The 113,539-nt window shown below is 39.4% G+C and overlaps 2 protein-coding genes and 1 pseudogene across 3 annotated transcripts in view; 2 read left to right on the forward strand and 1 right to left on the reverse strand.

The window, feature by feature from the left end:
• Positions 1-3,057: 3,057 nt before the first annotated feature.
• On the forward strand, positions 3,058-6,143 carry LOC112620701 (annotated as a pseudogene). The gene is made up of 2 exons (XR_003118573.1): positions 3,058-6,054; positions 6,092-6,143. The product of XR_003118573.1 is annotated as an ataxin-2-like protein (transcript).
• Positions 6,144-8,366: 2,223 nt separating this feature from the next.
• On the reverse strand, positions 8,367-58,796 carry LRRC72 (leucine rich repeat containing 72). Its single transcript, XM_025380724.1, has 9 exons — positions 58,640-58,796; positions 53,177-53,250; positions 48,022-48,091; positions 27,396-27,477; positions 25,514-25,624; positions 17,984-18,073; positions 16,846-16,998; positions 9,762-9,789; positions 8,367-8,532 (listed from the first exon to the last, which is right to left on the reverse strand). The coding sequence occupies exons 1-9, from the start codon at positions 58,727-58,729 to the stop codon at positions 8,367-8,369; spliced, it is 864 nt and encodes a 287-aa protein (XP_025236509.1). The 5' UTR covers positions 58,730-58,796.
• A 33,296-nt stretch (positions 58,797-92,092) lies between these two features.
• SOSTDC1 (sclerostin domain containing 1) overlaps positions 92,093-113,539 on the forward strand; it is a 45,421-nt gene continuing 23,974 nt past the window's right edge. The window contains exon 1 of the mRNA XM_025379559.1: positions 92,093-92,224. The gene's annotated coding sequence lies outside the window, so the exon portion shown is untranslated. The remainder of the gene's footprint in view (positions 92,225-113,539) is intronic.

Consider the following 113,539-nt stretch of genomic DNA (forward strand, 5'->3'; position numbering starts at 1 on the left):
CCATGTAGAAAACGAATGGGGGCAGATACATTACCATAGTTCACTGCAGCCTCGACCTGCCTGGGCTCAGGTGATCCTCCTATCTCAGTCTCCCAAGTAGCTGGGACTAGAGGGATCGCTTGAGCCGGGGAGGTCGAGACTGCAATGAGCTGTGATCATGCCATTGCCCTCCAGCATGGGTGACAGAGAGAGACCCTGTCTCAGAGAGAGAGAGACAGAGACAGAGAGACAGACAGAGACAAGTAAAAAGAAACTTCCTTTAAGTACAATTAATTGTGATCTTAATTACCTTTGACCTTTGTTCACTCCCACTTAATTGTTTATTGTTATTATTGTTATTTCATTGTTATTGTTTGTTGTTATTCATTTATTTATTTATTTTTTGAGACAGGATCTCACTCTGTTGCCCAGGTTCCAAGTCCTGGGCTCAAACAATCCTCCCATCTTGGTCTCCCAAACTGCTGGGATTACAGGCATGAGCCATCATGCCCAGCCTGGTCATATTTTTGATGGGTTGATTCTCTCCAGTCCATGTTCCAGTCCAGATGCATAATAATAATACAAGAATTGAAAACAAAAATTTTGAGACAGATCCATCTCACAAACCTGCCTTTCTTTTCTAGTGGTACAAGCCCCATTGAGTGAAGTGCTCCTAATCTCTGCTGATTTTAAATGCTGTAGAAAGCATTGTTGTATTTAATTCCGTGCACTGAAGATTTCTTATAGTCCTAGAATACAGATCAATCTAGATGTATGGTCTCGATCAATCACAAGAGGATCAATAAGCCTTTTTTCTTATTCTACTTCCCTTTTTTGAAAGGGCTTTGATTTGCATTTGCTGCCTATAGACAGCAATTTGTCTGTTTTTTTTTTTTTTTTTTTTAATATTAAGGGGATACGTGTGCTTGTTTGTTAAATGAGCATACTGCATTCTGTGGGAAGTGGGCTTCTAGTGTACCTAATACCTACATAGCGAACATTGTATCCCATAGGGAATTTTTCATCCCTTGTCCTCCTCCCACCCTCCTCCCTTCAGGAGTCCCCGAGTGTCTATTATTTCCATCTTTATGATCATGCATACCCACTGTTTCGCTCCCACTTATAAGTGAGAACGTGCAATATTTGCTTTTCTGCTTTGGAGTTGGTTCACTGAGTATAATGGCCTCCAGCTCCATCCATGTTGCTGTAAAAAGTATAAAATCATTCTTACAGCTGCATCACTGGAGAATTTTAACTTTTTTATTGGTTGGTCTTCCTTTCTCTCTCTCTCTCTCTTACTCTCTCTTTCTTTCTTTTTGCATCTTGGATGATACAAACCAATGTTTGTTTTTTGAGACAGTGTCTCACTCTGTCACCCAAACTGCAGTGCAGTGGGAATGATCCTAGCTCACTACATCCTCAGACCTCCTGCCCCAGCCTCCCCAGCCTCCCGATGATATAGGAGTTAAGAAGAAATTATTTAGACTGATAGTGAGAGTAAGGAAGTCCTTGATAAGGTTTTCCTTTTAATGAAAAGCATCCCCAAATTATTTTATTTTCTAATAAAGAGCAGCCTATAAAATCGAGCTGCAGACATAGACAAGCAAGCTAGAAGCTTGCAGGAGTGAATGCTGGCAGCTGTGCCAATAGGAAAAGGCCACCTGGGACTAGGAATGTTCAAAATGCTGGCTCCATTTCCCCTTTTCCTTTCCAATCGCTTGTGCAGTAGGGGGCAGATAATATGGCACTGCCAAGTGGAAAGTCTATTTGCATAAGAAGAAGATTAGGGTGGGTTAGCCAGCTTCCCAAAGCACTATGTAAATGTCACACCTGGTCCAACCAATCTGTGGGCCCTATGTAAATCAAGCCTGTCTGTAAAATCCGGTGCATTCTGCCATGGGCTGGAAGTCCCATTTGGAAGCCCCTCTCTCGCAAGAGAGAGAGAGAGCTCTTCTCCTTTCTCTTTCTTCTGCCTATTAAACCTCTGCTCCTAAACCCACTTCTTGTGCTTACTGGGTTTCTCCTTGGTAAGACAACCAACCCCAGGTATTTACCCCAGACAACGACATGGCTTCACTCAGTTGGGCTGGTTGTGAAGCCTGGGCCACCCACCCTGCCCGGATTTTATTTTTTAAAGAAGTGGGCTCACCCTCCCCATGTTGTTGCTCAGGCTGGTCTCCTGGCCTATTTTATTTTATTTATTTATTATTTTTATTTGTTGGCTACTGCTAATAGCTGTTCTATGTAGGAGAAATCTGTCCTAACAAGGATAATCCTTGGAAATTTCCCATTCAAATCCAGCATTTGGTTGTCAAATGATCATCTCTTGTAAAAGGGAAAAGATTAAAAAATAAAGACAAAGATAAAAATATTAAAAGAAAAAGAAGAAGAAGAAAAGAATGGAACATATTCTACAAGGAGAGCCATGCCTAAAAGAAAAAAAAAGCAGCTATTCATCAAGCTGCAATACTGATAGATACTGGAGGCAGACAAATGCCTATGCAGATAAGAAAGAGTCCCTGGAGAATCTCTGCTCCACAAGTGTTTATGCCAGATGTTTTTGTGCAGATAAGGGAACCTGCACAGGGTCTTTCCTGGGCATGCCCACAAAGGACTGGAAGCCCAAACGCACTGGCAGAATGGGGTGGAGCCACCCGGAATTCACGCCTAACACATGGGAGGAGCCTGACCTTTTCAACTCGTGTTGTGGTCTGGCATTCAGTTTGTGAGGTGGAAACCTGCGTGCATGACCCCTCTTTTTGTTCAAAGCTTTCCTTTCACTTAATAAATTCTGGCCTCCTCACCTTTCAACATGTCTGTATGCCTAATTTTTCCTGGTTGTGAGACAAGAACCTGGATTTAGCCGAACTAAGGAGCAAAAAAATCCTGCATCAACATTTCAAAATATAATTAAGCACTGAGGCTCTCTCTACCCCCGACACCTCAGGGTTCCCCCTGCCTGCCAATGGCGGGCCTGGCTGCCCAATCCCAGTGGCTTCCCACGCTCTCCCGCGGGCCCCAGCTCCGGCCCCCTCTCTCCCTCCCTTCCGTTTAATTCCCCTTCCGGACGTTGCTATCATGTTGAAGCCTCAGCCGCCATAAGAGCTCTCCAAGCCCCAGCAGCCGCCCCCCATGCAGCAGGCCATGCCTCCTCTGCAGCTCCACCGGGGCCTCCTGCGGCCTCCTCCCCCTGCCTGGGGCCTTCGGCTGCCAGGAGCGGGCTCCGCTGGGAAGCCGAAAGCATCTTGGCGACGCAGCTGCCTCCGCAGCAACAGCACCAGGAGAGGCCGGGGGCCGCTGCCACTGGCAGCGCCAGGGGACAGAGCACAGGAAAGGGACCCCCACAGTCACCTGTGTTTGAAGGCGTGTACAACAATTCCAGAATGCTGCATTTCCTTACAGCTGTTATGGGCTCCACTTGTGATGTAAAGGTGAAAAATGACACCATCTATGAGGGTATCTTCAAGAGGCTGAGCTCAAATTTTGAACTAGCAGTGGATGTTGTACACCAGAAAGCATCTGAGCCAGCAGGTGGTCCTTGTCGGCAGGATATTGTAGACACCATAGTGTTTAAGCCAAGCGATGTCATGCTTGTTCCCTTCTGAAATGCTGACTTCAGCTACGCTGCTAAAGACAAGTTCACCCATTCAGCCATCGCCATGAACTAGAAGGGAATGGGGAACACAAAGAGAAGGTGCTTCAGCGCTGGGAGGGGGGTGACAGCAACAGCGACAACTACGACCTCGAGTCCGACATGTCCAATGGATGGGACCCCAATGAAATGTTCAAGTTCAACGAGGAGAACTACGGTGTGAAGACCACCTGTGATAGCAGTCTTTTTTCTTATACAGTGCCCTTAGAAAAGGACAACTCGGAAGAGTTTCAGCAGCGAGACCTGCGTTTGGCACAGTTGGCATGAGAGATTGAATCAAGCCCTCAGTACCGCCTGTGGATCGCCATGGAGAGTGATGATGGGCCACTGGAGTGGAGAAGCACAGGGCGGCCCAATGGCAGTATTCAGGGCAGGAGAGCCCCAGGTTGGCATCCAGGAAGATAAAGTATATCATCCCTCTGCCTCAATGAGTCCAGGAAGGTCCCCAGGGAGGAGTTTGATGCAGCAGCTCTCCGTGTGGTCGGCCTGGCCTTAGCTCTTTGCCACCTCGTGGCCCTCACCATCTGGACAATAGCAACCCTGGCCCAGGTTCTGAGGCCGGTGGTATCAATGGAGGCCCTTCCTGCATGTCCCCAAAGGCACAGAGGCCTCTGAGAGGTGCCAAGACCCTGTCTTCACCCAATAATAGGCCTTCTGGAGAAACTTCTGTTCCTCCTCCTGCAGTGGGCCGGATATATCCCCTGAGTTCTCTCAAGTCTGCTGCCCCTGCCCCAATCTCAGCTTCCTGTCTTGAGCCTCCCATTGGCTTGGCAGTGCCAACATCTTCAGCCTCCATCCCTGTGACCTCATCAGTCTCAGATCCTGGAATGGGCTCCATTTCCTCAGTTTCTCCAAAGATCTCCCTGGCCCCCACAGATGTAAAAGAACTCTCTACCAAGGAACCTGAGAGAACCCTGGAGCCCCAGTAGCTGGCTCAGATAGCTGGGAAAGTCCCTGGTCTTCAGAATGAACAGAAACTATTCCAACTGGAAGAACTCAGAAAGTTTGGGGTCCAGTTTAAGCTTCAGCCCAATAGTTCCCCTGAGAACAGCCTGGATCCTTTTCCTCCCTGGATCTTAAAGGAGGAGGCCAAAGAAAAGGAGAAGGAGATTGATGGTTTGTTGACTTCAGATCCCATGGGGTCCCCCGTCTCCTCCAAGACAGAGTCCATATGGGATAAGGAGGACAAACCAGCCCTGGCACCAGCAGGAGGCACTGAGGGCCCAGAACAGCCCCCACCACCTTGCCCAAGCCAAACCGGCAGCCCCCCAGTTGGGCTCATCAAAGGAGAGGACAAGGATGAGGGCCCTATTGCTGAACAAGTAAAGAAATCAACGTTGAACCCCAATACCAAGGAGTTCAGTCCGACAAAGTCTCTGCTGTCTGTGAATAAATCCACCAGTACCCCAACTTCTCCAGGGCCTCGGACTCATTCAACTCCCTCCATCCCAGTGCTGACAGCAGGCCAGAGTGGGCTATACAGCCCCCAGTACATCTCCTACATACCTCAGATCCACATGAGACCAGCTGTGCAGGCATCTCAGATGTGTTCGTATCCTGGATCCAATTCAATGTCTGGGCAGCAGGGCAAGTACTGGAAAGCAAAATGCTCCCTGTGCCCATAGCTCTGGGACCAATACCAGCCAGCCTCAGCCCTACCTTGGTGGCTGCTGGCCTGCCTCTGGTGGCTGCCACGCCCTATTCTTCCTACATCTCCTACAACACTCAGCAGTTCCCAGGCCCACCTGCCATGATGCAGCCCATGACCCACTACGCCTCACAGCCGGTGTCTGCCCCTTTGCTTCAAAGCAACCCACGCATGCTGACGTCGGGCAGACATCCCCAGGTCGTTGTGTCATCCTCTACCCCTCAGTACCCTTCTGTGGAGCAGCCCACCCCTCAAGCCCTTTATGTCACTGTTCATCAGGCCTACCCACACTATGCCACACAGCTTCATGCCCACCAGCTGCAGCCGGCTACCATGCCTACCTGGAACCAGACTGCAGCCCCCAGTCCTGTCCAGCATCAGGCAGGAGTGGCTCCACACCTGGGCAGTGGACACCCAACAGTAGAATCTGTACCACCCAGGGGCCCTGGCCGGCATGCTGCCCTCTCTGCCTCTGGGACCTTCTGCCCGGTCCCCTCAGAGCAGCTTCCCCCAGCCAGCCACTGTGTATGCCATCCACCACCAGCATCTGCCCCACGGCTTCACCAACATGGCCCATGTTCCCCAGGCTCATGTCCAAACTGGAATCACTGCAGCCCTGCCCCCTCACCCTGGGGCTCCCCATCCACCCCAGGTGATGCTGCTGCACCCACCCCAGAGTCATAGGAGGTCACCCCCAAAGTGCAGTGCCCCAGAGTGGGGTGCCTGCATTCTCAGCTTCCATACCCTCACCCTATCCCTATATCGGGCACCCCCAAGATCTCACTGACCCCGACTGTCTCCTGACTTACCAGAGTTCAATCTTACCCCTCCCAGCAGCTCCCCTTCCACCCCCTGGGTAACTGAAGACTTTCCTGGCCGAGACCTGAGACCTCCATGAGTGGAGGGAAGAGTGATCTATGCCTCTTCCCCCAGCAGTTCGAACCACTCCCAGTTCCCCATCCCCCCTTTCCCCAGGGGAGCTGGGGAATTCCTGCCAAGCACCTTGAATGGGAGGGGCCTCACAGAGGGCAGCGCCAGGGTCCAGCAGGGGTGGGGGGTTCCTGCTCTGTCCCTGCCTGTCCCCACCCAGTATTGCCCTCCCATCCTCTCATCTACTCCCCTGCTGGACACAGAAGATGTTTTATTTTCTGTTATTTATAACCTCAGACTTAGGTCCCCTGTTCTTTATTTTCCATTAACTTGAGTGACCTGTGTGAGAGACAGATGGATGCCCCAGGAGGATGGCTGGACAAGAACTTTTACTTTTTATTACATAAAAATATAAATAAATAAATAAATAAATAAATAAATAAATAAATAAATAAATAAATATTTAAATAATTGTGAAAGTCAGCCAACTCTTATGGCCTACTTCGTCCCAAAAGCTTATAACCTATTCCCATAATGTACTTTTTCATATGTACAATTGTCTTTTTAGTTTTTTATTCACGATTTTAAATTGTGAGCATTACTTTTTATAATTTGCTAATTTATACCTCTATTTCCAATATGGGAATCATGTCAAGACTTAGAGTTATAATTTGTTTTATACATTTTTCACAAATCTGACTTCACAAAAGTATGTTATTGCAACACTGTTTTGTGTTTAAGCATTGTGTGTGTGTATGAAAACACTGAAACTTCCTCAATAAGTGAAGAGATGTTCTTTTTGTATGTCTGCATTTGCGATATACATTTTACTTTTTGACCTACTTCTTTATGAATATGGTTTGTCTACTCATAACCGTTATACCTGTGCAACTGTCATTAGTATAACTGAGTGCTTATACTTGCAAAAATGTATATGTCATTATTGCCTATTTTATTGTATTAAGTAGCCTATAAAATGTTCTGTAGATATAATGTTTCTCAAACAAATCTGTTTTTAAAAATGTAAACAAATGTCTTTTAATTTTTTAAAATTATTTTTTCTAGAATTACATTTTTGGGACTATGTCTTTTGTCTTTTGGATTATGGCCCAAGCTCAAGCAAGAGAATGCTTCAAATCTTTCTATCACCTAATCTTGGAAGCCAAAAACAACCACTTTTGTCATGATACCAGCTACTCACCTACATGAAGGGGCAAATCTTTGTGTTTTCTTTATTCTAGCTGCAACCTTCTTCCAGGGACCATATCTGAATTTTTAGACTCTGGCCGTGCACAGAATGATAAGTGCCCACAGGTGAATGAAGGCTGTAGATTCTCAATGTCAATTCATTATTCCTTCTAGGCTTTCATCTCTTGCCTGTTTTGATTCCAGTCCACTTCTACAGTGTGTCTGTGTTTCCCAAGCACCATCAGCTAGAGGGAGATGTCACTCTGCCCTTTGTAAGCTTTTTATCTAGCTCCTTAGGGAAAACTGTAATGAATTTGAGTTATGTTCAATGTCCACTTTTGTCACTCAGTACTAGGCAACTGCTAAAAGCATTTGGATTTTTTTTTCCCTAAGGAGCAAGTTTCTGGCTATACCAAACCCAGGTCGTTAGCCAGAACTGGCAAATATCTCCAGAGAGGAGAGTCAAAAATAGTACACTAGATAAGTTAATTGTGTTATATAGTCTTACAATGAAATACTATATAGCAGTAAGAATGATAGAATCATTGCTTCTAGCAACAACATGGATGAAGCTTACAACGTGAAGTGAAAAAAGCCAGACACAAAATATTCATCTTCTACGATTCCATTTATATGCCTTTAGAAATCAGACATGGTTAATTTATTGTCTAGAAATCAGGACAGTGATTACTTTGGAAGGGTGAGTAGTGACTGGTACAGGAAGGAGGGAGCTTTCAGAGTCCTAATAGTGTTCTATTTCTTGATCTAGCATGCCAGTTACATAAACATGTTCAATTTTTTAAAATTCATTGAATTAGACACTTATGAATTTCATACATTTCTGTATACATTTATACTTAACCAATTTTACATTAAAAAACCTAAAATGTAAGAATTATTTTTCATTATTGGTGTTTCTGTTTACATTTAAATATCTCAAATAATATCATAGTAGTATGTAATACGCTAAGTCACGGGGAAGTTTAATATACAACTGAAAACCACTACGATTTCTAGAAATACCAGGGCTCATCTCAGTGTAACTGTGAGCATTTGAGCCGGTTCTGTGCCTTCCTCTTCGAGGTATCTTTCCTCTCGTGTTGGAACTGTGTTCCAGTTCATAGAGGTCAAAGTCATCACTGATCTCTTCATGGACCTCACAAAAACAGCATCTTCTGGGTCATCGAACACAGTTCTGCAAAAAAAGCAATTATGTCAGAAAAAAAGCAATCAAAAATGAAAATTTGACCAAAATGAAATTTTTATTCAAATGCATTAATGCCATGTTTTTCTGTGTTATTTGTGTTATTAGTTGTGTACCACTAACAAATAATTTGCAGGCTCCACTGACAAATGACTTTCAGGCTAAGTGACGCTATTTATATTGTATATATTGTTTACTTTATACCTGAAGTATCTGAACATATTTGGGGATCAATTAGTACAGTTAAGGTCTCACATACTAATGCACTCATGTTTTAAAACCATGTTAAATGAGATGATTAAAATATTTATAGATATATGCATATTATTATCTTAAGTTCACTGCATTCCTAAGTTTTTTTCTACATTATGCCATATTTTATAAATGTATGTGGAGATAATATTCCATACTGTATCCAAAAAAAAAAATCTTAAGTGAAAAAATAAAAAGGAATGATGAATCTAAATTCATCAGTATTCATGAATTTGAAAAGTCTTCTATGGACTTTTAGTGAGGTGCTTGCTTTTGGAAATGTAAATTCCAATGAATATAAAATATAAGTCTACATGATAACTGCTATGACCGAACATATTTAGAGAATAGCTAAACAAGGAATGTACAGCCCCACTTTCAGAATAGCTAATAGTTAAGGTTTAGTTTTTATTATTTTATTTTTTGAAACAGAGTCTCACTCTGTCACCCAGGCTGGAGTGCAGTGGCGTGATCTAGGCTCACTGCAACTTCTGCCTCCTGGGTTCAAGCGATTCTCCTACCTCAGTCTCCCGAGTAGCTGGGATTATAGGCGCCCGTCACCACGCCCGGCCAATATTTTGTATTTTTAGTAGAGGCAGGTTTTCACCATGTTGGCCAGGCTGGTCTCGAACTCCTGAACTGAGGTGATCTGCCCATCTCATCCTCCCAAAGTGCGGGGATTACAGGCATGAGCCACTGCGCCCAACCGAGGTTTATTTTTCTAAGCATCAAATTATCTTTTTACTTATTTGGGATTTTGATAGTAATATTAAAAGCCCAAGTATGTCAAATATGAATACAGAGCTTGAACTCATTCATCACAGAAAGACCTACCAATTTTTCTCATCTATTGAAGAGTGAGTCATTTTTCAACTCATTAAAATCTATTTTAGGAAATGGAGATGATTTAAAGGGACAACACAATTATGAAATAATCTGATAATAAATGTATAGATAAAATTACTTACTTGTCTACATTATTTGCAAATCCAAAATCTAAAAAAAAATACATTTTAAAGTTAGTATTTTAAAATATTTATCCAGCATTTGAAAACAACTGAACGATGCTATAAAGGAAAAGTATAAAACAGGGCTTTCTGTTTTCAAGTTATCCTTTACACAAATAGTTCAATCTGTCAAAAATCCCTTTTTATCTAACTCCAAAGCAAAACTTTCTCTTAGATATACTGGGTTTTGCCTTAGGTTTTGAGGCAATTTTTTAAATACAATATAAATTTCAAAATCCTGAGAATGGAAAGCTTAGTCAATTTATAATGTACCAATGGAATCCAAGTGGAAATTTTTGTAATTAACATACTGAGGCTGATATAAGATACTGAAACCTATCCCTTTTCTTCTGAAAGGCACATGCGTCTATAAATGGACTAACAGTCCAAATGAGGAGAAATAGTTAGGAACATTTCAACTATTTGGATTCTTGGCATTAACTATAAAGAAACAGAATAAACAAATACTAGATCACAAGAATCTAGATCTTCCTAGCTTTGAAGCTCCAAGACTAGTCCTCAAAACCTGGATTTCTTATGGTGTCTTCCAGAGATGGTCACTGCTTTGTTGATTTCCCTCCAGAGAGCCTAGTGCCCGTCCACAGATGGATTTTACCAGCACCTGTTGTGCCAGTAAAGCCCACAGTATCAGCTCTTGCCATTCCACAAGCAGCAGCGACCACACAGCCTCTCTGCCTTAGAATTCATAGCATTGTTCCCTTCATAAGTGGCTGACAAAAGTCTCTCGTGCATTTTGGATCATCCTAGGCTATCTTTTCCTACATTTTCCTCCCAGCTTTATTGAGGTATAATTGACAAATAAAAACTGCATATATTTAAGGTGTACAACTTGACGTTTTAATATACGTATTCATTGTGAATAATCAACACAATCTAAATAACATATTCATCAGCCAGACCTCTGCCATTTTTTGTGTGTATTTGTGAGAACACTTAAGATCTACCCTCTTAGTAAATTTCAAGTATACAATACAGCTAACTATCGTCACATTACGTAAGATCTTCAGAATTTATTCATTTGTGTAATATAATTTAAACTTTGTACATTTTAACTAACATCTCCCCATCTCCCCTTCCCCACAGCGCCTGGCAACCACCATTTTACTCTCTGCTTCTATGAGTTTGACTATTATAATTCCATATATAAGTGAGATCATGCAGTATTTGTTCTGTGTCTGTCTTATTTCATTTGGTATAATGCTCTCCAGTGTCATCCATATTGTCAAAAAATGACAGGATTCCCCTGTTCTCTTCTACATTTTTAATTACAAAAAGCACATACTTTACTTATAATGAATATAAACAATAAAGAAAATAGTGAGCAAAAAGGGAAATTTCCCTTTAACCTTTCCACTTCCTCTTACTACTATTAAGTATCACTATTAAAAGTTTTGTGTGTATGTTTCCAGCCTGTATGTCACATATGTACTCACATGTCTACATGTACATATACATAGAGATTTGTTTGTTGACAAAATTCCAATTTTGTTATTACTCATAGTATACTGCTTTTCCAATGAGTATGGTTTTTGTTTTTTGTTTTCGTTTGAGACGGAGTCTCTCTCTGTTGCCCAGACTGGAGTGCAGTGGCACGATCTCGGCTCACTGCAATCTCTGCCTCACTGCAACCTCTGCCTCCTGGGTTCAAGTGATTCTCCTGCCTCAGCCTCCTGAGTAGCTGGGATTACAGGTGCCTACTACCACGCCCAGCTCATTTTTGTATTTTTAATAGATATGGGGTTTCACCATGTTGGCCAGGCTGGTCTCAAACTTCAGGTGATCTGCCCACCTTGTCAAGGTGTTTTTAATACCCCCAAATATATTATGGATTGATTCTATAATGGAATAGTTTGTATTATACAAATGTGCCATAGTCTATTTAACATTCTCCTATGAATGACCATTTAAATTGTTTCTACTACTTTTGCTATTATAAAAAATATTGCAACATGCAGACTTATACCCATATATTTTTTCTTTGTCCATATGTGCAAGCACTTCTGTAAGGGAGAGATCAAATTTAGTTGCTGTGTCAAATGGTTTGCACATTTTGTATGTTGGTGGATACTGCCATATGGTCATCCAAGAGAGTTGAACGAGTTTACATTCCCATCAATAACATGAATTGTGCTCTTTCCCCCTCATCTTTAACAACCCTTTAAAACTTCTGCCTACTTGTTGGATGAAAGTAGTATCTCATTGTTTTCATTTCCACTTATTTGATCATTAGTGAAGGTGATCATTATTTACATTTCTTTCTTTCTACATATGTCTTGTCCATGTCATTTATTTTGTTTTCTACTGGGATTTTTAAATTGACTTGGAGATGTCCTTTAGAAATTATGGGTGTTAACTTTTGCCTATTATATATGTTATAAAGACTTCTTCCAATCTTGCATTTTAATTTTCTTCCTATATGATGCTTTTTATTTTTAATTATTGTGGATACATGCTAGTTGTACATATTTATGGGATACATATAATTGTTTTTCATTTTTATGTAGTTAAATCTGTCAACATTTCTCTTTGATGGCCTCTGGGTTTTGTGTGAGGTTTTGATTGGCCTTCACTTTGGGATTATGAAAGTATTTTCTTCCAGTTCTTTTTTATTTCCTTTACATTTAGATATTCGATCTCTCTGGAATCTATTTTTGTATATGGTGTCTCCCTTAGAAAGTAGTTCTAGTTTATCTCTTTGGCCCAGGGCTACTTTCTGGCACAATTCTAGAGGGGGCCTCAGTAAATGTTTGCTGTGCTAAGAGTGTCCATTGAAGTTATGCAACATGGAAGCTCTGTTGACTGCTGATTTTTGCTTTCACAAATTTTTCTGAGTCTACACAGCTCCCTCAATTGCTCAGCCCTATGCCAAACAATCTCTAGATCTCACATTGACCTCTAATACCTACCTGAACCTTCATGCATAGGTAGGGGTTGGCATTTACTCTTCTGGGCGTGCCTGATATGTCATAGCTACCCAAAGTCAGAAACGTCTTCAAGACTTGATTTCCTGAGCCATTGATCTCCCAGCTCATAACTTTCAATTATATGTTTTCTCTGGATTCTGTCCTGCCTTGTCTGTACTGATGCACTTTTTGGTGAATTGCTGTTTGTTAAATAGTCTGCCTGGTCTTCCTTTTTGGACTTACCCTTCCCTTTTCCTGAGTAGTACATGCCTCAGCTGCCAGGCCCAGGCTCTGTGACACTATACCCCAGCTTGGGCTCAGCACCTGGAGCTCTGTCTTGAGCAAACATGGTGGAAATCTGGCAGCCGCACTTTTGGACCACTAATGGACATTTTAAAAGCTTGTTGGTGTTTTATTTTAAATTCCCCTTAATGTCTTTCTACATCTAGATATATTGGTGAAAAATCTGCAAATGAGTTTCCTTAATGCCAGGTAGAAGCCCAAAGTGTTTTGGTTCTGAGAATACCGGCTATCTTGCAATAAAACCCAGAGACAGTAATGAAAATTTGTACAACCCTTTTAACCATACTTATTTGATAAGGACTGATAGATGGGATTTGAAGAAAACTTAAAATTGATCTTGCTTCTCAAGATATTAGAAATATAATTGGTTTCTTTCTCAACTTTAGATTAAGGATAATAAAATCAAAATGTGGCTTTATGATTGCTTCATAAACATTTTTAAGTGTAATTTCTTTTCAATAAAATAATTAATATTTCTCTTAGAATTACTCTAATAATTTTTTAGAAAGTCACGATAAGGTAAGATTTATAACAAAACAAATATAGAAGCTACAAAATGATATGATAAATTTTAAAAATTTACATAGTGTGTTTTACTATAAATGTTTGCTTAATTAAGGTATGCTAAAATAAGCCATACTCTGGGCTAAAAATCCTTTTTAGTTGTTATGATATAGTGACCTTTTGCAGAAAATGAGTAGATTTATAATAATTGTCCTGTCAATTATTAGAGGCTTTAGTCAACATATCTGTTAATTAAGAAGAAAAAGTTTCAAATGCAATAAAATACTCTCCCTATCTTTTCTGCTCCTGATTTTGTTTTTGGAGGTTCAATATGAAAAGGAGCCAAGAGAATTTAAAAAACGATTCTAGTTCTTTCAGCAGTCTGGTTAAACAAAAGAAATGTAGAGCCCTAAAGGTGGCGATCACACCGATAATAATTATAGCACTGAAAAATAGATTGTGGGGGCTGACCTTGCATTGTTTGTTATTGTGTGCATTAACTGTTTTTAAGAGGGGAGATTTTCTATCTAAAGACTACTTTCCTTCCACAGCATGGTCTACTCCGATAACAGACATCAGTCAAATACATGTAAGATTTAGATTGGTTCAATCTGGATGGACAAGACAACTCAAAGCAGGGTGAGTGCTGCTATTCCAGGTCAGAAAGTAGAGTTAAACATTTTCCGACTGGCAATTGGTTGAAAGAGTTATTATCAGTAGAAATGAATGGGTTACGAAAAGGGGTTGTGGAGACCAAGGCTTTATCATCCAGATGAAGCTTCCAGGTAACAGGCTTCAGAGAGAATAAACTGTAAATATTTCTCTTTTTCTCCTTCCTTCCTTCCTTCCTTCCTTCCTTCCTTCCTTCCTTCCTTCCTTCCTTCCTTCCTTCCTTTCTTCCTTCCTTCTTTCCTTCTTCCCTCCCTCCCTCCCTTCCTCCCTCCCTCCCTCCTTTTCTTTCTTTTTCTGAGGCAGAGTCTTGCTCTGTCACCCAGGCTAAAGTGCAGTGATGCGATCTTAGCTCACTGCAACCTCCAACTCCCAGGTCCAAGCAATTCTCCTGCTTCAGCCTCCCAAGTAGCTGGGATTACAGGCGCCTGCCACCATGTCTGGCTAAGTTTGTATTTTTAGTAGAGATGGGGTTTAACCATGTTGGCCAGGTTGGTCTCAAACTCCTGACCTCAAATGATCCACTTGCCTCAGCCTCCCGAAGTACTGGGATTACAAGCGTGAGCCACCATGCCTGGTGAGTTAGACAACTGCAAATATATATGAACATTTTAGTATACTTTCAGTTTTGGGAAACATGTGCAGAACATGCAGGTTTGTTACATAGGTATACATGTGCCATGGTGGTTTGCTGCACCCATCAACCTGTCCGTTACATTAGGTATTTCTCCTAATGCTATCCCTCCCCCAGACCCCCAGCCCCCAGCAGGCCCCAGTGTGTGATGTTCCTCTCCCTGTGTCCATGTGTTCTCATTGTTCAACTCCCACTTATGAGTGAGAACATGTGGTGTTTGGTTTTCTGTTCTTGTGTTAGTTTGCTCAGAATGATGGTTTCCAGCTTCATCCATGTCCCTGCAAAGGATATGAACTCATCCTTTTATATGGCTGCATAGTATTCCATGGTGTATACGTGCCACATTTTCTTTATCCAGTTTATCATTGATGGGTATTTGGGTTGGTTCCAAGTCTCTGCTATTGTAAATAGTGCTGCAATAAATATACGTGTGCATGTGTCTTTATAGTAGCATGATTTTTAATCCTTTGGGTATATACCCAGTAATGGGATTGCTGGGTCAAATGGTATTTCTGGTTCTAGATCCTTGAGGAATGCCACATTGTCTTCCACAATGGTTGAACTAATTTACACTCCCACCAACAGTGTAAAAGCATTCCTATTTCTCCACGTCCCCTCCAGCATCTGTTGTTTCCTGACTTTTTAATGATCTACATTCTAACTGGTGTGAGATGGTATCTCGTTATGGTTTTGATTTAAAAACTTCTGATCACTGTTTTCTGACTTCCACGATTGTAGCTGGGGAGTTTGTGGTGAATCTCTGTGTTATTCTTTTGTAGGTCATCTGGGTTTTCTCTCCGACTGCTTTAAGATGGTTTTGCCCTTGGTGAAGACTTTTATTGTTGTTGTTGTTGTTGTTATGTGTCTTTTTTGTGTTTGGATTCATTTTGTCTGGTGCATCTATGAATTCTTTGCTAATTCTGGTAATTGTCTGGGCGGTCTAAGAATTTATTTAACAGTTTGGGAAATTTTCCAGCCATTATCACTTTAAACATTACCTTCTGCTAATTTCTATCTATAATTTGTTTTTCAGGAACTATTACTAAGCTTATATTGGACCTTCTCTTTCTAATGTCTCTCCTTTTCTCAATATCTAATTCATATATTCTATCGCTTTCTTTCTCCATGTAGTATTCTGGGTAATTTCTTCCAAACTATTTTTCAATTCAATTTCCCCTTTATTTCTAAATAATTGATTTGGTTTTTTAAAAAATGTATGTTGTCTCATTGGCAAAGTGTCATAAAGACAAGGATTTTACCTTTGCACCTTTTCTCATCCACCCTCTCTTCCTTCCTGGAATGGAGATGTAAGGCTTGGTGGTATACCAACCACCTTGTAATCATAAAGCACACTAAGAGTAGCAGAACAAAAGACAGATATATCCTCAAACACTGATGACATCATAGAACTTTAACCCTAGATACCGTATTTTTGTATTCTTTGCTGTCTGAAAAAACTAAACCCCTATTTTTTTCCATTTCTGTTACAAATATGAAATTAAATTCCTACTAAGGAAACATCCTGAAAATATTCAAGTTATACTTGCATATAATGACCTTGTGAATATAATCAAAATATTACCAGTGCTTATTTCTGGATGGCAGAATTGCAGATGATCTTTATTTCTTCTTCGTATTTTTTCTATATTATCAAAAATTATATAGCCTTAATTGGTAAAAATCATCCATGTCAGTGGTAATAAAAATAACGATAGCTTATTTATTGAGCCCTTTATACTGTGTTAGATACTGGGATAGAGGCTTCAATGTATTATCTCATTATTATCACAGCACCCCATTTGATTTCACATGCATGAATGAGGATGAAAATTGCATACCTACTTTAACTGGACTAAAAGTATTATAAAGTTAGCAAATATGTTAGAAATTATTCCATTATTTAGATACTTAAGTTTATTGTAAATTGTAGTTGCTATTATTACAATCAAATTACCCAAAAGTTTGAGAAGTTTTAATTTCATTAATTTTTTTTTTTTTTTTTGCAAAATACCTGAAGGTACTCTCTGGGCTGGTTTTTGCTTAAATGGTGATTTAGGACCCCACGAAGCATCTACTTTTCCTCTGAATGCTATTGATTGAACGATATGAGCCTTTTTATGGTTAAAAATGGTAATCATTGATCTTCTTTCTTTTTCTGTAACTTCTGATAAATGCAAAAAGTAATGTTATCGCATAGCATTATAAATAGGCAGAGTGATTCAAAATAGAACTGAATACTTTCAAGAATGTATTTATCTAAACTATGCTATATGTGAACATCCTGTCAAAATTGTTTTGTAAAGGAGCTATCACAGTTATTTCCATAATCTTACAAGCACTCAATATACACCCCACACGTCACAAGACAGAGCTTAATCCTTCAGTCTAATGCATCCCGAACACCCTTTAACACATCACCAAGGATGATTAAAATTTTAGCATGAAACATCCTTTCATTTCCTCAAGGCTATTAGAAAGGAGAGGTATAACTGTAAGTTTCTGATGTATCCTATAGAAAGTGGTTACTCAGTAATAAATTATTAAGAATGTTCAAACCTGTAGAGACAGAAAGGTAAGTAGATAGATAATATAGCATTTGGGAGCAAAATAGGCCTCAAAAAATGTTAAGCGTAATATGCTGAGGTTGATTGTGTGTGTGTGCATGTGGCATATAGAAATCTGACATGCTATCTTGAAGCATTCATAAAGAAGTCATCATTCATTGTATGTTTCAATATATACATATTTACAGAATTTTAAAAAGCATGACTTTTAGAACTTAAATAGGCCTTATGAGATTTATTCCAATTCCCTCACTTTTGAGATAAGAAACTAAGGTGCCGGGAGGTAAACGATTTGGCATCCAACATGTTAATGTCAAAACCAGAACCAGAAGGACCACTTTCCTCATGCTCAGTTAGAGGGCCTTTCTAATCAAGTAGTAAAGAGACGTGAATTTCTAAATCAGGGCACATTTTAGAGAGCAAATCTTTCAAAAATAAGTAATTGAAAAACTTTCATTTACAAAGACAATTTTTCAAAGGGATATTTTTTACAAAAACGTATTTTCAAAGGTACTCTTCATTTATAACCACTGAGCTATAAGACTACTTCTCAAATATTTCTTTGCAAGAAGGAAGGGTCCTTACGATTTCGGTCAAGCAGCTCCACTCCTGGAAGGTGGTAGATGATATATAAACGATACAGGTTATATTGGCACAAAGGATTTTGGTATAGACCTGCAAATGAAGAATCCAAAACAAAATGTCAGATTTCAAAATCCGTTTCACGTATCACTTATAAAATACAAAAAATTAAGAGATTCATATAAAACATAAGAACTTATAAAGCTCTTCTTCATATCCAGCAATAGACCCATGAAACCTTTACTTAGAGCAGCAGTTAATTTTTCTATCTGTTCAATTCATTCATTCAACAAATATTAACCAAGTACTTACTATCTACTAGGAACTGTGCTAAGGGCTATGATCATATCATTGACCCAAATCTGCCACAAATGAGGGAAATTTTTAACATGTCCATAAATAAATTAGTAAATGAAGAACTAGATATCAGCTCTATTGGAGTTTTGAGGCTACTTTTTATTAAAATATCACTTGGTAGTCTTCTTTTGGTCTCCAAGTTCACAAGGGTGCATGTGTGAAGATAGGCAGAGACAACATCCTGCTCTAATAGAATTTATTTCCTCCACACCATTGCTCATAGTTCAGAATGTGTCGATAGTAGTTTCAGATCTCAGCAGGACCAAAGCTGAGCAGATGTGGCTCTTGCATTTTGTCTATCTCTGGCCAGGCACGTGCATTTCTGAGATCCTGGTGTGCAGGTGCTAGGATTTGCGATAAACCGCACTTCCTAATGGAGTGGTTGGAAGAATGAGGCATGTGGATGCAGAAGAAGCCCTGGCACTTCTCACATCATATCCCTTGGGAATCAGCACATAGGTGTTCTTAAACATCTTCAACTAGAAGTTGTGAGGGCTTTATTTTTTTTTTAAATGATATTTTCCCTATTCATCCTAGATGATAATAAACTTTTTTTTTCAGGACAATGTGAAATAAAACTTTAAAGATTTTCAGTTGGGCATTTTTTTTTTTTTTTTTTTTTTTTGGACAGAGTCTTGCTCTTGTTGCCAGGCTGGAGTGCAATGCCATGATCTTGGCTCACTGCAACCTCTGCCTCCCGAGTTCAAGCGATTCTCCTGCCTCAGCCTCCTGAGTAGCTGGTATTACAGGCACCTGCCACCACACCTAGCTATTTTTTGTATTTTTAGTAGAGACGGGGTTTTTCCATGTTGGCAAGACTGGTCTCAAACTCCTGACCTCGTGATCCGCCTGCCTTGGCCTCCCAAAATGCTGGGAATACAGGCATGAGCCACTGTGCCTGGCTGGGCATCTTTAGTTATTCGGATTCTGCCTACCTACGTGCAATTTCTAGGAAATACTTCTGAAAGTACAACTAATGAGAAGAACCACTAGATGGCAGTAAGAGAAAGAGCTCCAGCTACTGCACAACTACTTCACTCAAAATGAAGCTCACTTAATGTACATGTGAAATTTAAGAATACTGTTGTAGACTATTCATAAAATACAAAGAGGTTTGATAAAGGCCTGAAAATAGGAAGCATTAGAACCTCTGAAAAAAACTGATTAATATTTATAAAGAGCAGTTTGTAACATAAAGAAGATTGGGGTGGGTGCATGCTTAAAAGATAACAAACTAGATAAAAACTTAAAAAAGGTCAATCATCTGGAAGTTTTCTCTGTAGTAATAAAACATTCTGATATTTGTTGTATAAACACAACTTTTTCTGGCTAATAAAAGCGTTCTATATAGCTATTCCCTGTGGAAAACACGAGCTTTAGAGGGACATAAAGCAGGCAATGGAAGACACCTGTGCATAATAAACAAAAGTTACAGGAATGAGGAAAGGCATACAGGAAAATGTAGAGCCAGGAGCCACAGAGAAATTTAAAAGAAAGGAAATATGGATATAATGGAGAAAATGAGGAGACAAAACAATTTTTTTTTCAAGATTTCTTAAGTGACAGAAAATGATCTGAATTTTATTCTTAAAAGAGAAGCATTTTAAAGTGGTAACAAATAATTATAACTGAAGGACAGGGAATAGAACAGATGTATATTAAACCACTAATAAGGACAGATTTTAAAAGAGCCATCGGGATCATGAATTGTAGTTCGAGCCAGAGAAAGTAAAGAAAAGGACCCTCTTCAAGGATATAAAAGCAAAGCATAATTGTTTTTCATGAGAACTCAGAAGGAAGAAAAAGTCACAGATGCTTTAGCACAGAAGTCTGCTTTGTGGTTACTGTCTTGGGAAATCACATCTGACACCTCATAACTCTGTTACACATTATAGCATCTGAAAGTAGAGTCTGCCTTTACATATGACGTTAATGGAAAATGTACCAACATCTTTCAATGACATTTTCTCTAGGTGCACCCTTCGTCTTCTCTTTTCCCTTTGAGGACATTACTATCCATTTCATTTCATTTCTTGGCTTTTTCTGCTAAGCCTTGGTTAAGTAACTTCTATATGGAAATTCAAAAACTAGCTTCAGCTAAATAAAACACAAAACTTGGATTTACTACTGTTACATTACTTATTAACAACATATTGATACTAAAAACCCTATGGACTTGTGGTTGACCATTCATCTCATCATAAAGTCAAAACTGAATGACACAAAATCAGAAATCTGAACTGTTAGCCCAGCCTCTGCTTAAATTAACTTAAAAAAAAATTGAATTAAATAACTTGAAAGGCATTTCATCATTATTATTCACTGTTTCCTAGCTCTTAAATTTTAGAAGGAAGCTATCTTATTTTTAACTCTCTTTTTTCCTTCTATACTATGAAACATTTAACATTTTGGATTTATGAGTTTTGGATTGATGCTACTAAAATCAACATAAATTAAATGTCTAAGATGTGAAATCGGTTTCCTGTGTCTGAATGCTCTGAAAGCCTTCTATGATGTACGGGCACATTCTTTTAGAAACTATGAAGAGAAATTGCTTACACTTTCAGTTTCAATAGGTTAATACTATTTAATCCACCTTCCCTCTAGGCTACTTACAGTGTACACCTCAGTGGCGCCAGCACTGTCTTGCTTATCTTAATTTGGGATTCTGAGTCTAAGCAATTTACATTTACCCAATGATATATCAAAATGTCTCTACTACCTTACCACACAAGCTTGACTTACATGAGTCACGTGTATGAAGCCACTTATTATCAAGACAGAAGGGGAAAAAAAAGATATCTAAATAATTGGCTCCAGTTAGTTTTTTGTAAACTTTTAAAGCAGTATTTAAAATCGTTATTTAAATGAACCCCAATGTTTTTCAGGCTGCCTTCGAAGAAAGTTGATGTAATTAATAAGAGACCAACATCCCAATTTTAATATATGAGAAAAAGAAACTGACATGGAGAAGTTAAAAGCCTATTATAGAGAGCAGCCTGTGGAAGGAAGTTCAGCTGTCAATAATCAGATACCAGGATTGTGAGGCTCTGGGTCAAGCTTACTTAGTAAGGTCAGCATCTCCATTGTTAATCATCATCTTGTTTTAACTAAAAATCTGGTGGTCACCATACACCATGTGCTTTTTACTGAATATGGAAATCACCCCTGATTGTAAAAGGCAAACCAGGATAAAGCAGAGGATCGAGAGAGGAGGGATCAGAACATTATCTTTTTCAGGACAAACAGTAGTGAAAAACACTCTTGGTTCTTTTTCTTTGCTGAATCGTTTTGTCTTTTGGGAGGGGTGGTCCCACCTGGAAGGGTATTATAGGAAAAGAGGCTCAAAGGAAGGGACCCTGGAGATCCTAGTCCCACCCCATCTCCCAGCATCCCTCTGCACCGCTGGCTTTTTGCCATCGGCAGTGGCTTGGGGCCACTGCTAAAGACAAAGGCAGACAATGTTTAAAAGCAATACCTGTGGAAACATGGAGACCCTCTCTCGAAAGGAGGAGCTCCCTGTTCCCAATGCTGATTCCTGGAAGCTCCAGTAGGAAGCAGGTCTTAACAATTATGGCATGCAGGAGTCTTAAGCATACTTTCCAACAGTGGAGCTTAATAAAACAGAAAATTAGAAAGAAATGAGAAAACTGAAGGTTTAGAACAGGAGACTGGCTTAAGCATTTTGATGCTGTGGCTTTTGGTGGTGGTGGTTTTTTTTCCCTTAGTACTGGAAAGGAGGCAGGAGTTAATGAAAGCCATCAGCCACAAAGTGGGTCTTTGACACATGTGGATTCTGATTTAGAAAGAATTTGGAGGAGGGAAGGGAAAGGAAGAGGAAAACTGAGTTGGAAAGAGAGGGTGTGGAAAGGTAGACTGCCTGGAGAGAAGAGGTGGAGTCCGCTGACTCTGCCTGGAAGACAGGAATTCCAGTTCCCAGGACCTCACACTCTGCAGCTGGTTTAGGCCTCCCTGAAGCTCTCAGCCATGCGTCTCCTAGGCAATCCTTGGCAATTCTCCTCATAAATGCCAATGGAAAGTGCAATGCTGAGAATGGATTAGTGTTTTGCCCTTCAGTCTATTTTCTCACCCTCTGAAGAACTTGTCATTTAAGTGAAATAATAACAACACTTTATAATTGCACATGGATTTACAACTTAAAAAGACAAAAATGACCACATTTGAAAACACATAGATTTCTCATTTTAGTTAATGAGCTAAAGCTAATCTGTGATTGCAAATGAGGCTCGTAGAAACTTAATCTGAAGACATGACTGCACAAATAACATTAGTTATCTAATAAATACAATCTATTTTCCATGCAACATCTTTAACCGAAATGGGACATGAGTTCAAAATGTGAATTTTTAGAAAACGCTTTTTGTTTTTTGTAATTGGACATAACATTTTCTCCATTTCAAACAAATGATCCCACAACAAGATTTTCAACTGGAAAATTACAGTTACATAACTTGAATTGCGTCACTATGATTTTAAATAGTGGTCGTAAACTATTGTGACTGGTAATGATATGGACATTATATTACCAGACTGGTATTTAAAAACTAGAAAACTCCCACCCCTTATGTCTGGCACAATTCTATGCTCACGTACACCCTTGACAAGTAGGGCATGGGCTAGATTTCAGGATCTATTTGGTCCTGGGCTGGGCACCTTTGTTCAAGGCATAACCTTGTTCATTACTATGGGCATAACTCTGTTTATTACTATGGGAATAAGCTTGTTTACTACTCTCCAAATGTTGTTTTATAACAAGTTTCCTCAAATTATAGAGTTTTTAAAGTAGCAAATCATTTTGCATCAAACCCCTTCAACTCTAAGAAATATTTAGTCTGAGTGTTACAAATTTGTAAGCCCTATATAGGTATAGACTGGGTCTTTCTTGTTCAAATTTGAGTCCTATTATCTAGAATAGTATCATGTAGTGAATGTGTGATAAACATTTATTAAATGAATGAATGAATACATTATAAATATTGAATGAATGAATGAATAAATAAATAAATGATAAGTAAAACAAGGCATGAATTTGTGTTTCAACATTCCTTAAGAGTTTGGTTAAATCTGTGAGCTTTGCATTTCCATGATTAAAGGGAATAATTCTAGTCACATCATAGGATGCTGTAAAGATTTAAATGAGACTATAATAAAACATTTTTTTCAACAAGAAAGACATTGAAACATGTTACTGTATGATTATTATTTAAAATAGCAGTTGTTTTCTTGAGTCTATTAGCAGAATTTCGAGACTGGATGCAACTTATTTCGTTATCTGATTTACATAATCCACAATAAAACAATTTTTTTCTTATTTTAGAATTTCAATTTTTGTTGTTGCTTCAAAATAACATTAATGGTGAGAAATGTTTTCTTAAAAAGTGTTTACAGAGTTATCCTAATGTTTAAAGCAACCCTGAGAGGTAGCTGTCAGCCCATTTTATAGAAAAACAAAGGTAAGTGTCCTAGGTCTAGCATAACTAGTCTTTTAATTATAGCAGCATTTTTTCAGCAGATACGGGCCAGGTAACTCAAATATGCAGGCCAATTCTTTCACAGAAGATCCAAAAGCTGTAAAAAATCTCCTGACAGCAGGCAGCCTTCTCATGTCTCCAAAATAAGCATAAAATTGCCATGAACTTGGTGTAGTTTTGTGATTTTAATACTTGGGTTTAAATAATCTAACTATAACAAATGAATCATTTTCCCTCAGTATAGTACATATAAGTGACAACACTGAAAACATATGGAAACTTTAGTAACTCTCTCTACATTGATCTGATTATCTGATTAGAACCTTCACTACCAATACTAGTTTACAACTATTCAAAATACTGTTTCAGGCAATTCTGAGAAATGAATAGAAAAGGAATTTAAAAATATATCTATTGCATTACATTATTATAAAGAGGTCTCTAAACTCTGAAGTCTGAAAACCTCCTCTTTGATCTGCAGGTCTTTTACCTTAATACACCCAGAATCCTTTATCTTGTATTGTAATTGTATACATGTTTATCTACCCTTCAAGACCATAAGCTTATTGAGAGTAGGGGTGGTGTATTATTTATTTTTTTGCCTCATCTCACACTTCTTTTCAATAGGTTAGTTCCTTACTGGGTGTGATTCAATATATATGAATAAAGTTTGCTGGTTATCCAGTTGAAAGTTTAAAAAGTCTTCTGTTTTTTGTTTTTTTTTTTTTGTATCAGCTTTATTAATATACTTCATGTACCACACTATTCACCAGTTTAAACATATGATTCATGTGTTTGTGGTATATTCACAAAGTTATGCAACTGATCACCACAGTCAATTTTAGTACATTTTATCACCCTAAAAATAACCCCACACCCTTTACTCTCTGGCTGTCACAACCCCCAATTCCTTGGCCATTGGCAATGCTCATCTATTTAAAAACAGTTACCTCTCAGTGTTGCTGTCCTATAGATGTGCCTACTTGGACACTTATATAAATGGAATCATATAATATGTGTTAAAACTTACTTTTGAGATAAAACCCAAAATAAATTTAAACATGTAAATCCTCTTGCTACTTTTTTCATTTTCATTAGACATGTGATAGATGGCATTTCACACACAAAAATTTTTCTATCTGTTGTTTTTTCAAAAGCATGTCTTAAAAGACAGTAAGATCTACTTTTATTTTCAGGAATATCTAATTTTCTTTTTGAGACAGGGTCTTGCTCTGTTGCCCAGGCTAGAGTCCAGTGGCGCAATCTTGGCTCACTGCAACCTCTGCCTCCCAGGTTCAAGCGATCCTCTGTTGCCCAGGCTAGAGTCCAGTGGTGCAATCTTGGCTCACCGCAACCTCTGCCTCCCAGGTTCAAGCTGTCCTCCCGCCTCAGCCTCTTGAGTAGCTGGGGTTACAGGCATGTGCCACCGCACCTGGCTAATTTCGTATTTTTGGTAGAGGCAGGGTTTCACCATGCTGCTCAGGCTGATGTGGAACTTCTGGGCTCAAGTGATCCGCCCACCTCGGCCTGCCAAAGCACTGAGATTACAGGCGTGAGTCACAGTGCCTGGCCTAAATATCTTAATTATAAACATTGCTCCTCTAATTTTAAACTTGATAAATGGAAAAATGTCTTGTGTTAATACTATTTTAATTTATGGCCATATAAAATTGCAAATTGTTACTTAGGATCTTCAGATTTAGCATTCCCTGTAATTCCTTCACTGTTGCATCAATATTGGTTAACTCATTGTGGTGTAGCAGGAGTATATTCAATGAAGGCAAACAATGCAGGCCTAAAAAAAAAAAAACACAGAATATTTTTACAAGATTTTAAACATTTTTTTCAATATTTTTATTGCAAATAAAACTAAACATTTTTAATGCTAATTAACATGCTAACTAAAAAGGAAAACATATGATAGCTGGATAAAGAAGGAATAACTATTAATAATATATTATAAATTATTATTAAGAATACAATAAGGTATAATTCATACAATTAATTGTGATGTGGGAATACAGAGTAAATTTCTTTCCACTGTTATTGTTTTACTTTTTTTTTTTGAGATGGAGTTTCACTCTTGTTGCCCAGGCTGGAGAGAAATGGCACAATCTCAGGTCACTGCAACCTCTGCCTCCTGGGTTCAAGGGATTCTCCTGCCTCAACCTCCCAAGTAGCTGAGATTACAGGCGTCCACCACCACACCCAGCTCATTTTTGTATTTTTAGTAGAGACGGGGTTTCACCATGTTGGCCAGGCTGGTCTCAAACTCCTGACCTCAGGTGATCCACCCGCGTAGGCCTCCCAGAGTGCTGGGATTACAGGCATGAGCCCCCGTGACCAGATTGTCTTACTTTTTAAAATGTACCAATGATTTTGTTTGTGTGATTGATTTTGGAGGGCTTAGTTTCTTTCTTCTTTTTGTTTGGTTTTGGTTTTGGATTTTTTTTTTTTCTTGTCAATATTACTTAGATTTATAACGCTAGTCAAGGGAAAAATTACTCATCTCCTCCAAATTGCATAGCTAAGTATTTTCTGTACATAACTGGAAACCAAATATTCATATTATTTTCATAGATTCTAAATTGTTTATTTTCCTACATTTTTAACATAAATGAAAGTGGGATGTGTCTTTTGATAGCCATGTCATAGCTTCATTGGCAAGATGTTCTTTCTTAGTGGTGCATGAAATCATGATGGGCCTTAAAATGTATGACATTTTTATTCTATGATATATGATATTAAAGAAAAGTGTTTTGTACTGTACCTCTGTATTTCATGATCATGATATGCCACGTGCTTTTATGAATGGCTTGAAATGATCAGTTTTGAGAGTGTTTTGCATATAAAATTAACTCAGAGTGAAAGCAGGAATTTGGCTGGTAGAACATACTGCCAATAAAATTTCTTAAGACTATTAAGTTTTTGTATTTATCAATGCTCCCAACTATTGTTAAAATTTGCTTCCACATGTCTAGTTTATGTCTAAAATACTTGTTAAAAATTATTTTAAATTTTGAATAAGACACATGGCAATATTAAATTAGAAAAGTAATCTAATAGCACATTTCTTAATATAAAATGTACATTGGCCGGGCGCGGTGGCTCAAGCCTGTAATCCCAGCACTTTGGGAGGCCGAGACGGGCGGATCACGAGGTCAGGAGATCGAGACCATCCTGGCTAACACGGTGAAACCCCGTCTCTACTAAAAAAATACAAAAATCTAGCTGGGCGAGGTGGCGGGCGCCTGTAGTCCCAGCTACTCGGGAGGCTGAGGCAGGAGAATGGCGTAAACCCAGGAGGCGGAGCTTGCAGTGAGCTGAGATCCGGCCACTGCACTCCAGCCTGGGCGGCAGAGCGAGACTCTGTCTCAAAAAAAAAAAATAAAAATAAAAAAATAAAATAAAATAAAATAAAATGTACATTAAAACATTTAAAAATAGATTCCTTAATATATTTTCAACAGAATGTTAAAACAGATTTTTGCATGTCATTAGCAATTACCATAGTTGAAAGTACTTAATTGAAAATCTATTAAAGCAACAGAAAATTTAAGACATACCTTCTATCTCAAATATTGCATTGTTGTTTAGATATAGTTCTGTCAGACAATAGTTTCTAGTTAGAAATGTTATTCCATGGAGCTAAAAATGAGAGTTAGAGAACAATATACTTTTTATAATAACTGCATATATAACATAAATATAGATAACATGATATACAAAAATAATATATTTAATTGTAATAAGATAATAAAAGTTTGACTTTTGCTATTATTATTTGTGACCTTTTGGTCTGGCTGTAGGTTACATTTGGATTGTCTTGGAGGAGAATGTGATAAAAAGAATACTTTTATCTAACTTAAACCTCTCTTACCACATCTTAGCTAAACTCACTTGCCTGGCTTTCAAAACCTCTGCAACCTGGCCTAGCTCTTTTGTGCTAACAATATTTCTTCTACTTCTACTCCGTATAGTCTCATTGGATCCGACATCACATACCCGCCACCTAATACTATCATGTGCCAAGGGCTCCCTCCTTATGCTGAGGCCATTTCTGCATCTGTAGGAGTCATGATTTCCCTTTGTCTGTGTGTCTTTTCTTCTTGGTACACTTGAAGTTATTTTTAAGGATTAGCCCTAGGCCAGCAAGGCATACTAAACCGTGCGTGAGTGGACGGCCGCAGTAAGTTTTCACTTGCAGAAATCAGTCGACACCAAGGTTTGACCTCCTTGTACCTTACTACTGTCTTTGTGCCCTATTTTGACCCACTTGATTTTCTCTAAACTTCTACTTGCTTCAGCACTTCGAGTCAGATTTCCTGAGTGATGGTCTAATCCTGGACTCTTGCTTTACGGCCTCGTCTATAACCATCTCCTCTTCTCTGGTTCTCTGCCCCTCTAGTAAACAGATCTCAGTTTAGCTATGGGTTCTGCAATCTGAATACACGCAGGAGGCAGCTCTGCCAGATCAGGCCCAGAACTAACAGCTCAACCAGCCACCATCTGCAATTAGAGGGCAAGGCACAGTACGATCCTGTTCATCATTCAGAGTTCATCCTTTTTCACAAAGCCTTTCCTGACAACTCCTATGCTCACGAACCTCCCTTTTCTTGACCATCCCAAATGCTTATTTTGACTTGTACAGTTAATCACTTGAACACTACAGTTTTGTGCGTTCCTCAAGGAAAGGAACCATGTTTCTTCAGCACCTTATCCTGTCTACCTCCCTACTCTCCTAACAATATAGTGAAGAAGTCACATTTTACTTTTAAGGTTAGAATCAAAATTTTCATATGAATGGAAATAGTAAAAAGTACTCTCTCAAAATTCCTCAAATGAACCGTTAGGTACGGTATACATAATACGGGGTATTCAATGCTAAACTGTATATCAGAAACCATTCTGGTACCCCGTAAGGAGAACTCCTATTTTTTTTAAAATATCGACTCTATAACATCCATCAAATTTAAAAGATGTATTTGCATTGTGAAGATGAGACATGGTAGAGCCATAGAGGAGGAGCAGTTATGTTCTAAGAACTGCAGGTAAGTTAAATGTAAGAATGATAACTTTGCTATTTAACACAGGATCTAGCAGGGAAAAGATCCTCGTGAAAGAGTTATTGATCAATTATTTAGTACTTTATGTATATAAAAATATATGTTCCTGATGGTAAATTTTTTCTTGTGTGTTTTCTAAAGCTTATCATAGGAAATATTTAATTTTCTTTTTTTTTTTTTTTTTGAGACAGAGTCTCACTCTGTCACCCAGGCTGGAGTGCAGTGGCACAATCTCAGCTCACTGCAAGCTCCGTCTCCTGGGATCTAGGTTCAAGTGATTCTCCTACCTCAGCCTCCCAAGTAGCTGGGACTACAGGCACATGCCGCCACCTGGCTAATATTTTATTTTTAGTAGAGATGGCGTTTCACTATGTTGGCCAGGCTGGTCTTGAACTCCTGACCTCAGCTGATCCACCCACCTCGGCCTTCCAAAGTGCTGGGATTACAAGCATGAGCCACCACGTCCGTCCAGGAACTATTATTATTAGTTAAATAAAAATATTTTGTTCATTGATGAACAGATTCAGAAAAAGGATCCCAACCCATCTGACTTAGTGAGGATTTATTGGACTTTTTTTTTTTTTTTTGAGACGGAGTTTCGCTCTGTGCTCAGGCTGGAGTGCAGTGACCGGATCTCAGCTCACTGCAAGCTCCGCCTCCCGGGTCTACGCCATTCTCCTGCCTCAGCCTCTGGAGTAGCTGGGACTATAGGCGCCCACCACCTCGCCCAGCTAGCTTTTTTGTATTTTTTAGTAGAGACGGGGTTTCATCGCGTTAGCCAGGATGGTCTCGATCTCCTGACCTTGTGATCCGCCCGTCTTGGCCTCCCAAAGTGCTGGGATTACAGGCTTGAGCCACTGCGCCCGGCCTATTGGACATTTTATTCATGTCCCTCTCAAATCTCGGAAAAGCCTTTTTAGATTTGTATTTAAGGTTTGAAAACTAACTTCTTTGAGGAATTTTGTTTACTTTGTTTTTATATTGGCAACATTCACAAATTACGAAGCTATAAAAGGGATTTCATGTGCTCTTCATCTGATTGTTTGCAGACTCATCTCCACCAAATTATGCCAGCACTCCTTCTGGAGGACCACTAGTAATTTCGCCAAAGGTTTTGTTATGTCATGAGAGAAGCCATGTTTCCCCAGGGTAGGAGAAACCGTTCAAAGCCAGAAGGTGAGTGTCCCTGTTGGCTCCTTATTGCTTTCTAACTTTTCCCACTGGCCTCCTGGCAGCAATTCGCTGCGTTCTGTTCTTCCTCTCACTACTCCCTGCTTTAATAGTAGCCACACTTGACATCAATGTAGGAAAAGAACGCCAGCAGAAATCATGACTTTTTCCTCTCTCTTCTTCCAGTTACCTGCCAACCACACATTAATAGAACATTACTAATTAGCTGAGACTTTAATTTATCTTGCATTGCTCATTAACACAGGAAGAACACTAATAAACCCCGCAGTTTGACCTTGGTTATAGAATCATAGTTTTCCCAGGAGCATTAACATCCTTGGAACATGATTATTGGGATTATAGGAGTGCGTTGTTTGTGAAGGTGAGGGGGAGTGAAGGGAGATAGAGTGGAGTCAAAGCCAAATCATGAGGACCTTGGGGAGCTATTAAAAGATCTTGTTTAGAAGAATGTTATTGCCCAATTAGATTTTAGAAAGAAAATGGCCGATTTACAGGAGATAGTAAGTACTATGGCAGGAGATGAATAAGGAGGGCGTTTCCCTAATTCAGAAGAATTTGTAGTGGCCCAAATGGAGCAATGGTGGCGGGAGAAGAAAGAAGTGGAGGAAATTGAGGGAGTATTTCAAGGTAGAATTCAATATACATTGCAAGATAGCAAGTTGTTAAGGTCAGGAACATTATAAGACAGGCTATTGTCCTGATACTCAGTTATTATTAAAATAAAATGTTATTTATTTATTTATTTATTCATTTATTTTGAGATGGCGTCTCACTCTGTCACCCAGGCTGGAGTGCAATGGTGCAATCTCTACTTACTGCAACCTCCACGTCCCGGGTTCAAGCTATTCTCCGGCCTCAGCCTCCCTAGTAGCTGGGATTACAGGCTTGTGCCACCGTGCCCTGCTACTTTTTTATTTTTAGTAGAGATGGGAGTTTCCCCATGTTGACCAGGCTGGTCTCAAACTCCTGACCTCAGATAATCTGCCCGCTTCGGCCTCCCGAAATGCTGGGATTACAGGTGTGAGCCACCACGCCTGGCCATAACATGTTGTTATTAGTATCCGTTTAGAGAAATCTGTATTACCAATTCTCAGGATTGCTGTAGGATTTATATTTAGTGTGGCATTTCACAAATCATATGTCTTAGCTTAGGCTTGGAGCATAGCAAGTGCCCAATAGATGACTATTATTTAACCATTAGTATTAATTTTATAGAGCTGGGAGCTTTTATATTTAATGTAAAATACATATAGGTAATCACTAGGGTACTACTAGGCACAAATGTATACCACCATGAATTTAAAATTAAGGAAGAATTCAGAGTTTCTTAATCTCTACAGCAATCACATATATTGGACCAGGTAATTCTTCTTTGGAGTTGATGGGATAGGGGCTGCCCTGGGGTTGTACATTAGCATCCCTGGCTTCTTACTCAGTAGATGCTAGTAGCATACACATCCCAGTTCGAAATGTCTCTAGACATTGTGAAATGTCCCCTGGGAGGCAAAAACACCCCCAGTTGACAACTGCTGATTTAGATGCAAGAGAAGAAAATATATGTATTAAGTGCTTATTATGAGCTGGGCATTAAGCTAGATGTTTTCACAGACATTATACAATATAATCCTAACAAAAGCCCAGTGTTATTTATTTGACCCCCATATCCCCAGTTTACCTAGGAGAAAATCAAGGCTCAGAGAAGTTAAACAACTTTCTCAAGGTCCGGAGATCATAAGTAGTAGCAGAGTGAACATTCAAACCCAAGTCTATCTGACTCCCAAACCAAACATTGGCATGTATTACATCATAACTGAGTTCTTTAATTTGGGGAGACTTCTATCTAAACCATCCAGAAGTTACTAATTTGAAAATATGTTGAAGTGTATTAGTTTATTAGATTGAGCACTGGAAAATATTCGATGCATCAATTTATTCCTAGTATTTCAACAATAGTCCCAAAAGGTGTCTAAAATGCATCCAAAAATTTTGACCAGAAATAGAAAGAAGAAGAAATGTAATAATCTCTGAAAACTTTCAAATTGTAAAAATAAACAGAATGTTGCCTTACTAATCTTTACTACAAACTCATGAGGAAGGAGTATATTATTATCTTATTTTAAGATGATGAAACTGAGGCTCAGAAAGGTTAAGTAATTTACCCAAGATTATACAGCTAGTACATGGTGGAACTGGGTAGGCTTTGACCCAGGCTCCACAGTCCCTGCTGGAAACCACTGCACCTTACTAATGTTCAGGACAGGAAGCTGAACTGTCCAGCTCAGCTCATTCTCAGACTTGGCTGGAGCCTTGGCCTGCCTTGTTCTACCCACCTGATCTAACTTGACCTCTCAAGTTTTCTGGGTTCTTCTCAACGGTTGGTCTAACCGGGCTGCCATCTCTTAAGCTAGTTTTGAGTTCCAGGCACTGTCCTGTCTTTTCCCCACCTCTTACGTGGTGTTCTTACGTTTTTTATAGGACTTTTCAGCAGAACCTAGATAGATTTATATGGTCACCAATCAATCCAAACTAAAAAGAAGATCCAACCCCGGCACTAAGCAGCATCATGCATAAGTAACTGTACTTGTTCTTGGCTTCTTCCACTCTTCCTTTCAGCATTCCTTTTTCTCCTCCTGGCATCTTCTTAACCCTGACCATCCCAATGTCCTCTTTTTCTGCACACTTCCTTTCTTTTCACATGCTCTGGAGTCCCATTTCTGCGTGTTCCAGAGGTAAACTATTGTATTCTCCCCACAGATTAATACATTAGCCATCTCAGGGTATTTCTTTTAAATTAGAAGATTATAATCAATGACGCTCTAATTGTTGACTTTAACATCCTTGAATACATATGTGCGATCTGAGAAAACTTTTGAATGTTCCTCAAATTATGCTTCATAACAACTCATTATTATTAGCTTATGAATCAGTTTTGGGGACTGAGTTGTAAAAACAGGTTTTCTCCTCTGCTCTCACACACAACACAGAAGACTTTTTTGACCAAATGTGTGGGGCTTTACCCCCACATACCATGCCATGCAAGCAACTAATTATGCAGCAGACACCAAGTGTGTGTCCTCCAGTTGAATTTCTGCACCATCTACCTGGAGATCGCATCAGATCTTACAGGTTCGGAGCTCAATCCCGCAAGACTGCCCCCCCACCCCACTTCTGATGCCAATTGCAAGCCCCAGGTTGTTTTACCTGTGCTTCTGACCAACTGGCTATAAATTGGGGTCCCCATTACCCCCTCCCTGGACTTGCAATTTGCTAGAGTGGCTCACAGACCTCAGTGAAACACTTTCATTTACTTTTTTTTTTTTTTTTAATAAAGGATATTACAAAGGATACAGATGAAGAGCTACATAGGGCAAGGTATGGGGGAAGGGATGCAGAGCTTCCATGCCCTCCCCAGGGGTACTACCCTCCAGGACCTTCCATGTGTTCAGCTATCCGGAAACTCTCTGAACCCAGTCTTTTAGGATTTGTATGAAAGCTTTGTTACATAGGCATAATTGATTAAATCATTGGCCATTGGTGATCAGTTTAACCTTCAGGCCCTCTCCCCTCCTGGAAGTAGGGCTCCTGGGAAGCAGAAGTCCCAACCTTCTAATTTTTCCTTAGTGTTTTCGATGACCAGCCCCCATCCTGAAGCTGCCTGGGAGCTGCCAACCATCAGTCACACAAAAAGATGCTTATCACTTTGAAGATTCCAAGGATTTGGGGAGTTGTATGCCAGGAAATCAGGACTGGGACTAAATATATATTTCATAACATCACAGGGACGTCCATTAAACCCAAATAGTGTCATCAATATAAAGAATGGTGTCAAAAAGTGTGTTATTATTGGCTCGTAGGTGGCCATTTGGTTCTGGTGTCTTCATGTGATCTCTGTCTATGTGCATATGTCTAGTCTCTGGCTTTCTTTGTCCTAGTCTCCTTTTGTTATAAAGATTTTAGTCATATTGGATTAGGTCCCACCCTAATGACCCATTTTAGCTTAATCACCTCTTTAAATGCCCTGTTCCCACATACAGCCACATTCTGAGGGACTGGGAATTAGGGCTTGAACATATGAATTTGAGGGAGACACAATTCAGTTCATAACAAAAAGCTAACAAAAAAGTCAAACAAATATAAACTCCAGGGAATTGAAGGAAGTATAATCAAGGAAAACATAAAGCTGAATACATGGCTTAGCTCTGAATAGCATATTTTGTCATAACAATATACCAGTGAATATTGATTTAACCAAAATTACAATACAACCACATCAGGAGAATGGGGAATGGAAAGTATGCATGTGTGTGGTAGAAGTGAGGGCAGGAAAGAGAAAGAATTAAATGCTCATTTCCTTAGTGAAAATTCAATAGCTATTTTCTAGAAAAGAAAAATCAAGAAGTAGCAGCAATACCAGCAAGTGACTTAGAGAAAAGCTGATAAGTAACAAAAGATCACTTAAAAGAATTGAAAGTTGTTGCAACTGGGAAATGACGAGTGAGGGCAGATGTGCACAACCCTTGCTAACTTAGAGAATTAGCCAATTCTTTCAACTAATATTATATGTTTATATAGCTATGTTAAGAACAACATGAAGAAAAGGAGTAAGGAGGTTGGGTCTTACTGTTTATTCTGTGACTACTGTGTGCAAGTTTCTTTGATTAGTACTTTACACTTGTCATCTCATTTATTTTTCATGCCAACCCCGGAAGCAGTCTGAAAGAATAAATACCCCATATTGTCTAAGAAGAACATCGTTTTAGAGATATTATGTGATTTGCTATATATTATTAGCTGGTTAGTGATAGGACCATTGCTATACTCCAGTTCTCAGTTCTACATCATTTTTGATTTTATTTTTTGAGATAGGGTCTCACTGTGTTGCCCAGGTTGGAGTGAAGTGGTGCGATCACAGCCACTGCAGCCTCACCCTCCTGGACTCAAGCATCCTCCCACCTCAGCCTCCCAAGTAGCTGGGACTACAGGCACACACCACCATGCATGGCTAATTTTAAAAATTTTCATGGAGATGTGGTCTGACTGTGTTTCTCAGACTGGTCTTAGACTCCTGGACTCAAGCAACCCTCTAATCATGGCCTCCCAAAGTACTGGGATTACAGGCATGAGCCACCTCACCTGAAAACATCTGTTAATTTAACAACTATCGTTTCCTGGTACTCTAACAGGAATCATTAATGCAGGTATTAGTACTATTCCTTTTACTTTTATCTTTCTAAACATTAATAAAAGATGGGATACACTTGTACCTTTTTGGCTGTGTAGCATCTAAAACTCCTCCCCACAATTCAAGGATTTCTTGTCTAATAAGTCTTGGTGGCAATCAGAAACTACACCCCATTATACAAGATATTTGCTTTTCCAGACTTCTGGCAGGTAGGGCATGAATTCATGACCTTGATGCACCCACTCTGAACTTCTAATCAAGAACTAGTCATACAAAGAAGCGGAGACAGTTGAAAGTTAATTCTGGTGGTGGTAGAGATGGAGAGAAAAAATATTGCTTTCCATAGCAGTGGAAATGGTGACAGTGGATGTGTCCAGTGGCTGGTGCTGGTGACACCAACAGTACAAGCCACTGCTTCTATTGTTGATTGTTTTTCCACAAACAGGGTTTGTGGAAAGTGGTTCTGTGACATGGTTTTGACCATGGCTCCCTTTGATTTTGAGAACTTTCTGAACTTGATTCTCAAGCTCCATAATAGCTATCCAATATCTTGTCAATAAATTATTTTTCTGCTTAAATTGGCCAAAGCATGCTTCTGTCACATGAACTTCTGTTACCTTAACTAGTACTCATGCAAAGAAATATTCTTAGCCATGATGTCCAATAAACAGAAACGGACATTTTCAAATGAACAAAAAGTAAAATACTAAACAAAATATTATCAACTTGCCCTCCTCAAATTTATAAGTGGTGACTAATTACATGCCATTTGGATTCACTGACAAAATGAAAATATTGTATTTATGAGAAAATATTAGACTTTTAATTTACTTATTCTTCCACTCAGCAAACATTTGTTGAGCATCTACTATGTGCCAGACTCTGTGCTAAGTTCTGGGGGAACAGCCATGAAGAAAATAGACAAAAATCTCTGCTCTTATTGTAGTAGGGAAAGATTAAATAAATAATACATACAATGAGTAAATTATATATTACGACCTAAGTTGATAAGTGCTATGTGAAAAAAATGAAACTTGGAGATTGTGTTGCGGGATCTTTGGGGTATTGCTTCACCAGCCGGAAACCTCTATGGCCAGTGGTGCCTTTGCCTGAGTTTCGTTCTGGCCTGCTGGGCTGGTTCTGCCCAATCAGCCTGGAAGGCTGTGCTCAGCTCCTGCTGCCAGCTTAGATCCCATGCCTGTCAAGGGTGAGCCAGGCAGAGAGCACTGAGAGGCGTGTGAGCAAGTGTGGGGTCCAGTCAGCTGTAGCAGGACAGGCAGCTCCAGGGGTTGGCATGGGCGCCAGCTTCCTGTGAGGCTGTGGTTGGACCAGGTGTGTCATAAGCAGCTTCCACGACTGACACGGGAATGTGGCGTGGTATCCAGAAGTTTGAAGATGCCAGGAACTGCAGAACCCTAAAGAGGGTGTCACAGCCCTGGTTTGGGGAGCTCCTAGGTCTGGGTTTCCCAAAGGGACTCAACTTTTCTCTCCTTCTCTCTTCTCTCCTTCTCTCTTGTCTCCTTCTAGTCACCCACAATGCGACAGGCAAGGGGGGTGTTTTCAGCCCTGTTTGTGTTATGGCTCTTTTAGCCCCGCCATTCAGTGAGTCTCAAGTTCTTGTCCTACATCCAGGAAGAATGAATTACACAGACAACTGGAGGGTATGCAAGACAAAGGGTAGCTTTACTGAGCAATAGAACACCTTAGAGAAGACGTGCAGTGGGCAGCTCCTGTCCATAGCAAGGGTGCCCCAACAAGTGTCCAGCTCTCAGCAGAGAAGATAGCTCCTCTCTGCAGCTGGTCATCCTGTTGTCTCCTCAAGTCTGACTGAGTTCAGGGCTTTTATTGGCCTTAGCGGGGAGGAAGTGCTTGCTGATTGGTTCATGGGCAGCCACAGGCAGGCCTGCAAAAGGTACCACAAGTTTTCAGTCTGGTCCTTGAGACTGGAAGCCCAGCCCTCAGCCTTTAGGCCCTCTCCAACTTGAAGGTGGGGGCTTCACCGGGGACCTGCCACCTTCTGCCCAGGAGCCTGTGCACCTCCTGCCACTGGTCATGGAGCTCAGGCTGTTCATGTCAAGGGGCACCTGCAGGTCAGTGCCCAGCTGCCCTCAGCTCCTCTTTAGCCTCCCTCCCACACTTCTTGGTGCCCAAAGTCTGGAGGGGGCCGAGGTGGCAGGGGGCTGGCATACCAGCATTGCTTGAGTGTGTGTACACCCAGCCAGGTTGTGATAGCTCCCGGGCTAGGGCTCAACTTTGCTCTGTTATCGGAGTGGGTGCTGACAACAGGGAGAAGCCAGACAGCAGGAGGAGGCACTTCTGAGCCTGTGGGTGTAAGAGGGGCCTTCCTGGGTGCAGGGAGATGCATGGATCCACAGTGGCAGTTTGGGCAGCTGCAGCTATGCCTGGGAGGATGGGGCTCCTGCCTACTCCCAGCTCCCAAGAGCACCAGGGTACCCAGTTTGCAGCCATGGCTTGGGCAGCTGCAGTTGTGCCTGGGGAGCTCCCACCGTCTCTGTGGAATATGGCACCACCCCAGTCCCAGCTCTGCTTTGGGACCCCTCTCTTCCCCCCACTCCGTGCCCAACCACACTGCTCCTCCACCAGTGGGTGACTTGGCCTGGCCCCACTGCGGCAGCTCCCAGGGTGGCAGGCTCTGTTGGGGTCCCCCAGGGTTGGGCTCTAGGACCTTTCCACCTCCCCTCCCTGTTTTCCTGGCTGTGTCTTCAGCTGGGTAATCACAGGTTCCCAAGATATGGCAAGGAGTGAGGTTAAGACCACAGTGGAGGCTCTGGGCCTGGGAGCGGGTCCTGTCTGGCTGTGCGAGGGTGGAGGTGGTACAATTGGATGGGGGGCACCACTGCTGCTCCCACAGCTGCTCCTGCTGCCACTGTCCACACCTCCCTGGTGCAGCTGGTGTAATGTCAGCAGCTGCTCCAAACGGCCTGCCGCCGCCATCAATTGGAAGTGGTAGAGTGAGGTAGTGTTACATTTTAGTGGGGTGGGACAGAGTAGGCCTTATGGAGGAGGCAATGTTTGAACAGACTGTTGATCACAGGGAGGGAGAGGGCCACTGGAATGTCTGTAGGAACAGCACTGGGGACAAGCCAGTGCACAGATCCCGAGACAGTGTAGTGCCTGGGGTGGCTAAACCAGAATGAGCCAGGGAGAGATGGCAGGTAATAAGGTCAGAGAGAGAACCAGAGGCCCAATGTGTATAGGACCTTGTTGGTTACTGTAAGAAGTTGGCTGAATGTAGCAGAAAACCATCAGAGGTTTTGAGCAGAGGAGTAACATGTTTTCACTTCGGTTTCCACAGATCACTCTGCTGCTGTATTGAATGATTCTCAGTGGAGGTAGGGGGGGAGTTTTGCCCCCTAGGGAGCATTTGACAATATCTGGAAATATTTTTGCTTGCCACTCCTGGGGAGCATCTCCTGGCATTAATGGGTAGAAGCCAGGGATGCTGCTGAGCACCCTAAAATGCACAGGACATACTCCACCACCAAGAATTATCCAGGTCAGGCCGGGCGCGGTGGCTCACGCCAGCATTTGCAGAGGCCGAGACAGGTGGATCACGAGGTCAGGGGATCGAGACCATCCTGGCTAACACGGTGAAACCCCATCTCTACTAAAAATACAAAAATGTTAGCCGGGCATACTGGTGCGCGCCTGTAGTCCCAGCTACTCAGGAGGCTGAGGCAGGAGAATGGCGTCAACCGGGGAGGCGGAGCGTGCAATGAGCCGAGATAGCCCCACTGCACTCCAGCCTGGGCGACAGAGCCAGGCTCCATCTCAAAAAAAAAAGAATTATCACAATAGCAGCAAGGTTGAAAAACCGTAGGGGTAAAGACGCATTCATAGAACAGTGATTAAACGACATGATGAAATTCTGAAAAATTCTGGACTTATGTGTTAATTAAAAGGGTATGTTATTGTATGTTTAGTAGTGAAATTCCAATATGCACTAAATTTACATAGAACGTGAAACATTAGTTGGGAAGCATTTTAATAATATACCCTGAATTATATAGGAGTAAAAAAAGAAACATTTCAATGTACTTTTAAAATTTCTAAGTTTATTTTTATGGTGTTCTTATCCAATAAATTAAAACAATGCATTCATTTCTATCTTAGTTTAAAATATATACAGTACTTACACAGTCTATACCTTAAAAATATTCAGAAGTAACTATTTTTAACCAACCCAGACTTTCATTCTCATGTTTTCCCCTCTCTTTTCCGACATGCTAAAATATTTGCACCTGTTCTTTCCAAAAATAGGGTTTTTTTTGGTTAAATCATTAAAAACCATAACTAGATATGTATTGTACATATCTTCAAATTTCACAACCATGCAGTGAAGTGTTATTTAGATTATTTATATTTATTTGCTTTTTAAAGAAGTTTTTAAATATGGAGCAAAATACAATTTTTTTAACAAAGTTGACACCAAGGATATAATTAATATTGCCCTAAGGTAACAGAAACACATAAGAGCCCAAAATATATGGAATGTATGCCAATTTATTTTGTTTTTTTAATGGCTCTTACATCCCAGAGTGGAGTTTGTACTGCTCTAAATAGTTTTTGGAACAAGGTATTGTATGTATAAATGAATAAACAAATACATATACCCAAACTTAATAAACAAATAAATCTGATTAAAGAGGCCAACAGAAATTCCATGATACAAAGCATGTTGTAAATCTACCGAAAAAGTATGGCCATTCAAATAATTCTTTATCAAATATTTGTAACAGCACATTAAAAATAATTATTTCAATTTCCAAAGTATGATTTGCTAATTTTATAAACCAATATTTCTTCCTAAAATACATACATTTGTGCTATTTGCTGAATTCTCAATATGCACTTCATGTCTAGGAGCTTGGAAATCATAACAGCATAGAAGATTGAGCCTAAGACATTTCTTAAAACATTTACTCTTTATTTTTATTTTATTTTTCCTTAAGTTCTGGGATACATGTGCAGAACGTGCAGCTTTGTTACATAGGTATACATGTGGCATGGTGGTTTGCTGTACAGATCAACCCGTCATCTAGGTTTTGAGTCCTGCATGCATTAGGTATTTGTCCTAATGTTAAAGCATTTATTCCAATCTGACCATTCTCTAGTCAGTGTGAGTGATGTTATTATAAATATTTCAATTATTCTTTATATAATGATGTTTGTAAACAATGACTTTGCCAGAAGCATCTTTTTATGTAAACTGAATTTATAAAATTTGTTAACTATTGGTTTTTGCTGCACAGCAGGAACCCAGATTCCATTTTGAATAGTTGTTTGGTGAGGCATTAGACAGGTTCTTCATTGAGACGAAATGAAATATACCAAGGTACTGTTGTACTTCCAGAAACAGAAGGATATTAACATTGTGGCATCAATATTATGAATGCATAGTCATTATTGGACATCCATAAAAGAAAATTTTTGAAGTAATGAGCAAAGACAGAAGGTGATTATATATATGTGCCATATAAATTGTTGTGTAAAATATAGGTCACTTAGGTCATTTATCTGAGCCAAACTCAACCTTTCATGAGAGGCTGGAAAGAATGAATTCGTGGACCTGAAATTCTCTGGGTCAGACTTGTTAGAGAATGAAACGAGGAAGGGAGACTTTAGACCTAAGAGCAGCTGCCTCCCACTAATTATGTCAGCGGGTGTTAGGAAAACATGATCTCAATAAGGAGGAGATGCAGCACTAATGAACATCTACACAATATGAAGCTAAACAAGCCCTCAGAGCATAATGAAAGAAGTAGAGTTGCCAAAGCAAACCTAGGAAAGTTAGGACATTGGAGGTCCTTAGAAATAAACCTGTGCATTTTCATCAGCTAGTTCACGTTTGGACCAGAAGCTCAAGTTTTATCACCCACTAGATAATGATTTGAAGAAATACGTAGCCTTCCAGCATAATAGGCTTCAAATTTACCAAATTACATTCATTGCCTTCAAAGACAACTGTGTTGTCTCATTCCAGGCAGCTAGCAAATACAGTGTACTTGCTAGGAGCAGAGCCACTCCCTTTACCCCTCCTAATTTTATCACTAGAGCAGGGATCATCACATTTATTGTTAAATTCTGTAGCAGCTTAATGCAAGTACAGAATAAGCTGTATCCAAGTAGGATGCTTTGGGCTCCAAGTAACTTTTAAGCCCAACTCAAATTGGCAAATAAAGAAAGTTCATTAATTGTCTCACATATCACCAAGCGCAGAAGTTGTGATAGCCTTAGTCTTGGCATCTCCATGAATCTCCGGGCTCTGCCTTTCTCCAAGTGTTGGATTCATCAAGTTCATAGGATAGTTACTTCCTGCCTTCATATCCAGGTAAGAAAACATCCAGAAGCAAAAGTACTCTTCTAATACTCCCTTTTAGGAATAAGAAAGCCTCTCCCAGGAACCTCCCAGCAAATGTGCCCTGGTCTCTATTACAGTTGGGTTAGATGCCTGTTCATTGATTAGTCACTCACCAGAAGAGTGGGATTATTCTGGTTGGCTTAGACAGTTCAGGATCCACCCATGGACCTGGGTGGGGCCACCTACTTGAGTAGAATGGAGGAGGAGTATGTACCAAAACTCAAACCCAAATTCTGTTGGACAGGAAGAAGGAACGAATGGACATGAGTGGACAACAAATAATGACCTCATATACTTCAATAAATATTGTGGATTGAATAAGTGAATAAACAAAAAAAAAATGCATTCCCTTTATTTTACTCCTTTTGCCTTATTTTTTCCTGAATAGAGGGTAGCTAAAATATTCACTAATGTAAGAATAATGCTGGTCAGGAATTCAGATCATTCTTAACAATGTGTTATAACTCTAAATATATTCATATCTCAGGGTTAATGTTTTTCACAAATCTCTATCTCATTTCTACAGTGGCACAGTTTCCTCTTAGTGGTCAATCTAGTATAATCTAGATTTTAAAGAAAACTCATAATAAAAACTTTATATATGAACTTTGATGAAATATTATAATAGTTAATATGCCTGTTAGAGTTTGGGATCTGAATAAGACTTTAATTTTTGATGGGGTATGACTACTTAGGTAGCTTAGCACCCAGTCAATTATTGATCAACAAGAAAACTCACATTAGCTCATTTACTTATCCCGCGAGCACTCAAAAGCTGTTTTGGGTATGAAATCCTTTCAGTACTACATGGACTAAACAAGTCTCTTTTATAAAGAACAAATTAAGTGATAGTGATTTTAGAAATGTGAAATGAAAATAAATCTCAGGATCCCAATAGCACTAAACCAAAGGGAAAAATCAAACTAGGAATTACTTAGGTCAAACCTCCCTCCCATTCTATTCCTAAAGAAGATAGCTACTAAGATTTAAAAAAAAGCTACACAGCTCTCTCACAATTTGTCCACAAGGAAATTCTTTGGGGACAAAGGACACAGAACTCAAAGTCCTTCCTCTGCTCACTGAGATAGATGCATATCTGATTGCTTCCCTTGGAAAGGCTTATCAGGAACTCAAAAGAACGCAGCCATTTGTCTTTTATCTACCCATAACCTGGAAGCCCTCTTCAGGTTACAGGTGGAAAATTGATTGATGTCTACTCTCCCTAAAATGCATAAACCAAGCTGTGCCTGGACCACCTTGGGCCCATGTTGTCAGGACCACCTGAGGCTTTGTCATGGGCACATGTCCTTAACCCTGGCAAAATAAACTTTCTAAATTGATTGAGACCTGTCTCAGATATTTGGGGTTCACAGAAATAATATAGTTTGTTGCATATAAATAATCCAGCACAAGAAAAAAATTCAGCCTTTTGTTGTATTCTTTCCTGCCCCACCCCTTCAAAACAAAAGAAAGTAAACCAGTTGACGGCGCATGCAATCCCTTTCTAAGCGCAGATGTATCTGCAAGTCCATTTTGTGAATATTCAATGAGTAGTTGGAAGTCAGATGGTATCCATTCCCAGAAATATTCCAAAAAAATTATAAAATCCCTAATTATACCTCTCCCTTCTAGACATTTGTACATGTTCTTTCCCTCCAAACTGGACACCATTGAACACCACAGGAACACACACTAAAAACAAAGATTAGTCACTTTTGCCATGCCTGATGATTTTCGTCTTTTTCTGACGGAAGTCGCACATTGTGACTGAGGATAAGTTTTGGCTCTGTGTGTGTGTGTGTGTGTGTGTGTGTGTGTGTTTGAGACGGAGTCTCACTCTGTCACCCAGTCTGGAAGGCAGTGGCACAATCTCGGCTCACTGCAACCTCTGCCTCCCGAGTTCAAGCAATTTTCTTCTTCAGCCTCGCGCGTAGCTGGGATTAGAGGTGCCTGCCACCACATCTAGCTAATTTTTGTATTTTTAGTAGAGACGGGGTTTCACTATGTTGGCCAGGCTGGTCTTGAACTCCTGACCTCGTGATCCACCCACCTCATCCTCCTAAAGTGCTGGGATTACAGGCATGAGCCACCACACATGGCCAGCAGTATGTTTTTTAAAAGCGTTTTGAATGTTTATGCCCTAAAGTAGTGTGTGCACTTTCCAGCTGTTAGCTGCCTGGGTCTTGAAGATATTTGTGTTTGTTCTCCTAGAAATTATTTCAAGCTTATGAGATTTATGCTTATAGTTAAGACCAAATCACTTTCATTTTCCATTTTCTACTTAGTTGATGTTTAAAAAGACTAAGAATGAAATAAAATATTGAAATATTTTTATAAACATGGCTGTTTATATCAGTGCTGAGATCTGGACGTACTACTTGACAGGCAGATGACTACTAAACACTCAATTTATTTCTTTTGTCAGTTAGTGTTTGAAAGTCTACATTCAAAATGCTAAGATTGGATTATCAATTTACTGTATAATGAACAAATACAAGCTGTCGGAAGATGAATTTTTGAAAGTTGCAAACAACCTAGTCACTAGCTTACTGTAATGATTGTCTGGGTTTGAATTTTAGTTCAGTCTTGCTCTTTTGCTTGGAAAAAGTTTTGAGTCCAACACTCAGGCTCTCACTGTGAGGGAGGGGTGGGAGAGCACTGCCTCCTTAGCCCTGGCCTTTAAGAGAAGCTTCAACAGCCACACTTGGTGATCTTGAGACATATTCCCTCATTTGGGGGCATGGTGGCCTGGTGCCTGACACTTCCTGAGGAAGTTAAATCAGCTTGGATAGTGTATTAGTCCATTTTCACACTGCTATAAAGAACTACCCAAGACTGGATCATTTATAAAGAAAAGAGGTTTAATTGACTCACAGTTCCACATGGCTGGGAAGTCCTCAGGAAACTTACAGTCATGGTATAAGGCGAAGCAAGGCACCTCTTACATGGTGGTAGGAGAGAAAGAGCATGAAGGAGGAAGTGCCACTTTAAAAACCATCAGATCTCATGAGAAATTCATTCACTATCATGTGAACAGCATGAGGGAAAGTGCCTCCATGATCCAATCACTTCCCACCAGGTCCCTCCCCTGACACATGGGGATTACAATATGAGATGAGACTCAGGTGGAGACACAGAGCCAAACCATATCATTTTGCCTCTGTCCCCTCCCAAATCTCATGTCTTTCTCACATTTCAAAACATAATCACGCCTTCCCAACAGTCCACCAAAGTCTTTTTTTTTTTTTTTTTTTTTTTTTTTTTGGAGACGGAGTCTCCCTCTGTCGCCCAGGCTGGAGTGCAGTGGCCGGATCTCAGCTCACTGCAAGCTCTGCCTCCTGGGTTCATGCCATTCTCCTGCCTCAGCCTCCCAAGTAGCTGGGACTACAGGCGCCCGCCACCTCGCCCGGCTATTTTTTTGTATTTTTTATTAGAGACGGGGTTTCACCGTGTTAGCCAGGATGGTCTCGATCTCCTGACCTCGTGATCCCCCCGTCTCAGCCTCCCAAAGTGCTGGGATTACAGGCTTGAGCCACCGCGCCCGGCTCAAAGTCTTAACTCATTTCAGCATTCACCCAAAAGTCCAAGTCCAAAGTCTCATCTGAGACAAGGCTAATCCCTTCCACCTATGAACCTGTAAAATGAAAAGCAATTTAGCTATTTCCAAGATACAGTGGAGGTACAGCCATTGGTAAATGTTCTCATTCCAAAGGAGAGAATTTGGTGAAAACAAAGGGGCCACAGGCCTCATGCAATTCTGAAACCAGGTGGGGCAGTCAGTCATTAAATCTTAAAACTCCAACATCTCTTTTGACTCCGTGTCTCACATCCAGGGCATGCTGATGCAAAGGGTGGGCTCCTATGGCCTTGGGCAGCTCTGCCCCTGTGGTCTTTCAGGGTACAATCCCAGAGATGCTTTCATGACCTGGCATTGAGTGCCTGTGGCTTTTCCAGGCACATGGTGCAAGCTGTTGGTGAAGCTACCATTCTAGGGTCTGGAGGAAGATGGCTCTCTTCTCACAACTCCACTAGGCAGTGCCCCAGTGGGGACTTTGTGTGAGGGCTCCAACCTCACATTTCCCCTCTGCATTGCCCTAGTGGAGGTTCTCCACGAGATCTCCACCCCTGCAGCAGACTTCTGCCTAAACATTCAGGCATTTCCATTTATCCTCTGAAATCTAGGTAGTTTCCAAAGCTTAACTCTTGTCTTCTGTGCACCTGCAGGCCCAACACCATGTGGAAATTGCCAAGGCTTGGGGCTTGCACCCTCTGAAGCAACAGCTCAATCTATACCTTGGCCCCTTTTAGCAGTTGGAGCTGGAGTGGCTGGGAAGCAGGGCATCAAGTCCTGGGGCTGCACAGAGCAGCAGGGCCCCGGGCCTGTGATGCCCTGAAGATCTCTGACATGCCCCAGAGACATTTTCCCCATTGTCTTGGCTATTAACATTTGACTCCTTGTTACTTATACAAATTTCTGTGACTGGCTTGAATTTCTCTCCAGAAAATGGGTTTTTCTTTCTTACCTAATGGTCAGGCTGTAAATTTTCTAAGCTTTTATGTTCTGCTTCCCTTTTAAATAAAAGTTTCAGTTTGAGATCATCTCTTTGTGAATGCATATAACTGAATGCTTTCAGAATCAGCCAGGTTAAATCTTGAACATGTTGCTGCTTAGAAATGTCTTCCACCCGATACTCTAAATCATTTATTTCAAGTTCAAAGTTCCACAGGTCTCTAGGGCAGGGGCAAAATGCCACCAGTCTCTTTGCTAAAGCATAGCATGAGTGACCTTTACTCCAGTTTCCAATAAGTTCCTCATCTCCATCTGAGATCACCTCAGCCTGGACCTCACTGTCCATATCACTATCAATATTGTGGTGAAAACCATTCAACAAGTCTTTAGGAAATTCCAAACTTTCCCATGTCTTCCTGTCTTCTTCTGAGCCCTTCCAAACTGCTCCACCAACTTCTGCCTACTACTCAGTTCCAAAGTTGCTTCCACATATTCAAGTTATCTTTATAGCAGTACCCGACTCTGCCAGTGCCAATTCTCTGTATTTGTCCATTTTCACACTGCTATAAAGAACTACCTGAGACTGGGTAATTTATATAGAAGACATGTTTAATTGACTCACCATTCCACATGGCTGGGAAGACCTCAGGAAACTTACAATCATGACAGAAGGTGAAGGGGAAGCAAAGCACATCTTACATGGTGGCAGGCGAGAAAGGGAGCAATGGAGGAAGTGCCACTTTAAAAACCATCAGATACTGTGAGAACTGACTCACTATCATGAGAGCAGCATGGAGGGAACCATCCCCATGATCCATCACCTCCCATCATATCCCTCCTTCAACATGTGGAGATTACAATTTGAGATGAGATTTGGGTGGAGACACAGAGCCAAACCACATCTGGTAGCAACTGGGAGGTACCAACCCTCTTGGCTTCTGATTGCAGGACAATGATATGTGAGTCTGAGGACTAGGTATGCTGACCTGGGGCATTGTATAAGGGATTCTGCACATGAGGGTGATTTGCCAAGGCCAAAAGACCCTCAGTTTTAAGTAGCCCTGGGATAAAGGTGAGGTGAGCCAGGAGTGGCCAGTGAAGAGGAGTCAGTGTTGGAGAGGCCTAGCAGAGGAACTTCTGAATAAGCCATAAACGGAACGATCAACTTTGAACATCTGTTAGTACTACAGGGTACAAAGCAAAGAACTTTGCTTCTCCCTTGCCTTTTTCCTACCAGTACACCACCCCATTCCATACCAAACCTGGAGAAGGCTGAAGTGGAGATAAGAAGGAAGGAAAACAGCCAACCATGGCTTTCTAGTTAATAAAGAAGGCAGGTGGCCATCTGCAGTCAGCCATAGCTGGATATAGATGGGGGCATATCTCATTTGTGATTGAAGATTGACAGTTGGCTATTATATTCTCATTTATGAACTGAGACTATGACTATGACTCAATGGGCTGTAAGATTTTGTATTACTTAAGAGAGATGAAAAAGGTTATGGGGCTGCCTGAGTTTTCTTTCAGGAGCCTTAGTAGGAATAGCTTCCACTAAGTGGACCTGATAGGACATGGGAGACAAAAGTAAAATTGCAATTTGATAGCACCTCACAGATTGTCCTTATTCAATGTATCTCGTGTGTGTATATGTGTATGTATACCAGATATATATATACACACACATATATGTATACACACACCAGACATATATGTACCAGATATATGTGTTTTATATTGGTTTCTTAGCTGAATTTAAATTTTAACAAAAAATATTAATACTTTTAAAGATTAGTTCTATTAGGAACATAAAATTAAGACAGTAGTTTAATTCTAGTAATTGAAAGATAAAATACAACACTACCTTGTTATGATGAAGCCATAAGTATTTTAATTTTTTAAACCTAGAGAGATCAATGACCTCTGTCAGTTCCCTGGAAAGAAAAAAAATGTGGACATTAGCAACAATCAGTTCACACGTAGGTAAGACTGGGCATGCAGTTAGTATGGCTTTGTAGTAACTAGAAGGTTCTCTCTCTCTTTGTCCTTTCAAAATTGTTGGCAAACTCACCTGCTTATTTCAGAAATTCCATCATTATAACTTCATTCATTTGGATTAAGATTTTGTCAGCTAATTAAAGCTAATACTTGAAGGGGAGCACTTTACCACATTAGCAAAAATTTACACCTCATTATGACTGAATTTATTGGAACCTTAATTCAAAACAAGTTTTACTGGGGAGAGGACAAAGGAAAAAAGTGAAGCTAATACTGTACTTTCAAGTAAATGTGGGAAACGTAGCTGGGTCCTGTTTCAATATCGTCTGTGGGTTATTACTGTGGGGCAATAACCTTGAAGTATTTAGCCAGACTGGACTCAGATGGAAATTGCAGGACACCAAGAGACAGACACTGTGTGAAGGGCTTTATTCTCCCTTTATTTATTAATTATAGGATTAAAATATTACCCACTTCTCTTGAATGGTATGAGATTCCACCTATCCAAGTGGTCTTGGTTCTTGTTCCTAAGGCAGCTCACTTATCAAAGGGGCAGTTGTGGGTTTGGGAGAGGGCACTGTCTGAGATAGTTGGTCATTTGATTGATGTGGCCTAGAGTAGTTGGATCTCTTATTTCTCAGGGCAGAAATTGTGGAACCCAAGTATGTATACATATACATATCTGTTTATTTATCAAATGCTTATAGATCACATATCGTTATCTGTTTATCAAATTCTTATAGATCACGTATTGTGTGCCAGGTACTTTTCAAAGCATAAAAATATCAATATTTACTATTATTACAGATATTAATTCATTTACGGTAAAATTTTATCACAACTATTTTTAACCTTGGGACGCTGAAGGAATAATATTTTTCTAATTTTTATAAAAACATACATTTTTTGAAAACATGCAAACATTTCTAAACAAAATAAACCTTTTTTCACTAACTTTTTATATTGAAAAATGTCAAACCTGAGAAAAGATGAACGAATAGTACAATGACCACTTGTATACCCATCATAATTTTTAACATATTGTCACATGCTTATCCTATCTATCTAATTTATATATTTATTGGTTGATAATTTTCTTGGTGAATCATTTGAAAATAAATTTGCAGGCTTATTGCAGGTGTCTCAGCTTAAGGAGTTCATCTTGTGTATCTCCTATATCAGGGCATTGTCCTGTGTAACCAAGATACCATCCTCACACCTAAGAAGATGAAATGGAATTCAGTAATTTAATCTAATATGCCATTCATGTTCAAAGTTTCCCTGTTGTTCCTACATTTCCTTTGGTGTTTTAAAATCTTGTATCCCATTAACATTCATGCATTGCATTTGGGGTGATGTAATCTTTGAGTCTTTTTAAAGGTAATCATCTTCTTTCCTTTTTCTCCCTTAACATTAGCTTTTTGGACTGGGCATGGTGGCTCACACCTGTAATCACAGCACTTTGGGAAGCTGAGGTGGATGGATCACCTAAGGTCAGCAGTTTGAGACCAGTCTGGTCAACATGGTGCAACCCTGTCTCTACTAAAAATACAAAAATTAGCCAGGGGGTGGTAGCACATGCTTGTAATCCCAGTTACTTGGGAGACTGAGGCAAGAGAACCACTTGAACCCAGGAGATGGAGGTTGCAGTGAGCTGAGATCGTGCCATGGCACTCCAGCCTGGGTGACAAGAGCAAAACTCTATCTCAAACAAACAAACCAACCAAAAAACATTAGCTTTTTGGAGAGTCCAGGATAACTGTCTGGTAGAATGTCTTACATTATTGATTTTTTTGGATTGTTTCCTAATGATCAAATGCAAGGAAGATCATGTCTACTTCTCAATTACATGGGTAGTAATTACTGAATCACATAAGGATCCAAATGATGTCAGTCTGCCCCACTCTTGATGAAGCTAAATTCAGTCATTTGGTTAAGAGGGTATCTGCCAGTTCTCGCCACTATAAAAGTACAAATTTTATAATTGGAAAGTCATACATGAGGCAAATATCTGAGATCATGTGTATATCTTGCTCCCTGACAACTCTTTACTCAATCGCTTTAGCTTCAATTGATGATCCTTATCTGAGCCAATAGATTTAGGATTATAAAATGATTTTCCTAATGTTCTTATTCTTTTTACATTATTAGCTGCTATTCTTATGTAATGAACATCTGTTCCCTCCTCTTCTATCTCATTCATTCTCCTCCCCATCTTCCCTGAATTTTCAAGTTTTTTTCTTAATTCTTTATCACTTAAAACAATGATCAAATTCTCCCTTATAAAAGACATTTCAAGCAAAATCGTGTGTCTCTTTGATATGTACCATTAGTTTTTGAGCACTTCCCTGGCACAACAAAATATTTCAGATTCTTCCAAAACAAGTTTTTTTTTCTTTTTTAGAAAGGGTTTGGCTCTGTTGCCCAGGCTGGAGTACAGTGGCTCCATATTGGCTCACCGCAACCTCCACCTCCTAGGTTCATCAGATCCTCCTACCTCAGCCTCCTGAGTATCTGGGACCACAGGTGTAAACCACCATGCCTAGCTAATTTTTTGTAGAGACAGGATTTCACATGTTGGCCAGGCTGGTCTCAAACTCCTGGGCTCATGTGATCCACCTGTCTCAGCCTCTCAAAGTGCTGGGATTACAGGTGTAAGCCACCGCGTCTGGCCTCAGAGCAACTTTTAGTAGGAAATTTGTACAAATAATAATACATTCTCCTCTCTCACTGTAGATATGTAGCTTATTTCAGGGAAAGAGTACTTGGACCTTGGGGCACCGTAACTATTGCATTGGGTGATAGTGAGAGTATGTTAACTTCATCTGTTCCTACGATAAATAATAAAGAAATCATTACATGGCTACATTAGAGTATCTCATGCCCCACTCAGAGGATTTCCCATAAAAGTTATTTTATTTTATTTTATTTTATTTTATTTTACTCTATTCTATTTATTTTATTTTATTTTTTGAGACTGAGTCTCACTCTGTCTCCCAGGCTGGAGTGCAATGGTGTGAAAGTTGTTTTAATACACTAAAACTTTAAAGTATTAACTGTGTCAAGTTACTGTCATTCATTTTTTTGTAACAGTAATATCAATGTTGAATTTTCATTGATTAGGTAATATAATAAATTTATGTTTCATTTTTCTTTTTTAAAATTTAATTTTAAAAAAATTTTAGAAGCCCACATCTAATATCATATAAATTCACTTTTCAAGGGTACTCTAACTATTTCATGTCAGAAGGGTTTATTCTGTACATAAACCTGTCCGAAATCAATAACAAGCTGTTACATTATAAGGTGAGGCCAGTCAAAGGATAAATGAGAGGTAATTCTACTAATGATGGCTATGACTCATGCTGACAATACCTGTCAACATCCTGTTACAATGTATGTTCTCCATGATCACTCAAGAACACGTCAATAAGATGCTTTCCATTTCCCAGAGTCAACAGAAACTTAGGCAAATAGATAACTCAGTATACCAGTGTATTGGCATCTGGACTGGGAAATAGTTTTTGTCCACGGCTGGATGAAATGGTAACTTAGTATCCTCAAAATGTAAAAGGTGTTTTCCTTCTCATAAGCAGACCATTAATTACCTACTGTCAGGTGATCAATATCTCAAATTTTCTAGTATTTTAAAGCTACTCTTATTATCTTCTTACCTTAGTGATCAATAGTATACAATTGTCAAAATCATGAAAGATGCAATCTTTTGACCACATGAAGTATTTATTGTTATTTTAAAACTAACTGACCTATATCGAGTGGCTCAAAGTATGACCTTAAATGTATCAGAATGCTCTACCATACGTGTTCCATACTAAATGTATTTTTAAATATTTCAAACTTTTCATGAGTGTATTCCTTTACTACCAAGAGATTCAGAGTCCTTACAAAGATAAACACTTTTCTCTGTACTGATAAACATAAATATTTATTTATGATAAAATATATATAATAATAAAGGATTTCTCCAAATTGCTAGAAATAAAAGTGATTAAATTTGTTGATAAACTAAAGCATTTTCTTTACTGGAAGCCTATTTAAAAATAATACACAGAATTCAGAGGCATTAAAAAGCACAAAGTAAGGGGGACACAATATAGGAATAGGGTCACTGTGCTTAAAATGCAAACTTCAGTGTCACTTATTGGCCAGTGAGAACTGCAGTATCAGCGTCTAATTTTATTTATAACTCCCTCTTCCTCTCATACCTGTGTTCTATCTCATTCTACTCCATAGAAAAACGCAATTTGTTGTCTGCCCCCTTGAGGAGTTCGAGTGGAATCAAAGTGGGCTATTGATATGTGAGAGGGATTTTTCTACTTACCAGTAAAATTTGTATGGGGATAGGTAGAGGTTGTAGTACAATGGGGGTCATTATCGTAGTATGTGGTATAATGATTCCCAATAATAGTAATAATATTAACCATACTAATGCTCATTGAGTGCTTACTGTGTGCCAGTAACTTTGACTAACTTTTAGTAACTCACCTAAGCTTCACAACAACCCTGAGAATGAGGTAGTATAATTATACCCAGGGAATATCGTTGCCAGATAAAATATAGGATATCGGGCTACATTTGAATTTCAGGGAAACAATGAATTTTCCAACTACTGTGTGGGACATACTTACACTAACTAAAATTATATTCATTGTTTCTATGAAATTCAAATTCAACCGGATGTCCTATATACTTATTTGTTAAATCTGACAATCCTAATAGGGAGGTTGTACGACATACCCAAGATCACCCAGCTGGAAGAGACAGAGCTGGGATTCAAACAGCCTGTCTCCATAATCTTTTTTTTTTTTTAATCAGTTTCAGTATTTTGTCTCTCCAGTAGAAAACTGTGGACTCCAGGAAGTGGCAAAATAATTGGAGTGTGGTTGCCTACCCAGTCCTTGAGGGGCAAAAATGGAAAAGAACATTTGAATCTGTGAAACATTTTAACATGATCATGATAACATGATACTCTTTCATTTTTTTATGTTAAGTACACTTACTTTTTAGAAAGGAACAGCTCGAAGACATCAGCATCCCTCTTGTGGCCACGTATCTTTAGTTGATCTTCAACTGCCTGATAACATATAATTAATCTGTCAAACTACATTCCAGTGAACAAAAATGCTGAGGCATTTGCAGTCAATAACAATAATGTCTACAAGAAGATCAAAAGAAAGGTGAATATGGAGATAACTGTTCTAAACTGATAAATTCCAACACTACAATTATATATTATTTACTCATTTTTGTGGTTGAATTTCATTATCCTTAATCCTAGGCACAGATGTTTAAATAATTTTTAATCAGAGAGAAAAAAATATGCATGTGTACATATACACCAAAAGCAAGTTTTTATTCTCTATGAGGCAAGGTAATTTGGTCTTTAAAGAACTATTCTTAAATGTTTCTTTGAACATGAAGAATTAGTATTTGATAGGTTTCCTACAGAGAATTCGCCCAGTATAGGGTTGGAGGTGGAAAGAGTAGGATAAAATGTATGTTATTATAGGACATTCTTTTTGTGCCTATCACATTATGCTTGGCACCCAGTAAGTTCTCAAAAAATGTGAAATGAATGAATACATGTCATTTTTCTCTGAACAAATGAATAAATATATTTTCCCTTGCTTGGCAAGCAACAGTGACTTCATTTTTCATGAGTTGCTAACATACTCATACTGTGAGAATTTTTGGTGGAGAAGCAACTTTTATTCCCATAGCTCTGTTTTAAAAATAAAACTTTAGCAACAGCTGTTTAAATGCTTTGCTTTTTTCTTTTAAAGTCCTTTGCTAAATTTTAAAATAACGTTAATAGGCCACATGACCTAAAATAAGATGAAAAAAGTAAAGTCTGTCTGTAATTTGCCATGAAAAAGTAGAGCTAACAAGACATGACAAAAGTGAAAAGTATAATTATGGCAGTCCTGGAATCTGACAAACATTGTAATTATCAGAGTCAAAACAATCACTGAATTTTAGCTGGGATTTGTTATGAATGGTGAGGTTATAACTGACTTATAAATCTTTCTGGGTGATATATGAAATTTTGACAGTAGTTTTGCTATTTGGTAGAGGACTTCAATAGGAGTTATATTTAGTGCAATGAACGTATTTAAAGAAATGAGGAAGGTAGGTATCCTAGTGATGGACAGCAGCTGCAAATGTATAGTCCCGAACTTCCCTTGACACCTTGTTAAGCAAGCTGAATCTAGGGACTTGGAGCATTCATAGGCTCAGGGTTAGGCATTGCCATCAGGGTGCTTTGTTATCCAGTTACACAAGCCGAGCCTGGGGCTTGGAAAAACCCATTGGATCAGGTTTAGACATTCTCATCTGGTTTTGTTTTGTTTTGTTTTGTTTTTTGAGAGAATCTTGCTCTGTTGTCCAGGCTGGAGTGCAGTGGCATGATTTCGGTTCACTGCAACCTCTGCCTCCCAGGTTCAAGCAGTTCTCCTGCCTCAGCCTCCCAAGTAGCTGGGACTACAGGTGCATGCCGCCACGCCCAGCTAATTTTTTGTAGAGATGGGGTTTCACCATGTTGGCCAGGTTGGTCTCGAACTCCTGAGTTCAGGCAATCTGCCTGCTCCAGTCTCCCAAAGTGCTCGGATTACAGGCGTGAGCCACCACACCCGGCCCTCATCTGGGTATTTTAACTCAAAGATGTCAACTATCAGCCTCTACTATGTACAGTCAGTCACATCTTTGCATAGTGTTTGGGGTGGTATAGCCCAGTCAAAGAAGAATTAAAACTTGGCAGCCATCTATTAAAATTATAAATGTGCTTTTAAATTGATGCGGCCATTCTACCTCCAGGACTCAGAAACACACAGGTGCATACACCCAGACAAATGTGATTATCACTGCTTATTTCAGCATACATTTTCTGTGGTTGTGAAATAGTCCCCATTAACTGGAATGCAGGTTAAATTGACATGTGACATCACAATGGAATACTGTGAAGTAGTTTCCAAATATAGAGAGGTGGTCTGATGGCTAATTTTATATATAAATTTGACGGTACTATGAGATGCCCACATAGCTGGTAAAACATTATTTATGGGTGTGTTTCTGAGGATGTTTTTGGAAGAGATTATCATTACTATTAGTGGACTGAGTAAAGAAGATCACCCTCGCCAACGGGGGTGGATATCATCCAATCCAGTGAGGGCCCCAATAGAAGAGAAAAGCAGAGGAATGTGAATTCATGCTTTCTTCTGGAGTTAGGACATCCATCTTCTGCCTTCAGACATCAGTATTCCTAGTTCTCAGGTCTCTGGGCTTGGACTAAACTACATTACTGGCTGTCTCCTGGGCTCCAGATTGCAGACAGCAGATGTGGGACTTCTCAGTCTCCATAATCAAGTGAGCCAATTCCTCATAAGAAGTCTCTTTCTATATATCTCTATATATCCTATTATTTTGTTTCTCTGGAGAACTCTAACTGATACAAATAGATGTCTAGACATCTAAAGATATCTAAAATATATTTATAAATAAAAAGTAATTGGCAGTATATGTGTAACAATATTTTTGTTAAAAGTCATATTTATATGAATACAAAATGCACACACTTCAAATGACTAGCAAAAGTCATCACTTGAGATCATGAGGGACTTTCACTTTCTAGGCAATATTTATTTTTAGTGATGTGTTAGTATTTTACAATAAGCATATATTAATTTGATAATCAGAAAGTAATGCACATTTTGAAAATTGTAGCCATAGAATGAATATTTAAAAATTTAAATCAAATTTCAAAAAATATGAGGTGAAAGGGAAATTGAATGTATCAGCATAATATGTAAATCATTATCATAGTTATTTATTTACACAAGTTTTTGTCACAGCATGTTTCTTTCCAATCAATAATTTTACATGAATCTGGTACAAAATATTAATATCAAAGTACCAAGAAACATGAAAATGTGCCAATTCACATTTCAGTGAATCCATGGTGGAACAATTCCAGTTCGCAGTTAACACACAGCCTCACTAGTACCATATGCCCTCATCTAAAGGAATTCAATTAAGTTTGCCATCTTACAGGGGCACAGTTCGTGGTCCCTTAAGCAAATACGATAGTAACATTCAAAAAAAAAAAAAAAAAAAAAAAACCAGTATCTGCAAAGCACAATATAGTGAAGCACAGTAGAAATGAAGTATGCCTGTACTGTTAGCCCGGGCACGTTGGAAGACTTCAGGGCACAACTAACAGTCAGGCTGGGCCTTGAGAAGTGAGGCGAAATTAGAAACGGGATGTTGGTGGAAGAGGAGAGTAGGCACACAAAACAGAAGAAGCAGAAGAATGTATAAGGTATGTGGGGCTGTACAGCCTTTGGCTGAAGTAAAAGGCATGTGGAAGGCAATTTTGAGAAATAAGAAAGGTGGGTTGGGGTCATATTATTTATGCCAACTTTGAAATTTAGGCTCAGAACTGTGTACTTAATCAGTGCCCAGAGAAAACTTCTTCAGGCCTTGAGAACTCTAACTGAACATCATTTAATTTTATATGATATATAAACACATGTATATGTACATATATATGAAATATATATTCTAAGTAACTGTATGGTAAAATTCATGTAAGAAAGTCTAATTAAGGATAACAATGTCAATGCTTTTACACAATATCCAGTATCAAATTATGTCACAAACACTTTTCCTCCTTCTCCGTTGGTGCCCTTGCTTTGTTGGTACCCTGAAGGCACAGAACTATTGGGTGATTCAGCATTGTGCTCATTTCTGGGGCAATAGGAAGATATTACTGGATTTTTGAACTAGAAAAAACATGTGACAAAGCTAGGCTTCGGGAAGATGACTCTAGCAGTGATGTGTATGGGGGCCTGGGGTGCAGTGAGAACTGCAGACAGGAAGCAAGGCTACCTCTGGGAAACAAAGTCCGCCAGCTAAGGAGCCTGCCCTAGGGTGGGGGCAAGTGTGAATGGGCAGTGAACAGATATGACATGGGGCGTGCTTAGGGAGAATGAATGGGAACTGGCAAGTAAAAGGAGGCAGAGAATTAGCACGAGGGAAGTGACAGGTGATGATGATGATGATGTGATGACTTGATGAGAAAGGTGACTGGGAGGGAAGACAGATGCAGCTGAGAAATGCTGAAATTGAGGCCATGGTGGAACATACTGGTCAAGGCACCCACCAGAAAGCTGCAAGGGTAAATGTGGAACTCATCAGAGATCTCATCAGGGCAGCTGTGCTGATCTGATGAGTCAGTTAACCTGAGGAGAGTGGGATCCAAGGAAGATCACGATGAAGTGTCTTTCCTTTCATGGAAAGAAAGGAGAGGGAAACATGTTGGAAAGGAGACAGAGGAGGATCGTTGTCAAGTGAGGTAAAAAAAACAAAAGGACAGTGGGAGGCAGAGGGGCATTTGAAGAAGGTAGAATTTCAATGTGCAGCATTGTTTTGGCTGGTGGAGGATGTCACTCAGAAAAGGTACTGAATTTAGAGGCCTGAATTTCAGTAGCTTGAAGAGGGCGAAAAGTTGGATTTCAAATTAATTGGTCAGCCTAAAAGGAAAATAAAAAGAGGCCATCACAAAATTGGGATGTGAACAGTTCTAGCACGGGGAGAACAGCAGCTGCTTCCTCCACCGCCCAATGCCTGAAGATCTAGAATCAAAGGGAAAAAATGTTTGAAAATGGTAGGATTATTAAATCCTAGAAGAATAAGGTCAGTATTAAAACCTATAGAAGAAAATGTCCTCTCTGATGATAAATTCTTGTACCTCCATGCAACACGCAGGCACAAGTTAGGACTTAGTGTGAAGAGCTTTCAATTCAACACAGAACTCTCAGCCTCCTTTAATCACAGCAGCCCCCGTCTTTGCAGATGAGTCAGAGAACTCCAGAAAGCCTTGCTAGGTCTCACCTGGCACAATTCTGAGATTCTTTTTCCCCACCCAAATATCCAAATATTCTTTTAATCATTATTTTAACTGCTCTGGACTCTGCTTGTAGGGATCATCAAATAACGTGTCCTCTTCAAGGTGTCGATTTGCACTTGCCGGGAACAATATATTAGGGATACACACCCACACCCACACCCACACACCCCTGTTGGAGAATCAAGACTGCAAAATTTACTTAATCTCCGTTTCACTTAATCTACAAACCACCATAATTATATACGCAGCAGATGCTGAGTGGTAAAAGGTCAGTGTAAGTCTATTAGTGTGGATCGGAAAGTCCTCAAACCCCACCCAGGAGATTAGGGACCTCTAGCCCAGGCAGAGTTGCTGAGGGGGCTTCGCCACCGCTCAACGCTGTTCACATCCCAATTTTGTGCTGGACTCCTTGTTCTCCTTTTATGTTGACCAATTAATTTGAAATCTGACCTATCTCCATCTTCAGGATACGGAAATTTCCTTCCAAAGTCAGTATCTCCTGGAGTCCTCAGGCAGAGGGCAGAGGGGCTGATGGCTTGAGAAGGCAGGTGCCGCTTACCCGGCGACTGCTCTGTAGGGCAGTTTCGGACGCCCTCCGTAGGCTCCAGCATCGCAAGGCACGGGGAACAGGGTTCGGGTCCCAGGACATCAGGACACACGGGCCGCCGGCACAGCGGTGATTAATCCGGCCTCGCCCGCGGGTGGCACCGAAGAGAGACTTGGCTTGGCGCGCAGCTCATTGTTCTGTTACCAACAGTTACCGCATTCCCGTTGACTAAAAGCCAGTCCACACTGGGAAATATTTGAAGCCAAACGCTGACTTCTGTGACGTTTGCGCGTGTGATTCTGCAACACCCACGCTTGCGCCTCGGACACACGCGTGTTATCCCTGCTCGTGGTGATGCGTGTGGTAGATGCCGGAGAGAGGGGGTCAGCTATGTCCGGGACCAGGAGGAGGTCAGAGCGCCTCAACAGCAGTCACCCAGTAATCATCACTTTGATTCGAGATTTGAATATCAGGAAATTTAGGTTTCTGAAAATTAGACGTGTGTGTGGACCACTGGCCTCATGTACAGGGTGGGCGTGACGAGGTGCCCTGCAGAGTCACTGTGGATCTTGACGCAAAAGGAAAAAAGCCAGTACTACTGATCGTGTCTCTATTTAAAAGCTTGACATTTTGTTCATTATGCATGTTATTTGCATACATTTTGATTTTTCTTTTTTTAAATATTGCATTAAGATATTTATTTTGAGGCCGGGCACGGTGGCTCACGCCTGTAATCCCAGTGTTTTGGGAGGCTGAAGCAGGTGGATTGCCTGAGGTCAGGAGTTCCAGACCAGCCTGGCCAATATGGAAAAACCCTGTCTCCATTTAAAAAAAATACAAAAGTTAACCGGGCATGGTGGCATGCGCCTGTAATCCCAGCTACTTGGGAGGCTGAAGCAGGAGAATAGTTTGAACCTGGGAGGCAGAGGTTGCAGTGAGACAAGATCAGACCATTGCACTCCAGCCTGGGTGACAGAGGGACACTCTGTCTCATAAAAAAAAAAAAAAAAAAAAAAATTTACTTTGAATGCTGAATTTTTGGTTTTATGGTGCTTCTTACATCCAGATCCAAGGCCACTGCCTTAATTGCCTCACCATAGACCCAGACCTGGGATGAAGATGGGGGTGGTAGTATTAAGGCTCCGGAAGAGTCCAGGTGCACAGAAAAATGGAAGGAACTCTCTACTGACTTTATTGGCTAAGAACAAGTGCATATTGTTTCAGTAGCTGAGAAATCTTTTCTCTGACAGGAAATGGATAAATTGAGCCACTATTTGGCCAATCTTTTCAACCTCGTTTTTTGTTTTTGTTTTTTGAAATTGCTGTCTCCTGTAACTGTATTGGAACCTCTAGCATAGATTATCTTGTGATTTTATTTATATGAGCCTTGTTCCCTCTAGCTTGGGTAACTTTGGAGGCAGGATCCTGTTTAAGACGTCTCTCTCTTCTGCCAGAGCCTAACATACTGCGCTTAATTAATGTTGACTGGATTAAATGAATTGGTTTCTTGGCTCCCAATTTGAACCTGAAATCTAGGAATCAAATGTAGCTTTCTGAAATGGGTCAAGCTACTTGCGTTAAAAAAAATGCTGGTGTTGAAATGAAACATTAAAAAATGTCTCAGTGGGGAAATCAAGTACACATTGTTTCAGTAGTTCTAATATGTATTTGGGGCTGAGGTGGGGGTAAAAGCTCTCCAAGTTATTGTGGAGGGATTAATCATCTAAGAACTATTGTTTAAGTAGTTTCTATCCTAGAAATAAACTCAAATGAGAGAAATGGTCCACTGAGGAGGCATATATAATAATTCGTTGGCTCATTTTTGCTGTTGATATTATTCATGAATGTGCTACAAGAAAAAAAGGAAATGAACAATACTTGTCCAGTTTTCTACATTACACAAATGTGACTTAATAACCATATGCAAAATAGTTTTAAGGAGCATCTTGCAGATGTAAACTAGTCGCCAGTTAATTTCTACTAAAATCACATCTAAAATTTTTATTCTTTATTTTTTCAGCGTTTTACCTCATATTAAAAAGGTAATTAAAAAAAACAACAACCCTATTCTTAGGAAAGGAACTCAAGACTCACTTATTATAAGATTTTAATGTGTTCCTTCTTAAAGAAGAAATTAACTGATCATGAAGGCTAAAATAAAGCAAATTTAATTATGGAAGGTCAAGGATGGAGGTTAATGAAGGCACTTTTTGGATAAAAGCTCCTTCCCAGACATTCTCACTTTGGTGAGATGAAATTTTTACAAAAGAATTATTCCCAGCAGAGTGAACAGAGAGAACTTTTACCTCCATGGGGTGGGATTATAGCCTGAGGAATCTAGCCTGAAATTTTTAAAATTCATGTAAAATATGCATTCTTCTTTACAATCAATCTTGTTTTAATATAAAAATAAAGCAGTTCCCCTAACTCGCCTCAAATCTTTGTGTAATATTTACATTGAAGCAAGACACCCTGTGTTGATCCTGTGGCTTTACCTCCCTGGCTTGCTGCCATTGCCCGCAGGGGTATGCATACCCCAGTTTGAAAGCTCCATCATATCATGTATATGGATTTGGATAAGAAGAAAGAACCCTCTGCTCCAAGTCAGGGCATGTGGGATTTCGTCTCAGCTCTAACATTAACTACTTGTTGGCCACCTTCAAATCACTTCATGTCTCTGGGCCTCAGTTTCTTCAACAGTAAAAGCTGGAAGTTCAGTTCAAAAAATTTATTATTTAATTCACTCTCCTAGACAGGTAGTGTGTATTGTTTACAGAGTAAAAGATTCTCATATTGATATAGAATAGGTTTTTAAGAACAAGTTTTCAGTGAAAAATATGTGAGAAAAAAATATGCATGTGATGGCTATCATTAAAGCTACATAATTTTAAAGCTTCTTTCTAATTTTGTCTTGAATAATTCCAGTTATCAATCTAGATATTGTTTTGCTAAGTGACTGAAAAATATGTATTGGGTAAAATGATCATTATCACTCATTTTCTACTGGGTGAAATGAGCATAGAATAAACAATATATCGGCCACAATCAATATACATATTCTTATATCACATGTATAAAAAGATATATCTGGCCAGGCACAGTGGCTCACGGCTATACTCCCAGCACTTTGGGAAGCCAAGGCAGGAGAATCACTTGAGGTCAGGAGTTCAAAGCTGTGGTGAGCTGTGATCACACACTTTACTCCAGCTTGGGCAACAGAGTGAGACCCCATCTCTAAAAAAATAATAATAAATATTCAAAATTTATAAAATACATGTTTTTATGATAGTCAATGACCAGGTTATCAAAATTTTCATTGTTATAAGTTTAGGTAAAATAACATCCCATTTTAATCGATAGCTACCATTCTTTTGTTTGTTTGTTTGTTTACATAAAATGCAAATAACAATGGAATATTGGGGGAAAATTCTCCAGGAGTCTCTCCTGTTACTGCACATAAGCAAAGGCACTAACTGCCTTTGGTAAGGACTACATTTTCAAGGATATTTGTATAGCAAATAGCCTTTTAAGATACAGTGTCTACCTCCAGCTTTGGTACATACGGTGTGTACCTTCAGAGCAAAGAGTAGGTGTTTGTTTATTTATTTATTTATTTATTTTTACTGAGCAGTGTAATAAAGATAAGGTCTCCCTCACTTATTATAAAGATAATCTCAGGGAACTTACTGCCCAGTATAAAAGGTCTGGCTTCCTTAAGTTCAAATTTCCTCTTCTGTAACACAACCCACTCTATATGCCCATATCACCTGACCCATTTCACATTGCCCTCTGGAAATTGTGGGTAGGAGAACTGGTTGAAATACTAATATTCTATATTATTATTATTATCATTTTAGATAAGCTGAAGTTGTGTCTAGAAGCATCTAGCTTTTCCAGACAGTGTAGGAATGTTTACAAATCTGACCCACTTTGTGTTCCTATACAGGTAGGTATTTGGAAGATTGTGTGCAAATTTTGAAAGAGAGGAGGTGCATATGGAAGAAGTGGAAGTGGCTGCTTTCCTGAAAGAGCTTAAGAAAAACTGCACGTGAGCAGTGCTTCTTCAGAACCTTGATGGCAAAGTGTTACATGGGTTTGGAGTAAGACAGTGTTTCTCCTATCAGCTCAAAACCCACCACCACTCTAATAACTCAAAAACAAAAAAGTTGATACTTAGAATATCAGGTGATAGCATCCTGGGCATGGACCCTAGAGACTAGCAAAGGAAACCTGGGCTTAGAGAAATGAAGTTTATTTCAATAGTCTGAAGGGCAGCAGGCATTAGGCAGGAAGAGGAGGGCAAGAGAAGACAGCTTTGTAGGATGCTGCAAGGTGACTTGAAGCTACCCATTGATGACTTCAAGAAATAAATGGCAAACACTTTATAGATCCAGCTTGCAGGGCTTTATTCATTGGCATTTGGATGTTAAAAGTTAAGCAATGAATATGAAAAGACCATTCACAGAAAAAAAATATAAATGACCAATAAGCTTTTGGAAAGATCGTAAACTTATTACTCATGGTATGAGTAATAACCATGAGTAATAAGCTATCCTTTGTCTCTAAGCCAGAAGTATCATCTTTTGCTAGCATCTGTGAAACTGTGATAGGCTAACTTTTGCTTCTGTGTATATAGGTGGATTTTCAATGAGATTAAACCATGTAATTTGTTCTTCTTCATCCTTCATTTTTCTCTTTACCATCTCATCAACCTCCATCTTTTCAAGTAAGTGTACATAGAATTACGAAATTGAATTGTGGCATTATGTTTCATTGTAATGTATCTTACAGTTCATTTACTTATTACTCTATTGATGAACATATATGTTGTCCAGGTTTTTGCTGCAACAAACAATGTTGTAACACATGTCTTTGCATACCTGGATTACTATTCCAGTAGCTGAAATTCCCTCATGAGACTATTGGATCATATATGATAATGCCCCTTTCTGGATAGGGTATCTTTCTCTATTGGATATCAATTTTGTTGAACTTTGCCAATCTAATTGGAGAAATTTTTAATCTCAATGTTTTGGTTTATATTTATTTAGGGAAGTTTACGATCTTTCCAAAAACTTATTGGTCATTTGTATTTTTTTTTCTGTGAATGGTCTTTTCATATTCATTGCTTAACTTTTAACATCCAAATGCCAATGAATAAAGCCCTGCAAGCTGGATCTATAGAGTGTTTGCCATTTATTTCTTGAAGTCATCAATGGGTAGCTTCAAGTCACCTTGCAGCATCCTACAAAGCTGTCTTCTCTTGCCCTCCTCTTCCTGCCTAATGCCTGCTGCCCTTCAGACTATTGAAATAAACTTCATTTCTCTAAGCCCAAGTTTCCTTTGCTAGTCTCTAGGGTCCATGCCCAGGATGCTATCACCTGATGTTCTAAGTATCAACTTTTTTGTTTTTGAGTTATTAGGGTGGTGGTGGGTTTTGAGCTGATAGGAGAAACACTGTCTTACTCCAAACCCATGTAACACTTTGCCATCAAGGTTCTGAAGAAGCACTGCTCACGTGCAGTTTTTCTAAAGCTCTTTCAGGAAAGCAGCCACTTCCACTTCTTCCATATGCACCTCCTCTCTTTCAAAATTTGCACACAATCTTCCAAATACCTACCTGTATAGGAACACAAAGTGGGTCAGATTTGTAAACATTCCTACACTGTCTGGAAAAGCTAGATGCTTCTAGACACAACTTCAGCTTAACTAAAATGATAATAATAATAATAATAATTTTCAATTCCAAACCAGTACAGCTTCAGTGTGATTTCATATTTCCTCCCAAGAATAATGGGTCCCCATGTCTAAGCTCTGTCTGTCCTCATAAACAGCCACCATTTGCTTATCCCTTGTGCCCCTAGGGGAGCACATGTCCGTCATTTCAGGGTAGAGTGTGAAAAAGATGAGGGGGTAAGATCTCCAGTGGGAACTCCTTCTCCAGTGAGGAGGGCCAGAGCAGCCCTTCTAAATCACGGAGTCAAGGACAGAAGCCTCTAGCCTGAAATTAGAGATGGAACAGAATGCAAAAGTCAGATAACTTACAGAAGTTAACTTCCATTATGCTGGAAACCACTGAAAGTACTAACCCTTTCCTCACTTTGCTTAATTTAGACTTGGTGATAATAAATGACAATTATTCTCTGCCTAAACTGACAGAGAAGTCTTGTGAATGTTAGCAGGAATGCCACATATTATCACACATATGCTACAACAGTCAGGCATTTGCAGCATAAATACTCTGGAAATATATAGATACATGCATGCATAAATATATATGTGTGTGTGCACACACGTGCATTTGTGTGTATTTAAATATGAGTGTATGTATGAGTGGTATGCATATACATGACCATATACACATACGTGCATACATGCGCACACCCTCAACAATGCCCTCAGTAGTCTCTGCCTCCTGATTTTCACATTCCTGTCTGATCCCTTTTTCTTGCATGTGGGCTGGATTCTGTTCACATCTAATGGACAGAATACAAAGGATAGGATATCACTTCTGAGATTAGGTGATAAAAACACTGTGGTTTCTATCTTGAGCACCTTCTCTCTTGCTCTCTAGCCCATTGTGAGGAAAACCAGCTGCCATGTTGTAAGCTGACCTACAGGGAGACCCACATGGCAAGGTATTGAAGTCTCTGGCCAACAGCCAAAGAAGTCTTGAGGCTTGTCAACAGTCAGGTGAGGCAGCTTGGAAGTGGATCCCCCCAAAGGGAACCTTGAGATAACCACAGTATTGCCCTGGATTGCAGCCTGATGGGGGACTGACTGGAGGCACCCAGCTGAGCAACCCCCAAAGTCCTGACATTCAGAAAGGAGGATAATAAATACTGGTTGTTTTCAGCAGCTACGTTTTGAGATAATTTGCTATGTAGATATCTATGTTGTATATTATTAGTTATTATACATATATGCTATGTAAATTGAAATTACAAATATACGTAAGACCCGAAAAAGACATCTCTCTGGTCAAGCTCAGCTTTTCTCAAAATAATCCTTATCCTTGCCAGTCTATGTAGTAAAAATTTGACAAAATTTCATACCCAACACTTCCTGGGTTACTATTTAATTCTAGAAAGACAGATTTACTCTTGGAATGTCATCTGCATGCAGCCTCCTATTCAAATGTAAAAATAAATAATTTTTTTTTGACATAAGAGATAATTTAGCAAATATTTTTAATGTTAAATAATCTAAGTTGAATGCTGACTTAAAAAATCATTTGCCAGAATGTATACTATTACCAAGTCAATAAATATTTTTCTCAAAATAATAGATGCTGGAAAGGTTGTGGAGGAAAAGGAGTACTTACACACTGTTGATGGGAGTGTAAATTAGTTCAACCATTGTGGAAGACAGTGTGGTGATTCCTCAAACAGCTAAAAACAGAACTACCATTTGACCCAGCAATCCCATGACTGGATATATACCAGAGAAATAGAAACCATTCTATCACAAAGACACCTGCATGTGAATGTTCATTGCAGCACAATTCACAATAGCAAAGACATGGAATCAACCTAGATGCCATTCAGTGATAGACCGGATAAAGAAAATGTGGTACATATATACCATGGAATACTATGCAGCCATAAAAAAGAAAGAGATCATGTCTTTTGTCAGAACACGGATAGAGCTGGAAGCCATTATTCTTAGCAAACTAACACAGGAACAGAAAACCAAACACCACACGTTCTCACTTATAAATGGGAGCTAAATGATAACTCATGAACACAAAGAAGGGAACAACAGACACTGGGGCCTACTTCAGGATGGAGAGTGGGAGGAGGGAGAATAGTACACAAAAAAATAACTATTGGGTACTAGGTTTTGTACCTGGGTGACAAAATAATCTGTACAACAAACCCCCATGACACAGGTTTACCAATATAACAAACCTGCACTAAAATAAAAGTTAAAACGATAACGTATTTTTCTTACCTGTATATGAAAAGCTTTGCAAATGTGCTACATACTTAAAAAACATGGGGGCAGTGTAAAGCACAATCATTACATGAAATAAATTAATTTTTCTTGAGGTCACACAGCTAGTCAGGCTATCTCCAGATATTCCCTCCTTAATGATTCTTCACAGGACTTTATTACTTTCTTTCTGGATTATCTTTATTTTTTTTTAATTTAGATAGTTTTTGGGGTGTAAGTGGTTTTGGGTTACATGGGTGAATTGTACAGCGGTGAAGTCTGAGATTTTAGTGCATCTGTCACCCAAGTAGTATACATAGTATTCAACATGTAGTTTTTCTTATCCCATACCTCCCTCCCACCCTCTCTCTTCTGAATCTCCAAAGTTCATGATACCACTCCGTATGCCTTTGCATACCCATAGCTTAGCTCCCACTTATGAGAACATATGCTATTTGGTTTTCCATTCCTGAGTTAGTTCACTTAGAATAATGACCTTCAGCTTCATCCAAGTTGCTGTGAAATACATTATTTCATTCTTTTTTCTTTATGGCTGAGTAGTATTCCATGGTGTATATATACCATATTTTCTTTATCCACTCATTGGTCAATGGGCACTTAGGCTGGTTTCATATCTTTGCAATTATGAACTGTGCTGCAATAAACATACACATGCAGATGTCTTTTTGATATGACTCCTTTTTCTTTGCATAGATACCCAGTAGTGGGATTTGCTGGGTTGAATGGTAGATCTGCTTTTAGTAGTAGGTTATCTTGAGTTGGGGGTAGCTTATTTTCTGGAGCTCATTGCCTTTTATTCCTGTTCCAGGTCCCTTATTCAAAATCTTTGCATATCAATCATATTTTGCTACTTTTCTTTAATTCCCTAAAAGCCATGACTTCTAGATTTTCTATCAGCATATACTCTCACCAGAAGTTGAACCACTACAGGCAGAAAAAGAAAGTTCCCTTAACAATGTTTCTAACCAATGTAATATTTAAAGCTTCCCAATATAAGTATTTTTAAAGGTTATATTTTTCTTTTTTTTTTTTTTAATTTATTTATTATTATTATACTTTAAGTTGTAGGGTACATGTGCATAACGTGCAGGTTTGTTACATATGTATACTTGTGCCATGTTGGTCTGCTGCACCCATCAACTCATCATTTACATCAGGTATAACTCCCAATGCAATCCCTCCCCCCTCCCCCCTCCCCATGATAGGCCCCGGTGTGTGATGTTCCCCTTCCTGAGTCCAAGTGATCTCATTGTTCAGTTCCCACCTATGAGTGAGAACATGTGGTGTTTGGTTTTCTGTTCTTGTGATAGTTTGCTAAGAATGATGGTTTCCAGCTGCATCCATGTCCCTACAAAGGACGCAAACTCATCCTTTTTTATGGCTGCATAGTATTCCATGGTGTATATATGCCACATTTTCTTAATCCAATCTGTCACTGATGGACATTTGGGTTGATTCCAAGTCTTTGCTATTGTGAATAGTGCTGCAATAAACATACGTGTGCATGTGTCTTTATAGCAGCATAATTTATAATCCTTTGGGTATATCCCCAGTAATGGGATGGCTGGGTCATATGGTACATCTAGTTCTAGATCCTTGAGGAATCGCCATACTGTTTTCCATAATGGTTGAACTAGTTTACAATCCCACCAACAGTGTAAAAGTGTTCCTATTTCTCCACATCCTCTCCAGCACCTGTTGTTTCCTGACTTTTTAATGATCGCCATTCTAACTGGTGTGAGATGGTATCTCATTGTGGTTTTGATTTGCATTTCTCTGATGGCCAGTGATGATGAGCATTTTTTCATATGTCTGTTGGCTGTATGAATGTCTTCTTTTGAGAAATGTCTGTTCATATCCTTTGCCCACTTTTTGATGGGGTTGTTTGTTTTTTTCTTGTAAATTTGTTGGAGTTCTTTGTAGGTTCTGGATATTAGCCCTTTGTCAGATGAGTAGATTGCAAAAATTTTCTCCCATTCTGTAGGTTGCCTGTTCACTCTGATGGTAGTTTCTTTTGCTGTGCAGAAGCTCTTTAGTTTAATGAGATCCCATTTGTCAATTTTGGCTTTTGCTGCCGTTGCTTTTGGTGTTTTAGACATGAAGTCTTTGCCCATGCCTATGTCCTGAATGGTACTACCTAGATTTTCCTCTAGGATTTTTATGGTATTAGGTCTAACATTTAAGTCTCTAATCCATCTTGAATTAATTTTCGTATAAGGAGTAAGGAAAGGATCCAGTTTCAGCTTTCTACTTATGGCTAGCCAATTTTCCCAGCACCATTTATTAAATAGGGAATCCTTTCCCCATTTCTTGTTTTTGTCAGGTTTGTCAAAGATCAGATGGCTGTAGATGTGTGGTATTATTTCTGAGGACTCTGTTCTGTTCCATTGGTCTATATCTCTGTTTTGGTACCAGTACCATGCTGTTTTGGTTACTGTAGCCTTGTAGTATAGTTTGAAGTCAGGTAGCGTGATGCCTCATTTTTCAAAGTCACAACAATGATTCTTCCTGTTTGCTCTCATAGAATAGATTGTCATGGGATAAACAGTGGTCTCCAGCTTCTATTTTTCCAAATAAATAAGTAGAACATGGTCTTGGGATTATACTACTAAAGGTTTATTTTCTTAAAAAGAAAAAAGAAAGATTTCTATCTGCTAAAGGTTTATGTCAGTATTCAGACTGAGGTAGAAACGGAAGCACCAGGTTTCACATTAGGATGACTCCGATTGTGCTCCTGTAGGTTTGAAGTGGGCCCACCCACCCTTCTGTGAGAGACCCTGACTGTTTTGAACATAGACTGGATTGGCTGGGTTGTTTAGAATTGAGGATTCCAAAAAGAAAAAAAGAGTCTGGGAAAGAACTACTAGCTTTGTCATGAATGTTCGCCCCATCACTGATGTGAGTCCACTGGGAAGTTTTCCTCACTTAGGGTTCAGTCTATCATTTCCTGTCTCAGTGTTATTAATTTGTTCTGAGTTATTTTGACTCATTTTGATTATCCTGATAAATGAATTATTTGACTCATTTACTTGGTTATTTTGTCATTTAACCAAGTAAAGGTAATGTGTTTTTTCCTAATAAAAAAAATATTGGGGTATTATTTGTGAACACATGGGTTTCACTATCTATTAACGTATGAATTTCTCTGATTCCTTTTAACTTAAGCATTTGAATATACTGGGATTTTCTTCTCCATACTCCCATAATTTTTAAGGTGAATTTCAGGAAGAATCACCTTGGAAGTCATTTTCTTTGTTGTCCTGGAATTGTTTTGCAGGTGATCTCTGTTAGCAGTGGCATTCAGGATTCTTGGTAGCAGAGTCTTTGTTGCTCTCATCTACAAGCTACAGTGGCAGGAAGAGACTCCCAAACCAGTTTCAGGAAGCCTGGGTCACCATGTGTGGCCAGACGTGGACCATCAAGTGATTTAAAGTGTTCTAACTATATGAAGAAACTATTTTAGGTAATCTGGCACCCTTCATTTATTATTGATTTAGCCAGGCAGGCAGTAAAATTGACTGAGTTCCTACCATAAACCACACACTCTGCCAGGAACTGGGGGATGTGAATAAGACAGTCTCTAAGGAATGACCATTAGGAAGCAAATAGCCTGAGTACCCACAGCTTTAAACCTACCTTAATTGTATTTGGTCTGTTTGATAAGACTGGCAATCAAATGGATTATTAAAGATGTTACTCTTACTTCCTTAGAGCCTGAAGTGTTTCAATTGCCTTCATACATAATTCCAAACTATCTTCCTTACCACATTAACTGAGTGCTCTTTGTGGCCTTTATTCCGCTGCTACTTCTTATTAATGATGTTTTCATTACCACTTTCGCACACAAAGCAAATAGTAAAGTTCAATAATCATGTTAATTAGAGGCAGTACATGTTGGAAAGCAGTTCAAAAGAAATCTTTTTCATAAAAAATGCAAAGGTATTGAGAGATTTTAGCAGAGCAAGTTCAAGGCTTCTAAAGTTTTAGAAAATAATTTTTGTATCATGAATTCATTTGTAGTTATAACAAAGAAAGAAAATCTGTTTTCATACTTGCCAAGAACTTGGCAATTTTCCATAAATTTGGATAGGCAAGATAGATTAGCAGTGAATGCAGGCTCTATCCAATTATTTACCATTTATCTAGTGATCTGAATAATTCAGGAAGAAGTAGAAATGAAGTTAAAGGCCACCAGATCACCTACAACTTGTGTAGATGATGACTGTGGGTGGCTTTTGTTGGAATGCATATTAAAAGTGGGCAGCGGGATAAGGAAAGAGAGTGAGAGACAGAGAATAGAACAAAAATGAAGAGAAGGAAGAGAAAGAGAGAAGAAGAAAAAAGGAAAAGGAAGAGAAGAGACAGAGTGAAGAAAAGAAATGAGAGAAGATAAGAGAAAGGATGAGAAGAGAAGGGAAGGGAAGAGAAAGGAAGTTTAATATAGAGAAGCAGGTGCGAAGGAAAGGAAGGAGAGAAATAAAAAGAGTGGTTAGGAATTATGCTGCCTTTTGATCCTCCTCATCTTTTGAAAAGAGAATGTCGTTTTTGGGGACACTGTTTCATTCTCAATTCTGTGTCCCAGTTAGGCTGACAAATATAATTTGCTGTACTCCTGGCATTAAGGGTAGGCATGCAACCTTTGCCAGTCTAAGCAGAACAATTCCCCTTCCCCAGGTTTTTCAAATTGGAACTAAGGAGAAAGGAGCAGTATTATTTGCAGTGAAGCTGTGTGGCATAAGGCCTAAAATTAACATCATGTGTTGTTTTGACATATGAAACAGAGAGGACCTCAAATGGCCTAATTGCAAGTTCCTCTTCCTGTTCTGCTCTTATATTCTGTTGCCTATCCCTGAGTAGCAGGTTCTGCTTCCTGTCTGTATGAATTTACCTATTCTGGGCATTTTATATTAGTGTGATTATACAATATATGAGCTTTTATGCCTCTTTTCTTTCGTTTGACAAAATATTTTTGAGGTTCACATACATTGTCGCACATATCAGTACTTCATTCCTTTTTATGACTGAATAATATTCCATTGTATGAGTATGTCAGATTTTGTTAATCTGCTCATCAGTTGTGAACATTTGGGTTGTTTCTACCTTTCGCCTATTATGAATAGTGCTGCTAAGTACATTTGTTTACAAGTCTTCATTTAAATACCTATTTTCCATTCTTTTGGGTATATATCTAAGAAACTGTTGAGTTGTATGCTAATTTTATGTTTAGCTTTTTGAGGAGTCCCCAAACACTTTTCTACAGTGGTGGCAACATTTTACAATCTCACCAGCAACGTATGAAGGCTCTAACTTCTCAGTTCCTCACCAACACTCATGGGAGTTTCAATTTGCATTTCTCTAGGGACTGATGGCATTGAGCATCTTTTCATTTGTTGGCCATTTACAAATCTCCCTTGGAGAAATGTCTATTCAAGACAATTACCCATTTTTTAGTTGAGTTGTCCTTTACTTGTTGAGTTGGAAATGTGCTTTATCTATTCTCAATGGTAGACCCTTATCAGATATGTGATTTGCAAATACTTTCTTACAATCTATGGGCTGCTTTACAACCTAATGATTTCATACAGACTGTTTCTACTCTTTCTCTAATTAATGCTAATTCGAATTTATTCTATATGTATTAAGTATTCATTTTTCTATCTTATCCATATAATGAGAGGATTTGTTAATGAGCCAATAAGAATAGGAACTACATGGCCCACCTCCCAGTCACAGTTTCTGGTCTAAAGGTGGGGACTGAAGTGGACCATAAAACTTGAGTCACAACTCTTGGTCAACCATACAAACTAGGCCAGTTAAAATCCTTCCCTAAAATATTTCCACTGTTTTATCATTAAGCATGAGTCTTCCAGGTTCATTAGTGCATGAGCCTAGAAGCTGCCATCAGCCATGCATCTTCCAACATAGAAAGCAGATGGACAGTAGAAGAAAACTAAACTAATGCAGAGAGCAAGAGAAGATCAATTCTAATAGTATTTGAGTCCTTCGTTCTAGTTAGCTCCACACCTGTGTTTACTGTAGTTTGGTTATGCAGGTCAATATACTACCCTTTGGGTTTAAGCTGGTTTGCATTAGATTTTTCTACTTTAAATCAAGAGTCTGACCAGGTCAGTGATGTGGTAACATTATCTTGTGGAAGTAGCTTGCAATATGATTGCATTTTCAAATTTACATGTCATTTCTTGGGTCTATATTCTGCCCATATTGATTCTAATTTTTGTTGTAATACTTGCCCAGAGCTTGCATTTTTTGACCTTTTCTGTCGTATTAAGGACTAATCGAAAAATGGAAGTTATTTCTGGTGGAATTTTTTTTCCTTGTTCTCTCTTTTTAAAAATTTTCATTAAAATTGTTGGACAACTGCCAAAAACTTGAAGAACAGCTGCATTTTGTGAATTAATTAAATGTCATAGCCCTGTTTTCAGTTTCTATCAGTAACTGCAATGATATAAAAAGGCCATTTATTGAAAAGAATGTGTTGTGTAATTTAATGTATGCTAGCTGTAGGTGGTCTAAAAATATTTTACTGCATTCCTACTTTTACTCATAAACTTTTAACATACTGTCAGTAAAGTGTGAATACCATTAGACAAAAGGAAGTCAACTAAGACCTTTACATGGCATTATTTTAAATAATCCTTTCTGCGTTTTCTAAATCAGATTGTATAGTTAGCTAATCCACTTACCTATTGTAATATTAGGTGGTGAAAAATATCATGCATCCTGTCTTTGCTGTAATGACATACATTCCTCTTCAATTTCCTTTTGTTGACTTTTGTTATAATTTGTATCATAGCTTTAGTAACTAGCATGTCTCTTGGGGGAAGAAAATCCCTTATTTCCGATCTTTGTCATTTACAAATTAATGGCTCAAAGAATTACATGTGCATTTCCATAATTGTTTGTCTTGGTGTGGTCCACAATGAAAATTATTTTCACTATCAAATTTATGCTGTTCTCTGACATAATCTCTTGGTATTTTTATGTTTTCTCTAAAAGTACAAGAATTGTCTGTCGGAAGTCCTTTGACAAGAAAATTTACCAAGAACATTATTAGATTGGTAAACTTGACAGTTTCTTTGCTAAGAAATTCTAGCTTCCCCAGCTTAAATTCTTCTTACCCTACAGCTATTTTTTAAATCTTGCCTCATTTTTTCATATATTATTCTTATTTGAACAAAATTATTTTCATTAACTTAATTTTGTTACTTAGATATGGATCACACCTAAACTATATAGCTATGGTAGTAACAAGTTTATGCTTTGTATTAATTATGGACATTTAAGAAACTTCATTGGCCGGGCTCACGCCTGTAATCCCAGCACTTTGGGAGGCCGAGGTGGGCAGATTAAGAGGTCAGGAATTCGAGACCAGTCTGGCCAACATAATGAAACCCGGTCTCTTCTAAAAATACAAAACAACAACAACAACAACAAATTAGCTGGGTGTGGTGGCCTGCGCCTGTAATCCTAGCTACTCGGGAGGCTGAGGCAGGCGAATCGCTTGAACCCGGGAGGCGGTTGCTGTGAGCAGAGCCAAGATCGCGCCACCGCACACCAGCCCAGGCAACAGTGCAAGACTCCGTCTCAAAAAAAAAAAAAAAAAAAAGAAAGAGAAAAACTTCCTGTAAGCCAGTCCCGGTGGCTCACACCTATAATCCCAGCACTTTGGGAGGCTGAGGCCGGTGGATCACCTGAAGATCAGGAGTTTGAGACCAAAGACAATTGCTTGAACCCGGAAGGTGGAGGTTGCAGTGAGCCGAGATTGTGCCACTGCACTGCCGCCTGGGTGACAGAACAAGACTCTGTTTCAAAAAAAAAAAAAAAAAGAAAAGAAACTTTATTTAACCAGTGGAATGACCCTGAGGCTCTTGTCTGTAGTCCCATATGAGACCCAATGGGAAATCGTAAAGCTGGGCTATGGCTTTCTCCCGGTTAAGAGGAAGCTTCCAACCTCCTATTTCTACACTGTTTATCTATAAATAATCTTACCTGTTGTTTCCAAAAACCTAGAATATAAGCCTCTCCTATTTACCATGTGCAGAGCTGCTAGCAGACCCACTGGCAATGATACGCGCTAACTTTGGAGTAAAGGTATCGTTACCTATTAAAATGTTTTTATTACAATATCAGAACACCAAGATCTACTTGTTTAAATAAAAAAGGAGTGTCTTGCCGGGAGCAGTGGCTCACGCCTGTAATCCCAGCACTTTGGGAGGCCGAGGCGGGCAGATCATGAGGTCAGGAGGTCGAGACCATCCTGGCTAACAAAGTGAAACCCAGTCTCTACTAAAATACAAAAAATTAGCCAGGAGTGGTGGCGGGCGCCTGTAGTCCCAGCTACTTGGGAGGCTGAGGCAGGAGAATGGTGTGAACCTGGGAGGCTGAGGCAGGAGAATGGTGTGAACCCAGGAGGCGGAGCTTGCAGTGAGCGGAGGTTGCACCACTGCACTCCAGCCTGGGCAACAGTGTGAGGCTCCATCTCAAAAAAAAAGGAGTGTCTTGCCTCCATTAGCAAGAAGTTTAAAGTTTAAAGGGATTGTAGGTTCCATACAATCAGGGCCAGAGCTCTAAATCTCTGCTATTAATAGTTTTAAATCCCACACTCCTCTAAGTTGGCTTTCTTTTCAGGTTGCCTTTCCCCTTCACAACATAGCCATAACAGTTCCAGGATTCACATACTGACATGTCACTCTTGAGAGAAAGTAGAGGGCCTACATTCCATGGTCCCCTTCTTAGGAGAGTTTGGGCTGTTAAAACCAAATACCATACACCTGGTGGATTATGAACAATAAAATTTTATTTCCCACAGTTTTGGAGGCTGGAAGTCCGAGATCAGGGTACCAACGTGATTGGGTTCTTGTGACAGTCCTCTTGTGGGTTGCAGATGGTCATCTTCTTGTTGGATCCTCACATGGTGGAGAACAGAGAGAGTGCTCTCATGTTTCTTCTGAGAACTCTGAAAAGTTGAGACAGGTCTCAGTTAATTTAGAACATTTATTCTGCCAACGTTGAGGACGAGCCCGTGACACAGCCTCGGGGAGTCCTGACGGCATGTGCCCATGGTAGTCAGGGCACAGCTTGGTTTCATACATTTAGTGAGACATGAGACATCAATCGATATAACGTTGGTTTGGTCTGGAAAGGTGGGACAACTTGCAGCAAAGGCAGGAAGTCTCGAAGCCCAGAGGGAGCTTCCAGGTCACAGAGAGGTGATACACAAATGCCTACATTCTTTTGAGTTTCTGATGAACCTTTCCAAAGGAGGCAAATCGGATAAGCATCTATCTCAGTGAGCAGAAGAGTGACTTTGAATAGAATGGGAGGCAGGTTTGCCCTAAGCAGTTCCCAGCTGGAGTTTTCCTTAGTGATTTTGGGAGCCCAAGATATTTTCCTTTCACACTTCTTGTAAGAGCACTAATCCCATTCATAAAGGCTCCACCCTCATGAACTAATTATCTTCCAGAGACCCCACTTCCTAATGCCATTGTGTTAGGAGTTAGGATTTCAACATATGCAATTTGGGGGAACACAAATAGCCAGCTCATCCCAACTACCTAGAGTGTGGAGTAATGTGAGCCCACAAAGGTTAGCTACCTCTCTTCCCACACCCAGCACGGACCCTGCTTAGTGGTCATCACAGTACCGTTGAGGTGTGTTCACCCCACTCTAAAGGGATGTTTGAAATCAGATGACAGCACTACACTTTATTATTATTTTTTAATTAATTAAGGCATGGTGTCTCGTGCTTGTGATCCCAGCTCTTTGGAGGGCTGAGGATATTCCCTTCTCATGGATACTCTCCCTAGCTTTCTTGGGCTCAAACTTTTTACAACAATTCTGCCCCTGCATGAATGCCCACACCCGTCTCTCCCTGTGCCTGTTTAACTTGCATTGCTAGTGTCAGGCCTCTGAGCCCAAGCCAAGCCATCGCATCCCCTGTGACTTGCACGTATATGCCCAGATGGCCTGAAGTAACTGAAGAATCACAAAAGAAGTGCAAACGCCCTGCCCTGCCTTAACTGATGACATTCCACCACAAAAGAAGTGAAAATGGCCGGTCCTTGCCTTAAGCGATGACATTATCTTGTGCCTGGCTCATCCTGGCTCAAAACGCTCCCCCACTGAGCAACTTGTGACTCCCACTCCTGCCCGCCAGAGAACAACCCCGCTTTGACTGTAATTTTGCTTTACCTACCCGAATCCAATAAAACGGCCCCACACTTATCTCCCTTCGCTGACTCTCTTTTAGGACTCAGCCCGCCTGCACCCAGGTGAAATAAACAGCCATGTTGCTCACACAAAACCTGTTTGGTGGTCTCTTCACACGGACGCGTATGACAGCTAGGACACTCCCTTCTTGGTCTATACCCCTTCCTCACCCTGCTCAGGTTCTGATACACCATGCCAGGTTCCTCTGCCAAGCTGATGCTCCCCTCATTTAGGTGGAGTCTGACAGTCCACACTTGTGTACCCGGACCTCCCTCCTCACCCTGCTGGAGCTCCTATACCACCCGCTGGGCTGCCCTGCTTCCATGTGAATGTTCTCACTTGCCTTGAACTCTGACACTGAGCCTGGGCTCCTACTCACTTCCACTCTCAGGGTTGCTCCCTACAACGTGCTGAGGCCCTGAATCCCCAATGTGGATCCACTGCACAGACATTGTCTTCACTCAGCTTGGGCTCTAGCATCTGTTCCCTTTTTCATGCCACTGAAACAGACCACTTACCCAGCAAGTCTGTTTCATTAAGAGTTAAAACCTTGCTCAGACGCGATTTTTATAGGCACCTATTTAAAGAAGCAAGTTGATATGGCAAATAGCTGTGTACAAAGTAAAATAAACAAACAAAAAACAAAAACAAATCTATGAGATTTTTCCACTCACAGCGAATCTAATGGGGTTGTCAGAGTAGAAAGCTGTGATGGTGCATGCAGACTGTTGCTATGGTACCTAAGACAGCTAATAAATGTGGTTTTCATAAATAAATGTGTGTAGTTATTGCCCCTTTCCAACTTCCATCAGAAGTATCTGAAGTTACAACTGTCATTTTAACTTTGATAACTGTAGTGATAGTTATCAATTAGAAAACATAAAAAATAAGAATCTGGCTCTGTTCTGCCAGAGATGAAGTTGAAACAGAATAGTTGCCTTTTTTAGAGTTAATGTCATGATCTTCTGAGAAGTCCGTATAATAATTGCATTGTTCTTGCCACCAGAAGGCCACTTAGAGTGGCAATAGACCTTTTATATCGCTGTATTATCTGCAAGATTTTCACCCTAGACTTATTTTACAGATGAGGAAACTGAAGGACAGAGAGTTAAGAAACTGGTCAAGGGTCACACAACTAGTAAGAGAGGCAGGCATTTACCCCCCCTCATTTGGCCTGGCTTCCATGCTTTTATCCTCCATACTGTGTGCTGACCCTGGGTAAAAAAACAGAAACAAAAAACCTTATTACAGGATTATCTGTAACAGAAGAAAACCAGGAGAAACTAACCATAGATGAGAAAGAAATTAATAATTCACCCTGTGGAATTGAACAGTCCCCCTATGCCTACCTGTCCACCCCAGGTAAATCCCAGACAGAGCTCAAGTCCATCGAGGGTCCTCACTAGAAGGAAAAGCTCTAAGGGGTCCAAGAGGCTCAAGGGTCCCTTTTGGAGCTTCTTTTGGGGATTGACCAGCCCTCAGGCATGAATGGTCTACTTGGAACATCCTGACCTGGTTTCTGTTTAATTCCCTTCAGGAGAAGTTTAAGGAAACTCAATCATGAGCTTGGAAAGTGGCTGTTTCTGGGGTGTAGAAATGAGACAGCAGGAATGAGGCTCAGTTCTTGGTTTGGCAGGATGAGTGGCCAGGGCTAATGTGCCAGCCTTCTGCCTTTGAGTCTTGTGCATGCAACTTAATTTAAGAAGCTATGTTTTCTTTATGACCACAAGGGACGACCAACATCCAGAATGCAGAGCCCCCTAGGCAAGGCTACAAAACTAGAATTATTCCTGTGGTGATGGCTGCTTCTTTATGCCAGTCACCATATGATGTCACTTGTCATTCTGTCAGTAACATTGGGCTTCCTTGCTGGATTCAAACCACACAATGGCCAGATTCTGCCCTTGTGCAGCTCAGACTCTGGGCTCAAGATTGGGGGAAGACTCAGCTTGAACTCCAAGGGCACATCTCTCTAATTGGTCACAAGGTCCAGCAGGTAGTTGAGAGGGTCCTGGGACCTGATGAAGGGGGAAAGACCTCATGCTTAGAGTTCCCATCACTACACTCTGAGGGTGGCCGCAGGGTAGGAGAGAACACTGGGCTTCATATCCTCTCCCATGGTGGCATGGTAGTTATCCCCATCTGGTTTTATTTCTTCACAAAATCACCACCAGGTTTCAATGGTCTTGAGCATTTATCTAACTGAATCTGGCTATTTAGCAAATGTCAAAGACTTTTTGGGTAAGATTTGGTGACCTATGGAAGTTAGGACTTTGATGAAATTAAAATAAAAAAAAAAACTTTCATAAGGAAAATAGTCCCACTGGAATTTTGACCAGGACTGCATTCAATGTGTAGATTTAAGGAAAATTCCTATCAACATAAATGATTAAGACTTCCCATCTAGCCACAGGAGCACCAAACGTTGCTCTATTTATTGAGAATCTATCTAATAAGGCAAGTCCATCTTCTTTGTACCTCCCCTAGATTTCTTTTTACATTTCAAGGCTGACTTGGCTACTTGTGGTTAAAATGAAAGAATTTGTACTTAATCTGAATTAGGATAAGACTCCTGGAGTGATTTGAGGAAGCGGTGACAGCATCATTTGAATGTAGTTGGTAAATCATTTAGCTATAAAAATTTCTTGCTTGGCGTTTTTTTAAAATCTGAATTTTTATGTGTACATAATAGGTGTGCACATTTATAGGGTCCATGAGATGTTTTGGTATAGGCATGCAATGCATAATAATCACATCCTGGAAGATGGGGTATCCATCCCCTCAAGCATTTATCCTTTGTGTTACAAACAATCCAATTCTACTCTTTTAGTTATTTTTATTTATTTTATTCTATTATTTTATTTTATTTATTTTAGACAGAGTCTTGCTCTATCCGGGCTATAGTGGAATGGTGCAATTTCGGCTCACTGCAACCTCTGCCTCCTGGTTCAAGTGATTCTCCTGCCTCAGCCTCCCAAGTAGCTGGGATTACAGGCACCTGCCACCACACCCAGCTAATTTTTTATATTTTCAGTAGAGACAGGGTTTCACCATTTTGGCCAGGCTGGTCTTGAACTCCTGACCTCAGGTAACCTACAGCCTCCCAAAGTGCTGGGATTATAGGCATGAGCCACTGCACCTGGTCTTTTAGTTATTTTTAAATGTATAATTAAATTATTATTGACTGTAGTCACCCTGTTGTGCTATCAAATACTAGGTTTTATTCATTTGTCCTATTTTTTGGTACCCATTAACTTTTCCTGCCCTTCCCTCCCTCCTCCTCCCCAACTACCCTTCCCCGCCTCTAGTACCATCTTCCTACTCTCTATCTCCATGGGTTCAATTGTTTTGATTTTTAGATCCTGCAAATAAGTGAGAAAATGTAGTATTTGTCTTTCTGTGTTTAGTTTCTTTCACTTAACATAATGGCCTTCAGTTCCATCTATTTTGTTGCAAATGCCTGAATCTCATTCTTTTTTATGACTGAATAGTACTCCATTATGTATAAGTACCACATTTCCTTTATCTATTCATCTGTTTATGGACACTTTTGTTGCTTCCAGATCTTGACTATTTGAACAGCGCTGCAACAAACATGGGAGTACATATATTTCTTCAATAAATTGATTTGTTTTCTTTTGGATATATATCTAGCAGTGGGATTGCTGGGTCACGTGGTAGCTCTACTTTTGTTTTTTTGAGGAACCTGGAAACTCTTCTCCATAGTGATTGTACTAATTTACATTCCCACCAAAAGTGTACAAGTGTTCCCTTTTCTCTACATCCTTGCCAGCATTTGTTATTGCCTGACTTTTGGATAAAAGTCATTTTAACTGGGATGTGATGACATCTCATAGTAGTTTTAATTTGCATTTCTCTCACGATCAATGATGTTGAGTACCTTTTCAAATGCCTGTTTGCCATTTGTATGTCTTCTTTTGGAAAATGTCTATTCAAATCTTTTGCCCATTTTAAAATCGGATTATTAGATTTTTTTTCCTGTAGAGTTGTCTGAGCTCCTTGTATATTCTGGTTATTAATCCCATGTCTGATGGGTAGTTTGCAAATATTTCCCCCCATTCTGTGGGTTGTATTTTCACTTTGTTGATTGTTTCCTTTGCTGTGCAGGAGCATTTTAACTTGATGTCATCCCATTTGTCTACTTTTGGTTTGGTTGTCTATGCTTCTGGGGTATTGCTCAAGAAATCTTTGCCAGGCCGGTGTCCTGGAGAGTTTCCCCAATGTTTTCCTGTAGTAGTTTCATAGTTTGAGGTCTCAGATTTCATTCTTTAATCATTTTGATTTGATTTTTGTATATGGGAACAGATAGGGGTCTAGTTTCATTCTTCTGCATATGGATCTCCAGTTTTGCAAGCACCATTCATTGAAGAGACTGTTTCTTTCCCAGTGTATGTTCTTGGCACCTTTGTTGAAAATGAGTTCACTGTAGGTGTGTGGATTTGTTTCTGGGCTCTCTATTCTGTTCCATTGTTACATGGTGATTTTTAATATCATGAATAGTAAGTAGTTATTAATACTTTTAATATTAATATTAATAGAAATCATTCTGATAAATGATAACATTATGCCTTGCTCTTTTCTTTTTGTCTGTGCTTACTTTTCACAAGTTTATTTACCCTAAAGTATTTGTTTGAACTCTCCTAGATTAAGTCATAGATATATACAATTTTTAAAAAGTATTGACCTCATGAAGATTACATTTTAGTGGGTAAAAAAAAGTTATACAACATGCTATATCTTTATCCATAGATGTTTCTATAAAAAGCAAGAAAAACAAAAACCTGACTTTTTCTCAATGAAGCATGGTACCATTCGAGCTGCTTGTCATATTTCTGGTCCTTCCCACTTTCTGGCACGTAGTTAAGTTGCACTTCTTTGACTCCTTCTGGTTGAGTGAGACCAGGCGACTAGTTGTCACCAGTGAGTTGTAAATAGAAGTAAGTTGGGGCAATTCTGAGCTGGAGCATTTAAATGCCAGTGCAGGACCCTCCAGGTCATTTTTATTGCTGTGTCATGAAGCTGGACTGCATTGGAGATGGTGGCTGCTTCATCAGGCTGGGCCCCTGAGTGACTACTGAAGAGGTCCCTTCCACCTTACCTGCTCCCAATGGGCGTGATCTGTAACTATGACATTCTGTGGTTTTGCTCCTCTGAAATTTTGTGGGGAAGGCATTATTTGTTACTGCAATATGCTTCATTTTCTTTCTTTTCTTTTTTGAGACGGTGTCTCGCTCTTGTTGCCCAGGCTGGAATGCAGTGGCGTGATCTCAGCTCACTGCAACCTCTGCCTCCTAGGTTCAAGCTTCTCCTGCCTCAGCCCCCTGAGTAGCTGAGATTACAAGTGCCTGCCACCACACCTGGCTAATTTTTGTACTTTTAGTAGAGATGGGATTTCACCATGTTGGTCAGGCTGGTCTCGATCTCCCGACCTCAGGTGATCCTCCAGCCTCGGCCTCTCAAAGTGCTAGGATTACAGGCATGAACCACCAGGCCCAACTGCTTCATTTTCTGTTGTTAGTGGGAAAAATGGCATGACTTTCGTATTGGAGTCAGCCTATGCTGACTGATACAATGTGCTTGAAAGAAAACAAAATAAACTCCCTTTCTTTAGGACTTGTGAACAGCCAGGTGCTAAATTATACTTGCACAGCACAAGTGGGCAGGTGTGGCTTTGTGCAATATTCTGTGCACTAGAATTAATTGGAGCTATCTAGTACTTGTCTCTTCTTGCTTTTTCTATTCCTGATCATTGATCCTCATTTCACTGCTATAGTTCTTGTTCCTTTTTATCCAGTGCTTGACATCTTCTCTTCATGTACTCCATAATACTCTAGAATTGGATCTGGCATTGACTTTCTGTTATGAACACCACATATTTCTGATTTCAGTCTTCCTATGCTCCTTTTCCACATTAAACCAAGTGCAACATAAACATTTTCCTTGCATCCAAAATAGGTCATTCAGTCCAGATGGCTTGTTAATTTATTTGAATAGGCTAAGGTAATGCTACATAGTTTCAATGCATAGTAATAGACTTGCTCTATTATTTTTAGCTTTATTATTTTATTAGTAAATGGCACTTTAGATACCATATAGCCCACTCCCTCTCCCTGATTTACATGAGTAGAGACTGTTGGATTGAAGTTCAATTTAGGCAGCCAGAGGTCTGAGAGATGTTTCTAGGGCAGCATTTTGTAATCTCTGCTGCACAATAAAGTTAGTGAGGAGCTTCAAAAGATCCCAAAGCCCAGGCATCACCACAGCCAGTTGCAATGATATTGCTAAGGCCAGGACTTTGGCAACAGTATTTGTTAAAGTCTCATAGTTGACTCTTAGGAGAGGCAGTTGAGATTGAGAATGACTCTTAGATGCGAGTTATGGGTCAGATGAAGGCAGGTAACCAAAGTAACTAGCAGCAGTCAGGCAGGAAGGAGACTGAAACCTAGGAGACAAAATTTTCCAAGTGTTCCCAGCAAGGACTAACCTGCTACAAATCTCATTGTTGACATGCATCATACTTGGGCTTAGACCCCCTTGAAGACCACCAGGTCTCTATAATTTGTGTCAGCTTCTCTTTTTCTCTTCTGCTCTAGGCACAGCATTAAAGGTACTTCTAGGCTAGCAGATATTTAAAGTCAAATCCAGGTAAATGCACTCATATTGTAAAGTCCAATAAGAAAGAAACAAAGATTGTGAAGACTCTAGAATGGAGTGTCTGGAGTTGGTAACTAGAGCAGAGACAAGAGGGAAAAATGGAAGCACACACAATCAAGCAAATAGGCTAGAAGGACCCAGCTCTTTTATTGGGGCAGAGCCATCTTCACACTGCTAGATGGTCCAAGCAGCGGAGAGATGGGAAATGGCATATGACATATTTTGATATAGAAACCAATACCTAAGCAAGTAATAAAAACAAACGTCTAACAAATTGCTTCCATATTTACTTTTTTGAATAACAGATAATAATACATTACTATATACTTAGCAAAGAATATTGTTCACTTCTGAGAAAAAAATCCAAACAGTTTAATATCTCATTAAAAAGGCACATCTTAGGGAGAAGGCAACTTGAGTTCATCTTGATGTTATACCTTGATATTATTCTTCCCAAGGCACATTGGGTGTTAGGTGTATATGTGTTATACATTAAAGATGTACAAAGATGCTCCATAGGCTGGTTCAACACCCACTTTTGCACTTTCTTTCTTTGCTTTTCTCCCCCTAACCTCCCTTTTTTTTGCTCCCACCTTCTCTTTTTTCCCCTCATTTTTTCCTTGCCTTCTGCATTTCCTAGGTTCCTTGCCTTCCCTGGCCTCTCCCACCACCAGATCAGCCCACCTGGCAGCTCTCACGCTAGGCCCTCTCCCTGATTCCACTTCATCAATACCACCTCTTCTTGCGACTTGTATCTATTCTTCAATTTCCAATCTTTGTCTCTGTTAGGAGGCTTTCCCTAAACTGTGTGACCTCATTTCCCTGCTGTCTCCATAAGACTGCCTGCGAAGCTTGAAGCTGTGGCCAGATTTCTCTGGGACTCCTTGCAGTGACCTACCCAGTGAAGCTTTGTTTAACATTCGCAAAAAATGAGTCACTGAAGCCCTCCATATCTGGGGAAAACTCCTGCTTGTCTAAGGAGGCCGACATGGTAGCTGAATGCTATCTGAACTTGATATCTACGATTCCCAATGGAGAGCTTCATTATTTCTTCTTGATTTTCTAGGTTTAGATCTAATAGACCAGCTCCTTATTCTGTATGCTCTAGCTGATGACAGACTCTGTCAAGAATCTGTCTGGGCCTGATTACCTTGATGCTTCATTTTCTATATCTAGTCAGTGCGGAAAATGGCAAGGCTTTGGGTATTGGAGGTTGATGGTAGCTTCTGCATTTATTTCTTTCTGCTTCTCACCCTTTGCTGCTATGGGACCTCTTGCTTCTCTGTCTTCAGTCTGCCATTTTATCTATCCCCCCTTGAATTAAAATTCTCACCTTAATGTTAGGGTTTGAGTGGGATGGAGAAAGTACAGAACATCTCAGAATCTCTGGAGGTGAATAATAGTTTGAAAACTTTTTCATTATTATAATATTATTGTATAGTATAAAAATAAACAAACAAGCAAATCTTTCTATTTTCTTTTTGTTAAGTTATGCTCCAGTGACTTAATATTGGTTAACTGCAAAACTTTTAAGATAACTTATTTTTCTCAAAATAGGGCTAATTATACTACTGTTCAGTGAAAAATTCCTTCCTGGGTTCACATTTATTACAAAATAAATTACTGAATCCTTAATATGCAATTGAAGGAACCCCTTGACACACACACACACGCGCATGCACACACACAGTAGGACTCCAACATAATTTTTCAACATATTCCTATGTCCCAACTTACTTTTTTAAGTAAGTACAACATATATTTTAAAGCTTAAGGAAACTTTACTTATTCTATTCTTTCTCCTCACGTGCCTTCTTTATTATCACCACTTCTGATAATATTTTTTCTATTCTTTCTTATTTTAATGCAAAAAATCTAACATATGCAAGGGCAGAGAGAATAGTATATGGCTAATCTCGTTTTAGCTGTCTCCATATTTTTTTCCTAGAGTATTTTAAGACAAATCCCAAATGTCATATCATTTTGCTTATAACTCTAAAAGATAAAGTTAACTAAACACTAAATACTTTTATTAATTACCTCATATAATTTAATATTTGTTTCATGCTCAAGTTTTTTCAGTTGCTTCAGTAATGTCTTTTTACAATTGGTTTGTTTCAGTCAAGATGCAAACAAGGTCCATAATTAGGATTTGGTTAATGTGTTTCTTAAGTCTCTTTTAATGTACTTCCACTTACCACCCTATCCCATTTTAATATCCTTTAGTTTTTTGAATAAATCAGCTCATTGGTCCTGTATATAATGTCCTATCTTCTGCATTTGGTTGCTTGATTCCTCATTACTACTTATTATGTCCTTTTTGTCTGTGTTCTTGGTATACTGGGAGTTAGACCTATTCAGAGGCTTGATTTGGTTTCTAGCACAATTGTTTTAGAGAGGAATATTTTACAGATAGCCTTGCCTACTGCATCATTCAGAAGACCCGCAATGTCTTCTGTCCTCCTTTAGTGCTATTGAAGCAGGATATTTCCCTGACCCCTTCGTGAAGGGACTAGTGAAGGGGGTACCTCATTTACTAATCCCGCAGCTCTCAAGTCCTCGTGGGAGGGAACGTGCGAGCAAATAAGGTGGGAACCGGAGTGCACAGGCGCTGGAACTGGCCGGCCACTTCGGCGCTGGCCGGGGCAAACTCCACTCACTCAGACCCGCTGCTTTCCACCCCTCCCCAGAAGGAGCACGCAGGTGAACAGCTGCCGGAGCTGGGGTGAATGCTTTTGAGCCCCGGCAAGAACACACTCGTGCTCGTGACCCCTGAAGCCCCAGAGGGAGTGGTACAGCGCTCTTTTAGTTCAGCCATCCATGGACCGCTTAAGTGTTAACAGCTCAGTGGGCCCTCTGCCTTTTTGTGTGAGGTGGCTGCCTTCCACCAGCCAGGGCAAAGGGCAAGTGTGACAGCCTTTTGCATCCACACTCGTGGTTTCCAAGTTCTTGTCCAATGTCCAGGAGAAATGAGGTCACACGAAGGATGGTAAATGCGGAGGATGTTATTGCCAATAGAGGTGGTTCTCAGCGAGAAGGGGAGCTGAAAAGTGGACAGGGAGGGAAGGCAATCTTCCCCTGAAATCCAGCTATCTCTGGCCAGATGCTTCTCCGAGGTTATGCAATCAAGCAGTCCCTTTAAAGTCAAGCTGCTTCTCTCCAACGTCCAGCTGTAGTCTCTGACATCCAGCTGCTGCTTCTCTCACTACCGCGAAGTTCTGGGGTTTTTATAAGCACAGGGTCGCGGGTGGGGCGGGCCATGGGTGGTTTTGGAAAAGGCAACGTTTGAGCAGAAAAACAGGGATGTAAGTTCTCACTTTGGGCCACGATTTCAGGTTTTCCGGCTTGCAGGTGGGGCCCTCGTGGGGGACCTCTTCTGCCCAGAATTTCCCTGCCTCCTGTCCCTAACATTAAGATTGATCTGTGGGCTTGGGTGTGGTGGCTCGCACCTGTAATCCCAGCACTTTGGGAGACCAAGACAGGAGGATCACCTGAGGTAAGGAGTTCAAGACTAGCCTGGCCAACGTGGTGAAACCCCATCTCTGCTAATAATACAAACAAAAATTAGTCGGGAGTGGTGGCCCATGCCTGTAAGCTCAGCGACTTGGGAGGCTGAGGCACAAGAATCTCTTGAACTGGGGAGGTGACAGTTGCAGTAAGCTGAGATCTTGCCACTGCACTCCAGCCTGGGCGACAGAGCAAGACTGTCAAAAAAAAAAAAAAAGTGCATTCAAGAGATTTCAGCCTGATGATCTCATTGTAACTTTTCCTATTAACCTTTCTTTCACTTAAAGGTTTTAGCAGCCTTTGGCGTTTGTCTAGTTCCTTTATTTTATTGGGGTTGTAAAATTATGACTCTTCTTTTATTCTGCCTGCATTTATTAGCTATCATTTTCTAAGAATAACTTTCTCTTGTCTGTGATTTAACTACCCAGAAATACAGTTTGTATAGGAAAAAAAGAACAAATGCTTTATTTTTTCTCTTTATGGATTCATTTTCAGAATGGTAAATTGGGACTTAACCAACCTCCAAGACCATCAGTGAAGTTTTGTTAAAGTTTTATTATAAATTCATAAATTCCTACATGTTTGATGTGTTTTAATCCATTGCAGTCATTGTTATTTTTAATCTGCTATCATTGTAATTCGAACCATGGCATATAAAGCCTGTCTAAATTTTCTTGTCTAGTGGGCATATAAGGCAACATAGCGAAGATTGTCAAGGTAAACCTGTGTGTTAGTCTATGGGGAGTAAGGGGTGATGGCTTCAGACTAACCAAAATGGGCCTGGATGTGGTAAAGAGATATTGTGAAGGTTATAGTAACAGATAGTATACATAGGGGTTCTCATTGTAAAATTCTTTCAACTTTGCTTTAAGTTTGAAATTTTACAGTACATAATTGGAAAAACTAAAGGAAGAAAGAATGTGGTTTTAAAAGGTGAGACTCCCTTGTATGAACACATGGAAAGTTATAGCACCACACAGGGAAAAAGGGAGTTAAGGAATTTCTAGATTTTGTATATAAAAAGTGATATATATAGTATCTTTTTATTAGTGTAATAAAATTTTTAACAGTGGCACTCAGACATCTACAATTTCTGTTGACCTCTGATATGTAACATTTTTCTCAAATTAAATCAAGATTATTTAGCTATGTGGGGATAAAAGGATCTTGATTTGTTTGAGAAACACATTGGGAAAAGTTATGATGAACTTTAATGGAAAACACACTTGTATAGAAGCCTGGGCATAAGATTGAAATTGATCATCACATTGTTTGTTTAGAAAAGAAAACATAACATTGAAAGAATATGTTGGAAGCATTGGATTTCTTCACATGAGAACACACACATTGAAAATGATGAGGCTTGGATAAAGCATAAATTGCAGACTACTTTTTTTGTTTCCTTGAAAGTGTTGAGCTTTAAAAATATACATATATTATTGGATACTGAAAGTTAGTTAGAATACTTCTGCATGGGGAATACTTTTTGAAAAAAGATACAAAATAATAAAGACTTTAAAAAATAATACTAATGACGAGACTTTGAAAATAATTCTACAAATGGCAAAATGAAATGACAGACAATTTACAGCAAGCCAAATATGCAGATTTTAGGTGGCAGCCTATCACTGCCAGCGTGGGTGGTCTCCCATTTCCCAGAAGCGGGAAATAATGAGCTTCATGATAAAGTCATGATGTACTCTGCACCCAAGGGGCCTTTGGGGCATGGAGGGAAAGGAAGAAAGGGGGATAACTTTTTAAAAAGTCATAGAAGGGGTCAAAAATTAATATAGGAAACTTTGCAAAGTTATATAAACCAACCCATTTACCCCCAAGAGAAACCACACCTAAATTCTTCCAGAAAGATTACAATCTTTCCTATTTCTAAAGACCTCCTGAGAAAGAGTTTCCATTGTCTTGCTTTAGTATTTAACAAACTTCATTCTCAGGAATACTGTCATTGCCTATGTTAAATCCTCAGTGATACTGCCAAGACCTTTATTTGTTCTCATAATACTCTCACGGGGAAGGAGGACAGCTGAGGGAGCTGCTTCAAGAGCTCTTTCTCAGTCCCTCTTAGCTTCCCAACGCTACCCCACCCTCATGCTCTTTCCTCTGTATTTCTTATCTCAGTTTCTTTTCTTTTCTTTTCTTTTCTTTTTTTCTTTCTTTCTTTTTTTTTTTTTTTTTTTTGAGTCTGAGTCTCACTCTGTTGTTCAGGCTGGAGTGCAGTGGCACAATCTCGGCTCACTGCAGTCTCTGCTTACCAGGTTCAAATGATTCTCCTGCCTCAGCCTCCTGAGTAGCTGGGATTACAGGCACCTGCCACCATGCCTGGCTAATTTTTGTATTTTTAGTAGAGATGGGGTTTCACCATGTTGGCCAGGCTGGTCTCAAACTCCTGACCTCAAATGATCCACCCACCTCAGCCTCCCAAAGTGCTGGGATTACAAGTGTGAGCCACTGCGCCCGGCCCTCAGTTTCTTTAAGGCAGGGATTGCAAGGGCCTTTAGGGTTTAGGCAGATAATATACAACTTGTAGAATTTAAGACTGCAGAGAGTGGTGACAAAGTAGAGAACCCAATACTGTTCTAAAGGCATTTAATTACATATTCATTACTCATTAAATGCACTGATTAGGCCAAATTGAATCTGACTTTGGGCTGAATTCTGCTTGAAAGCTGCCTATTTCTAGCCTTTGCTTTATACCTTTCCTAAAAGAGTAAGGCAGATCACAAGGTGGCAGTTGCCTGTGTATACAAGGCTGAAAAACCAAGGCTTAGTTGAGCTCTGTTGTAAGATGGTTCTTGTCTGTATTCTCCAGTGCAGTCAGCACTCTTATTATCATAACATAGTTTCTTCTGGATACTATATGTATATATATTCTGTAGGAGATATTAATATATACATTAACATTAAATGCAAGGTGGCCCGAATGATCTTTGCTTCCCAGTGTTCATAGCCTTGTGTGCTAACCCTGTGTGACTAGCAGAATACAGTGGAAGTGATGATGTGTTTTTTCTGACCCTAGGTCATGTAAGTCATTGCAACTTTCACTTGTGTCTCTTAAATCACTTGCTCTGGAGGAAGCTGGCAGTCATGCTGAAAAGAGACTCAAACAGCTCTGTGCAGAGAATCTGAGGCCTCCAATAAACTTGCCAGCCTAATGAGTGAGCCACCCTGGAAATGGATCTTCTCGACGCAATTAAGCCTTCAGATGACTGCAAGACCAGTTGACATCTCACTGAAACTACATAAGTGACTCCAAGTGAGAACTTCACACAAGAGCCCTTTCAGAGTTCTTGACCAGCAGAAACTTGAGACATAACGAGTGCTTGTTGTTTTAAGCCGCTAAGTTTCAGGGGTGAATTATTTGGCAGCAGCAGATGACAAAATAGAATCGGTAGATTGAGAGTTGTACATTCATAACTCAGAGATCTGTCACTTTAAGTAAAAAGATCAAACTTGGTGACCCGTTCCTTTAGTTTTTTTTTTTTTTTTTAAAGCAATGGGAAAGGAGATATATCTTTCCTGGGGAATGTGGAGCCAGGATTCATACAGAAAATAGATGATTTTTATATGGATACATGTAACATTAGTTTTTAATGGTAGTTCACCAATAGCTAATATTGATTAAACTTAATGGTAGTTCAACAATAGCTTAATATTAATATTAGTTTTTAATGGTTGTTCAATAATAGGTAATATTAATTGAACTTTTACTATTTGGCAGCATTATGTTAAGAGCTTTACCTGCATTATCTTCATATGATTCGTATAGTAGCCCTATGAAGTAGCTACTATTACTATATCTCATCAGTTCACTGCAAGAAAACTAAGGAGCTGTTGAAATAAGCTGATGTCTAAGTAGCTGTGATTTGAAAAAATGTTATAAAATTTCCCTGCTCCAAAATATCTTTACAAATCAGATATCACAGTTGCTTAAATTTCATGAATATGTGCCTTAAGCATTTTCAAAATTATCTCTAAATAGGGTTCTCAGTCCATTAATGAGTACATGTTTAGCAGGTATGTTTTTCTATCTCTCCTGGTTAAAGTTCTTTTCTAGTGGCCAGCCATGAAAGTGAGCCTTACAGATCTGGGACTGCAAGGAGCCCAGCTGTGTTGCTACGAACTCCATACCTGTCTGCATGGAAGCCATGCTTCCCATGCGTGGTTCCTGGCCAGTGATGGAGTGGTAGGATCACTTACCCAGCACAGTTCCTGCAGGCTGCTGGACTCCTGTGAAGGTGGATTCCCCCATGGCCCTGCTCATCTCTCAGATGAATAAGTTCTGGAAATCTAGTGTACAGCACAGTGACTATATCTAATAATACTGTATTGTCTACTTGAAATTTGATAAGAGAATAGATTTTAAGTGTTCTCTACACACACACACACACACACACACACACACAAATGGTAACTATAGGTGGTGATAGAAATGTTAATTAATTTGACAGTAGCAATCATTATATAATACATACACATATGAAATCATCATGTTGCACACTTTGAATATATATAATTTTTATTTGTCAATTAAATATTTTAAATACAATAACAACAACAACAACAAAAATGACACTTCTACCCTCCCTTTTCCTTTCCTCTCTCATTTACCTGTGATCAGGCTGCATCCTGGTTTGACCAGTCCCTACTCCCCTGTCCCTCCCCAACTCCTCCTCAAAGGAGGAGATCTTGCCTGATATAGTTTTGCTGTGTCTCCACATGAAGCTTATCTTGAGTTGTAGCTTCCATGATCCCCACATGTCATGGGAAGAACCCAGTGGAAGGTAATTGAATCATGGGGTTGGGTTTATCCCATGGTGTTCTTGTGATAGTGACTAAGTCTCATGAGATCTGATGTTTTTATAAAGTCCAGTTCCCCTGTGCATACTTTCTTGCCTGCTGCCATGTAAAATGTGCCTTTGCTCCTATTTCACCTTCTGCCATGATTGTGAGGTTTCCCCAGCCATGTGGAATTGTGAGTCCATTAAACCTCTTTTTCTTTATAAATTACCCAGTCTTGGGTATTTCTTCATAGCAGTATGAAAATGGACTAATACATTGCCTTAATAAATCTCTTGCACAGCTAGTCCTCCCTTGGAACCTGCTTCTCAGAGGGCCTGGACTAACATACTCTGGTAGTGCATGAAGCATCTGTGAACACAGTGTGACAAGAAAATAGCACAAGCAAACCTATGAGGACTTGAGAGAATTCAAAACGTAAGTAACCTGTGATATAATCTTGCTTAAGCAAGGCTGGCACTACACAGAATCGAATAAAAAGATTATTATGAGGAGGTTAAGTGGAGACCTATTACCAACGATAGAAGTATTGACTAGAAAAAGGAAGATGCATAAGGATGAATATGTATGGTTGTGTGACTGGTGAAGGTGGTAGATTTATTCTTTATTTAAAATAAATACCCATGGGCAGCAGATGCTTTTGGTTCCCTGCTTCACCTCCCTTCAGGCCACCTCTGATTTTAGCTGTAACAGGGGCAGCAAGGTCTGGGCAAGCTCGAACTCATGCTGACAGCACCCTGCCTCAAGCAGGTGCCAGGAGTGCTATCTAAAATCCTAATTTAGGCTGGGTGCGATGGCTCAGGCCTGTAATCCCAGCACTTTGGGAGGCTGAGGTGGGAGTATCACCGGAGGTCAGGAATTCTAGACCAGCCTGGCCAATATGGCAAAATCCCATCTCTATTAAAAATACAAAAATTAGCCAGGTGGTGGTGCACGCCTGTAATCCCAGCTACTCGGGAGGCTGAGGCAGGAGAATTGCTTGAACCCGGGAGGCAGAGGTTGCAATGAGCCGAGATCACACCACTGCACTCCAGCCTGGGCAACAGAGTGAGACTCTGTCTCCAAAAAAATAAAATAAAATCTGAATTGAATTCGGTTTAGTATTTTACTGGCACTGCTAGCCAGATCTTTTTCTGAAACCACAGGGGCTTTGTCAGCCCAGTGGTGTGAGGGAGTAATTGTGCCCAGGGAACCCTGCATGCACTGAGGGAGGACAGTAGCTCTTCCTCAAGTAGAGAGTGTGGGTGTGCTGTTTCTCAGAGGTTCTGGCAGCCTCTCCGCTGCTGCCTACAGCAGCCACTGCAATAGTGCATGCCTGTGCTGGCCTCTTGCCTTCTTAACCTCCCCGGTCCACCATTCCTGCTTCCTGTGAATGCCCTTTAAATAAATCTCATTTCGTATCATGAGATCTACGTTTAGGGGCCAAAATAAGACAATGTATTTGTGGACAGAAGTAAGTGTCAGCAATCTCATTCCCCTAAAATAATTTTAAGTTGCCAGAAATTTGAAAAATGAGTTTAGTAATAAATGGTTACCTAATTACACAAAGATATTATTTCAGATTCTAAGTAAGTCAATAATTTTTGGGAAGGGCCATTTTCCTTATTTGACTGTAAACAAAATAAGCTACTTGCTCATATTAACTTATGGTAAAAACATTTTCTCATGAAAACAGTAAACCACTGGCAAGTATGAAGTGAGCAACCGAAGCTAATCAAATCTATTTTCTAGTGTGTATATACTTTAAAGGCAATAATAGTTTTGTTTAAGGAAGTAATGAAAACATAGTTTTTATATGGATGTCTGTAGTAGATTTGGGAAGCTTGTGATTATTAATTCTCAAGTACTTCTGGTCATCAATATAAATATCGTGATAATATTCAAGAGTTGCATTCATTTTTTGGCAGTATTTTGCATTTTGTCAACCCAGATTTCAAGTACCTTTAGACCCTGTGAGGTTCTGCATAAAATAATCAATCATTCCCTTTTGGCTGTTTGGCAGAGGCAGCCAATGACTTGTTCTGTCATGAACTGAATTAATATATATTCATGAAGCACAGAGAAACACTTCATTGTTTCAGACTGTTTTGTTATTTTAGAATAAATCACAAAGGCAGCATCCCACTCATAGCTGGTAGAGAAATATTTGTCCTATGATCCTCACCTTTATGGTTTGTAATGTTTTAACTTGCACAGTTTAGCCCACATAACATGTTTTATTTAAAAAAAAATAGTAAATTGCATGCTTTTAACAATGTACCGTGTCTCTGTTACCTTTTATCATAAAAATTTGAAAACATTAAAAACTGAAATGACATGCATCCCTAAGTCAGAATGATTTAATTTTCACAGAGTGAGGGACTCATGGCAAAATGATACACTTAGTACAGGTAAGTATTGTTCAAGCTCCCACATTCCATCAATCTCAACCTTTATGGTTCCTCATTTATTTGTGAAGAACTCTCAAGAATCAGTTGTAATTGCAAAATGTGTATCCTGCGAGGATATCTGTGTGAACTTCCATAGGGCAACCATAGCACACACAGCATGAAAAAGACTTGTTGGGAAAGATATTTTAGCACCTCTGATAAACAGAAAAAAAAGGTGAGTATTCCTATTTCAAGCTATCTAACTTTCTCACTTTATCTGCCTTTTCTAATCAACGTTATCATGTGCTGGCAAAATCTTGTAAAACTCAGAAAGCTAAAATCCGGGGAAATCAAACCCAGGGATAACAACTCCCCAAAATGTAAAAGCCATTGAACATTCTCTGTTGCCACCAAAGTGGTTCTCAGAAAAGACAGTTTATGGTGTCTTCCCTAAGAATTATGTTTTCAGCAACAATACTTAAACATTTACTGTCTTGGATTGTAACAGTGGCTATTTGTTTAGGTGGCACTGTGCCTATTTAGAACATAGTAAAATTCTTGCCATAGGGATCAACAATGTTTAGGAGGACAAATATTAACATAAACACGACTCCACACGGAATTGGAGTTAGATTTCTAGGGTTTGAATCCTGGCCCTGGATGCATTAGCTAGTCAACTTAGACAACTTATTTGATTTTAACCCTAGGTTTTCTTGTCTATAAATTATAGATAATAGTGTATACTTCACCATTATGGGACTATGTACTAGCATACAGTAATAATCTATAAATTTTAGTTATTATTTTTATTATCAATCGGTGTGCTTAACTACAAAAAATAGAACCCGCCCCAGCTAGATTAAGCAGAAAAGGAATTTGTCAAAGGAACCAGGTGACTCATAAATCCTGGGGGTAGGAGGGACAGAGAGTCAGACTTAGCAATGACATAAAAAGGACAATGCCTAAGTCATATTGTAGAGGCTGCGGAGTGACAGAGACAGTGGAGCTCACACAAGAACTACATACACTGTGGGGCCCAGTGCAAAATGAAAATATGAGTCCACTTGTTCAAGTAAAATACTTCCATCGAAGGTACTAAAATATAAAGCTCTTTCCTTTATTCTGTAACCTTTCTCAACTTTTCATGAGTTTTTTTTTCCTTGCCATTTCATGTTGTTCTAAGTAAAGAAAAATTTAAAATTAATGAATTTTTAAATTAAAAAATTTGAGTATGAATTTTATCATTTATCTTTATATCACTTTTAAAGATGATATGTCAGTTTTAAATAGAAATATAAAAGCATTTAATTACACGCAGAATTACAGAAATTACCACAATTCATAGATTACAGCTTGTATGTGCATATGCATTTTGTTCTTACAAAGAGAGTGTAAACACTGTACAAAACTAACCCAACTGCTTTCATTTCACGTCTTGATATATGCTCATTCTGCCAACACTCTGCCTTTGGCATACTGGTGAGAAAGGAAGAACTAAAAAGAAAAGTAGCTAGACTTGCCCAGTCTTTCCATTTCCTTCTGTGTCATCATTTTCAGTGTAAGTGGTTGGTAACACAGGAAGAAAAGATATGACATGCTTGTTTGTGTTTCTCAGACAGACATAGTATTGTTTTCTCCGTTGGAAGTAACTTCTGGTTTAAAAAGGAAAGTGTCAGCGTCCCCCACTGCCATCCTATTTACTCCATAACAGACATTACACGTTTACTTTGTACTTGCTTTGAGCCTCACTGAACTCCCGTACATTGTGGGTTTACTGGAATGCTGTGCTCATGGGTCAGTAAATGTTATATGCAAATGGGCAGTAAGGAATGGGGGCGGATACACTCAGTGTTCAAATTATCACATTCAGCACAGTCTGGTTGGGGTATGCCTTGGAAGATTTCATTTTTAACCAAGAAAGGCATATATTTACTGTCTGAATATTTCTTTCCCAAAAAGTAAATGCTAGTGTCAGAAAATGCACATATTTATTCTGCCTAAAGAAATACGTACAGGCTTCATGAGACTAAATGGAAGAAATATGTAGTGTATATTAATTTGTCATTGTCCTGTTAGGCATAAAGAGCCTCAGGACAAAAGTCCGCTGATATAGCATGTTGTATTATCATGATCCAGAATTTTAAAATGCCTATCAGCAAAATGCACAAAAGCTTAAGCCATCTATGTTATCTTATAAAGTGAATTTGGTAGACAGCTATACTTTGTCACTCAGTTCCTGAGAACCTTTTCTTGTGATCTGTCATCAATATTCACCTTCAATGCACACTGATGAGTCCAACTAATATCAAGAAAGGCCTTTCCTCAAATAACTGGGGATGAATGTATAAACTCCCTGTGATAGACAGTGTGTTACGAATTTCTGAAGTTCATTTTCAAATTCTTTTTGTCTTCTATTTTAACTTTGTATTATTCTTGTTGTTCTCTATATTTAAAGACAGGTTTATTTTTCACGAAAAACATGTTTCACTTTATCAGATATGTTATCCAAATAACTTATGTGAAAAATTTCCTGGCTATAAGATTGTTCATATATTCATCTATCTTTTTTGTTTTATTTTTGCTTGTAAAAGTAAAGGCCTTACATTCTGAATCTTACAAGAAAATTTAAATTACACAAGTCAAAAATACATAATTGTTTTCATGATAGAAATAACATTGGTAAATTGGCTTCTATGTCTTCCTTCATCGATTCAGATGATTTGGGTGAAATTATATGTATAGATAAATGAATACTGAGAGTCTTCTTTGTTACTTTTTTCTGATATGCTTTTCAGAATCCATGTAAGCAACTTATTGCTCAATAAATATTTGTTCGAATGAATGACTCTTAGACCATTCTAATGAATACGTTGGCCCAAGTCATGATAGCTAATAGATTCAGGTAAAGAAACTTCACAAAACTTGATTTCTCATTTTGAGTTACTTGCGTTTTCAATTCAATTTTAAGAAGCGTTAAAAAAGGATTAGATCAACTATTTTAAGGAAAAAAGCAAGAAGCTTCCACTAGAAAAGTGGTTGTTAGGGTTCTTTTCTGGACTGAATCATGAGGTTATTGAGCATAGCCTGGGACAGAGTTCACTCATTCTTCCCTTTGTCCTTAGCAATAAAATATTCAGCTGGGTTCATGGTGGCCCAGATCAAAGACTACATTTTCCAGACATTCTTACAGCTAGCTGTGGCTGTGGGGCTAGATTTTTTTTTTTTTTAACGTAACTAAATTTTAAGTCCAATGATATGTTAGCACAAGTAATGTCTACGATTCAGATTGCGTTATTCAAGTCAGGAGAATAAAAATTAATCTTAAACAAGTTGTTGTGATTCTGGTTTTGCATTGCATATAGCTAAACCTTCATTCTAAACCATTAAATTCCCAAGATAGAATGTCTTTAGGGACAAAAATATGGTCAAGATTAGTTAATTTTGCAGTGAAATAAATTCATGTAAGATGAGAATATTTTGTTTATATATATACATACATGCATGTATATACATATGTGTGTGTGTCTGTATGTGTATTTGTATGAGTTATAATAGTTAAAGACCTTTCTTACAAAATAATTTGCTTCAACTCTGCTTGGTTTTGGCACCCCAATTTCCTGAGGTATCAAGACCTTGCCTAGTCCAGTTCTGGCCTTCAGGACCACCTCCAGGCTGGCACTCAAGCCCCCTGAAGGAGAATATTATATGTTTAGCATTGAGGTTGCCGCAGTCCCATATGTGGTGGAGACTGCAAACAACTGCAACAAAATGAGGCAGAGTATAATCAAAATAAAAGAGTGTGATACATAGCAAATATACTTCTTTCTCAGACTTCTGATCATAAAGCTAAACTATCCTTTCCCGGATAGTATGAGAACTGCTCACTACAACTGATCTCCTCAATCAGTTAGCATGCAAATTAGAAAAATGTGCCCCTTATCATCTGTTTGAAAATTGTCATAAGAACCTGCTTTTATTACAACGAGGCATTTCTTTGCTATGTACTGGAAAGATGTATGTATGTATGCATATATATGTATGTATCTGTCAATCTATCTCTGCAGTGTAAATGGTAACCCCTAGACTTGTTCAGTGTACGGCATGCACAACTGTACAAGGCAAGCTGTGTGTAACCACAGGTGGAAATTGTGAGTTGAGAAAAATGATTTATGGCTCTCTTTAATTTGCACTAAAATTAGACAATTAGAGGAGTGATTAAGTTTGGAACAACTTTTTGGATTTTTAACGTAACTAAATTTTAAGTCCAACGATATGTTAGCACAAGTAATGTCTACGATTCAGATTGCGTTATTCAAGTCAGGAGAATAAAAATTAATCTTTTTTTATTTACAGGCTTTTAGAAAGCAGTCGCAAGATACTGAAATGTTTGACAAATCAACAAATTGCTAAAGAGTACGCAAATATGTGCTAGAGACCATACATAAGAAGAAACATGATTTGATGAAGTTTGTGGCAAATAAAAGTTGGATGTCCATTAAAGTGAAGTACAATTATTGTAGAGTCCAATTTTAATACAAGTAAGGATATGGAGGCTTAAGGCTAGGCTGAAGTGTTTACACAGAGATGGGAAAAAATAAAAGAATGAGAACCATTAGCTTAAACATTCCACTCTGCTTGTACTTTTATCACCTATAGAAGTGGCATCCCAGTTTTCTTGAAAAAGAGAACACAAGGTTTCATTTTCCACTTAAATTAATCATGATTTGCACAAAGATCTCAAGACATATTATTGAGTAAAGAAAGTTAAAAAATAGTTAATACAAATTACATGATCTTACATAGGATATGTAAATGATTCGTGTATCTATACATAATGTATAAGATTTCTTAAAAGGTCTCTAGCCAAAATTTTAACAGAAGTTATTTAGTGATTTAAAGTATTTTACTTATTTGCCTTTTCTATTTTTCTACAATAAATCTATTTTGTTTGGGATTTAAATAATTTGGGCTATAAAAAAGACTACCAAGCAAAATGTCAGTGTGATCACATATGTTGTACCTCCATATTCTCCATTCCTAATGATTTAACCAATAGGATACATCATTGGGAATGCTCTGCAATTCCTCATGCCTAGAAACTCTGAGAATTTCCTACTAAATACAAAGTGTGTTTAAAGAGACAGAAACAAATTTGGCGAAAGCAAACTTACAGCCTCTTTTATTTGGTTCAGTTTTTATTTTCGCCAACTCAGTGAGCAATATATTATTTTTATAATTAAAATACTGAAAGTAGGTTTTTTAGTTAAGAAAAGTTACAAAGTTTCACTATTGTTAAAGACTACATACAATCCAAATATCCATTAGGGTACTAATTAAATAAACGATAGCACAGATACATTGTGAGATACAATATAAAACTTAAAGAGAATGAAGTTGACTTTCTTTACGGATTCTATAAAAATTATTCATAGTTGCTGCCCCTGGAGAAGGAAAAGTATTTGGAAGGGAGTAAGGTGAAGGTGGAATTTAACTTTTGAGTCTATAAGCTTCTTTTTGTTTGAATGGTATACAAAGAATATGCAGTCAGAAATTACATGTGAGATCTGTGTGTGTGTGTGTGTGTGTGTCTGTGTGGGTGTGTCATATATGTGACAAAAGTGAAAGAGAAATTGGGAAAGGTCAGTTTGGTTATGTTGCCTGTGAAAAGTGTCTTTAGATTTTTTTCCCCTAGGTTTGACTCCTGGTTCAATAACTTGCTAGCTGTTGATAATGGGTAAGGTGCACACATTCTTTGAAAAGTGTCGTTTATAACGCAACCTTGCAGGATGGCTGCTAGGATTATAGATAATATTACCAGAGCATTTATGTGCTGTCGCCTGGTACATTAGAGGTACTCAATAGATTGTTGCTATTATTACTGAAATTGCTATCAGAATGTAGAAAGCTGGAATGAAATCTCTTTGATCAAGTATGAGGTTTGTAATTTCATTATGTCAGGTAAAAGTTATAATAGAGAAAAAGAGAAAGTTTGATAAAAAATGTAAACAATATTTTAAATAAGTGTGTTTTGTAAGTGAATTCACTGAAGTTACTGTTAAAGTATGTTTTATTACATAACATTATGGATCACATAGATGACATGATGATAGAGTTCTATTTATAATGGAGAAACCAATAACAGCCAATATAAGAAAACCACGAAAACTCTTTTAAAAATCTGTAAACCAGCCAGGCATGGTGGCTCATGTCTCTAATCCCAGTACTTTTTCTTTTTTTTTTTTTTTCTTTTTGAGACAGAGTCTCGCTCTGTCGCTCAGGCTGGAGTGCAGTGGCGCGATCTCGGTTCACTGCAAGAAGCTCCGCCTCCCGAGTTCACGCCATTCTCCTGCCTCAGTGTCCCGAGTAACTGGGACTGCAAGCGCCCGCCATCACGCCTGGCTGATTTTTTTTTTTTTTTTTTTTGTACGTTTTAGTAGAGACGGGGTTTCACTGTGTTAGCCAGGATGGTCTCGATTTCCAGACCTCGTGATCCGCCCGCCTCAGCCTCCCAAAGTGCTGGGATTACAGGCGTGAGCCACTGCGCCCGGCCAATCCCAGCACTTTGGGAGCCCGAGGTGGGCGGATCACTTGAGGCTAGGAGTTCTGGTCAACATGATGAAACCTCATCTCTAACCAAAGAAAAAAAAAAAATTAGCCGGACCTGATGGCAGGCGCCTGTAATCTGAGCTACTCCGGAGGCTGAGGCACCAGAATCACTTGAACCTGGGAGGCAGAGAATGCAGAGAGCCAAGATTATGCCACTGCACTACAGCCTGGGTGACAGAGCAAGACTGTTTCAAAAACAAATAAACAAACAAATCTGTAAAACTTATATAAAGCAAAGTTTGCTAAGAAATGTGTAAGAAGATGAATAAATTTAGAGACATTGTATTTCTTTTTTTTTTTTTCCTTTTTTAATTATACTTTAAGTTCTAGGGTACATGTGTGTAATGTACAGGTTTGATACATAGGTATTCATGTGCCTTGTTGGTTTGCTGCACCCATTAACTCATCATTTGCATTAGATATTTCTCCTAATGCTATCCCTCACCCAGCCCCCTACCTCCCAACAGGCCCAGAAGTGTGTGATGTTCCCTGCTCTGTGTCCAAGTGATCTCACTGTTCAGTTACCACCTATGAGAACGTGCAGTGTTTGATTTTCTGTCCTTGTGATAGTTTGCTGAGAATGATGGTTTCCAGCTTCATCCATGTCCCTGCAAAGGACATGAACTCATCCTTTTTATGGCTGCATAGTATTCCATGGTGTATATGTGCCACATTTTCTTTATCCAGTCTATCATTGGTGGACATTTGGGTTGGTTCCAAGTCTTTGCTATTGTGAATAGTGCCACAATAAACATACGTGTGCATGTGTCTTTATAGTAGCATGATTTATAATCCTTTGGGTATATACCCAGTAATGGGATTGCTGGGTCAAATGGTAATTCTAGTTCTAGGTCCTTGAGGAATCGCCACACTGTCTTCCACAATGGTTGAAGAAATTTACACTCCCACCAACAGTGTAAAAGCATTCCTATTTCTCCACATCCTGTCCAGCATTTGTTGTTTCCTGACTTTTTAATGACTGTCATTCTAACTGGCGTGAGATGGTATCTCATTGTGGTTTTGATTTGCATTTCTCTGATGATCTGATGATCAGTGATGATGGGCATTTTTTCATGTCTGTTGGCTGCATAGATGTCTTCTTTTGAGAAGTCTCTGTTCATATCCTTTGCCCACTTTTTGATGGGGTTGTTTGTTTTTTTCTTGTAAATTTGTTTGAGTTCTTTGTAGGTTCTGGATATTAGCCCTTTGTCAGATGGATAGATTGCAAGACTTTTCTCCCATTCTGTAGGTTGCCTGTTCACTCTGATGGTAGTTTCTTTTGCCATGCGGAAGCTCTTTAGTTTAATTAGATTCCGTTTGTCTATTTTGGTTTTTGTTTCCATTGCTTTTGATGTTTTAGTCATGAGTCCTTGCCCATGTCTATGTCCTGAATGGTATTGCCTAGGTTTTCTTCTGGGTTTTTATGGTTCTAGGTCTAACATTAAAGTCTTTAATCCATCTTGAATTAATTTTTGTGTAAGGTGTAAGAAAGGGATCCAGTTTCAGCTTTCTAGATATGATTAGCCAGTTTTCCCAGCACCATTTGTTAAATAGGGAATGCTTTCCACATTTCTTGTTTTTGTCAGATTTGTCAAAGATCAGATGGTTTTAGATGTGTGGTGTTATTTCTGAGGCCTCTGTTCTGTTCCATTGGGCTATATATCTGTTTTGGTACCAGTACCATGCTGTTTTGGTTACTGTAGCCTTGTAGTATAGTTTGAAGTCAGGTAGCGTGATGCCTCCAGCTTTGTTCTTTTGGCTTAGGATTGTCTTGGCAATGCGGTCTCTTTTTTGGTTCCATATGAACTTTAAAGTAGTTTTTTCCAATTCTGTGAAGGAAGTCATCAGTAGCTTGATAGGGATAGCATTGAATCTATAAATTACTTTGGGTAGTATGGCCATTTTCACAATATTGATTCTTCCTATCCATGAGCATTGAATATTATTGCATTTGTTTGTTTCCTCTTTTATTTCATTGAGCAGTGGTTTATTGTTCTCCTCGAAGAGTTCCTTCACATCCCCTGCAAGTTGGATTCCTAGGTATTTTATTCTCTTTGTAGCAATTGTGAATGGAAGTTCACTCATAATTTGGCTCTCTGTTAATGGTATATAGGAATGCTCGTGATTTTTGCACATTGATAGTGTATCCTGAGACTTAGCTGAAGTTGCTTATCAGCTGAAGGAGATTTTGGGCTGAGACGATGGGGTTTTCTAAATATACAATCATGTCATCTGCAAACAGGGACAATTTGACTTCTTCTTTTCCTAACTGAATACCCTTTATTTCTTTCTCTTGCCTGATTGCCCTGGCCAGAACTTCCAACACTATGTTGAATAGGAGTGGCGAGAGAGGGCATCTTTGTCTTGTGCTGGTTTTCAAAGGGAGTGTTTCCAGTTTTTGCCCATTCAGTATGATATGGGCTGTGGGTTTGTCATAAATAGCTCTTATTATTTTGAGATACATTCCATCAATACCTAGTTTATTGAGAGTTTTTAGCATGAAGGGCTGTTGAATTTTGTCAGAGGCCTTTTCTGCATCTATTGAGATAATAATGTGGTTTTTGTCATTGGTTCTGTTTATGTGATGGATTACATTTATTGATTAGCGTATGTTGAACCAGCCTTGCATCCCAGGGATGAAGCCAACTTGATCATGGTGGATAAGCTTTTTGATGTGCCGCTGGATTCAGTTTGCCAGTATTTTACTGAGGATTTTTGCATTGATGTTCATCAGGGAGACTGGTCTAAAATTCTCCCCCCCCTTTTTTTTTTTTTGTTGTTGTTGTGTCTCTGCCAGGCTTTGGTATCAGGGTGATGTTGGCCTCGTAAAATGAATTAGGGAGGATTCCCTCTTTTTCTATTGATTGGAATAGTTTCAGAAGGAATGGTACCCACTCCTCCTTGTACCTCTGGTAGAATTCAGCATGAATCCGTCTGGTCCTGGGCTTTTTTTGGTTGGCAGGCTATTAATTATTGCCTCAATGTCAGAGCCTGTTATTGGTCTATTCAGAGATTCAGCTTTTTCCTGGTTTAGTCATGGGAGGGTGTATGTGTCCAGGAATTTATCCATTTCTTCTAGATTTTCTAGTTTATTTGCATAGAGGTGTTTATAGTATTCTCTGATGGTAGTTTGCATTTCTGTCGGATCCGTGGTAATATCCCCTTTATCGTTTTTTATTGTGTCTATTTGATTCTTTTCTCTTTTCTTCTTTATTAGTCTTGCTTGTGATCTATCAAATTTGTTGATCTTTTCAAAAAACCAGCTCCTGGATTCATTGATTTTTTAAGGGTTTTTTGTGTCTCTATCTCCTTCAGTCCTGCTCTGATCTTAGTTATTTCTTGCCTTCTGCTAGCTTTTGAATGTGTTTGCTCTTGCTTCTCTAGTTCTTTTAATTGTGATGCTAGGGTGTCGATGTTAGATCTTTCCTGCTTTTTCTTGTGGGCATTTAATGCTATAAATTTCCCTCTACACACTGCTTTAAATGTGTCTCAGAGATTCTGGTACATTGTAGAGACACTATATTTCTAAATGGAATAACTAAGTATTAAAAGAAAGTAAATTTTTAAATAGGTAGGTTTGGCACTATTTTAATTAAATTTGTCACGGTTTGAATTCTTCAAAGAAAGAGATTGAGATGGAATTTAGGATATAAGACATTGATTAGAGATTGACATCTGAGAAAAGAAGGGGAAAGTCATAGGATTGAGGGGAATGAGAAGTGAAGATGAGATGCAGACTCAACAAAGCCTTGGCCAAACCAGCAAGGAGCTCACGAGCGCGCGTTTCCCACCAGAGTTACCCCAGATCTGCTGAAATGACTGATTCTCTTTATCACCACGTTGCCCAGTTACCTGAGGGAAGTGACATCGGAAGTGCATGACCTTGAAGGAGTCAACAGCTGGAAGTTGTCCATGTGCTCCCAGCAGCTGGGCAACAAGCCCTTCCTTGATGTGGCATCTGGGGGTGCATCTCTTTGTCTACCACCTTTTGGGGTAAACCTGACAATGTCATTTTAAAGTTCAACAAGAATGATCAGTAAACAAAAAGAGACAACACATTTTTGAAAAAGGAAAATACTGAGAAGGGATTTGTTCTGTCCAGTGTTTTTTGTTTGTTTGTTTTTCTTTTTTCCTTTTTTTTTTTTTTAAATTTTACTTTTTAAGTTCTGGGGTACATGTGCAGAACATGCAGGTTTGTTACATAGGTATACATGTGCCATGGTGGTTTGCTGCACCCATCAACCTGCCATCTAGGTTTTGTTTTGTTTTGTTTTGTTTTTGTTTGAGGCAGAGTCTCGTCCTGTCTCTCAGTCTGGAGTGCAGTGGCACAATCTTGGCTCACTGCAACCTCTGCCTACCGGATTCAAGCGATTATTCTGCCTCATCCTCCCCAGTAGCTGCGATTATAGGTATGCACCCCCACGCCCAGCTAATTTTGTATTTTTCATAGAGATAGGTTTTTACCACGTTGGCCAGGCTGGTCTCGAACTCTTGACCTCAGGTGATCTGCCTTCCTCGGCCTCCCAAAGTCCTGGGATTACAGGCGTGAGCCACTGCGCCCAGCCCCATCATCTAGTTTTTAAGGCCCGCATGCACTAGTTGTTTGTCCTAATGCTCTCCTTCCCCTTGCCCCCCACCGCCTAACAGGCCCTGGTGGGTGATGTTCCCCTCACTGTGTCCATGTGTTCTCATTGTTCAACTCCCACTTACAAGTGAGAATATGCGCTGTTTGGTTTTCTGTTCTTGTGTTAGTTGGCTGAGAATAATGGTTTCCAGCTTCATCCATGTCCCTGTAAAGGACATGAACTCATTCTTTTCTATGGCTGCATAGTATTCCACAGTGTATATGTGCCACATTTTCTTTATCCAGTCTATCATTGATGGGTATTTGGGTTGGTTCCAAATCTCTGCTGTTGTAAATAATGCAGCAATAAACATACGTGTGCATGTGTCTTTATTGTAGAATGATTTAATATCCTTTGGGTATATACCCAGTAATGGGATTGCTGGCTCAAAAGGTATTTCTGGTTCCAGATCTTTGAGGAATCATCACACTGTCTTCCAAATGATTGAACTAATTTACACTCTTACCAACAGTGTAAAAGCATTCCTATTTCTCCACATCCTCTCCGGCATCTCTTGTTTCCCGACTTTTTAATGATCGCCATTCTAACTGGTGTGAGGTGGCATCGCATTGTGGTTTTGATTCGCATTTCTCTAATGTGTTCTCTTCAGTGTTAAAACATGTTTTAAAAGCCTCAGTAATCTCTGGTAGTACCATCACAGGAGTGGGTTGAAAGTTCAGTGACACAGATGTGAAGGCCAGAAACAGCCATCTGTACACGTAAATATTTAGTGCAGGATTGTGGGGCAACAGGTTTATTTATTCATTTATTGAGATGTTGGGAAGATTAAGGCAGTGACACCAATCATGCACACTAGTGTACTGTCTGTTTTCTATACCCCATCCTCATGTGTCTGTCACCTTGCTGATAAGTAAGTTGGCTTAATTTTTTTCTAAATTAAAAAAAAAAACTAGATCATTTTGTGTCCCCTAAAAATACCCATAATTAGAAGCAATTACATTGTTGATGCCAGTTATCCTGGAATTAGGATATAACACCAACTATTTAAGATTTATGGCAATGCCAGTGTTTGGCTATTACTCTGCTGTGACAGGCCTCTATATGGAGTGTCACCAGTCTCTGTTAAGTCCAGTTAGTAAACCAAGAAAAAGCATCTGCTCCTCTACTGTGGATCTTTACATTTATATATATTTGGCTAATTAAATCATAATCATAACACGTGTGAAGAAGAGCAGGAAAAAGATTAGTCCCTTGTAAATCTGTAATTCTCCTGAAGCTGAAATGTTAACTGACAAAAATCAGTGAGAAAAGGCTAGATGTTCAGTAGGCTTTATTTTAAAGTTTGCTTAATCATTTGGGAAATATAACAAAACAGATCATGACCTTGTACTTTATACCAAAAGAATTAAAATGGACATACATATTTATCTGACCCTGGTGACAGAGAAAGCCTTATACCCATGAAACTACAGTCAGAAACCACAAAATGCATGATTTAGATATGTGATCATACATACCCATGCCCACACAGAGACATAGACAAACCTTATATGTAAAAAGCATACACAACTAAGCCTCAAAGCAAAGTCTAAGACAAAGGTTTATGTGTGAGTAGTTTATTTAGAAATATGATCCCAGACAGCAGGAATGAGTCACGGAAGGAGGGAGATAGGTTAGCAGAAAAAGTTAACAAAAGGATGCATTGTTCAGTTGGCCACCCTCTATGCGTCAGGTTACTCTAGCCCTAAGGATGTTCTGAGAAGACTCAGAAGGTCCACTTGAAGAAATAAAGAAGAAGCTCCATTGTTCCCAGGCCTTAATAGTCAATGATGGCAGCAACCAAAGGATATTGACTCCTCCATATTTTCAGGTTGCACCAATGAGTACAAGTGAGTTTTGGGAGATATCCTACTGTGGGGTGAGAGAAACCCCAGAGCAGAAAGCAGGAGGCTTGGGATAAGGGGCTTAAGCAGATGCACTCAGACTGCACCCAACTGAAATCAGGCAAAGCCGGAAGGAAGCTGAATATTACAGCAGTGGCTGGAATAAGAGCTGACACTGGACTGGAGGACTAGGGGTGGGCACCAGCATGCTCAATATAACAAACCAACAAAAAATTTTATAAGCATAATTAAGCAGCAAATCCAACTGAAAAATTATTTTCTATTTACGATAAAACCAACACTAAACATCCACAGAAAGAATAAAGTAAATATGATTTAAAGATGAAGAGGCAAATAAAGAAAGAAAAAAACTCATGATAAACATGAAAAATGATCCCATTCATTAACAATCTCTGAGATGAAAATTAAATATTTAACATATGTACTCTTCACCTATTCAATTGGCAAGTCAGTTAAAAAATATTATTCTCAGTTTTGGGGTGGTTGAAAGAAATGAGCACTTTCACATGTGGCTGAAGACTATTTTGATATTTCTGAAAACAGCTTGGCATAATTCACAAACGTGCTAAAATGAGCACATACAATAATCAAGAAGCAATTCTCTATTAAGCTTTTAGAACTCACAGAGAAATCAAACTGTGAAATTAAAAAAATAGTGAATTGGCAAAGGAAATGCAAATAGATAATCAGTAAGTGAAAAACTAACCAAATACAATAATGAGAAAATAAATGAAAATTTAAACATATGACATTTCTTATCTATTAATTAATTAATTAATTTATTTATTTATTTTGAGACAATTCTCACTCTGTTATTCAGGCAGGAGTGCAGTGGAGTGATCATGGCTCACTGCAGCCTCAACCTCCCAGGCTCAATCGATCCTCCCATGTCAGCCTCCTGTTTAGCTGTGACTACAGGCATGCGCCACTATGTCCAGCTAATTTCTCTATGTTTTTGTAGAAATATGGTGTCACTATGTTGCCCAGGCTGGTTTTGAAGTCCAAGGCTCAAGCAATCTTCCCTCCTCATCCTCCAAAAGTGGTGAGATTACAGGCCTGAGCCACCTCACCAAGCCCCCAAATTTTTATCAACTAAAATTCTGGGATGTTTTCACATTGGCAATGCTAAATGCTGATAAGAGTGGGACTTACACACTGCAGGTATATGTGTACAGCAAGCACTGAAAACAGTTTGGCACCATGTATCAAGCATCATTGCATCCATTTTAAAGAAAATAAGAAATACAAATATTTATACGCAAAGATCTTTGCTTAGGTGTAATTTAAATTATCAAGGGAAGAGAGATAATTAAAAGTGTCTATTTGAAACACAACTATGACATCAAAGTTTAAATGAAATACTAGAATCATTCCAAGTTAAGTCAGGAACAATGTAAGATAACCCATCATTACTGCCATGTTTTAACATTGGTGGAAAACTTTAACCAAAGGGATAAATAACAATATATGAGAGAAACAAAAATATAAATATTGAAAAGGAAGGAACAAAGTTATTATTATTGACACATAATAATAAGACATTGAGAAAACTGAAAAAGTATTAAAAAGTATTATTACTGTGGTCAGTACAAAATCAATTATTGAATTCAAAAGCAGTTCAACAAACATTTGGAATATGTAATGTAAGAACATCTGATTTCAGCAGCAGGCTAAAACATAAAATAGCTATGATTAAACTTAAGATGTATAGATATAAAGGAAACTATGAAATTTGATTCAAGGGTAAAAATAAATGGAATAGGCTGGGTATGGTGGCTCACGCCTGTAATCCTAGCACTTCGGGAGGTCGAGGCAGGCAGATCACCTGAGATCATGAGTTCGAGACCAGCCTGACCAATATGGTGAAACCCCGTCTCTACAAAAATACAAAAATTAGCTGGGCATCATGGCGGTTGCCTGTAATCCCAGCTACTTGGGAGGCTGAGGCAGGGGAATCACTTGAACCCGGGAGGTGGAGATTGCAGTGAGCTGAGATCACACCATTGCACTCCAGCCTGGGCAACAGAGCAAGACTCTGTCTCAAAAAAAAAAAAAACACATATAAATAAATAAATAAATGGAATATATGAATAAAAATAATGGATAGAGTAAATATTGCCAAGATTTTATTTAAACACTCTTCCTAATGAATCTATCAATTCAATATTATGTCAACAAAATTATCAATGATGCACCTACATAGCAGTTGTTATCTCTCAGCATACAAGGATGATCTTTAAATTTACTTTGTCCTTAAGCATTTCTGAATTGTCCCATCTCAAAGATGTTATTTCCTTTGAAAAGTTACCATTTTCATGGGAATAGAATTTTGGCTCATTCCAGATGATTTGGAAATCCTAAAAACATTTTAAGTTCTGGTTCAGTTTACTAACCTTTAGCCTAAAACCACTGCTGAATAACTGCCATTTTCATTTCCATACTAAAGATGTTTACCCTCTAGGATTCAGGCAATGTTTGAATTTCTGTTTGCAAAGTGAAGGGATTGAGCTCTCTGTGATAACCTTTGTAAATAATAACGGTTACTAAGGAATATCGAGCAAAAAAGAAGTGCTGTTCAGGGGACAATTCCATTCATCCATTTGCTTATCAATTTAGTCAAAAAATATTGAGCACCAACTTTGTCCCAGATAAATTCTTCGTCATGTGGGAACCAACACTAAACAAACTAAAGTCCCTCCTTTAGGAGTTTACATCTGGTAGAGGGTGTGGAGTGAGAAGAGACAAAAACAAAGGGAACAAATAAAAATGTGAATGGTGAGGTGTGCTATTTTAATTTAAGATGGCTTCATGAAAACCGTCCAGATATAGTGACATTTGGACAACAGTTATCCAAGGGAGGGATGTTTTGAGCAGAGTGATGCTGCTAGCGCAGAAGCCCTGGAATAACTATTTTTTCTTTGTTTGTTTGTTTTTTGAGACGGTCTTGCTCTGTTGCCCAGGCTGGAGTGCAATGGTGCAATCTAGGCTCACTGCAACCTCCACCTCCTGGGTTCAAGTGATTCTCATGCCTCAGCCTCCTGAGCAGCTGGGATTACAGGTGCCTGCAATGACACCTGACTAATTGTTGTATTTTTAGTAGAGACGGGGTTTCACCATGTTGGTCAGGCTGGTCTCGAACTCCTGACTTCAAGTGATCTGCCCACCTTGGCCTCCCAAAGTGCTGGAATTACAGGCATGAGTCACTGCGCCCAGCCCCTGGGATAACTGTACATCTGAGACAAAAGGAAGCCCGGCGTAGCTGGATAAGAGTGAGAAGAGGGGACAGGAGGAGGAGATGGGGACAAATAGGTAGCAAGGGATAAGATCACTCACAGTGTGTAGATTAAGATGATGGAAAGCCACTGGAGGATGATGAACAAAGGAGTGATGCCTACAGGGTGGAAGCAGGTAAGAGTCAGGAAGTTTTGAAATTGTCCAGGTAAAAGATGATAGTGTCTTGGACCAAGGTAGTAATGAAGATGGTGAGAAATGTTTGGACCCTGGATATAATTTGAGGGGAGAGCTGATAATAGTTGTTGGTAGATTTAAGATATGTGTGACAGAAAGAGAGCCATCAGGGGGTTTTTGATCAAATCAATTTCATATGGTATTCAATCATAATCATGGAAGGTATGAAGACATTTCTCAAATATCATTGTATTATTTTGAGAACAGGCTAGATGAGAATGAATAACTGTTGCAACATTGTTGGGATATTAAGGTGAATAAAAGAATGATTTGTTTCTTTTTTGGAGAAATAGAATGTCGTGTGGATATCTTATGTCCACCCTGGCCCTCTTTCATCTCCGATTGGAGACCTATGATGTACACAAGCTTTACTTCTAATCACCTCCACAGTTTTTTTCCCTCTTTTTCTCTTCTCTCTCTGGCTCTCCATTCCCCCTATTTCTCTTTCTTTCCTTCCCTTTATCCTTCTCCTTAGTTTTTCTTTCTTTATGATAGTCCTGATCGACAGAAGTAATGGAACAACCTCTGAGCTTTTTGTCCAGCACTGTTTTCAGTGCCAGATAGCTTCTCAGTGCTCCATAATGTGAATTGAAATGTGGTCATTCTATGCTAAATATTTTGTCTTTAACTTTCTTCTACAGTTCCTCAGAGTTATCTATTTAAGACCCCAAACTGGTCATGTCACATCTTTGCTCAAAATTCTTCTAAGGGACCGCACTGACTTTAGAATAAAATTCAAACTTCTTTGGAAGGCAAAACATGGTGATTTAAAATCTTGGTGTACTTATCCATTCCTCCTCTTTTCTAGCTACTCCATGGAGGTCTTTCAAGACAAGCAAAGCATTTTTAATTTTCTCTAAAACTGGTCACGTTTCCTCTCACTGCCAGATCTGGGTGCACCTACTATTTCTTCTGTCTCTCGAACACCCAACTTACTTGCTTTTGTAATCTGCCTGCTGCTATTATCCTCAATGTTCTGCTCAGCATTCACCTCTACTTAGAATCTTTTTGGCCCTCACCAAAAGGCTTTGGGTCCTACCTCTGTTTTCCTTCGACCCTGCTCTTACTTAAAGCACTACAAAGCAATTATCTGCTTAACTGACTATCTGTGCCTTATGCAGTTTAGGGGAGGTAGTTTAGTTCCATAACTGCAGGGCAGGTCACAGTCTCTAGTACATAAGAAGCACTCAATGTAAGTTAGTTCAAATGATGAGTAAATGAAGAGAAAAAAAGAAAGCATATTATGAATCCCACAGGGAAAAACCTTATTTCTTTGTCACTGATAAGGAAAACTCTGTTTTTAGATCGAACACGGGGGGGTTAGCGACGAAGATGAGGATTTAAGATGTAAATTCTTGAAAGGCTGTAGGCCTTGTTTTGAATCATACGATGATTTCACTGGATCAAAGGGTGTTTGGCAAGCAGGAACCCTGAAACTGTGCCAACATTTCTGAGCTGATCTGCTCAAGAGCGAATAAATTTTAAGGAACTAAGGCAAAATAGCACTGAAACGGTGCTGTAAATGACAATATTTATGTGCTTAAGGGTTGTCTTTAAAGACTCAATCTTACAAAGATTTCATCTGCCGGGATACAAGCCTTTTAAGTGCTTCAGCCATTGACGTGTATGATATTTGGAGACACGGGTGTGGCTGTGCGCAGTTGTATTTTGTTTTGCTTAACTTCTGAAGCCAGCCAGATTCCTGGGACTACCAAGTATGGCAACAAAACTAGCAGAAGAGTTAGATGGTCACTAAACAGCTTGCATAGTCCTGGCAGGAGTGGACTTTCTACAGTCTATTTCAAGTTCTTTGGCTGTTTGTCAGAGAAGCCTGGCTTCCCCAGCACTGGCGGACCGACAGCCCCCAAGTGCTATATAAACATGCTGGAGGTTCGAAAGACAATATGAAGTGTGAGTTGACATCATAAAGTTCTAGGCTATAAGACATTTTAAGGATCCTCTTTGTCTTTCCTTGTTGAAAACAATTTTAATCAATGCCACTAAATTAGAGAATAATGGTTAAATTGTTTCCATGAGATTTGTAATTGAGTTAATCTTTTGCCTTTAAACAAGGTTAAATCCCTCAATAAAGATTGTAAAAGTATCTATTAAAAGTAAAAGCAAGGACAAACAAAAAAGTAAGAGTCTTAATGCAGGCATTACTTCTTCATAAACCATTTTTTACTCTTCATAATAAATTATTAAATCTTGTCTCTTCATATGTGTTTCAGACATTGCTTGATGTCAGTGTGAAAACAAAGTGATCAAAGTGATATAATAAATCTGACAAGCCTGGCGCGGTGGCTCATGCCTGTAATCCCCCCGCACTCTGGGAGGCCAAGGTGGGAGGATCACTTGACGTCAGGACTTCGAAACCAGCCTGGCCAACATGGGAAATCCCGTCTCTACTAAAAATACAAAAATTAGCTGGGTGTGGTAGTGTAAGCCTGGAATCCCAACTACTAGGAGGCTGAGGCATGAGAATCGCTTGAATCTAGGAGGCAGAGGTTGCAGTGAACCAAGACTGTGCCACTGCATTCCAGTCTGGGTAACAGAATGAGACCCTGTCTCAAACAAACAAACAAACAACAACAACAAAAAAACTAACAACTTGAGAGTCTAGTAAAGGTATGGTTTATTTTTGTTGAAATTCTTTTTTAAATAAAAGAATAGGCCGGGCGCGGTGGCTCAAGCCTGTAATCCCAGCACTTTGGGAGGCCGAGACGGGCGGATCACGAGGTCAGGAGATCGAGACCATCCTGGCTAACACGGTGAAACCCCGTCTCTATTAAGAAATAC

The sequence above is a fragment of the Theropithecus gelada genome, chromosome 3, assembly GCF_003255815.1.
Source record: "Theropithecus gelada isolate Dixy chromosome 3, Tgel_1.0, whole genome shotgun sequence".
Lineage (NCBI taxonomy): Eukaryota > Metazoa > Chordata > Mammalia > Primates > Cercopithecidae > Theropithecus > Theropithecus gelada.

Bases quoted from the DNA above. Each gene is read 5' to 3' on its own strand.
- LRRC72 (XM_025380724.1), bottom strand. From the start codon at position 58,729: ATGTCCTGGGACCCGAACCCTGTTCCCCGTGCCTTGCGATGCTGGAGC. The intron at 53,251-58,639 runs GTAAGCGGCACC...ATATGTTATCAG, and splicing joins CCCTACAGAGCAGTCGCCGG to GCAGTTGAAGATCAACTAAA. The intron at 48,092-53,176 runs GTAAGTGTACTT...TTTTCTTTCCAG, and splicing joins GAGCTGTTCCTTTCTAAAAA to GGAACTGACAGAGGTCATTG.